Genomic DNA, 144,179 nt, shown 5'->3' on the forward strand with positions numbered 1-144,179 from the left:
GGGAAGGGAAACCATGGTCAAAATCTATTGTATGAAAAAAATACTTTCAAAATTACTTTTTCAATAAGGGAAGGGGCAAATTAGCTTTAAATTGTTTACATTTTGTTTTCTACTTAGAAAAGCTTACCTAAATCTAAGCCAGGAGTTTCTTATTGTTAATATTCTTTATAGAAAAGGGACTTATATTTATGGTCCACATCTAATTAGTGCTTTCACCTGTGTAACACTATTTCATTTATTTGTTCTATTACTAATTGTTCAATTTTCCAAAATTGTTGAAAATGTTCCCTAACCCATAGGGAATTTAATTGACCAAGTAGGCATGAATTTGTTTCTTTCTGCTCAATTCTGTTTCATAATTCTGTATCAAGTATTATTTTACCAGTTTCTTTTTTTACTGCAACACCATAAAATGTAATCAAGCAGACATGTTACATACCCCAATTTGGTTCCCTTTCTTTAAGATTCCTTTAGACATTGTTGTTCCTTAGAAACTGCAGTCCTTTCAGAAATATCAATTTGTACAGCAAAGACTGGACAGAAGAGAGTAGACTTGTATTAAATGAACAGATTGTTTCACTGAGAACCAACAATATTGATTTGTCCACATGAGGATCATGCTCTCAAAATTTCTGCCTTTCTTCTCTTCAGAAAACAGAACTGACTTATATTTGAGTCTTTCCGACGCTTTTCAAATCTGAGGAATTCTGCGATTAACTAAGAAAAATGATTCATTTAAAGATATATCATTGGCTTGATGTAATCTCACTTAGCTTTGAAAACTCAGAGAGTTAAAAAGGAGTCCTAAGTTTTAAAAAAAAATGAATAAATTTTCTAATTTTGTTTTGTCATACTTTCTAAAGATATGTCCTCAACTTTAGCTTTTGCACATATGAAAATAAATACTTGAATATGCTTAAGATAAAATACGGGATTCATAAAAATGTAGGATCTAAAAACATAAAATTTGTTTTAGATATTTTAGAGTTTTTAATGCATTCTTGAGCATCAGAAGCTAATGTTATAAGAGCTCTGCACTTGAAAAGTTCACATTATAGCAAGGAAGATGTATTAAGGCAAATCTGTGTTAAATGAAGCAAAATGTACTTCTAATGATGACAAAGTTGCTGGTACCAAACATGCTTGTAAAATAACCGAATAAAATGGTTGCATTTGTTGGAATTTTGTTACATAAATAGGAACCGACATCTGGGCTAGTGAATTGGACAAAGGCCATGGCATCCATATGCTAACAAACTTGTGGGTTACTACTGACTCTGTAATATTGACTCAAAGTTCACTTTTAAAAATTACCTTCAACGGCTGTGTTGAAAGCCTTGCCCCCTAAACAAGGTGCTCTCCTGTAATCTTAGTCATTCTGACTTATTGATGGTTTCATTAAATGTGATGATTGCCGAGGTGTTCTGTACTCTCCTGAGTTCTTATTGACAGATGTGTTATGTAATTATTTCGTTTCGCATCCTTTAGAAAAATTGGTTGCTAATCAGTATTGATCGGAGTAATGCTAGCCACATGGTACAACTCTTTTCCACCCTTGTCATCATGAAAAGTGGAAATCAATTACAATAGATAACAATTAAAGCATTTACAGCTACATCTAAGTAACTCCAGCTAACAGACAGGCCAGAGAAATATCAGAAAGTAATCTTACAAGAACTTGTGACCATGTGCGTAGCTCAATTATGTCACTTATCTTACCTCACTGGCTAACTTGCCAATATGTTGCATTTAGGGCTGTACAGTCATAATCGTTATACTGTCCTTACCTAAATGTTTTTTGTAGCATTTTGTTGGTTGATACATGGTAATGTTGGGCATTTCTGGTAACATAGCTCTGAAAACAATATGTTTAAGGCTTCTTTTCAGTAATCAGAGACCAACAGAAGGAACGTTTATGTTTCCCCATTAAGTGTTGTTATTTGTGAACAGAAGACAGACATTCAAGACTGGCAGAGCAGGGGGAAAAATAAAGAACATATTCAAAGAATTAGAAGCCACCTTCTCCTTTCCATTCCAGTTGAAGGAAAGGGCTGGCAGAAAGAAAGAAAAAAAAACATTCCTGGGAACCACATTCCGTAAGAATCCCATTTGTGGTATAATTAATCTCAACTGCCTATTGATGAGATTGACAACTCAAATTTCAGTTTCAGTTGAGATCTTGAATAACTGATGAGACAACCCTCAGAGTGATTCTGTGAAGTGTTATTGAGATCAGGTTAGCCTCTGACTTTGCCTCTGAGAGATTATCTAGATTATGCTAGGTGAGACGATCTGCACACTCTAGGCAGCACTATTGTAGAAAATGGTGTCCTCTGCTGAATAAAAAGGAGAGAGAAAGCTGGGAAGAAACATTTATTGCTTTCTGTTTCCTGACAGCAGATACAATGTGAGCAGACAGCCTCTTGCAACAGCTACATGCCTTCCCTTCTATGCTATGGTGTGGTCTCTCAGGCTGTAAACCAGAACCATTCATTCCTTGTATTACTTCTTGTCCTATATATTGTCACAGTAGCAGGTAAAGGAATTTTTACAAGCTATGTGGGCAATGTCAAAATATTGTAGAATGTTTTGATGAATAAAGGCACATCATTGTGCCTTTCAGTAGATGTGTTTCCTATGTATTGAATGGAATTGCTATCTTCTCAGCCATCCAAGTCCACGCCTTCTCTTTCTCTCTCTCATTAGAAAAGAGACAACTAAAAACAAACCAGAATATGACAAAACAAAAAAAAAGGGGCTGGGGGGGAAGCCAAAAAATGTCACAAGAAACACACACACACACACACACTTTTCAATGACCTTAGACATCATCAGGGAAATGTAAATCAAAAGTGCTTTGAAATTCCCCAGTAGGAATGCCCCAAGATCAAAAAAAAAAGAAAGAAAGAATGAAAGAAAGAAGGAAAGAAAGAAAAAAAACCAGAAAAACAAAAAACAACAAAACAAAACAATAATGACGGCTCATACTGTTAAGGATGTTAAGTAAGGGAAACCTTCATCAGTTGCTGGTGGGGCGCATACCTGTACAGCCACTATGGACATCAGTGTATCAGTTCCTCAGGAAGCTTGGGATCCATCTACCTCAAGATTCAGCTAGACCACTCTTGAGCATGTACCCAAATGTCACTTCTTCAACCATGTTCACTCTTTCTCTGTTCATAATAGCCAGCTATTGTATACAACTAGATGTCAGCAGATGAATGGATTAGGAAAATCCCATATGGATTAGTACTCAGCTGTTCAAAAAGGTCAGGAAACTCACAGGTAAATAGGTGGAACTAAAACGGGGGTGGGAGGTTGGTGCAAGGGGGATGGTTCAACGGTTAGGAGCACTGACTGCTCTTCCAGAGATCCTGAGTGCAATTCCCAGAAACCACATGGTGGCTCACAACCATCTATCTGTAATGGAATCCGATGCCCTCTTCTGGTGTGTCTGATTACAGCTACGGTGTATTCATATAAAGAAACCTTTAAAAAGTCATCCACCATAAAGTAACCCAAAACTCAAAATACAAACACATGGATATTAATCGTTTAGCCTTCTACAAGCAAGCTATGATCTTTGTGACCACAGAGGTTAAGGAGAGAGTAAGAAACTAGGGAGGAAGGGATGGATCTTTTCAAGAAGGTTGAATAGAACACATCGTTACGAGTGGCTTGTGTGTTGGGGGCAGTGCTGCCACAGAAGAGTAGATAAGAGGTGGATGAGAAGAGTAATGTGGGGAGGGATAGCTAAAAGTAAGCCATTCGAGGAAACCTACTACTGCAGAAGCTTCTTAATAGATACATGTAAATGAAAGAAATCCAAATGAATTCACCAAATAATGGTGAGGCAAAGCTCTGCTCTAACTATATTTCTCTCTACATCTCTAAATCTCCAAGTGCAAGAAATGAGTTACACCTGAGTGAGTTGTTGGCCAAAGGGGAACCTTTGTTCTATCGTCTTGCTTCCACTTTCTTTAATCCTTCTTTGTCTTTTGCCCCACAACACGTTTTAAGCACCTACTCTTAAGTTACAGAAAATAAACTCGAAAAATAATGGCCAAGATTTAAAATAAAAGGGTTGATAATCAATAGTGATGCAAATTTTAAGAAGCATGGTCAGTAAAAATCCCTTCTCTGTGAATTTCATCATTATCACTGATCTTCTTCTTGATGACATTTGCTCTATTGCTATTAACTTTAAAGAAACTGAGAAAAAGTCCTTCTGGGTCTAGTATAAAATTAAAAATAGATTTCAATTTCTTCATCTCTTATAATATGGAGATAAAAGGAGCCATAAAAACAATTACCATAGAGCAATTTTGTTATAAAACTGCATTTTAAATATAATTTTCAGAGTAGGCATTGAATACTACTGACCTTTTATATTGCTAATGAAATTTGAAGGAGACTGATAATGTAGGGAAATTCCCTGCACTCAGCTGTTTCCTTGGGGAATCTGTGGGCTCTCCTTCTAAATTATCTCCTATCACTTTCATGTTGGTCTCAAACCGGGACTTACACTGCTCACAGGTCTCTCTTCCTCTAATTTCACCTCACTTGATCACTTTTTTTAAATTAATGCCTTCATTAACTCTCCTTCGTAACTCCCTCCCTCTCTCTCATTCTTCTCAGCCACGTATATGCTTGTTGGATAATATGACTGAGGCCAGTCTCAGCACCTTGTAATTGCTACTTGATGTATTAAGCTCCCAGCTAAGTTCTAAACTCCTTGAAGTGAGTGGCTGAGCGTTACTTTTGCCAACTCCCTAATCCTTATTAGACCACCCAATACATGCAGACATAGTAATTATTTGGCAGAGAAATGGATGAATCAACTCGAGAGGAGAAGGTAGATTCAAATCCTAAAATTTCTGCTTTACAAAATGTTGTGCTTTATAAAATCTGCAAATATAAGCAAACTTATACAGTATCTAATTGAGTACATTTTATGATACTTTAGACTGCAATACATACGATATCATGTAAGAAAATTATGGTTATTATAAATTAAAACTAAGGATTCATTCTTCAATTTTGACACTCTTATTCAACATTACCAACTCATAGGAAGATATAATTGTGTGTATGTAAACACATGCACACATACAAGCGAGCACACAAATACACATGCACATCAACCTTTCAGACTTGGAAAATTGTTGTATCTGATCTTCTGGACTCTGTCTTCATTTGAAGATTAATCTTTTCATGCTTCCATTTCTAGAAGAATAACTAACAACTTGCATCAAAGTTTGAGAATTATTTGTCTATGCAGACTCCATTGTGCTTGAAAAAAGAATTTGGATTTAAAAATATAACTTCAATGGATATTGCAGGACTTGGAAAAGAATGAAATTGTTTGTTTTTTTCTGTAACATATGTACTCTTGCCATAAATCATGCCCAGTTCTACATCTTTGATGATGATCAAAATGTATTTAGTATTAACATATTTCAAAATATAAAAGCTAGGAACACAAAGTTTTATCAGATTTCTTTTTTTCAAAATAATTTTTAATCTTGTAACACATTCTTGCAATTGTTTTAGTTAACTGTTGCCATCAAATGAAAATATAGACAAATAAAGCAATACTACAAACAAATATACTACAAAAGGGAGGTCAGCAGAATTAATATCTTGTCAGTGAAGTTGCACACAGGTGACAAATTACCACAACAAAACACATGAGACACATTAATAAAGAGGGGAAATGTCAAATGTATTTAATCAACGTGCTCATCTTTTGGGAAATCAAAGAGCTCAAACAAAACATAAAACTTAAAAGCAGAAAAAGGCCAATCTCTGTGTCAAACATCTGAACGCTGTGCCCTGAACACGTGCTATTACGTCTTCTTCCAAAGAATCTAAGAAAATAATTTCTAAACTGAATCTCTCATTCACTGTCAGATATACAGGAAAATAGCTCTTTATATACCATACATTAGCTGTGTATGGTAGGCTATGGGTGATTGGAACCCCAGGAACTTGGGGATAGATATAAAGTGAACTTGGGGACAGCCAGCTGCACAAATTCTCTGATAGCATGTGCTTCATATAGAGACCTTTGTGTTACATAGAAAGACAGGAGACCAAGAGACAGAGAAGAATAAACATGAACACGAGCACACACGCGCCTGCACACACACACACACACACACAACACACTCACGCACGCACGCACACACACACAACACACTCACGCACGCACATACACACAGTGAGAGGGAGAGAGAGAGAGAGAGAGAGAGAGAGAGAGAGAGAGAGAGAGAGAGAGAACAAAAGTAAGTAATTATAATTTAAGTAATAAAACTAAGAATGTATTTTATAGGCTGACCAGATTTCCTGTTGAAAGTAATCTTGGTTCAAAGCTGTGTAATTATACATAATGCATATTTCATTACAATGGTAGCACTAATCTCAAACAGTACTAAGAAAGTCACAGAACAAATTGTGCCAATAACTAAAGTTATTACTGAAGCCTTAAGAGAATCAAGTGCACATGTGAGCACAGCAGACATCGGTGCACAAATGTGATCCCCCATTTTCATTTAGGCCCACAGCACTTTAAGCTAATGCAGAGTTGGCTGTTTTATGTTCTGTTCTGAGTTCCACCATTTGGATTTATTGTTCTTTTGGTGGCTCCCAGTTACATTAAGCCTGTTTCCTTTTGTAGTTAGTCATTTTTATAGAAGCCTCATAATACTTGAGGCATTTTGATTAGAAATATTTTCCTTTAAAACAATATTGCTTTTTTTCTTTTTTTACATGTGCATAAGAATGCTATGGCTTGAAGTCTCTGTACTTTTTATTGTTAAATCCGGATTAGATGACTATAAACCACTTAGTAACATAGGTCTGTGTTCATGAAAACTCCGGAAGCATTTCATTAGTAATTCTCAAATGTATAGATGGAATTCCTGTAAATACCATTTACCCAAACAGTTAAAAAAGAGTGTGTGTGTGTGTGTGTGTGTGTGTGTGTGTGTGTGTGTGTTATCTTAAGAGCTGGATTGGTAATTGGCTATGTCCATAGCCCAAGAAAAAACATTTTAAAAGATTAAATTCTGTTGCTGTCATTGTTGATTTACTATATGAACAAACATTGTTATGGCTGATATTTAAGTCCTATTTTCCTTTCTTTTTTACACTTAATTGAAATATAATCTCACTGTTTTTCTCCTCTTTCTCTTACCTCCCATTCTTTTTACATTAGCTGTCTTACATATACATACATACATACATACATACATACATACATACATACATACAAATGATCAGCACATAAATATACATTTCGAATTCACTCAGTCGCATTTGTGTTTATGATTGTAAAGCTGACCACTTGGTGTTACACAACCAATCAGGGGGCTCATCCCTGGAGAAGACTAATTCTCCTTTTCTCAAGGTGCCATTAATTACCTGTACCTCTTCACCTGATGGTAGAACCACATTAAATGTCCTCTGTCTACATTGGAATATCAACTGTTATTGTAATTGCTCAGGTCTTTTTTTTGGGCAGCCATACCATTAAGTTTCCATGGGTATATCAGCCCTGTTACTGAAAACACAGTGCCACAGATTTCCTGGTCCTCTGACTTTTACAGCACTTTCTTTGTTCTCTTTTGTGAAGTTTCTCCAATCTTGGGTAAAGTACTTGTGCTATAGATGTATCCTTTGGGACTACTCACTCCAGGAACATTGGTCAGTAGTTCTCTGCATTGTAACTATTTGTGACTTTTTTTTAAAGATATCACTTTTCAAATTTTATTTTTCTTACAAACGTCTCAGGAAGAATACAGACAGCACAATGCCATAGAGCCTTGCTCCATGATGTTCTACTAGGCATTGTCAGAACCATAAGTGTGGCAATGAACTATACAAATAGATCTTATGCTCTAATAGACTGGGAATTTTCCTGGACCCCAATGCAACTTGAGGAAATTGAAGATTTAAAGTTGCATACTCAACTTGATGTTTTAAAACACTTTTCTTTTTTTTTTATTAACTTGAGTATTTCTTATATACATTTCGAGTGTTATTCCCTTTCCCGGTTTCCGGGCAAACATCCCCCTACCCCCTCCCCTTACTTATGGGTGTTCCCCTCCCCATCCTCCCCCCATTGCCGCCCCCCCCAAACAATCTAGTTCACTGGGGGTTCAGTCTTAGCAGGACCCAGGGCTTCCCCTTCCTCTGGTGCTCTTACTAGGATATTCATTGCTACCTAGGAGGTCAGAGTCCAGGGTCAGTCCATGTATAGTCTTTAGGTAGTGGCTTAGTCCCTGGAAGCTCTGGTTGCTTGGCATTGTTGTACACATGGGGTCTTGAGCCCCTTCAAGCTCTTCCAGTTCTTTCTCTGATTCCTTCAACGGGGGTCCTATTCTCAATTCAGTGGTTTGCTGCTGGCATACGCTTCTGTGTTTGCTGTATTCTGGCTGTGTCTCTCGGGAGAGATCTACATCCGGCTCCTCTCGGCCTGCACTTCTTTGCTTCATCCATCTTGTCTAATTGGATGGCTGTATATGCATGGGCCACATGTGGGGCAGGCTCTGAATGGGTGTTCCTTCTGTGTCTGTTTTAATCTTTGCCTCTCTATTCCCTGCCAAGGGTATTCTTGTTCCCATTTTAAAGAAGGAGTGAAGCATTCACATTTTGTTCATCCGTCTTGAGTTCCATTTGTTCTAGGCATCTAGGGTAATTCAAGCATTTGGGCTAATAGCCACTTATCAATGAGTGCATACCATGTGTGTTTTTCTCTGATTGGGTTAGCTCACTCAGGATGATATTTTCCAGTTCCAAGCATTTGCCTACGAATTTCATAAACTCGTTGTTTTTGATAGCTGAGTAATATTCCATTGTGTAGATGTACCACATTTTCTGTATCCATTCCTCTGTTGAAGGGCATCTGGGTTCTTTCCAGCTTCTGGCTATTATAAATAAGGCTGCGATGAACATAGTGGAGCATGTGACTTTTTTATATGTTGGGGCATCTTTTGGGTATATGCCCAAGAGAGGTATAGCTGGATCCTCAGGCAGTTCAATGTCCAGTTTTCTGAGGAACCTCCAGACTGATTTCCAGAATGGTTGTACCAGTCTGCAATCCCACCAACAATGGAGGAGTGTTCCTCTTTCTCCACATCCTCGCCAGCATCTGCTGTCACCTGAGTTTTTGATCTTAGCCATTCTCACTGGTGTGAGGTGAAATCTCAGGGTTGTTTTGATTTGCATTTCCCTTTAGACTAAAGATGTTGAACATTTCTTTAGGTGTTTCTCAGCCATTCGGCATTCCTCAGCTGTGAATTCTTTGTTTAGCTCTGAACCCCATTTTTTGATAGGGTTATTTGTCTCCCTGCGGTCTAACTTCTTGAGTTCTTTGTATATTTTGGATATAGGGCCTCTATCTGTTGTAGGATTGGTAAAGATCTTTTCCCAATCTGTTGGTTGCCGTTTTGTCCTAACCACAGTGTCCTTTGCCTTACAAAAGCTTTGCAGTTTCATGAGATCCCATTTGTTGATTCTTGATCTTAGAGCATAAGCCATTGGTGTTTTGTTCAGGAAATTTTTTCCAGTGCCCATGTGTTCCAGATGCTTCCCTAGTTTTTCCTCTATTAGTTTGAGTGTATCTGGTTTGATGTGGAGGTCCTTGATCCACTTGGACTTAAGCTTTGTACAGGGTGATAAGCATGGATAGATCTGCATTCTTCTACATGTTGACCTCCAGTTGAACCAGCACCATTTGCTGAAAATGCTATCTTTTTTCCATTGGATGGTTTTGACTCCTTTGTCAAAAATCAAGTGCCCATAGGTGTGCGGGTTCATTTCTGGATCTTCAATTCTGTTCCATTGGTCTATCTGTCTGTTTCCGTACCAATACCATGCAGTTTTTATCACTATTGCTCTGTAATACTGCTTGAGTTCAGGGATAGTGATTCCCCCTGATGTCCTTTTATTGTTGAGGATAGTTTTAGCTATCCTGGGTTTTTTGTTTTTCCAGATGAATTTGCAAATTGTTCTGCCTAACTCTTTGAAGAATTGGATTGGTATTTTGATGGGGATTGCATTGAATCTGTAGATTGCTTTTGGTAAAATGGCCATTTTTACTATATTAATCCTGCCAATCCATGAGCATGGGAGATCTTTCCATCTTCTGAGGTCTTCTTCAATTTCTTTCCTCAGTGTCTTGAAGTTCTTATTGTACAGATCTTTTACTTGCTTGGTTAAAGTCACACCGAGGTACTTTATATTATTTGGGTCTATTATGAAGGGTGTCGTTTCCCTAATTTCTTTCTCGGCTTGTTTCTCTTTTGTATAGAGGAAGGCAACTGATTTATTTGAGTTAATTTTATACCCAGCCACTTTGCTGAAGTTGTTTATCAGCTTTAGTAGTTCTCTGGTGGAACTTTTGGAATCACTTAAATATACTATCATGTCATCTGCAAATAGTGATATTTTGACCTCTTCTTTTCCGATCTGTATCCCCTTGATCTCCTTTTGTTGTCTGATTGCTCTGGCTAGAACTTCAAGAACTATATTGAATAAGTAGGGAGAGAGTGGGCAGCCTTGTCTAGTCCCTGATTTTAGTGGGATTGCTTCAAGTTTCTCTCCATTTAGTTTAATGTTAGCAACTGGTTTGCTGTATATGGCTTTTACTATGTTTAGGTATGGGCCTTGAATTCCTATTCTTTCCAGGACTTTTATCATGAAGGGGTGTTGAATTTTGTCAAATGCTTTCTCAGCATCTAATGAAATGATCATGTGGTTCTGTTCTTTCAGTTTGTTTATATAATGGATCACGTTGATGGTTTTCCGTATATTAAACCATCCCTGCATGCCTGGGATGAAGCCTACTTGATCATGGTGAATGATTGTTTTGATGTGCTCTTGAATTCGGTTTGCCAGAATTTTATTGAGTATTTTTGCGTCGATATTCATAAGGGAAATTGGTCTGAAGTTCTCTTTCTTTGTTGTGTCTTTGTGTGGTTTAGGTATAAGAGTAATTCTGGCTTCGTAGAAGGAATTCGGTAGTGCTCCATCTGTTTCAATTTTGTGGAATAGTTTGGATAATATTGGTATGAGGTCTTCTATGAAGGTTTGATAGAATTCTGCACTAAACCCATCTGGACCTGGGCTCTTTTTGGTTGGGAGACCCTTAATGACTGCTTCCATTTCCTTAGGAGTTATGGGGTTGTTTACCTGGTTTATCTGTTCCTGATTTAACTTCGATACCTGGTATCTGTCTAGGAAATTGTCCATTTCCTGAAGATTTTCAAATTTTGTTGAATATAGGTTTTTATAGTAAGATCTGATGATTTTTTGAATTTCCTCTGAATCTGTAGTTATGTCTCCCTTTTCATTTCTGATTTTGTTAATTTGGACGCACTCTCTGTGTCCTCTCGTTAGTCTGGCTAAGGGTTTATCTATCTTGTTGATTTTCTCAAAGAACCAACTTTTGGTTCTGTTGATTCTTTCTATGGTCCTTTTTGTTTCTACTTGGTTGATTTCAGCTCTGAGTTTGATTATTTCCTGCCTTCTACTCCTCCTGGGTGTATTTGCTTCTTTTTGTTCTAGAGCTTTTAGGTGTGCTGTCAAGCTGCTGACATATGCTCTTTCCTGTTTCTTTCTGCAGGCACTCAGCGCTATGAGTTTTCCTCTTAGCACAGCTTTCATTGTGTCCCATAAGTTTGGGTATGTTGTATCTTCATTTTCATTAAATTCTAAAAAGTTTTTAATTTCTTTCTTTATTTCTTCCTTGACCAGGTTATCATTGAGTAGAGCATTGTTCAATTTCCACGTATATGTGGGCATTCTTCCCTTATTGTTATTGAAGACCAGTTTTAGGCCGTGGTGGTCCGATAGCACCCATGGGATTATTTCTATCTTTCTGTACCTGTTGAGGCCCGTTTTTTGACCAATTATATGGTCAATTTTGGAGAAAGTACCATGAGGAGCTGTGAAGAAGGTATATCCTTTTGCTTTAGGATAGAATGTTCTATAAATATCCGTTAAGTCCATTTGGCTCATGACTTCTCTTAGTCTGTTTACATCACTGTTTAATTTCTGTTTCCATTTCTGTCCACTGATGAGAGTGGGGTGTTGAAATCTCCCACTATTATTGTGTGGTGCAATGTGTGTTTTGAGCTTTAGTAAGGTTTCTTTTACGTATGTAGGTGCCCTTGTATTTGGGGCATAGATATTTAGGATTGAGAGTTCATCTTGGTGGATTTTTCCTTTGATGAATATGAAGTGTCCTTCCTTATCTTTTTTGATGACTTTTAGTTGGAAATTGATTTTATTTGATGTTAGAATGGCTACTCCAGCTTGCTTCTTCTGACCATTTGCTTGGAAAGTTGTTTTCCAGCCTTTCACTCTGAGGTAGTGTCTGTCTTTGTCTCTGAGGTGTGTTTCCTGTAGGCAGCAGAATGCAGGGTCCTCGTTGCGTATCCAGTTTGTTAATCTATGTCTTTTTATTGGGGAGTTGAGGCCATTGATATTGAGAGATATTAAGGACTAGTGATTATTGTTTCCTGTTATATTCATATTTGGATGTGATTTTATGTTTGTGTGCTTTCATTCTCTTTGTTTTGTTGCCAAGACGATTAGTTTCTTGCTTCTTCTAGGGTATAGCTTGCCTCCTTATGTTGGGCTTTACCATTTATTATCCTTTGTAGTGCTGGATTTGTAGAAAGATATTGTGTAAATTTGGTTTTGTCATGGAATATCTTGGTTTCTCCATCAATGTTAATTGAGAGTTTTGCTGGATACAGTAACCTGGCCTGGCATTTGTGTTCTCTTAGGGTCTGTATGACATCAGTCCAGGATCTTCTGGCCTTCATAGTTTCTGGCGAGAAGTCTGGTGTGATTCTGATAGGTCTCCCTTTATATGTTACTTGACCTTTTTCCCTTACTGCTTTTAATATTCTTTCTTTATTTTGTGCGTTTGGTGTTTTGACAATTATGTGACGGGAGGTGTTTCTTTTCTGGTCCAATCTATTTGGAGTTCTGTAGGCTTCTTGTATGTCTATGGGTATCTCTTTTTTTAGGTTAGGGAAGTTTTCTTCTATGATTTTGTTGAAGATATTTACTGGTCTTTTGATCTGGGAGTCTTCCCTCTCTTCTATACCTATTATCCTTAGGTTTGATCTCTCATTGAGTCCTGGATTTCCTGTATGTTTTGGACCAGTAGCTTTTTCCGCTTTACATTATCTTTGACAGTTGAGTCAATGATTTCTATGGAATCTTCTGCTCCTGAGATTCTCTCTTCCATCTCTTGTATTCTGTTGGTGAAGCTTGTTTCTACAGCTCCTTGTCTCTTCTCTTGGTTTTCTATATCCAGGTTTGTTTCCATGTGTTCTTTCTTGATTGCTTCTATTTCCATTTTTAATTCCTTCAACTGTTTGATTGTGTTTTCCTGGAATTCTTTCAGGGATTTTTGTGTCTCCTCTCTATGGGCTTCTACTTGTTTATTTATGTTTTCCTGGAATTCTTTCAGGGATTTTTGTGTCTCCTCTCTATGGGCTTCTACTTGTTTATTTATGTTTTCCTGGAATTCTTTCAGGGATTTTTGCGATTCTTTCAGGCATTTTTGCGATTCCTCTCTGTAGGCTTCTACTTGTTCTCTAAGGGAGTTCTTCACGTCTTTCTTGAAGTCCTCCAGCATCATGATCAAAAATGATTTTGAACTAGATCTTGCTTTTCTGGTGTGTTTGGATATTCCATGTTTGTTTTGATGGGAGAATTGAGCTCCGATGGTGCCATGTAGTCTTGGTTTCTGTTGCTTGGGTTCCTGCGCTTGCCTCTCGCCATCAGATTATCTCTAGTGTTACTTTGTTCTGCTATTTCTGACAGTGGCTACACTGTCCTATAAGCCTGTGTGTCAGGAGTGCTGTAGACCTGTTTTCCTCTCTTTCAGTCAGTTATGGGGACAGAGTGTTCTGCTTTCGGGCGTGTAGTTTTTCCTCTCTACAGGTCTTCAGCTGTTCCTGTGGGCCTGTGTCTTGAGTTCACCAGGCAGCTTTCTTGCAGCAGAAAATTTGGTCTTACCTGTGGTCCTGAGGCTCAAGTTCGCTCGTGGGGTGCTGCCCACGGGCTCTCTGCAGCGGCAGCAACCAGGAAGTCCTGTGCCGCCCCTTCCGGGAGCTTTAGTGCACCAGGGTTCCAGATGGTCTTTGGCTTTTTCCTCTGGCGTCCGAGATGTGTGTGCAGGGAGCAGTCTCTTCTGGTTTCCCAGGCTTGTCTGCCTCTCTGAAGGTTTAGCTCTCCCTCCCACGGGATTTGGGTGCAGAGAACTGTTTATCAGGTCTGTTTCTTTCAGGTTCTGGTGGTGTCTCAGGCAGGGGTCCTGCCGCTCCTGGGCCCTCCCCCACGGGAGCCCAGAGGCCTTATACAGTTTCCTCTTGGGCCAGGGATGTGGGCAGGGGTGAGCAGTGTTGGTGGTCTCTTCTGCTCTGCAGCCTCAGGAGTGCCCACCTGACCAGGCGGTTGCGTCTCTCTCTCACCGGGTCTGGGAGCAGAGAGCTGCTGCGGGCCGGGATCCGCGGGTGTGGGACTTCCGGTAAACACAGAACGTGCCCGGTCCTAGAGAAATTCTGCTTCCGTGTGTCCCAAGCTCACCAGGCAGCTTTCTTGCAGCAGAAAATTTGGTCTTACCTGTGGTCCCGAGGCTCAGGTTCGCTCGTGGGGTGCTGCCCAGGGGCTCTCTGCAGGGGCAGCAACCAGCAGAAGAATCTTGAAGTTCTTATTGTACAAATCTTTTACTTGCTTGGTTAAAGTCACACCGAGGTACTTTATATTATTTGGGTCTATTATGAAGGGTGTCATTTCCCTAATTTCTTTCTCGGCTTGTTTCTCTTTTGTGTAGAGGAAGGCTACTGATTTATTTGAGTTAATTTTATACCCAGCCACTTTGCTGAAGTTGTCTATCAGCTTTAGTAGTTCTCTGGTGGAACTTTTGGGATCACTTAAATATACTATCATATCATCTGCAAAAAGTGATATTTTGACTTCTTCTTTTCCGATCTGTATCCCCTTGACCTCCTTTTTAACACACTTTTCAAAGAACAATGTGAAAACAAAATCTATTTTCCTTGTATTTCTCCTGTTATCATCTTTTGAACCTAACCTGATGGATAGCTGCAATCGTAATTTATCTACTTTTCCATACTCTGCCCAGAAACTGCATGAGTATCATTTGCTGAAAGCATGAAATACAGAGGCCTAAAGTAACCTACCAAATGAATCTAACTCTATGAATATTGATTGACAAACAGTGACATTTGTGAATATTTGTTGTCTTGATCACTTGGAGCCACGTGACCTAATCCTTCACAAAACTCTGTTAAAGATTTCTGTAAAGCATCCCATTCCTTCCTCATGTAATGGTTTCCTTGATCTTCCATAAAGACTGCAAAGTTCTTTCTTAAGGCCATCCAGAAAGATATAAATGACAACAGACAGATCCATACAGACTACACAGATAAACACATACACAGAGACAGAAGGCAGATAGAGAAAGAGATACACAAGACAGCCTTCAGGCAATCACAGATTCAAACTCACACAACAGACAGACAGAGAATGGAAGACACAGGGAACATGAAGTAGAGAGTTCAAATTTAGACTCACACAGTCAAATACCTCTGAGGGAGAAGCTTTCATTTCTTTCCTTAGCTCAACTCAGATGCGTTATTAATCACCAATGTGTTTAGTCAATTAACGTGTGGAGCATCTATTAGCTGGTGACATCACTTTTTGCAGAAGCATAACATAGGAAAGAATAAAACTCACCACAATGGGCAACAAGTAGCCCTGCCATCTGAAAGGTGACCATGGGCTCAGAACTCTGTATTTTAAGGACACCCCTCTCCCTAGGTCTCACCTTCATGCTGACAAAACTCACTTTAACCTGTCAGAACAATCACAAAAGTTTTTGAACCTCGCAAGTCTCCTGAGAAACCTGGGCCTCATTATAATCATGAAAAGAGTTGATTTCCTAGCTAGAATCTCTAACGAGACTTGGGTAATTCTGGTCTTTCCTTTCCCCAGCCTAGGCAGATGCACATGGATGTACATAGAGAATTATAGAGATCAATCTGGAAACCATCTACGAATAAATGGCTAAACAATGTGGGATGTATTGTAGTTCTATTCCTACTTTTCTTTCTTTTTTCTGAAAAATTTAGACAGTTTTCCAAGGGAGTTTCTCTACTTTACCACTCCCCTACTAGTAGCAAATCATGCTGTTCCTTAACTTAATATTACTTTAATCCATACATTTCTTTTTTAATTTTATTAGTTATTTTATTTATTTACATTTCAAATGTTGTCCCTCTTCCTGGTTTCCCCGTCTGTAAACTCCCTATCACATGCTCCTCCCTCTGCTTCATTGAGAGTGCTCTCCCACCCACCCACTGACCCACTTCTGCCTCACTACTCTAGCATCCTCTACAATGGGGCATTAAGTTTCCATAGAACCAAGGGCCTCTCCTTCCCTTATGACAGATAAAACCATCCTCTGATACATATCCAGGTGGAGTCATGGGTCCCCCAATGTATATGCTCTGGTTGGTGGTTTAGTCCCTGAAAGCTCTGGTTGGTTGATATTGTTGTTCTTCCTATGGGGTTGCAAACTCCTTCAGCTCCTTCAGTCCTTCGCCTAACTTCTCCAGGGGGTCCCCATGCTCACTCCTATTGGTAACTGCAAGCATCCACATCTGTATTGGTCAGATTTAGGCAGAGCCTGTCAGGGGACATCTATACCAGGCTCCTGTCAGCAAGCGCTTCTTAGCATCAGCAATAGTGTCTAGGTTTGATGTACACATATGCAATGTATCGCCAGGTTGGGCAGTCTCTGGATAGCCTTTCCTTCAGTCTCTGCTCCACTCTTTGCCCCTGCATTTCCTTTACACAGGAGCAATTCTGGGTTAATATTTTGAGATGAGTAGGTAGCCCCATAACATTTTCTAATGCTCTCCTCCCCCTACAAAGAAGCTTTGATAAGGAGTAAGATCTCCACTCATTTGTCCATATAGACATAAGTATTTAAAATTCAGTTAAGAACTATACTCGATTAAGAAAGTGGTGAGGTGGTGGTAGTATATGCTACTCCTTTATTCATGGTCTTGCTAGCAGTGTAAATGACCTAGTTTACAGTACCAAGTGTGATTTCCCTCATGTTAATTGGACTTTGAGTCCAACCACTAAGAGCAAAGAACCCATTTCTAAAGAATAAGTAGGCTCTGTACAAGTTCTTATGCAGAACGTGCATGTTAATTTAGTCTTGAATCTTCTACTAAATATACAGTTTTAGAATTTATAATCCATTTCAGGAGCAACTCTGCCTCTAACATTCTACTTTAAAGTGTCAATCATTTATAGCAGCTCTGATGATGGCTTAAACTAATTTTAACTTTCAATCTATCCATTAAATCATAGAGCAGCATACAAGCTAACATAAGAAGTAAGTGTCATGTTCATAGCATTCACCCTTCTTAGCATGGCTATCTGAAAACTTGGGGGCAGTTCGAATACTTCTGATTTGGTTTCTGTATGGGTGGTGATCATTTTCAACAAATTTTATGCAATTGCTATTTTCTTATTTGCCTACAGAAGAAAACTACTTTAGAAAAAATATTGCCTAGTGAGCTCAAAAGGTGCTTTATACTATTAAATCACTTCATGTTACATTATATATACTCATTGTATATTAACTTAGAATATTTGCTAGTCTAAGGTAAGCAAATGAAACAAATAATCAATTCCCATTTGAATGTGTGATTATAAAAAGCCCCAACACTGATGCTAGTGCCAAACTCAATAGTTTCCCATTATGAAGATAAAAAGTTTCCAAGTTATAGAAAGGTAAAAGTATTTCCTGCAGATTATTAGCAAACATATTAGAGATGTATCACTAGTTAAATTGGAACTGTTGCTGTTGATATTGGTAATTCACTCTATCATACCTGGAGGAGAAAATGAATTTCAAATGGTTTTCTCTTAAATCAAGATGGCCCACATATTACTCACTGTTTAAGGGAACTTAAAAGACAGATAACATGCTTTGTTTCTTTTCAAGAAGCCTAAATGATCTCCTTATAGTGTTTCCCGGGTTACCATTTTATACATTGTATATCTAAATCTCTTTGATTTTGAAACGTTTTTCAAGTAAGCAATTAGATAAGGAGTTGTTTGTCGACCTGCTAATTTGAATTATGGACTATTGTTCTTCATGGATACAGATCTGAGAACCAAATCACATGTCCCGTTTTGAGTACTCATGTCTCGGATGTTTAGATCCATCAGTAAATTCACCAGTAATGAAAAACCTAGCTATGAAAACAAACTACCCTCCTTCTTCTGCCTCTCTGCCTCTTCTTCATCCAGAGTTACCGTTCGTCTAAGCAAGCTGAAAGACAGTTGGGTTTTCAATGTATTTACCACTTAAATTAAAAAAAAAGTGGTCTCCCCAGTATTGCTTAATTCCCACTAAAAACTGATAAATCCCTGCCCTCATGTTTTCTACCTTCCATTGTAGCGTTAACAATTCTCTTATTAAATATGCAATGTACATTTTCAGCTCTTGCCTTTGAGTGTAACTATTCATCACTTTTGGCCAATAGTCAGTTTTGAAAAAAAAAAAGAAACAAAGTAAAGTTTGTAGCATATTCCCCACTTAGCTTGCTTTGTTTCACTCAGGTTAGCACTCTGAGGAAAATCTGTCCTAAAACAGTTGCCAAACTAACAAGGCTATGAAATGTGGAAGCCCTAACCAAGTTGAAACTTGGTACCTAACCTACTAACTGAAGCCCACATCTGCCATACAGATCAAGATGAAACAAGTTATTACAGCTTAATCCACCAATTTTCACTGGAATTTTCATACTACATTTTCCTCACCATATCTAATAAGCATACAATTATCATTTTAATACAGATATGAACTTGTATAATTAAGTGCAATTTATATAAAATCGCATTCCTTTTTTTAGTGTTAAATACTAGAAAAAGTTTTATGTTTAATACTACATCTTTTTGGTACAATCCTCATGGTATTGTAGTATATCACTCCAAATATTGAAATTTTATATCTTATTCAAAAGACATAAATAGAAACACATAGCATATCAAGAGGATTCATGGAATAAAGAAACAAACTCTCAAGCCTGATAACTCGAATTTAGCCACTGGGACCTGCATGGTGGAAGGAGAGACCCAACTCTGAAAAGTAAATTCTAGTTTCCAATGCAGGCCATGTCACATGTCACACACACACACACACACACACACACACACGCATACACACACACAAACATGCACACACACATATGCACACATTCACACACATACACGCACATGCATTCACATGCATATGCACATACTCACACAAATATGCACACACATATGCACACATTTACACACACGCATACACACACAAACATGCACATACACATGCATACACACACAAACATGCACACACATGCACACACATATGCACACATTTACACACACGCATACACACACAAACATACACATGCATACACACACAAACATGCACACACACATGCATACACACACAAACATGCACACACACATGCATACACACACAGGGATGCACACACATGCACATAAAATATATAAATGAAGCAAATGTTTTAAGAAATAAAACAACTGAAATGACTATTAAAGTGCCACAGAAATTCTGATTACTTTCAGTAACATTAGTTACAATTATACAATGAATTCTTTAAAAAAAACTTAAAGGAGGTAGATGTCTAAGTTTTGCAAGTACTCTAAAAAAGGCTTTCTGGAAGAACTGGTAAGTAATTCCAACACATTTACCAAAGACTCACACCAAGAAATTTGTCTCTAGAATAATAGCCCACTATTCATAGAACACACATTGCAGTAGTTTCCAGAAGACTCCATCACTGATTCCTAAATTATCAAACTAGTGTTGTAAGTGGTGATAACCATTAGTAAGCAGTTAATTGCCTTCAATTTTATTATGTTGGCAATACGCACTATTTCAATGTTTTCTTACTATCTCACACAAATTATTAATTTTAAACTTTGAGCATAAAAGTATTAGTTACAAAAAATAAAATCAGCAAAATTATCACACTAGAGATAGCATCAATACCTAGTGATCCTTGGTCCTTACCTCATGAAATACAGAAGTTTTTCTTCCTCAAAATCCTGTGCAGTTAGCTAATTCTTTAAATAAAATTAAAATGGCCTATAAAACTAAAGAAATTATTTAAGCTTCCATAGCACAGATTTTCAAATATCCCTGTGCATCATCAATTTTTTTCACTATGTCTGTGGTAAACCCTTCTCCCTGAGACACTACAATTTGGAAAAAAATCATAGCTAAAGCAATGTCATAAGGATTAGAGACCACCGATTCTTCTCAGTGCTCTTACGTGCTATTCATTTCTTTACTACATTAGGTCACTCAGCCACATAAAAATACATTGTAATTCCAATGACATAATTGAGATATTTCTGAACATGTTTCTGAAATAGAATACTTTTTGGAAAACTGTCACCATGTTTGTTCACTTAAAAAAATAGTTTTTTTTTAAAATCAAAAATAGTTTGATTGCAAAACTGTATGACTTCATAGGCGCAAAACAAATGATCCTAAAATAATTTTGTGAATTAACATGACTTAGATTGAACGTGGCCAAAAAATGGGATTTTTATATGGGAGCAGTATCTTTGAGATGTATGATGAGATTCTAATATAAAACACTCAGATGTAAAATTTAGTGGAGAGGCCCAACCAGACATAATCTGGATAAATTGTGTAGGAATTTACTTGTAAAAATCCATCATTTAGACAAATCAATTGAACTTGCACTCAATATCATAGCAGGTTTTCTACCATTTTCATTTAAATTTGAGTGTGTTGAAAGCAATAGCACTGGTTCACCAAGGATTAAAATGTTTAAATATCAGTAATTTTTGCAATGTATATCTAGAAAATATTAATGTCTCAATGTGAAACACTTTTTCTTCTCCATTTCCATAAGGCCATTGTCTTTTCTTACATTAAATTTCTACTGTATTTTGTTCTCACTTCATGCCATTTATCATTGCCTTGCTTTGTTAATGTAGTCCTTATCTCACAGTTTTCAGTTCTTGAGAGTACGAATACTTATCAGGACATAAGATCTAATATTTTGCACATAATGTTTTTCAATAAAATTTTATTGAATGGATAAAATATTAATTGATTGATGGAACTGTGTCAGTAAAAAAGATGATATTATTTTTTTCTTGATCTCATAAGTGACTCTTTAAATATTCATATGCAGTTAGCGTGATATCCATGCATCTTGGGACATATCCCACATCCTTTGGTGCTTAGATTGCCAGATGCTCACAGTTTATTAAATCTGTAGTTTATGGAATTTGAAAAGACAAGTTGCTAATGAATTTGCATATGTCTCAAAATCATTGTTTCTGATATTTCTCCTACTGAATAATTCATAAAATAATAAAAACAAATAGCTTTGAAACAGAATTATCAAGAGGGAAGAAAAGTACATCTATGTTACAAGAAAACAAAGATGCGATTTGATAAAAATGAAATATTTATTAATTGTATGTATATATTATGTAAAATTAATGTTGCATATTATTGCCACAAATATCTATTAAGATCAGCATAAAGAAATACATAATAAAAGAATGAGTTGCTTGGGGAATTTTCACCATTAAAATGGAAGACAGGGATATAAACTGAAGAGCAAGAGGAAAGACATACAAAGGAAAAATGAGGAAAAAAATGAAAAAAGAATAGAAACAATCATGGGTGCGAGTGGGGAAGTTCAATGAAGAGGGGGCATGTGACCTTGATTTATATTCAATTCATTTTGCCAGGGAATTCATTTTGTTTGGAGAAGTGTAATGAGCGGTGTCCAAGACAAAGGAGTAAAGAAAATTCCTAAGAAGATGGAGAATGAATACAGATGATAAATGTGTTCGAATGAAATTGGATTGTTTATACCTATACAAAATGACATAGAGAGAACATTGGAATTAAAAGAATATAGAAGTTTACAAATGCTTGGTATTCGTCCCCAAAATAAGGGAAGGGTGTTAGAGGATTTTAGGTGGTAAGATGAAATTTGTTATACACTAACAACTCTACTTGATGCTACTAATAAAAGTATATATAAATATGTGCTTAAATGTAACATTTTCTCTTGATACAAATGAGTTATATCTGAAAAAACTTTCATCTAGAATAAAGTAAGTCAAGCAAATTGCAATATAAAACACGATTGTCCTTAGGAGAGCGCAGCCAAGCTGATGGGCAGATTTTAAGTTATAATGCTCAATGATTTCTAGTTAATGACAGAAAATGCATTATGTATCATTAAATCTCCACTTATCAGAAGTTATCCAAAACAATAAAAAGTCTATGAGAGTGTCTAACAGTGTATATTAACTGTACAAATTGGATGTTTTTTATGATGTTTACAAACAATATATTACACATATGTATTTTGATCATATTTATATCCACTTCTTTCTCTAAACCCTCTTCTCCTCCAAAGGTCCTCAAATCACTTCCTCAGTAGTATCCTTTCTACATTTGTGTTAGTATTTCTTTTTTGAAAAAATTATCTAGACTATTAAACAAGAGAAAAAATGGTCTTTCTGACTCTAACTTATTTCTTTGAGCATAATAATCTCCCTTCCCATTGACTTTCCTGAAGAATATATAACTATATCCTTTAGTGGAGAATGGTATGTCATGTGAAAAAGGCAGACTATAGCTTTTTACCTGTTCATGGGCACCTAGGCAAAATCCGCAACTAGTTCCACAACTAACAGGGGTATTCAGTTACCTCAATAAATAGTCACCATGGTTCCTATACCATAAAGGAAAATTGTTTCTGTCTACAAGGCAATTTTTGTTTAGCTGCCTGTTACATACTAGCCATATAGTTTAGCTTCATGTTGGATTCTGCCAATCATCTTTCACACTTGAGATGTGTAGATGCAGAATTTGAGGATAAGAGGCACTTAGCACTTGCTGGAAGTTCATCACAGTGGTAAGTGGCATGACTTCAAGACAAATCATACTAATAACAACTGACTTTTAAGTACATTAATATTGATTCTGCTGTGCATAGGGAATATAGAAAGTTTAGTATTGCAAAGCAGTAGGCTACAAACTGTATTTGAACATAATATAGCTGTTAAAAGAACATATCACATCCTACTTGAGAGTGAGTGAGTTCCTGAACTGTCAGCTGTCAAAACAAGGTCAAAGCATGGTCCTAGAAAGGTCACCAGAGGATGGCATTGTCTGGCATCAATGGGAGGAGAAGCCCTCCAGTGAAGGTGAATGCAAGGGTATTGAGGTGGGAGTGGGTAGGTAGGAGTGGGAGCATCTTCATAGAACAAGAGGTAGGGGGAGGGGGTACGGGGGATGGGAGAGGTGGAAAGGGGATAGCATTTGAAATGTAAACACATAAAACATCCAATAAAAAAAGAAAGGTCACCAAAGGTACAGAAGCAAGTGCAAATGCTGATGAGTGTCCACAACACTATTCAGCTCATGGACACAGTGACTAACTCTAGGTCTTCAATGGAGAGAGAAGTGCAAGACAAGATGGACAACAAAAGGCGGATGCATGCAGAATGTGAGATAGATTTGCTCCCCACACAAAGCAAGGTAGTCTGTTCTCATAGAAGTGGATCCACTATTGAAGGCCTTGGTGGTGCACCCCATGTGTAATCCTCATCTCTGTCTGCCCTTTATGCAATGTACCAATATGCTGCCTAAGGGGAATGAGATAATGTCATTATCCAACATTGATGAGACTGTAGCAAAGAAGGTAGATGAAGGTTCATGGATAGACAGATAGATGATAGATAGATAGATAGATAGATAGATAGATAGATAGATAGATAGATAGATGATAAACAGATACCTAAATTATAAATAGATGATAGATGATAAACAGATACATAAATTATAGATAGATAGATAGATAGATAGATAGATAGATAGATAGATAGATAGATAGGCACTTTCATAGCAAGAATAAAAATGTTAGTAAAATGAAAGCAATAATGATTTCTAGTCTACAATGTAGCATGGTACATTTGAAAATGTAAAGTTACAACAAATTTCAAAGGCTTTGTAGTTCTTCTAATTATTTTAACATGACAAGGAAGAAGACTATTTAAATATCTCTCTGTTTAGCTCTGTTCCCCATTTTTTAATAGGGCTATTTGGCTCTCTGGAGTCTAACTTCTTGAATTCTTTGTATATTTTGGATATAAGCCCTCTATCAGATGTAGGATTGGTAAAGACCTTTTCCCAGTCTGTTGGTTGTCGTTTTGTCCTAATGACAGTGTCCTTTGCCTTACAGAAGCTTTGTAGTTTTATGAGGTCCCATTTGTTGATTCTTGATCTTAGAGCATAAGCCATGGATGGATGGATAGGTAGATAGACAGACAAACAGATGGATAGCTATGTCTGGTTCGGATGTGAAATGTGTCCTTAGGTCTGTTTGACTAATCTCACTACCACTGACATTTCAGAAGTATTTACGTAGTAGTATATAATGTCTCTGTCTTTAGGAATATAAAATTACAGTAGGCACTGTGTTGATTTTTATTTATCTGTCTTCAAGAATTGAGTATTGTATGTGTCATGTTTTACATTCTCAATATTATTCTTGAGTCAAAAATAAAGGAAAAAAGTGGTCTGATATTGAAACAGGAATCATAAAAATATTTTGGGTAGCTGTTTGTAAAGTATAAAGCCATAAAATAATGTTGAAAATGTTTCTACTTGTGGTAAGTAATGTTTGAAGATGCCAAAGACTTGTTTTCAGTAATGCAAAGAGCTACATTGGTGACAAAGGAACCCATATGTTATGGGAGAAAGAATATAATTTACAAAAGCTCTAAACTCTTTGAAAAATGTAGAGGAAATGATCTAATATTAGCAGGACAAGAAAAACTACACATGAAGAAATGTGGAAAGGCCCTTACAACAAGGGCAGAGCTTTGCACCTGCTTCCTGGTGAGGGCTTTTCATCTGTGGAGATAGAATGCGCTTGTGTCATTTACATTTTGAGCTACATAACAGGATATCACCATGAGAATGTCAGCTGGATGATGGGCAAGGTAGTCCCTACAGAGGCAGAAAATGACTGCATGATGGGCTGTTCACAGCCAAAACAGAATACATAAAAACCATTGGCTGAAAGGAAGACCAAACATGACAGCTAAAGGCCAGTGGGTTTCCTGACAGTAGTAGAATAAAAACTCCTCTGGGTGAACTGAAAGCATCGTTAAAATTCCAGCACAGCTGTATGTATCTTTTTGCTTTGGGTATTTGTTTTTCTTCTTTAAAGAATAACATATCATAAAGATTTAAGTGTGATGATACACTGTCGCTTCCCCATTCCTGTCGTGGTCATGTCCTTCCGCTCCCACTCCCATTCATAAGGTTTACAGTTTTTCACTTCTCACATCAATAGCACAAAAAGGAATAAGAAATTCTACAAGGGAACCATGAAGGAGAGCCACTGGATATGATGCTTATTATATTTGAACATCACAGGCTAGAGGAACAGGAAATAATTATGTAATTAGCAACAGTGGATTTGGGTAAAAAAACATCATTTTCTTCCCCTAAATTGTGAGTCATGGGCTTTTCGAAAACACTGAGAATAGTTGAATGTTTACTAATAAAATGTGAACAGACTGATGTAACGCCAATCAATCCTCTGACCACAATCAGTGTTCTATAGAAAATATGACTATTTTCTTATTTTTTTGTATTGGGTTTTAAATTTTCAGTTATAGAACAAAAAGTAAATTATAAAAATGAACCACAAAATACTATGGTAAAATATGTAAAGGTAAAATATGATAGTAAAAATATCAAAACATTAAAATATATTTGCATGGCAAATGTCAGAACAGAAGTGAGATTATACAGAGTGTACTCACAGATTCAGAATATTTCAAAAGATTAAAATCCACTGAAAACTATGCTTCCAAGTTAAAACTTTTAATACATAGTTAACTTTGGTGACATTGTTATAACTAAGTAGACTTATGACTCATCAAGTGTAGGTTTTGTATTGGGTTATTAATAGTGAAAGAGAACACATGTGCTTGACAGGCAACAAATTGTGAATACATAGTACACTTTTAAGATAAAATCTGCTAAAATTCTTAAAATGTATTTTATATTATGTAATACAATATAATAGTAATATACTCACAACCTTTAAAAACAATTTGCAAAAGAAGAGACGTTTTTGTTAAAATACTTTATAGAAAATTTTCAAAAAAATCTAGTCCTTTCAAATATTCCTAGGATGAGTGTAAGAATGACTTATGGGTAATTATCTTTCCTAATTAGTTGGTAACTATTGCTAATATGCAGAGGAAAGCAAGCCTTAGTAAAATACACCTTTAATCCCAGCATTCAGGAGGCAGAAGCAGGTGAATCTTTGTGAGTTCAAGGCCAGCCTAGTTTACACATGTCTTCCAGGGAAGCCAGAGCTACACAGTGAGACCTCTCTCAAAAAAAAAGTACATATGTACATACCTACACATACATACATACATACATACATACATACATACATACATACATAAAACAGTAGAAAATATTACAAGATTCTTCTCTTGAAATAATGTAATGATTTGAGCAAGTGAATAAATGAAAACACAAAGTATTGAAGAAGTGTGTGATGTTTTATGCCAATCAAAATGTTGAGTTGTGTGGAAATTTTATGGTATTTGTAGCCTAAGATACCTTAATTGTTTATTTTTCAGATTAAGCAGGCTCTCCCACACCCATGTACATATCTCTTTATTAAAATTTTTTAGATGGGTACTATTTTACATAGTTTTCCTCTCTCCTTCTCACCCATCTCCTCCCCCTTATGTCTTCCCACTACCACTCAAATTCATGACCTCTGAGTTAATTATTATAGGTGTGTGTGTGTGTGTGTGTGTGTGTGTGTGTGTGTGTGTGTGTGTGTGTGCCTTGCTTCCATTCACTCTTGCTAATCAGAATAGATATATATGGCTGACCACTTAAGATAGGATAACCTATCAGGGACTTATCCCTGAAGAAGATTGATACTCCCTCTCTCTATAGACATTGATTGCCTGTAGCTCTTTATCTAGGAGTGAATCCTTTGCTGTTTCCTTATCCACTGGAAGGTCAACTGTGTCAACTGGTGTAGTCATTGCACAGAACATGTTTGGGCAAAACATTGGCAAGGTTTCAGGGGTGCATCTTTAATACCATACATAGACAAAATTATCTCAAAGTAGACATCCTGGTCCTCTGGTTAATGCAAACTTTCTCCCTTGAACCTTAGGTTTAGTGGGTATTGTAGACATGTCACTTGTATTGGGCACCCCCTGTCAGTTTTCTCTGTAGTTTTCCAATTTTGCTTATCAGTGAAAAGCAACTTCTTTGATGAGGGTTAGGGCTATCCTTATCTGAGTATAAAGATAAGAATTTTTAATGAAGTTAGCAATTTATTGTTCCTTTTAAACATTTTTTGAGAAAAGAAAACATGTATACAATGAAATATCATTACGTCCAAGCTCCAGCTGCACCTCCAACTCCTCTCAGACTTTTCTGACATGTCCACTTTCCAACTTCATGAATTCTTTTCTTACAAAATACTGAGTCCAATTTTTGCTGCTTTTTGTGGGGGAATCGTGGAGTTGGCCTGGCTTAGCTGCCTTAAGAGGCATGTGTCGTATACATCTTTCAGGTTAGAGTCTCTAGCTGCTGGGATACTCTATAACTTTCAGTTCGAAGAAATAGGCATCCCCTCAGGCAGTGAAGTATGCAGACAGCCTTATGTTTCTCTATGCTCCTTAAACATCAGTGAAACATACGAAAATTTGACATGACAATTGGTCTTAGATATTATTCTTGTATACTCTGTTATTTTGCAACCATCACAGTATTCTGGCAGTCACTGTATTGATCTTGGAAACCGCCATTTTATTCTGTGTGTATATTCTGCATACACAGGTATAAAAAGTCTGACTGCTGGCAATAAGTTTGTCTCCACCTCAGTCTTGATGAGATCCCTCCATTCAAGCATGGTTAAGACTCCTTTCTCATCAGCCATATCAGGTAACCTTGGCCCAGTAATAAAGCACTGATGTCTACATCTAATAAGTACCTGGGTGTAAGACCCCTCAATAGAACATGAGAAAAATAGCAGTGGTCATATCTTCAAAGAAGCAAAGCTCTTCTTCCCCCAAAAGATATCCATCATTGGTCAGGAGTCCCCTATCAATGGGCCTAGAGAACATATCTGATATATATATATATATACATATATATATATGTGTGTGTGTGTGTGTATATACATATACATATACATATATATATGTTCTTTTTTTCTTTCTGCTGTTTTGCATTTGGTGATTTTGAGGTTTCAATTTTGTTGTTTAAATTTTTTCCAAATGATATGTTTTGATCATTATATCTTACTTCCTCAAGTTTTCCCAGATTCTCCCAACATCCCCACTGATCCAATTTCAAATACTCACTCTTTCCCTCTCCTTCTTCTTTTCCCTCTCTCCTTCCTTCTCCCATCCTCCTCTTGCTCTCCCCCTCTATATCCCCCTCTCACTCAAAAAAGCCAAAGAAAAACCTATTAGACAAAAAAAAATACCAAAACCAAACAAACTGAAACACACACATACACACACACACACACACACACACACACAGAGAGAGAGAGAGAGAGAGAGAGAGAGAGAGAGAGAGAGAATTTAAAAACTTAAAACAACAAAAACCAAACAAACCAAAAACCAAAAGCATGGAGTTTTTTCTGTGCTGGTTAACTCCTCATTGACACCAGGTCTATTCTGAAGTGTGGTTGATAAATCCAGTGATACTTCATCGGGAAGAACTGACTGTCCCTTTCCTAGCAAGTGCTGATTGTAAAAAGCGTCATAGTTCGGGATGAGATTTTCATCTGCTTCCCTTTTCAAAGCTGGGATGCTGGCTTGAATCTGGACAGAACCTGTGTGTTCTGTAACAGTCTCTGTGAGTTCATATGTGTGTCGAGTCCTGTTTTGTCTGGAAGACAGTGTTTCCTTCAAGTCACCCTCACCTCTGACTCTCACAGTTTTTCTGCAGGTTTTTCAAATAAAGCCCTGAACCTTGAGGAGTGATATCCCATTTAGGAATGAGTGAGTGTTCCAAAGTATCTCACTCTCTGTACACTGCCCAGTTATGGTCTTCTATGTTACCCCCTGTCTCCTATGAGAAGTTGCTTCTCTAATGAGGCTTGAACAATGTTCTACTTTACAAGGACAGCAGCATATTATCAGGATATATTTTATTGCTATGTTGCTTTAACAAGATAATACTAGTAGGTTTTCCTCTGGGCCCATGCCCTACCTTGTCTCAGGGCATTAGCCAATTTAGCAGTGTCAGGCATGATAGTATAAGATGCCTAGATGTGGCATTACCTTCCCCTTTATATGGTAACTCATTTAATTTCCTTTCATATGTGTCTATATTTTATTTATGAATTTTCAAAAGTGGTAGATATTCATATGATTTTCAAAATGGTTTTTGTTTTAGTTGTCCCTTCTCATAGTCTCTCCATTACCCTGTTCTACCACCCCTCACCATTTATGCCTCCTACTCTAGCCACCCCTTTATGTACCCATAACATTATATTCTATTTCCTTGAAGCTTCTTGTCAACACTGATGATTCTCACAGATACAGCAGTTTTTCCATTACTAACCTTGTATGTGACTTCATTTCTCCACAATTATTCTTTAACTGATTTCTTCTGGAAATTCAGCACAAGAGATCACACTGGGTAATACCTCGAGCCTTCGAATGCAAGTACACATAATCTAGCCTGTCAGTCTCTAGCTGTGCTTAGGATGTCCTCACTGGCAACCCCTCTAAAACAGGCAAGTGCAAATCTCCAGGGTCCTATTACTTCAATTCATCAATTGGTCCTTCTGTGAAGATTAAAAATTAGAGTGCTAATCGTAAAACTTCTTGTCACTTTTTCTTCCTTCTCGGTGGTAAAATGGACACCAAGACATCAATTAAAATGTACCATTTAGCAGCCAACTTGCTTCTCAGCTAGTTCTCTGGAAGCCATCTCTCCAGTTAAAACGTCCCACGGGACTGCATCTTAGTTCTAATTTGTTAGCTTTTTTTTTCTTTGCCTCTACTTTTGTGAGAATTTATCACTATGTTTCTGTTTCTAAACACATACTCATGCAAATTCGTGACATGAAAAATGTTGGTTAATGATCTTCATAAGCACTTTTTTTATTTTCTTGGGTGTATTGCAACAAAGCTTCTAAAATCCTGAAGTATAATTTCTCAACATAAAGCAAATAATAAAAGTGAGCATTTTATTTTGGAAATGATCTGTTTATTATAGTCTCATATGGTTATAATTCTTAGGTGGGGGAGTGGGAAATATTATCCTTATTTTGGAGATAATGATAGTACTAAACACAGGCTTGAATGAAAACTATGAGTTCAGTGCTCTGACTGAAGAGTCTGCAGCTCATCTTTGCACACTCTTTGCAGACAACTGCAATCATTATGGAGGTAAGCCTCATACCCAAAGTGCTAACATTTAAAAGAATGTTTGTATCATTTTCTGTGTAGTGATTTTTTATTTTAGTTTTTTTAAAATGGCAATGTCTTAATTTCAAGGTAATTTCTAAACTTTCATCTAAGTTTTTACACATTTGGTAGGGCGCCATGATGTCTCGTTATAGGTGTGCATAGTATGCTGTGTAACAATATCTGCTAGGACATTAGATTTTCTTTATGATGGAAACACTAAGTAATCCGTTCCAGTTTTTCAAATGAGCAGTCTATTATCATTCTCTATTGCCATCTCACTGAAAAGGAAGAGGGTGAATTTTGACATGATACCCTTTACTAGAGAATGGTAACAGACTTTAAGAAGTGTCAGAAATGGCTAGTGATCTTACAATGAGGAAGTGAATGGCATTTTCTTAGCCTGCAACACAGTTCATTTATGATTGAACTGAGCTAAGACAAAGTGTTCAGACAAAAGATTCATTAAAAGAATCAAATAAACATCAAAAGTGATGTTTTGGTCAGAATGTGTGTTTGGTAAGGCAAGAGCCCAGGGTGGGCTCTCAGTTAACTGTGTTCTTGGCAGTGGGAAATCTAGAAAGATTCTAATGTCTTCCATAGTGCATGCATTAGAAGACACAATAGACTTACCAGTGATTCTCGGCTTACTCAATTTGTCCGTCATTGTTTCCATGGAACTTCATGAAGATGGGAAATAAGCCGGACAAATAAACTGTATCCCCATTTCCGATTTAAATATCACCTCTATTCCTGGTACCATTCTTTCTTTTCTCATAACCAGTTGAAACACAGAACCTTTAGGCTGTTCATTTCTTATTTGTTTCTATAGTTGTATGTTCCAAATTTTACCAGGAGTGTTTAAGTGGATCATGTAGGCCTCCCCTATATTCTCATCTGTCCATCTTGTACTTAAAAGATTTCCTGCCACCTTTGTGCTCATTAGGTAATTCTTCTGCCACAGAAGCTATTTCTTCCTTCTAGATCTAAATAGCTCACTATGCTCTAGGAACACCGATACTCTGCAATATCACTTTCTGGAGACCAAACTCATCAACCTGGAGATCTAAAATGTATAAATAAATAAATAAATAAATAAATAAATAAATAAATAAATAAATAAGGACTTCATCATTGGGAGCTACAGTAAAGTGGGGGTTGTTCTGGCTTCCACTCTGATTCCTGCACCACTATGAGACATGATGCATAGAGAAGCTTCTGGCCAACGTTATGTGCTACACTGAATGTCAGTATTCCCCTACCATTTCTTAAGATATTACCATCCAAAGGTTGCTTCACTTATGCCTTTAGAAGACATTTTTGTGCTCTAACATTCCCAGTGATCATAGATGGAGGACCATGTGTTAGTGCTATACCACTATTTCCCAACATGCTTTAGTTGCTATTACATTAGTAAGATGCCTGAGAAAGAATTAAGGAAAGAAGATTAATTTTGGCATAGCATTTGAGTGAATATAGTATTTCGTAACAAAAAAGACATGGTTGTTGTTGGTGGGTGGTTAGTGGTTAGTGGTTGGTTATTGATATAATTCACAGCTGTGATTGCAGGAATAGGAAGCTGACGGGTCACTCTTCGGTGGACTAAAACACACATCAAAAGTCTGCCATTAACAATATAAGATCATAATTCTCAAAGTCTACTTTCCAGTAACTCAATTCAACCAGTAACCCAGTTCCACCATCATGACTCAATTACTAAAGAACAGCAATTTCCCAGCATCACCAGCTGCAAACAAAAAGCTCAAATCCATGAGCACGTGGGTGACACTTCAGATATGCTCAAATCATAGCATTCTCATTGTTCCCAAGTAATTCCTTGGATTGTATGGCATTTTATACCAACAATTCATGAACCCCAGAAATTCTGATACACTTGACACACCGAGAATCTATTGTATAGCTGATTTTAATCAGGCATCTTCTAAATCCAAATTAAAATATCCTTGGACACTAAAAGAAAACTCAGGAGGTAGAGTTTTCTTAAGCTAGCACTTGATAAGCCACCCTTGTAACATCGATTTTTTTTATATTAGTTTGTTTACTTTATATCTGATTACAACTTCCTCTCTCCTCTCCTCCCAGTCCCTCTCTCTTATACTCCTATCCATCCCTCCTGCCTCTCTGCTCAGTCAAAGGGAGGCCTCCCATGGTTAACCATCTGCCTTGGTATGGTGAGTTGCAGGAGAACTATGCTGCACCTCAATACTACCGTGTCCCAATAGCTTTCCTGAACTCCACAAAAACAGGAGGACCTCCTCTTCTTATCAGGGCTTCCTCTTCTCTGCCTGATCTTCTCCCCAGGAATGTCATGGAATCCTTGGCAAAATTACAGGTTCAACTTCCTGGAATGCCTCTCCATGGAAATGAGGCATCTCCGGGATCTTAATCTCCAGAATGAAACTTCACTCTAAGAAGAATCCCTCCCCACCGTCCAGGGTTCATGTATATATAGCACTTGCTCACTTGATCTTCCTCAAATAAAGTGTATGAACGCAAGCTGTTCCGTTGACTATCCTCAAAGAGAGGTGTTCTCTAAAAGAACTGCAACACTGACCCAACTCCTACCACCTACCCCCACACCCCTACCCCCTGCTATCCTTCCCCAACAGCCCCGCCTTTCACTCTCTAGATTCTGCTGACCCACCTAGTCTGGACTTGAATTCAATCCTTTCCCACCCGTGTGCAAGGGACGACAAGGACTGTCTTCCACGGACTCTGCTCCATCCTTTCCCATTTGGTATGCAGCTTCACTTGACCATCAAATGGAAAGAAACACATAACGGAAGATCAAGATGCACAAGTGTCACATATATTCAGAAGGCGGAGGTTTATCCTATACATGCTCTCTGTTTGGCGGTTCAGTCTCTGGGGGGGGGGGCTATAAATCTAGATTATTTGATTCTATTGCTCATTCCTTAATAAGTTAGTTTTATATGTACAAACATTCTATATAAGCAAAAATTGGGCAACATATAAATAGATTACTCGGAGTGATTAACACCTTTATATTTGTTCTCCATGCTTAACTTTTTTTTTGTTACAGTCAGCAACTTCCATTTTAGCTGCCTGCCTAGTTTGTTACAAATATTCTCTTCTCCATAGAACCTCTCCAACTATTGAACTCCCTAGGGACCAAGCCTCCCATCCCCAAAATATCCTTATGCCTTTCTAATTCATCACAGTAATTGCAGTCTGGTGCAATTAGAGTGCTATCCATGGCACCTAGTTTCAGTGACTGAGAGAGAGGGTTTCTCTCTCCATCACATCAATGACTCATCTTTGTGACTGTCCCTTGGGTATTGCCCCTAACCTACACAGTAAAGTCATCACTAACCTCTGGTGGTGCTAGCAGATCTCCCAAGGTCATTCTCACAGTTTTCCTGAGTGTAAAGTCCTTTGTAAAGTCCTGTGGAATGAAAGCCTCTGTTGTATACTTTAGCCTAGCATTACATATCTAATCCAACATGTTCAAATGCCCTAACATTTTTATTAATTCCTCTAGCGTGTCTGTGAGAAACAGACATTTCAACTGTCCACAGCAGGAGGCACTGACTCTATGAGAACAATGAAAAGAATATATTTACCAATCTTTCCAAATGACATCAGACTCCATTAAGAAGCCCTGGACCCTAAAAAGAGTACCTTGAACTGCATAAATTCTTAGTTAATGATCATACAGTTTCCCTATGTTCAAAGTTCAACTGTAGAATTACTTTCTTTCCTCCCTTCAGTAAGGAAACACTCAAGTTACTTGGATATACAATATACTTTTCTCTTAGTCATACTGGAAGATGTTAAGTTTTATTCAGTCTACTGGAAGAGAAATGGGAGAAAACTTTGAGAAGTGCACCTTTTCCTTTGTGTAAAAATTACCTATAGTGTCTAGCACAGCAAGTTCCCAACTCAAACTACAAGGAGAAGAATCTGTTCAGTAGGTGCTGAAGCTTGTTCAACATCTGCCAGGGCATCAGAGATCCACTCTGCCATAGAACGACTAAAATAAGTAAGTGAGTGAGTGAGTAAAGGAAGCAAGGAAGGATGGAAGAAAGGAAGGAAAAAAGGAAAGAAGGCAGGAAGGAAGAAAGGAAAGAAGGAAGGAAGGAAGGAAAGAAGGAAGGGCGAAAACTTCAAACTACTATGAGGAGCTTATGGTTCTCACAACTTAGCCTTTTGCCTTTTATAACATCTCTTACTTCCTTAGCCCCCTGTGAGCATCTTACTTGATATTCTTTTATCCTTTCAACTTGCTACACAATAAATCAAGAAATACTCAACCCCATTTTCTTTGCTTCACTCTTTGCATCCATTTTGTTAGTTCAGGCTTTCTTAGAATCAGACCAACAAATCAGTCATAAAGGAGACATATGCATAAAATAATTACAACATTCTTGAGAAGAAGAAAATTTAAAGACACCACTTGCTTTATGAAGAGAGATTTGAAATATGAAGATGGAAAGGGGAAAAGAGATCTGAAAGAAGGCTCATGGATCTCAGGGTATCTATGCAAGTGTCTGCCAGGCCAACTCTGAGTAAAGAAAATATGAAATAGAGGAGTCCTGCATCCCACAGTGAAAATCATCAGGGGTATTTGAACGGGGCTTTGGACAAGGTGAGAGCCATGTGGCCTTCGTGTGAGCACAGAGGTGAGTCCTCAGAGGTGATTTTTGAGGATGCCAGCCAACATTGCATCCAAGAAATATCTGAGAATATTTTAATGCCAGAGGAGACTTGAAGAACTATTCTCATCATTGTCTAACATTTACTGATAATTTAACATTTACCTTAGTGTTTATTTCTACTGGGAAACCATTTCTTCCTGCTTCCTTTTCTCTTTCCTGTATCCTTACAACACACACAACTTTAATCCATCCCCTAAGGTCACAGTGTACACACTTGTCTGCTTGCTTTGATCTTTTATGTGAGCATCTAAAAGACGAGTATTTTTTTCCATTTTTAAAATTCAAGTTCTTACTGTATAGTTTTAAAGGCACTGTAAGTGCTGAATAAGTGTTTGCTAAATGAATACATGCATGCCCAAGGGATCAGCAGAAGTCTATTTAGGTTAGGTACTGAAACGTTAAAAACAAAGTATCAAGAACACTTTAAAATCTTTCTGTAAGACCGAATTAAGTTCAGCGTATTAAGAATGACTAAGAGGCAACTTACTGAAAGACTCATAATTTCATAGCAGGGTGTGCACTCTAATTACAAGGAAATGACCCTGATGATAGCATGAATGATAAAGGTCAACAGAGGAAATAGGTGACATCTGAAGGCTCAAAGAGGGGACAGTATCCTCTCAAAGGGACAGAATCTAGAAGTAATGATACACTGGGCTCTCAGCTTTTTGCTACAAATCTTATGTCTTAGACAGAGTAGTTGTCAAAAATTTTGTTCGTTGAAAAAGAAATGAACAAGGCAATGAAATAAATGTCATATACATTCAATTAGCTTGGTTGTGTTAAGACCTTCAGTGTGGAAACTACTAGGTTTAGAGGTGTTTGCGTTCACTGTTAAGTGGCAGCGTGTTCAAAACTATTTTCTTTCTGCTAATTAAAGCACTATTAATTTTAAAAAGAATTTCATATACTTACTGTTTTATTAATAAGCCTTTGTAAAAAGAAATCATGAAATGAGTTATGTATACTGAGGGCTATGAATCCCTGAAGTTATTACTTTCTCCACTTGAAAAAAAATGTCACTTTTATGAATGCATTAAAAAGTAGATACACTTACAGCATCCATTTGTATTCCCATCTAAGTGTTTCATTTGAAGTAAGGCAGTGGTTTAAAAGCTTATGATTTTGTTTTCCAGCTCTCCATAAACTTGTATTATAGCTCACGAATGCAGTAATATCTTTAAGGAACTCGTGGTTGTTTCCATTCGTTCTTCCAGGCATAATCAAGACCATAAAGCTGTGCACTGAGGAACTTGCTCCCATCTAAATTAGAGCTTTTGTCCCTTCCAAAGCATCGCAGCAAGTTCATGTGAAGGTGAAATTAAAAGTGTAAAAGAAACGCAGAATGAAGAAAAATTTTCCAGTTATCAGTATCTTCCAGACCAAAGTTCACAAATGGGTTTTGTAGTTATCTAATAATACAAAGTAATACACTTACATAGTGTTTGAGTTTTCAAGTAATAATTGAACATAAATAATAACCAGTTAAAAATAAAGTATAGTTTTCTGTTTCATCAATTTAGGCTTTATATCATTACTTGAACATTTAAAATGAAAATGAGTGTGTGTGCATACAGAGTATAGTATGTGCTATACATAATATAAAATATCCTGTTGTTCAAGGAAGAATGTTTTTATTCCATTTCCTTAAATATAAAAATCAGTTTGTTGTGAAAAGTATTATTCCCCTTATCTTATAGTAGAGGATCCAAGTTTTTATTCTCAGTTCATGATTTACTTTAAAAATCTTTCTATAAATATAAAATATTAGGGGATTTTTTTCTACCCCAGATACATTCCTTTCTCATTTTATACTTATTCCATCCACACATGATGTGTTTAATCTGGTTAACAATCTTCTACATTCAAAGAAACAATGTTTATTATAAATCCGTACACTCTACCCCTTTTCAATAGAATTTTATTTCAAAATATAATCGGACTAATAGCTTATGAGAAGCAACCAGTTCTTGTGATTGTCTTCAGTATATAACTCTTGAGTCCAAGTGGCTAAGGTCATCCATGAAGCTGGGTCTCTCACTCTTCTGGTAATCATCCCTGATTGCTTCCCAGCTGCTGTGATAAAACACTGGAAAATAGGTTAATTCATAAATAAGCAAGTAAATAAATAAATAAATAAATAAATAAATAAATAAATAAATAAATATTAGGAGCCTAGGGATGGCTTCACCTCTCTGCTCTTACATAAGCAATTAAGATATTGCCCCACTACCCTAGATGCCTAGAACACATGAAACTCAAGACGGATGAACAAAATGTGAATGCTTCACTCCTTCTTTAAAAGGGGAACAAGAATACCCTTGGCAGGGAAGAGAGAGACAAAGATTAAAACAGAGACAGAAGGAACACCCATTCAGAGCCTGCCCCACATGTGGCCCATACATATACAGCCACCCAATTAGACAAGATGGATGAAGCAAAGAAGTGCAGGCCGACAGGAGCCGGATGTAGATCTCTCCTGAGAGACACAGCCAGAATACAGCAAATACATAGGCGAATGCCAGCAGCAAACCACTGAACTGAGAACAGGACCCCCGTTGAAGGAATCAGAGAAAGAACTGGAAAGCTTGAAGGTTCTCGAGACCCCATATGAACAACAATGCCAAGCAACCAGAGCTTCCAGGGACTAAGCCACTACCTAAAGACTATACATGGACTGACCCTGGGCTCTGACCCCATAGGTAGCAATGAATATCCTAGTAAGAGCACCAGTGGAAGGGGAAGCCCTGGGTCCTGCTAAGACTGAACCCCCAGTGAACTAGACTGTTGGGGGGGGCGGCAATGGGGGGAGGATGGGGAGGGGAACACCCACAAGGAAGGGGAGGGGGAGGGGTTAGGGGGATGTTGGCCTGTAAACCGGGAAAGGGAATAACACTCGAAATGTAAATAAGAAATACTCAAGTTAATAAAAAAAATAAAAAAAAATAAAAAATAACTCACACTTCTCAAGATGGACCCCCCCCAAAAAAAAGATATTGCCCCACATTGAATGTCCACAATGCAGTATGATGAAGCCAAATCCTCAAATGAGGCTCTCTCTTCCCAGGTGACTGTAGTGTTCATCAAGGCGACAAGCATTGAACAAATTTGCTTCCCTTAAATTCCTTTCTGTAAGTGCTTTATCTCTATCTTGATCCCTTCCATAGCTACAGGATTAGAATTTCTTAGTAACTATTAAATTCTATAATTTATCGACACAAATATTACCCTACTTATGTAATAAGCACTTCTCTGAAAATCTGTTCAGACAGAATTATTTTGGAGATGTTTCTTCTTATTATTATTGAATCAGGACATAATAATTAATCAAAAATGCCTTATTGCTTTTCCAAACTTTTCATGACAGAAACGTTGAATTTAGCATAATAAATACTGCTTATTATTTTTAGCTTTTACTACTCTGCCTGTGAAATCCATAAGACTGGGGCAATAATGAAGATTTAAGACTTGTATATAAAGTGATAAGGAGACATAAAGCTAATATGGTACCATATAAAAACACTGTAGACAAATTGCTAAAATTAAAATGTCTTGGCTCTACAGATCTGAAAATTCAAGTACAAAGCCAGACAATAAAAGAACTCAAAACCAAATTGTTTTTCAAACAAAAACTTGCTTTCTACATAAAAAAAAGTTAATTTGTTTTTTCACCAGTTATCCATAGTACTTTTTCAAAAAGACTACTTGATGTAATATTTGATTGATCATGACAATAATTTAATTTAGAAGACATAACCAAGTAGAAAGCCACTAGAAAAAGAACCTATCAAAGACAATTACTTAGTTTTTAGATTTCTTATTTTTGTTTTTTGAATGATGAACTGATATAATTAAGATAAAAGGAAACAAGCTCGAGATGCATGGTTTACAACCTTTGATAAGGAGGATGTGTTCTTTTCTTTCTTTTTATTGGATATGTTCTTTATTTACATTTCAAATGGTGTCCCCTTTCCCAGTTTCCACTCCGGAAACACCTTATCCCATTCCCCCTCCCCCTGCTTCTATAAGGGTGCTCCCCATCCCCCCACTCCCTCCCACATCCCCACCCTGGCATTCCTCTACACTGGGGCATCATCAAGCCTTCCTTCACAGGACCAAGGACTTCTCTTCCCATTTATGTCCATTAAGGCCATCCTTTGCTACATATGTGGCTGGAGCCATGGGTCCCCCAATGTGAATCTTTGGTTGGCGGTTTAGCTCTGGATGGGGAGTCTGGTTGGTTGATATTGTTCTTCATATGGGGTTGCAAACCTTTCGGTCCTTCTGTCCTTTCTCTAACTCCGAGTGTATGTATGTGAGCTTGTGCTCTACTTGCACGTGAGAGCCTGCAGGGTAGGCTATGTATAGAAGAGGGTATAGATACCCTGGAACTGGAGTTGGAGATGTTTGTGTGTTGTCATATGGGTGCTGGGAACCAAACGGGACTTTCTGCCAGAACTTTGAGCACTCTTAATCACTGACTTATGTCTCCAGACATAAAGACACATTTGTCATCAGTGGTTAATTTAATTTTGAAAAGTTAACATATCACTTTTAGATATTGAAGGATACATGAGCTCTTTTCAAGGACTTTAATTTCTTGTTCAAAAAGCCCTCTAAGTTTCTTCTATTTTTATATTTACTTATTAAGCTATTTCCCCACCCATTTAACAGTGTTTGTCAGGTATTATACACTCTAATAAAGAAACCCATCAATTAATCAGTGACTAGTTCTCTTGAGATAATATTAAATAAGGCGTTAGGAGAAAAAATTAAAATTCTGAATGTACAGGACACACAAATAATGTGCATAAATATATAGGTATGCTATACTATGTACAGGTGTGCTATACTATGTACAGGTGTGCTATACTATGTATAGGTGTGCTATACTATGTACAGGTGTGCTATACTATGTACAGGTGTGCTATACTATGTACAGGTGTGCTATACTATGTACAGGTATGCTATACTATGTACAGGTATGCTGTACTCTGGAATGTTCCAAATTCCTTACCAATCAATGTATAAGCACATTGTTACCTAAACAATATTTTGTATATAATTATGAGGGACTATAAAAATTACTCATAAATATAAAATATTAGAAGTCCACACGTATGCTAACTATTCTATTTTAAAGAGCAAGCGCTCACGTGCCCGAGACTAACAATATAAAATACTGTCAATAGCCATCCCCAAGGTGCTTGCATTGTTCTCTCTTATCAAGTGTTTATCAGGCTCTGTCAAAAGAGTTCCCCACTACCCAGAATATTCTCAGTACCTCAAAGCACTATAAAGCAGGGTGCATTTGAAATACTTGTGCCCTGAAATACTTGAAATACTTCATAATGGCACTTGGGTTTGGTGTTTCATTTGTTTGTTTGATTGGTTGGTTGGTTGGTTCTTTTTGCTTTTGTTTTTAGTTTAATAGTTTTTATTTTATTTTATTATTTATTTATTTATTTTTACACTCCAGATTTTATTCCCTCCCAGTCAACCCCCGACTCTTCCACATCCCATACCTCCTCCCTGCACCCCCTGTCTCCACAAGGATGTCCCCACCCTACTCACCCCACCAGACTTCCAAACTCCCTGGGCCTCCAGTCTCTTGAGCGTTGGGTGCATCTTCTCTGACTGAACCCAGATCTGGCAGTCCTCTGCTGTATATGTGTTGTGGGCCTCCTATCATCTGGTCTATGATGCCTTTGCTCTGCTTTGATGCCAACTGATTTATAAACACCGGGGATTTGGAGCAGGATTCGGGAATAAATTTTCCTCACTTTCACTGATGTAGAATGCACTCCTATTTGTTGAACTCTTGGTTGGTCAGCATGTTCTGTCTGTACATTGAAGAGCCTCCTCTTGTGCTTACACTGTAGGTCAATCTCAAGCTTTCTGGCCATCCTTTCAGAATAATTTACTGCCATGTCTCTAATCTAGTTGAAAATATACCTTTGTTTTTCAACTTTGTTACTGTACTGTTCCCGTCTTCTCACACGCAGAGGAAACTTCTAAGCATGACTCTCCATGCACTGTGCTAATCACATTCATGAGGGCTCTGCTCTGTGCAAGGTGGCATGTTCTAGAATTTCCACTTGATTTATTTGTACTTGTCCTAGTTTTCTTAGATGTTTAATTGAGAGTTACTTAATATTTTCGCATTAAAATTACATCATTCAAATAAAGAGGCTACTTCTTTTGTCTATTGTATCTGTTTTCTTTTCTAGTCCTTTGTACTCCTGTAACATTTTGTACAACACTGTTCATTCTATTGGACAATTCACGGTGTTGCTGAGAGACAGTTTTCCTTCTAACAAGATTCACTATTTTCTTCTACAGGCCAAAAAGAAAGCAGTTTACTCCAGGCAGTTCATGGTGAAACTGTTACAACATTCTACTTGATGGGTGGTGAACTCTTATTACCTCCCCATGAGCACCAGAGGATTTCAACAGAAACTTTTTGTCAGTTTTTTTTCTAGTTCATTCTGATTGCTATCTTAAAGTTATCGATTATAAAAAAATAAACAAACCATCCCAAACAAAAGTCATGCAAACAAGAACCATATGAAAAACAAGACAAACAAAAAATACATTAAAGTAAAAATAGATCTTCAGTGCAAAACCTGGAATGTTATTCTTGGTTCTGTTTACCATGCTCACCCAACCCTATAATCTTGGCATGAACTTCTGTCTCTTGGAGCTCCTGGATCTCATTTCTTTCCTCTAGAGCACTATAATATCAGTGAGAGTCCCACTGGTCCTTCAGCCTGTTGGCTGCTGTCCAGCTTCTTGGCTTATTAGCAAAAACTAAGACTAAGGGATGCCTGTGAGACTTAGTATTTGAAGTTTTAAACTCACTTCACTTGGATGGTTTCTTTCTCTATGTGTCTTTCTTCCTGTGTATATCTCTGTCCCTCTGTCTCTGTTTTTCTTTCTTTCCCTCTATCTGTCTGTCTATAAACAAATACACATACATTGCTTATGTTTCTGGCTGTTTTGGAACATCTTAAAACATAAGCTTTTGCTATCATCATCATCATCATTATCATCATTATTATGCATAGTAGCATGCAAATCAATGAGATTAGCTATGATGTTTCTATACCACATGCTTAAATCATGCCCTGATCATACCCATCTACCTTTATCCCCTGCTGGTTATTTCCATGTATGAGATAGAGTGTGCAGTACATGTCTTTGTGTCACAGCTAGCTGTTAACTGAGATTCACTAACTGTTCTGTGTTAGCATTGTTCTGCTAATAATGGATTCCACAATCCCACTCAGAGAAGGAAGTGCCAACAATATTTAAGAGTATATTGACCATATTTTGTGTGCTAGCAGATGAAAGCCAACATTATGTTCAGCTGATGAAAATATTAGCTACCTTTTGCTTCCTTATTAAGAAGTAAATGACAGAATCCAATAGTCTGTGCATCTTCCATAAGTATATATTATGTTATACAGACTTTAATTTTACAAAATGAAAATGATTTAGCTTATCTTTCATTGAACTAAAGTGTATCAAAACTCCATTCAAAATCCTAGTTTATAACCTCTGTGTCCATTGAAAATGCTAGCACAAGGAATAATTTTCACACTCACAGTTCTTTAAAAAGTTAAAATGTTTGACTTGTGCCTGTTTCTCTGGCATTCGTACTGGGGAATGTTTCTGCAAGTGCTAATGTTTTCAAAGTACCAGTGATTTAAAAAGAAGAGAGACTTGTGACCAGTACGCAAATGAAAAATGGTAGCATGGAATTCAGTAAAATGGAGTGATGGAAACTTTATAGTAGACTCTGCCCCACTGGGAGTCTGAAGTGCACAGTGGTCAGCTGTGCTCCAGCTAAGACTATTTACACAATGATAGATTGGAGATTTCACATGCCCTCGGGCTTCAATTTAGGAGAAGCTATCTCAGAAATGAGTTTTAAATGCTGGCTGGGTTGTCACAGATTATGGCTATATGTAATGACTTCACCACTTGACATTTTAAGGCATCTGAGTTATCTGTATGAAAGTGTTTAACTCGTTTTGGTAGGCAGCCTGTTTTCTTGAAGTCTTGCTTTCTTATAAGTCCTCTCTACGAATATAGAGGTGGAGCCACAAGACCTTGTTTTGATTGTTTTTTAGTTTAAAACAAACAAACAACAACAAGAAAAAAAAACCCCTATCATTTAGTTGCTACAGGCAGCGAAAATGGAACACCTGCTTACATAGACGCTCAGTCGTTATCCCATCTAAACCCACTAGTGTCTCTAAGCTGCTTGATAGTCACAGGTTAAAATGATAGGCCTATGAAATACATGAAAGCAGAGGCTTTAATTAACATGCATTTAAGGAGGTAAGGAAACGTGCATACAATTCATTATCCTCATCACTCAGCTATGTCATCATCTAAACAAAACCAAAACGGTGGATATAGTCAGAGTAGGAAACATGAATTATATTCCAAGGATGTTACCACAACTCAAAGAGGCTGGAAGTGACATGACATTTCAGAAGAGAGTAGCGGAAATGGGAAACCTCCAAGACCTGCTAATGTAAATTACAGAAGTGCAGACTAAGGAGAAAGGAGTCCTTCTACTTTCTGTAGACTGTGCTGCCATAACTAAGACTGGAAGCTGGGAGGTTAGAAATCAAGGTGGTAATCAAGTTTGCTATGGAAGCACAAGGCTTCGAGGTGGGGTGAGGCTGGTGCTGTTCATACCGTTCTTCTCTCTGACTGTCTGTCCGCTCCACAACTCAGCCCTCCTTCAACGCAAATCACTCGATCGGCTGGTGCGAAAGCGTTGCGAAGGCTTTATAGCTCACATTATCGAGAAACAATGCCACTTTTAAAATCTGCCAGACACACGTGTGGGTTTTATACTGCCAGTGTTCTCAATTAGCATACCACAAACTACTTCAGCTCCTATAAATTCCTTATTTATAAATACCGTGGGTTGTAAATTTGCACTGCTGCATGATGCTTTTAATGGTCACTTGTATATGACAGACACTAAATAAAATGACTATCGATAAATAAGTAAATATCTAAAAAAGGAAACATTTTTTTGTGTTTCACAAAAAAAGCATGTATTATTTCTCTTTACAACTTGATTATTAATTATAGCATTTAACTCATCCATGTTAAAGGAAAATATTAAGACCACAAAGCAGAATCGTACCTATTAACTAAATCAAGGTGATAAATTTGACTATCCCATTCCTATCTGGCCTTGTTAAAATACTCTATCATACAAAAACATACGCATAACCAAGATAGTCTTTTGGAGGAAACTTGGTCAGGCATCTCTGAGGATATTTTAAGTAATGACCCTCTGAATGATAAACTGTATGGTCCTACCATAACTAATTTGCATTTAGGAAACAGATGATAATAGAGAATTGAAAATAAACTGTCCTTAAAAACATGCTACAAAAGCCTCTTCCCATAGCAGAGTCTCTTTGATTTGATTGTCTTCTCCAATGTTTAGGAAGTCTTAAAGTTCTCATTATCTTACTAAGAACTAGAAAGAGTGCTGTAGTGAGCGAGGGATGTAAAACACATGCTGTGCAAACAGAAATCCTTCTTGAGGACATTAGGACTTTATACTCCAGTAAGAAAAACAGCACTAAACTAGAGTCAGTGAGGGATCATGGTCCTTACACAAGATGGCCTTTAACAAAAGCTCTTCTTATCTTTAGTAGGAAGACAGAAACCTAAAGCAACTGTTGTTGTTTTTAAAAATGCAAGCAAGCTACAAACATTTAGAATGCATTTTGTATTTCATCAGATCTACTACATAAAAAAACTATGTAATTCTTAAGTAGTGGATAGCTAGTATACAAACTGGCCAACCCACTTAAACCCCATTAGTTTTTGATGATTTGTTTGTTAAATTCACTTCTCTAGGTTACACAGACATGAAATAGAAGATAGAGGCTGTTGCCTCATTAATTCATTGTATCATATTAATATCACATTCAGTGATTCTACCCAAATTCTCATGAGTATTGATGTGGATGGATTTGGCTTCAAGATTAACTTTTATACTAAAACACTCACCATATTCCCCTTGGACAGATTACATACAGCAATTTAATCATAATTTCTCTTGAATCTAACTTAATTAAATTGAATTTCTTACATAAAGATTATTCATTCATTGATGAACAGTTGGTGCCAGATAGAAAATTAGAAGAAATTGAAACATATATAAAAGTCACATGTACCACAGTAAAGTAAAATAGATAAGATATTCTAGCAAAAAGCTGTTCTTAAATTATTTATAGGTTTGTTTTTCTTTAAGCTCAAAAAGAAAGTCTAGCTTGTTTCTAGTCTGATATCCAATTAACTACTTGCCATACATAAAACTGTATTTGATAGAACTCGCTATCTTAACAAGTCTAACGTAATTTTTCCATTAGTTGAAGCTTTTTAAATTACAGGTAGCTTTCTTTTGGTGGTGTATTGGTCTATGTATTCACACAGTGAGATTCTGTGCGTAGTGCCTCTTGTAGATAAGAGACGATGTAGGTTCTTAGAAAAGACAAGTTACCTTTCACATAAGCTTATGGAGAGTTAGAGCATCACAATGCTAAGCTACCGTGATAAAATCCAGAAGTGGGAAAGATTTCAGGTCTGAAGGAATATTTTGTTAGGAGAGAGCAGGCCCTCCGGATAAAATTGTGAAGAGGGACATCTCCGGCTCCTTTCCATTACAAAGTTGCTTGCTGTTAGAGATTGCCAGAGTAGTAAGAGTTCCATACCAAGTGACCTAGCTTATGTGCTACAATACAGGAAGGTGCTGGTACGGACATCTTGGGATGTCCTTAGATGAGTAGGAGGATTAGGGCTGGGGGCTGAGTCTGCAAGTGTGGAGGAGAACAAACTCTGTAAGAGTTGCAAGATCACAGTGTCTGTTGTTAATCACAAGCTTGTTGGAGAAAGCTACAGTGGGATTTCCGTGTGGAGTGACTTCCAGGAGGCTCTGTCATATAATAGTTCAGAAAGGGTGGTTCAGATGGAGGTGCTTCTCCTGTGATCGTACTCTGAGAGGATTCACCCTCACCCTCACCCTCACCCATTCTTCCTCATGTCTGCATCGATGGCTATTTGTGGCTTAATTATCATGCTTCTCTGATATCACTCAAGAAGTTCTCTCTCTCTCTCACGCACACTCTTTCACTCCCTCCTCTCTCTTTCTATCTATTTCTTTCTATTTCATTGTTTTTCCTCAATATCTAATTATAAAACTGAGAGCACTCCACATCTTGATGCGGCATTAGGATATTAGAAACCTTAAGCCAGGTGTGGTGTCACATACTCTGTAAGCCAAGAACTCTACAAAACTCAGTAGCTGCTCATCTTCATATACATAGTGACTTCAAATCCAGTGTATGCTACAGATACATACATACATACAGTCATACATAAACATGCATACAATCTGTCACCAGAACAAAGCAAGACATCAGAATTACTTAATTGCTTGTCTATGTTTATTTGTGTGTATATGTGATATTAATATGAGCTATGAATTTGATGTACTGTTTAATCTCTTTCATTTGACGAAATATGTCATTCACATACAGGTTTACATACCATATTTCAGTACTTCATCTGACATTTGTGTCTTTTTGGTTGGTATCTTTACCTTAAATCTAATCTTTATGAAAGCAATGGTATATAAGTTATTTTACTTATTTCAGTATTAGCATCAGGCACAAACAGACTACGATATAACAATAGAATAAAAATGAGATGGTAAGCACTATGCATCATAAAGCCTACTGCAGAGCTCCAGCTTGGTCCGGGACACCTCCCTTTGTTGTGTGCTGCCTAGAAAGTAACAAGTTTTGTGTCGCACGGGTCATTCCGTTTCAGACATGGGCATTTATCATGTTTCTCTCAAATCATTCTGCATAGTTCTAAGGTCATTAAACATTTAATTTTCAGCTTTCAATTACCGCCCTTTGACATTTTACATTCCTCCTGATTGTCAAAGCATCAATCAGCAAGAACCCATTGTTGAAGTTGTGTTCATGATAATGACAGCTTGAACAAAGTAAAATGCTCTTGGTAGAGAGAAGCTTGAGTCAAAAGACAGTAAAAATTGTGACATTTTGAATAGTTTCTTAAACTTGTATTTCACTAAAGTAACCTACATTAGAACAACAGAATTGTGCTTATTTTTAAATAACTTCTAAGAAGGATACTGAGAACATAATTGGAGCAATTTATACAAAGTTTCAAGACAAATACTCGATATGCATTTGATCAAATAAATGGCCAGCCCATAATTTTTTAAATTCACTAGCTCCAAAACTACACATGCATAGTTTTACAATAATTTTACTTTTAAGATACAAATATTTAGAAAATTATCTCAGTTAGGGTTTTACTGCTGTGAAGGAACAGACACCATGACCAAGGCAAGTCTTATAATTGGCTTACAGGTTCAGAGGTTCACTCTATTTTCATCAAGGTGGGAGCATGGCAGTATCTTGGCAGGCATGGTGCAGGCAGACTGAGAGTTCTACATCTTCATCGAAGGCTGCTAGTGGAAATAGGGTCTTAAGCCCATGCCCACAGTAACACACCTACTCCAACAAGGCCATACCTCCTAATAGTGCCATGCCCTGGGTCAAACATATACAAACCATCAAAAATTAAGTTTTCCATTATTTTAAGTTTCACAGTGATAAAAATCTGTGGTCATTGCAGATCTAATCTTTGATAGAAGACACTTAGCATCTATGCTTAACAATTTATTAGAGTCTTTATTGGATAATTGAACTGATGACAGAGTGATTATTGTGTGTTCTGATGTAAAATGTAATTAAGGCCAAATTTAATTCAAACTTTGATTTACTTTGCCATATTTAAATTATTATCTACTGGAAAGATGATGCATATCATTTTCTAGAGTACACAATTCTCTCTCTCTCTCTCTCTCTCTCTCTCTCTCTCTCTCTCTCTCTCTCTCCTCTCCTCTCCTCTCCTCTCCTCTCCTCTCCTCTCCCCTTCATCCTTTTTCTCATTTCTCATTAGAATGGATTATTATGAACTAGGTTTCAGTAATTATTTTGATTTTCAAGTAAAAACACCTCAATTTTAGTTCTTTAATAACAGATGTCTATTTAGCTCACACTTTCTTAAGATTAGAACTTCTACTAGGATATTCATTGCTACCTATGAGGTCAGAGTCCAGGGTCAGTCCATGTATAGTCTTTAGGTAGTGGCTTAGTCCCTGGAAGCTCTGGTTGCTTGGCATTGTTGTACATATGGGGTCTCGAGCCCCTTCAAGCTCTTCCAGTTCTTTCTCTGATTCCTTCAACGGGGGTCCTATTCTCAATTCAGTGGTTTGCTGCTGGCATACGCCTCTGTGTTTGCTGTATTCTGGCTGTGTCTCTCGGGAGAGATCTACATCAGGCTCCTGTCGGCCTGCACTTCTTTGCTTCATCCATCTTGTCTAATTGGATGGCTGTATATGCATGGGCCACATGTGGGGCAGGCTCTGAATGGGTGTTCCTTCTGTCTCTGTTTTAATCTTTGCCTCTCTCTTCCCTGCCAAGGGTATTCTTGTTCCCCTTTTAAAGAAGGAGTGAAGCATTCACATTTTGATTATCCATCTTGAGTTTCATTTGTTCTAGGCATCTAGGATAATTCAAGCATTTGGGCTAATAGCCACTTATCAATGAGTGCATACCATGTGTGTTTTTCTGTGATTGGGTAGAGCACCAGTGGAAGGGGAAGCCCTGGGTCCTGCTAAGACTGAACCCCCAGTGAACTAGACTGTTGGGGGGAGGGCGGCAATGGGGGGAGGGTGGGGAGGGGAACACCCATAAGGAAGGGGAGGGGGGAGGGAGATGTTTGCCCGGAAACCGGGAAAGGGAATAACACTCAAAATGTATATAAGAAATACTCAAGTTAATAAAAAAAAGATTAGAACTTCTATTATAGCTAGCTGTGGGGTTCTTCTGATGTCTGACTTCAGCTATAGCCACGTTGCATTCCAGCCCTGAAAGCAGGCTATTGATGCTAAACTATAAAACCCCTTGACATGTCAGGTCATTCCTATTTTCGTGTTCTTCTTACCATAATGCAGTATTTTATTAAATTTAAAAAAATCTATTCAGATCTTATCTATGCTAAAAAAACTTTATGCCCACTATGAATGAGAATCATAAAAATAAAAGTGATATATACAAAGTAAAAAGCAGAAAAGAAAAGAGCAGTGGTGGGTGTTGATGGAAACAGATATTGGAATTTGAGGGCAACAGGTTCTGAACAATGACACACATGGCACGTCTCAACTCAGCAACTTTCTTCCTATACATTAAACACTATCAATTGATATGCTAACGAAATTATGAAAACATCCCCTTATAAGGAGGTATTTTTCATCTGATATGTTGTATAAATCATTTAATTTAGCAAAGTGATACAAGATTCTGTTGTAATTCTGAGCAAAAAAAAAAAGTGAGAGAAAAATCAAGGTGGTATTGCACTGCTTGACTTATAATTATATTACAAAGTCATATTGACAAAAGCACCCAGTCACTGTAAACCCAGGCTCAGCCTTTTCCTGACATTTTTTTAGCCTATGTGTCCATACAATTGCATTATGTGTGGAGTAATTGGTGAGAAGACAAGTCGGTGTATAAGCCAATGGATGGGACAGAAGACACAGATGTAAGCCAGGCGTCTAAAGTCAACTACTTCTTCACAGAGTCCTGAAAATGTGCACTGGAGAAAATAAATCGTGTTCAATAAATGGTCTTGGAAAATTTGAAACCCTCACACAGAAGAGGAAAAAAATATGATATAAAATAAATTCAAAATGTATCAAAAAACCTCCGTAGAGGACTGGAGATCCAAAACACCTGTGATCATTTCCACATTAATTCAACCATACATGAACATGGGAGGTTTTCAGCTCTTAGTGTCCTTTTTAATTTATTTTGTCAGAGACTTAATGCCTTCATTGTAGAAGTCTCTCACCTGAGGCTGCATTTTCCAAGGATATTAGGAATAATACCACTTCCCCGATTTCTGTCTCAGCATGTTTGTTACATTAAAAATAACTAATGAGTTTTGTGAGTTTAATTTTGTGCCCTGACACATTGTTGAAATTATTACTAAGTTCTAGAAGGTTTATTTTTGGTGGAGTCTTTGGGATCTCTAATGGCCTATCGTCTGCAAACAGAAATAAATGGTTTTACCTGCCTACCTTCAGGAGTGCAGCTCTCAACTCCCATCAGAAAAATTCCTTATGTTAGTGGATAGCGGTTTTCATAAAAATTATGCCTCTTCAAGGTGAAGAGAATAAATGATATGGAGGAGTGCTCAGCCCCAAAGGGGACTCTGTAGTACCTGCTCTACCCAGGCTGGAAGAAAATAGTTGAAGGGGGGCACAAAGAGAGTAAGCTCCTGAGGCTGTTTGAAGGCTATTGCAATCATTTTCTTTTGGACTTGACAGGGCTGTCACTGTCATGAACTCACAGTAGCTATGGTTGCTTATGTAAGGCTTTGACATGACCAAACCATTCAACGCTCCTAAATGTGGGGAGATCACAAGTCCCCCACTCTAACTAGTCAGTTGATACCTATAAGGGGGAGTCGGTTTACTGGGAATGGGCTGCTAGTATGCTGCTCCTATTCCATTGGGTGGCCCTACCTGTGTGTGCAAACAAACAGCACTAGGATTGGAAGTTGATAGACGGATTACTGCAGAGTATGGAGAATCTGGGGGTGCAGTGAAGTTAGAAATCGTCAAAATACAATATGTATTCATATGACATCCTTAGAGAACTGATAAAATAAAATAAAACCTACCAAAACACAGGCTATGTTTCAAGATCTCATAGACCATGGTTTTCAGAATAAAACTCTAGAAGCTCGTGAGAAATAGCAATAATTAATAAGTCATATCATACCAAAGTAAAAGCACAACTTGGGAAAAATAAGCAGATTGAAGAGAAAACGCAGAAAGAGGAGGACAAGGTTTGTTGGATATATGTGTAACTAGGTACATTTATGTAAATAGATGTATTTATCCATAACCAAAAATAAAAAATAAAAAGGCTAATCAAAGCCACACAGTATATCTCTCTCTAGTCAACAAATGCTGGAAAGGATGCCAAACAGAACAAAACCTTTTATTCTATCCATGAGAAGTCCATCTTTTGTGATAATCAATATAGGAGTCCTATACAATACCCCAAAGTTAACTGACCTATCACATACTCATTCATATTCGCTATGCTTTCTCTGAAGGAATGAAAGCCAACATTCTATAGATAGATGAAGACTTGTATTACTTCGGAACTCTTCCCCAAAGGAAGGTCCCTAAAGGATGACTAGATAAGGGAATGTATATACATAATAGGGAATTCTCTCACCACAGGAAAGAAAAGAATAACACTGTTTACAGGAAAATGAATGGAACTGCAGTAAGCCAGTCTCAAAACAAGTATTGTGTGTGGTGTCTCACGAGCAGAATGTAGACGAAATGCATGTGAGACACAAATGTAACAAGCAGAACGACATGGAGGGGAAGGGAAGAGAGGATCTAGAACAATGGAGGATATCAAGAGGGTCTGCGGGATCCAAGTACAATACACACAAGAATGGGAGTGTCAGTATGCACTCCATGGCAGCTAGTGTGCTAATCAGTACACCCTGACACCAAGACCCTAAGCTGTAGTTACAAAGGTGACAGTGCATCCTGCATCCTCTGGGTTCATACTGGATGGCAGTAGCCTGGTCTGGCCAATTGCAGAATGTACCTCCCCTGACAAAGAGTAAGATTTTATTATAGATTCTCATCTCCACGTTTGCATGTTTCACATATGGCTGCACTAGGAGAACAATGTTACAGTACAATTCCAATACATTAGAGATGCATATGGATGAAAACGAATAATTGTACTAAACACAAACCAGATAAGAATGGTCAAATGAAATGATCAAATGAAATACAGACTCTGGCATCACCTTAAACTGTAGCCACATTATTCTCTCTGCCTACTCACCTTGTGAGGGAAAACAGAAAGTGCTGTCTGACATCCTGAACTGGACACCCCAGCATTCAATTTTGTATAAAATGTCTTAAAACATTTCCCAGTTAAAATGAGTCAATCATGTTATAAACTTTGAGCTCTTTTCCTGCAAATACATCAGGTCTTGTACAAGGTTTTAGCTTACTAATCCTCACATTTGATGGATAAAATGTTTCTTAACATGTATATGATAAAGAACCAGGCCAGTTCTCCTTACAGAGAGCACAACTCAGACCTTAATTAGAAATATTTAAATAGGAAAATTAGCAACATGTGGGGTAGCAGTGACTGAATAAGGTGAGAACAGAGTTTATTGATGAGTGTGTAAATCACAGGGGAAAAATAAAAGATGACCATCTTCTCATTTCCTGCTAGGAGCCTGAGGTTTTAAAATCAATGTTCAAACATAAATGTGAAATTACTTTTTATGGCTATATTTCTGCCAGTTGATTTAAACAGTTATTTGCTCATTTCTATATATTTCGATCAGTACACTGTAAGTCTCAACGTACATCTCTAGACACCAGAAGTCCCCCTGCTTAAGGAAATAGCATAAAATTTAAAGTTCCCTTCTAAATAAATCCTGCACAATCCCAGTTAATGTAAATTCTGTGTGCTCTGCTTTTCTTCTGCAAGTGCTTCTCCAAGAGATATCACAGAATGGTCATCAGTTAGCTCTCCATTCCAAATCAGCAAACTAATGGTTAAAAGCAAACTCTGTGAACTTCAGCCACTCACTGAAGCCTGCCGAGTGTTACTTTCTTCAGTCACAAAATAAAAAATAATAATACTCTTGTAGATATTTCATTTGCTTGGTTAGGATAAATGGGTAATACGGGTCTGAAGAGCTCTTCGGAGCTGAAAATGTTGGATGCTCTTTCGCCCATGCCTGGTTTTGATAATGTTTAAGGAAAGACAGATTTGGTTGCATGACTTGGGGGGAGTTGAGTGTGCCTGGTGCATGTGACCTGAGAAAATTAGTGGATTGGGACATGCTACCCATCAACTGGCAGATCTGTGTGCCCCTGTGGTTAAAAGAATGGCAAAGAAAAAGGAATGTGATTTTCTTGGAAACTTCTTCAGTCTTAAACAATTTAACCGACCTCTGTTCCCCCATCTGTAAAACAATGCTGACAATAATATTAGATCATAGAGTGTATCCGAATTCAAATTACAGTGCATGAACAATTACTAACAAGTATTACCAAGAGCAGCATCACCACTGTCATCATCATCGCCCAGGAGGACATTTCACCAAGCTAATTTGTTTCAAGATCCAGATCATAAGGCACAGGAAGGAACTGGGAAGAAGGCTCCCTTTACTTATGTAATTTCCCTGAGAAATCGTGCAAGGATTTCCCTAACTAGCTGGGTATGCGGTCAGATGCTTATAACCTCAGTACCTGGGAAGTAGAGGCAAGAAGAATGGCATAAATGTGAAAGGCCAGTGGTATATCTAGTGAGCTCTAAAACAATGATGGCTGCATAGAATATCCCTGTCTCAAACACAAAACAAAACAAAACAACAACAAAAACATTTTTACTACTTGCGTTTTATAAGCACAGGCATGAATGAATGGAACCAGTATAAAAGGATAGCATGGTCATTCTTTGTTCACCACAAAAGAATAAGGTCTGAGGTATTTGAGTTGCTTATGATCCTTAGAATAGTATCACCTGTATTGCAACAACAGTGGCTGTCATTATTTACCATTGAGTCTATTGTCTGCTCACTGCCATGCCCCTAAAGCTAAAGAGGAGGTGAACTTCTCAAACAGCTTCAATCATTTGCAACAAGAGTTTCTTTGGCAGGTTGACAGTTGCAATCGCTTGGGCTTAAAATAATGATACAGTGTTGTAGTTCTGGCTGTTTAGTGAAAATAAAGACAACCACGAATCCTGTAGGATTTTCTGCTCCGTCAGATGCAGAGAAACAAGCCAAAACACAGTGGACACTGAGGACTCCTGTATATATCACGATGCCCGGAACTTACTATCTCAGCGTCTTGATGGATGTGTGGGATTTAAGTGGACAGAGTACTTCACATTCTAGAAGAAAGTGAAAACAGTACTAAACCACATAAAAGGTAAAGTGGGAAAGAATTCACAGAAACACCATGGTCCAATTTGCCTGCGTCTAATGCTTGGAAGAACACAAGTTGTGTGTGCAGATAGTTAAAGTGCAGTATGAACTGGGATGAAAGTGTCTTTTGAAAACCCATCCTTGTGTGAAATGAATCTATGGAGATGAGATTAAAAAAAACAAACACCATACTAATAATTAAACTATGAATATCACTATGTGTGGAGGATCACTAAGAATATTTTCAAAAAAACATACCCAATAATTCTGAAATCCTAGAATTAAAATGAGTAAATTTCTAGACACATGGAACCTACCAAACTTGAACTCTCATCATATTTAGTACAGTAAACAGGACTCGGTAACTGTCGAATTATTTTCTCAAGTCTTTTCTGAAACAACGTCTTGCTTGTCTAAGAATGGTTTTCAGGAAACTCACCAGGCATGAGAAAATAAAGGGCATTAGGGAGAAGGAACTGAGGATGTTACTGAGAAAAGGACACACCACGAAAGGAGAGATTAATATGAGGAAGCACGATGACAGTAAATGTTATGCAAGTATCAAAAGACCATAACAAAGCACAGCATTTTGTAAATTGATAAATACACATAATTAATAAATAAGGCACACATTGACACACATTGTTCTTTAATTGAGTTCTATTTTCTACATTAATTTTTTATTTCTTCATTTGAAATTAATTTTATACTTTTCCTTGGTTTGTAGACAGATCCAAAATCGATTAGAGAGCCTTATTAATTTTCTAATGTAAGCAATTACTAATATAAATTTTCCTCAATAACCGCCAGCTAAGCTACATCCTTATGATATTATAGTTTAACTTTCAAAAATAATTGAAAGAGGGTTTCTCTGGTTATCAGCCCTGGAATTTGCTTTGTAGACAAGGCTGGCCTTAAATTTACAGGGATCCTCCTGCCTTTGCCTCCCAACTGCTGGGATTAAGGGCGTGGAGCATCACGACTGGCAAAATATTTTATTTTATCTTTTATTCTGTTTTGTTTTGCTGTTCAGAAATTGAAGTTTAACTGCTAAATTGCTAAAGATTTCAGAAATAACTTTTCTTATTGACTTATAATTTTGTATTATTGTGTTCAGTTACTGTACTTTATATAAATTCCATCATTTTATATTCATTGAGATTCGCTATAAAGCAAATATATGGCTTATATGATTTGCTTTGAATAATGCTTTTATGTGTCCTTCAGGATGCTGGTTTGGGAAGCAGTGCGCTAGAAATGTCAGCTTGAACAAATGGGTCAGTACTGTTAAAGTGTTTTCGTGTTCATACGTTTTCCTGGTACTGATCTGATTAATAATGAAGAGGGAAGAAAGTTATACCCAACTATGACTGCAAGACATTTTCTTCTTTCTTCTTCTCGGTCCTCCTGTACTTTGCATCTGTAAGAATGGATTGGTCTTTTTGACAAATTGGCTGTCTTGTGTGACAAATTGATTGTGTATTGTCTCATTTTACCACTAAAGGTCTTCCTCATTCAAATCTACCCACAACTTCTAATACACAGATGATTCAACTACTTTCTACTGTATTTTCAAGATTTATGATTTTCCGTTAATGGTTTTTAAAAATCTCAGTTATTTGAATTTTAAGTAGCTTTTCATTAGATGACCCACAGTTGTTTTACTTATTTCCATAAATTAAAAGATTTATTTTTATTTATAATTATGTGTATATCTGTGTGAGTGGAAGGGGGTTTATATACCTAGCTGCAGGTGCCAGATGATGGCATAAGATTCCCTGTAGCTGTCAGTATCCTGTTAGACAGTTTGTCATAAATCTTTTTTTTTCTTTTTTTTTTTATTAACTTGAGTATTTCTTATATACATTTCGAGTGTTATTCCCTTTCCCGGTTTCCGGGCAAACATCCCCCTCCCCCCTCCCCTTCCTTATGGGTGTTCCCCTCCCAACCCTCCCCCCATTGCCGCCCTCCCCCCATAGACTAGTTCACTGGGGGTTCAGTCTTAGCAGGACCCAGGGCTTCCCCTTCCACTGGTGCTCTTACTAGGATATTCATTGCTACCTATGGGGTCAGAGTCCAGGGTCAGTCCATGTATAGTCTTTAGGTAGTGGCTTAGTCTCTGGAAGCTCTGGTTGCTTGGCATTGTTGTACTTTTGGGGTCTCGAGCCCCTTCAAGCTCTTCCAGTTCTTTCTCTGATTCCTTCAATAGGGGACCTATTCTCAGTTCAGTTGTTTGCTGCTGGCATTCGCCTCTGTATTTGCTGTATTCTGGCTGTGTCTCTCAGGAGCGATCTACATCCGGCTCCTGTCGGTCTGCACTTCTTTGCTTCATCCATCTTGTCTAATTGGGTGGCTGTATATGTATGGGCCACATGTGGGGCAGGCTCTGAATGGGTGCTTTTTAATGCAATATTTGCGTGTGAGTGTGTTTGTGTGTGAGTGTGTTTGTGTGTGTATGTTTGTGTGTTTGAGAGAGAGAGTGTGTCTGTGTGTGTGTGTGTGTGTGTATCTGTGTGTGTTGGGATCATAGAGCTCAAATATCCTTTTGTTACTTTTGTGATGCTTTTAAAGATGTTTGCAAAACTGTATTGGTTATATATTTTTCCATTACATATATTTTAGATATTGCTTCACTATCTATTATAAGCACAATTTCTATTGGTTTGTGATGCTTCATTCATTAACTGTACTTCTCTAAAAATTCAGCACAAGTGTGGGGATGGGAAATAAAGAGGCTCCTGTGTCATTGATTCATTGTGTTTCATTAGCATTTTACTTAGCACCTAATTCTACTCAAATGCCCAAAAGTATTGTTGTGAAAAAAATAGGCTACAATATTATGTTTGATATTAAATACTCACTAATTTCCCCTTTACCTTATACTTGTTGTGATGGCTATTATACGAAAATAAAAGATATACACCTTCAAGGAAGAGAGACTGTCTTGTCTCTGCAATTGATGAGAAAACAAAATAATGCATTTCTTGTAGAATGCTATACCAGTTCCTTAAAGGGGCAAGTGTTCATCTAATGTAAACGCCAACCACTGCTTACTTGGGTGAAATTAAGATATAAAAGAATATTTATATTTGCAAACTCATTGGGTTCACTATGACGAAACATTTTTAATGCCTACCAATGGTTGTAATGGTTTGATTATGGAATGCCTATCACTGGCTCTTTTGTCTCTGCATGGTCCCCACCCTCTGATGTTACTCAGTGAGGTGGGTGTAGGAAACTGTAAGAAGGGCATATCTGAAGGAAACACATCATATGGTTGTTTTCTGCCTTGACACTGTTCTATATTCCCTTCACTTCTCCTGAGGACCACAAAGTGATCAGTTTTTAGTTAGTTAGTTAGTTAGTTAGTTAGTTAGTTAGTTAGTTTGTTTGTTTATTTTTCTCCCTCCATCTTTATTAAATTGGTATTTCACTGTATTCCACATAGCTTTCCTCAGCCATGGACCAAGCTGACCATAGATTCAAGCCTCTAAAATCATGAGTCCATATAAAAAGGTTTTTCTTTAACACTATCTTAGATATTCATCATAGTTATGAATTCTTATTAATATAATGAATTGGAAAGCATAAAGTGTTACATAGTGTTCAGTATTGCTAATAATCCTAAAGGGCATTTAGATAGCTATGACAGTATGGATGAACTTGGAGAATATTGCCTGAAATGGCAATCATAGAGATATGGTTTTTACCCATTTACTTCCTGGTTCTATATTGCGGGTTCTCTGGTATTTAATTAAGATACACTTGGATGTGGATTTAATGGGTATTTCACTATGTGACCTTGGCATCCAAGAGTCTATGAGTCTGTAATTATCATGAATTTGAACACTCCTTATGTATTGGGTGCTGAACTGTTTGTTAAATATCTCTTCTTTATGTTCTTTTCCTAAGACTCTAATTCCGTGTATTGTTTTATTAACTGATGGTATCAAGTTTCTGCTAAACTGTATGTTAGTGTACCTATCTCTTCTGACCTATTTTCAAGACTTTCTATTAATTTTTCCCACATGCACTGATCTTTAATATTTAAACAATATTTATTCCCCTTCAGTTCAACCCAAACCAAGCTGGTTATTATTTTATTTTATATACCATCACATTTATCTCTATGCTTTTTTTATTTTTAGCTGATTGTGAAAGTACACACCTGCAATCCCAGCATTTGAACAATTGAGGCAAGGGAAGTTTACGTTTAAAGCTACTCTGGACTATAGTCCGAGCCTGTCTCAAAAATTTAAAGAATTTTCTATTTTTTTTCATAGCCCTATTATGTTCTGGCTTTCTTCTAACATCTTAAGTTTGCATGTGCATTTAGCGGTGTGTGTGTGTGTGTGTGTGTGTGTGTGTGTGTGTGTGTGTGTGTTTTCAAGACCATGTTAACATCAAAAGTAGGCCATTCTGTAGGAATTGCTTTTCCTCACTCCATGTTTAATTTTATTTATTACATATCATGAGTTATGTAAAGATCTGAGAGATATTTTCATGAATCCATGGGTTATATATTGATATACTTTGCTCTTTTAAATTTCTAACCAAAGTTCAACCCAAAGCTTGCTGCTGTTAATGTTCTTGATCCACTCTTTCTGCAATTTCTCCTGTAAGTCATTTAGTATGTTTGTCTTAGATGCATGATTCTTTCTTCCATATATTGTTTACTTTTGTAGTGCTGGGCATCAAACCCAGAACCTCTTGGATGTCATGCAAGTGCTCTATCAGTAGGCTGTCTCAAATTGTCTTATGTAGTTTTCAATTTTCAATAGTACAATTCATTAATCCCCTCTATTACTTAAAGTACTTAAAGTATATCTTAATAGGTGACTGTATCTAGAATGTCTCTACTTTAACCATTGCCCTCTATCCAATGTCTTACATGTATAACACAACCTCCAGATCTTTTCTAAATCCAGCACTCTAGTCTTCATTTTTATCAGAATTCTAGAACTTATTATTTGCTTTCCAAGAATGCCCTGAACAGACCTTTAATCTCCTGTCCATCATCTAGTGTATCTCTGGTGTTTGGGGGAATTTCTGAGAAGAAATCGCCCCTCTACATGGAATCAGCACACATGCGCTCACACACACACACACACACAAGCACACACACACACACACACACACACACACACACACACACACACTTTGATGCAGATTCCGAGGATACCCTCCAGAATAACCTTACAAGGACAATTCTCACTGTTAATTTCCCTTCCTCCTTTAACATTGCTTGTGCAACTTTTCACTGCATCAAATACCTGGACTCCATATTTTATTTCACTTTCTTGAGTTTCCTAGTGAAAAGCTGTTCCTGTCCATGATCCTCTGTGCATCACTGAAATCAGAGTTTATGAAGATGGTTCAATATTTAAAGAAAATTTCATGAGTGTAAATTGCCCCAATCTACCCTCACTCTATGTTCTATGCAGACCTTAAATATGAACCAGAATGTACTTAGAGTCCATCTTAACCTACTGATCACTCAAGATAGTCTCTCTCAGGGTCCCTCCTGAAGCTCCTTTATCCTAGCTCTCTGCTTGACGAAGTGAGATCTGATAACACATCTCTTCTATAATATGCTCCTTGATATTAAGGACTTAGTTTTGCTTGGATTTAAATTCCCCATACCTCATAGCTCAGGGCTCTACAAATAGCAAAAACTCAATAAATATTTGATGATCTCAGTTGAACAGCCTATACTTAGTGTTTTGCAACCCTTTGCACTTTCTGTCTGTGACCTCCTAATTCAGGAAAGTTAAGTTCCATAAAAGTCTTTTATTAGTTAGATTATTTTCCAGGCAAAAGCATCAAATTCTGAGCTCTCCAACTTTTGGGTTAGCCAAAGGGCAATATGAATGTAAATCCCACATCTAAATGAATTTTAGTCCTTGAGAAAGCTACTAAAATATAAATCTTAATCTTTCACATATTATTCATTTAATGAATGAATTTAGTTTAAATTAGCATCTAAATATACTGTTATTTGAAATGACCATGGGAACACACATAGCTGTTTTTTTAATCAATCAATAAAAGTAGACATTCTTCTATTTTGTGGGTTCTTTTTTATAAATATTATTATTGGAAAAAGGTAATAATTCAAGTGATAAAGTTTACCTTTGATATTCATATTATAGGCATGCAAGGCTGCTTAATGGTTACCATGACAAGTGGAATTATCTTAGAAGCAACAAGTACATCATGATGCACTGTTGTTAAACTGATTGAAAAATACAAAATAAAAACTATAAGATAGCAACAAATTAGCTTCTTGGATGTTTATGGTGTCTATATCATTGAATTATGTATCTGTGAAGGTTATATTTTATCGAATGTTCATATTAATATCATGAGATATGTCAGCTCTCTTACTTTGCTCAATTTGTAACCATTATAGAAATGTTGTAGTATATATATATATATATATATATATATATATATATATATATATACATTTTCAGGATAAATATGTCAGTAGATTTTATTTCAATTGAAAAATCTATGTGCTAAGAGTCTTTAGTTGTTTATTAAGGCATGGAATCAGAAATATCTACTTCATAGAGAAGAAACCAAATGGAATCAAAATGATATAATATAGTGCCTTGAAGTTTGAACTACAATGAATTAACATGACAGAAATTAACTCACATGAAAATATGTTACTAAGAAAGTGAATCATTATATCATAATAAATCAGAGTTCTCCCACACATGTTTCTGCATTATACACAATCAGGCCTGTGTGTGTGTGCGTGCATGTGTGTGTGTGTGTGTGTGTGTGTGTGTGCGTGCGTGCGTGCGTGTGTGGGTGTGTGATGAAAGAGAATACATGTGATATGAAGGCAGACGACACTATTTTGGAGAGAGAAAGAAAGAATCTGCAGGAGATGGACTGGGGAGATGAGAAGACAATGACCAATGGGCTGAATGGGGACATGCCTAAATGGAATGCCATAAGGAAACCCATTATTTCCTATTCTAATTTTTTAAAATATTATTAAAAGAAAGAAGTGTGAGTCAAATAACAAATGGAGACATTTTTCTTGGAACTACCTCCAGCTAAAAATCATTACGCATTAGGAAATAATATGAGTAAAATTATGGAAGAATATCAAGAAAAATTAGTATGTATTCAGTATTATGTTCCCAGCATACCCAAGCCACCATCCATGGCTAATGGGAATAGAAACTTTCAAGATATCTCTTTGTGCTGGATGGACAGTCTGTGATGGGAGAGAGCATAGAAACAAAATTTGGTTCCATGTAAAACCTTCATTTGCTTAAGGGAAGGGTGATTCTGAATAACAGGGTCAGGGAGGTAGGATGTCTAGAAATTAAAATAAAAGTTGGTACTGAATGGCATATGGAAGTCAAGTAAAATAAGATAGATGGAAAGGCACAAAGTATTATTCACCTCACTTGTGCTAGAAGCTGAAGTATCTACTGTGCCAGGACAGCTCTCAAGAATGGTACACTGAGATTGCAAAAGCATATTAAAAGAATTGATTCTTTCCTTTTTTCTCTTCTTTTATTGGATATTTTCTCTATTCACATTTCAAATTTTATCCCCTTTCCTGGTTTCCCCTCCTGGAAACCCCTATTCCATCCCCCGCTTTCTCAGTTTCTATGAGGTAGCTCCCCCACCGACCCACCCACTCCCTCCCACCTCCTGGCCCCAGCATTCCCCTACACTAGGGCATTTAGCCTTCACAGGACCAAGGGCCTCTTCTCCCTCAATGTCATGCCTGACAAGGCCATCCTCTGCTACATATGTTGCTAGAGCCATGCATGGGTCTCCCCACTTGTACTCTTTGGTTGTTTAGTGCCTGGGAGCTCTGGCGGGGTCTGATTGGTTGATTTTTGTTGTTCTTCCTACGAGGTTTCAAACCCTTCGACTCCTTCAGTCCTTTCTTTAACTCCTCCATTGGAAACCTTGTGCTTCATCCAATGGTTGGGTGCAAGCGTCCACCTTTATATTTGTCAGGCTCTGGCAGAGCATCTCAGGACACAGCTATACCAGGCTCCTGTCAGCAAGCACTTCTCAGCAAAAGTGACTGGGTTTGGTGGCTTCATATGGAATGGATTCCCAGGTGAAGCAGTCTCTGGATGGCCTTTCCTTCAGACTCTGCTACTCATTCTGTCTCTGTATTTCCTCCCGTATTTTGTTCCCCTTCTAAGAAGGATTGAAGCATCCACAATTTGGTTTTCCTTCTTCTTGAGCTTCATGTGGTCTGTAAATTGTATCCTGGGTATTAGGAGATTTTAGAAGATGAGAAATCAGTCATTCTTAAAAGGCATGGTATACTATGGTAGAAAAATCAAGAACAGGAAGTAGGAAGAACACCCAGAAGTTAACAACACTATGAAACTGGCTAGGAGCTTTGATTAAATGTGTGTGACACTGATCTTATACAGGATTAACATGATCTACTAGGTGCTCTCATAGAATACAGTGTTTAAAACTCAGTATCATTTTCTTACTGCTAAAGGTAACATGCACTTTGGCTAAACAATGTAAGAGAAATCAAAGTCAAACTGACCAGGAAACTTTCTCTCAGCTGACTATAATTCAAGAGCTGAAAAATGCCATTCAGGATTGCTGGGAAATAAAAGACAGCAGGGATCTTACCTGGGGCAAGATCCTGCATACCGCAATACACACATACCAGGAAAATATATGCCTACTAGTGCAATAGTAATATTAATGTTATGGAGTAACTAATCACTTTCTGATTGTATTTGATGCCTGTTCCACAGGAAGGATCCTGTGTCTGATATACTAAACTTTGTCATAGCTTATGGCTAGGAAAATGGGTCTTAGGGTAGAGTCTTCTTCTGTTTTACTAAACAAGTATGCCAACAAATTACTGTTTAAATATTTATTTTTATATCTGTAGATCTGATCTACATTCATACTCTGTCAAAGAAGATTCTTTTTTCCAGTGGGTTGCAGTAAATGGGATACATAACTGGTCAGAGTGTTGAAGTCTCATCCCTAAGCTAACCACCTGTACCAACCTTTCCTTGTCTTCCCAGTCCCTAAACACATTCCAAGGTTTAGAGAAGTCTTAAGAAATTACAAAGAATTTACTAGTCAAGGGATGGCAACCGTGCTATGAAATTCTCTTTATCTGTACATGACCTGGCTAATAGTCATGCATTTATAGCAGCTGTGATCACTGGCATGCTACCAGACCAAGCCAGTCAAATTTTAGCATCTGTATGGTACAGTACATGCAGGCCCCATATAGTATGAGAGGGGTGCTGCAGGATATTTGATCACACTGTGAACCCCAAAATTATGTTATTTATTGAAAAACAAAACTTGTTTCCACTTGCAGTGTGGCTCACCTTTAGTCCCTCTGGCTGGAATAAAGACACACTGTTAGGACACAACTTTGATCCCAAACAATGAAGGGAAAGTTAGTTTGTAGAAGGAAACAGCCGTGTTGAAGGTGATGTCTAATTGAGTAGCAGACAATGTGAGGAGTCAGCGGAAGACTGACAGAATAGGATATGCCCAAGAGAAATACGAGGAAAGGGAAGAGAGTGAGGAGAGCAGCCCGGTGAGAGAGGGGCAAAGAGGAGGAGACTGTTTTACTGGGACTGTTACAGAGAGACAAGTTGCAGGGAGAGAGCAAGTCAGGCAGATGAAGACAGAAAGAGCCAAGAGTGAGAAACAGCCAGAAGATTAGAACATGTTTCCGAAGCTGTTCTGAGGCCAATCAGAGCAATTCAGGAGAAACTGAGAGATTCAACACTGGATCAGTCAGTTTGGAGAGAAGTTTGAGCCAGAAGAGCTGACTTGAACCAGCCAGCCAGAGTTCAGAAAGCACAAGAAAGGTATCATCTTACTCAGTAGCAAGTTTCAGAGGCTGAAAACATTGTAGGTCTAGATAAGATTGTATAGAGGCTAGAAGCTTCCAGGACTAGGTTAGCAGACAGAAGCAGTAAGCTTCCAGATGCACAACTACAGGAGAGTAAGTGACAGTTTCTGAGAACAGAAATTATGAAAACGTAGCCACTAATAGAATTTCCGTGCTCCAAAGGGTGGCTGCACACCCACCCACTTATGGGCAAAATAACTGGACTTAGTGAGTTGTATATTTTTAAATTCTGATTGCTTAGCACAATATAATTATGACTTAAATCTTTGTAATCTATACAATATAATGTCATATCAATCTATTAAATAGGTATGTGTATCATGTGTTTACTATTAATTTTTATACATATCTGAATATATACATAAATACAAATTTTTCTATACAGAGAAAGTGATTTTTTCTTTTCAGATAATTCATTGTGCATGAATATTTTATAAGGAAATATAAGTAAAAAACAGTGATTTCTCCCAGTGTGTTTTATCTAATGCAATCAAATAAAATATGTATGAAATACATAAGATTCAATTAGCAATTGGGCAATCGCTCTGTCGATTGTATTTCCTTCAGTTTCTGCCTGGCAGAATATATTACTTCTTGACATTACAGGATGGTCTTCTCCTTCTATGGGCCTAGACACATTTCATAGCTTCAGATTTCTCCTGTACTCTCATGTCTATTGTTATAGCAATGATTACATCCCTTTTATGACAAAGGCTGTTTTATAGTGTCAATCAAATACTTACATGCCACTCTCTATTCTTAGCCTAGGATTTGTACCACACAATAAATCCAGTTGAGTCATGTGACCTCTCAAGGAGGTCATACTATTAGACTGAAATGAAGGCTCCATTTGCAAGCGACTTGGCCTGAGCACACAAGGGGCCACACGTTCTGCATAGAGAATATGTGCAATACATCATAGAATTGTTCAAGCTTAAACTATGGGGAACATTCTGCATGCTTCTATTTATTCTCTCAGATAATCAAAAGAAAATAGTCAAAGAAAAACCTCATACAAACACGATACACTTAGCAAGCAAAAGAAAACCAATTATTTCGACACGATTCTAAGATAATTATAGCAATTTATTTTAAACACCTTTCAAACAATCATTAGTTTGAACCTCCTAAATTGGAGTTATCATTTTAATACAGTTTTTATTTTTCTTTGAGTGGTCCAGTTAGCTTTTAAATTTTACCTTTGATCTCTCATTTTTTAATCTGTCTTACATTTCGAAGATAGCAAGGGATTTGTTAATGTACAAATATATAAATGCCATAAATTAATGATTTTTAACAGAAATTTAAAAATACTTTTACATTTTTGCCTTCAGTTCTGTGCTTACGTGTGGGTATTGTACCCATAAGTGCAGTGTTGGATGCCATGGAGCTGGCGTTAGGAGGAGTTGGGAGCCACCAGAGGCAAGTGCAGGAATATGAATTTTGGTCTTTGCAAGAGCCATCTACCCAGTCCTGATAATCAGAATTTTTTAATGTGAAAAATTGTAAATGCTCAATAATAATTATCTGATTCTTAATTTCCTAGTGAAAACACTATTAGAGAAACAACCATTCCTGTGTAAAATGGACGCTCCTGTCTCTTACGAGACCATTACGTACACTCACGCAGATCCAGCCCCGTGAACCACTTGCTTGCGTCTGTCACTTGATTTCATTTCACATTTTTGTCATGACCTTTGATATCTTGAAAATGTCATACAGGTCCCGTCCTATTTAGTATCAGTGCCTCATCAACATGCCATATCCCTTACAAACAAGGAACTCTGATAAACATACTAGGATTAGAGGCATCACTGAGGAACAATAAATTAAATGTAGGAACGCATGTGTACATAGAAGTCAAATCTCTAGAAGCTCATAAACATGAACTATTTTGTTATATACACTACCCTAACTAAAACGTCTGCCTTCTTCTTTTATACTCCTGAAAATGAAATGTTCTCATTAATAATCAGGAAAATAATATAATCCTAAATAGAAAACATCTTTAATTTAGTAGATCATCTTAGATGCCAAAGCAACTCAAGTTTTTAATTCTGTACTTCAGCATAGAATTGTTCGAGTCTTTTCCTCACTACGGATCGGTATCTGACGAGATGGGTAAAACCTCTGTCTTTGCTCAGGAATATGTTTAAAGCTCTACAGGACTTTGTCCTATCATTACATTCATTTGAGGCAGTAAAACGTAGTAAAGGAGAAAACTCTTCTGAGGTATGGAAATAAGAATTTGTGTCTGGCTTCCTCATCCTCCAGAAAGGTGAACATGGACAAGTAATTAAGTTCTCTCTTATGACTCTGTGTCTAGTGTCCCGAGTCCTTAATGTGGTTTTTAAGATTACATGAGAAATGCATGGAATACTCAGGTAAAGGTTGTCCCCATTACACCTGAATTCAGGACTTTTCTGCCTTTTCAATTTTCTGTATTTAGTAATATTCCTAACTTTGTAAAAAAAAATTAAGAATCCTCTCATCCAGTCAGTAGTGGATAATATTTCCCTCATAAAATTTGTTGTTTCAATATTTTAAGATATCATAACATTTTAAAATAAATCAATGCTTTCATACTCTGTATTTTATTTCATTGTTTAAAAGAAAATTAATTGGTTTAGATATCCTAAATTCTAACATTTAGTATTACATTTAAATGTCTTGTTCAAGATATTGCGTCAGACCTTTTTTTAAGTATGTATGGTGGCAAGATTGAACTTAGAACTTTGCATATGATAAGCAAAAATTCATTTACTAAATTACACTCTATTCTACAGACATCTTCATTTGAAGAGTTTCAAAATTACCACCTTTAAATGGGCATAGATGAATTATTACCAGATTTTGGCCAACCTTAATGTATATATATATATATATATATATATATATATATATATATGTATGTATGTATATGCTTGTGCACACACAAGCATATGGATTTGTATACTTAGTATAAATCATGTTAGTTATTTTTGTAAAACTAGTAGTTATGTATAGTTTTTTGATTAAGCATGGTTCCCACAGGTACATATATTTGAATGCTTGGTGGTTAGGGAGTGGCACTGCTTGACAGGGCAGAGGAGTGGCCTTGTTGTAGTATGTCAGCCTTGTTGGATGAAATATGTCACTGGAAGTAGGCTTTGGGATTTCAAATGATCAAGAGTCCCAGTATGTCTCTCTCTCTATATATATTCCTGCTGCCTGTGGATCTGTATGTAGACCTCTAAGCTCCTTATCCAGCCAAATGTCTGCCCACCTGCAGCCATGATTCCTGCCAGTGCTAAGGGACTAAAACCTCTGAAACTGAAATAAGTCCTAATTACGTAATTTTGTTTAAGAGTTTCTGAGATCATGGTGTCCCTTAGCAGCAATCGAAATCTAAGACAGAACTGGGTATCAGGGAATGAGTTTTTGTTGAAACAGGTCTGACCATATTTCTTTTGGCACAATGTGAACTTTGGGACTTTAATGAAGAAAGCAGTTGAATGCTCAAAGTAGGGATGAATTGGTCATCCTAGTAGGAGCGGGAGGGACAGTGGTGCAATGTACAGTCTAGTTCAAGAGGTTTCAGAGAAGAAGAAGCATAAGTGTCCTAGAGATGTTTCTTGTGATATTTCGGTGAAGAATGTAGCTGGGTTTTTCCTTGTCTGAAAGTTTGTCTGAAGTTAAATTGAAGTGTTTTGGATTAATGGCATTGACAGAGGATATTTCAAAACATACTAGTATTGACTATGGCACGCAGTTAATAGCGGTCAGTATTATGCAAATCTATAATGAAGTGGAGCAGACTGAGTAAAAAAGGAATACAAATGTACTATTTGGGGAAAAGGGGGATACCAGGAAACATAATGGAGCTAAGTCCTGTGCTCAAGCAGATAAATAGATTAAAGAAAATCCTTGTGCTAAATAAAATAAAGGAGTATTGACCTCATGACTTCCAATATGAAAAAAAAACTTTATAAAAAAGGATATAGAACTCTCAACTTCTCCACTAGCACCATTTCTGCCTGGAGGCTGCCATGATCTCTTCCATGATAGAAATGTACTAAAACTCTAAAATTCTAGGCAAGTACCAAATAAATGCCTTCTGTTATAATATCTGTCTTGGTCATGGTGCCTCTTCGCAGCAGTGAACACTGACTAAGACAATAGGACACCATCAGCTTGCTTAGAGATAAACTATATTGTTACTATACCCGGGGGTGGAGGTAGTTAAAGTTGGGGGAAGTTAGAAGTGCAGAGAGCAAGAGGAAAACAAGACATGAAAATAAAGGAGAGGAAGACAGGATGAAAAAGAGAAGGAGAAGCTAATAGAGAGGGAGGAAGGGAAAAGAAAGGCAGGAGAGAAGATTTGGGAGGATAGAAGAAGGAAGGGCAAAAAACCATGGCAATCAAACATCAATTCCTACTTAATAGGCCTTTCACATTAGACTACGAATCGTCAAAAGAAGGTTTGGCAGGACATTTACTGCTTGGTGACTCAGAGATTTTACATTCTCTGTTATTCTTAACATTACAATTCAAATCCAAAAACATGATATAAAAATATGTGAAGATTCTGTTCTCACTCAGAGAGACCTTGTCTTTTTGCATGTGTGATGAGTGTTTGCTTTCCCTCCTTCAAAGCAGGCAATGTTTACTGGAGTCTTCTCCGAAGGAAAGAGGTAGGCAGCCCTAGCATGCAGCCTTAAAAGTATCCTGAGCATGATGTCATGAGAGTGTGCAACACATGTACAAAAAATTGATAGAGAATAGTTGTTCATTGCTACAGCTCCTGTTTTTATTAATATAAACTATTTTAACATATTATGTGTTTCAGTTACAAGTATAAGTTAATGCAACCTATCTAAGGAAAATGAGGTGATTTATGTGGCATCAAAGCAATGTTTTTGTTAACATAACTCCAATCCTTGAAGTTAGAAATAGAGTGAGATCTAATCTTTTGGGTTCCTGTGGGCGCTGGTTGGTTGATTCTATATGTTTTCTTGAGGTGTCCTTCACCCTTTTGGTTCCTACAATCCTTTCCTTTCTCTGGATTCCCCAGATGTCAGGAACCCCAATAGGACAAGCTAATAACTAGCAGGTGATCTTTGTGAGATGGTCTGCTTCAGATTATGATATAAACTACAATAGATTCACTCTTATTAGACAAGGATGTAGATGAATTCATTTTAGGAAAGATTCCTGCTATTAATATGCTTTCCTAGTTATTATTTAACAATCACTAAATAAATAGCCCTTCCCTTTGGAGCAGATCTCTTCAGATCTATGAAGATATAGTGTCTTTTAGTGATGCTACATAGACAAATAGATGACTTCTTAAGTCTTAATGATGACCTTATAAGAATTCCTGAAATTATATCAGTAGTTATTAAGCTCTTTTATAGTGGGACTGATATTAAGTCTTTTTCTAATAGTCAAAACTGCAGTGAGAACTCTGCCAGTCTCTCATATGTCACCAGTCAATTGTTCTTAGATAGTAACCAGACTTTCTCCTACTCAGAGCACATTCCAAGAGGTTGTAAAAAAATTAGCCAAAGGTCATAAAAAGGGAACAATTTATTATAGGTGCTAGGACAGAACATAAAATGTTGACTGGGTTTATTTATACAAATCTTCACTAATAACTTAGTTATGGTTTTCAACTTACAATGAACCTGTGGGACTGTGATGGATGTTTAGCCAGATAATTACTCCTAATGGATATGCATGTAAACATTCTCTGTTGTAAACTTCTACTTCAATTTATGATTTGATTTTCTGTGTGAACTTCTGATAAACTTTTTAACATATGATCCTATATTCTGAAAGACACTTAAGTGCTGAGGACAAAAATAAGAGTCATAACTAAGCTAAGAAGAACTAAGCAGAGAAGAATTGAGCTGTGAGAGGGAACTGAGCTGAGGGAGAGTTTTAGAACACTTTTTAGACAGAACTGAACTCAAGGAGAATATAGAAGGAACCTGATATAGCTGTCTCCTGAGAGGCTCTGCAAGATTCTGACAAAACAGAGGCAGATTCTCGCAGCCAACCATTGTACTGAGAACAGGGTCCCCAGGGGAGGAGATAGAGAAAGAACTGAGGAGTTGAAGGGGTTTACAAGTCACAGGAAGAACAACAATATCAACCAACCAGAACCTCCAGAGCTCCCAGGGGCTAAACCACCAACCAAAGTGTATATATGGAGGGACCCTTGGCTCCAGCTACACATGTAACAGAGGCTGGCCTTGTAGGACATCAATGGGAGGAGATGCCCTTGGTCCTGGGAAGGCTCAGTGCCCCAGTGTAAGGAAATACCAGGGCAGGGAAGCAGGAAGGAGTGGGGGGAGAGCACTTTCATAGAAGCAGGGGGAGGGAAAGTGAGATGGGGGGTTTCCAGAGGGGGAACTGGGAAGGGGGGTAACATATGAAATGTAAATAAAGAAAATATCCAATAAAAAAGTATAGGCTCAACATTGGAAGGAAAGGCATTGAGAGTAAGAGCATTGTTGTGACTTCAGAGCAGGAGGAGAGAGCAAGATATGAAGGAGAATGGAGAGTGGTCTAACTTATAAACTATAGGTAACATAAAAAACTAGGAGAACAATGTGCAGAATGCAGAAGGAAAGAAAAAATAAAGAAGTCACAGAGAGAGCAGAAGGAGCAGGCAGGCTTCTCCTTACCATGGGACAGAACAGGTCTTTCTTAGTAACAAGGCAGGCTTAGTCTTATTAAAGGAACAAAGCTTTCTTCTTACAAACTTGGGTTTCATTCATTTAGCATTGAAAGGTAGAAGCTTTTTCTTTCTCTATGCATTAAAGGTTTTGCTCCATATGTATATGTACGTATGGATGTATGTGTGTAAGTATGTAGTTGTGTAAATTATGCAGGTGTGTGTAAGTATATAATTGTGAGAATGCATGCAAACTGAACCCAACTGGTTGAGTTGAAATGTATAAATGTGCATTCATGAATCATGAATCTGTATATGAACTTCTGTGAGTTTATGCATATTTGCTTCTGTGAAAATTTTTCCTTCTGTGAGTGTGATTCTCTTATCCTGGTTCAATAGAAGCTTATTGCTCCAAACTTTGCCCTAGCCTTCAGCAAGAGGCATCTGGACAAAAGGAAAAAAGTTCTAGCAATTAATCTTTTACTTAATCTCCTGCTGTTTATGATGGAGTGCTAAGTGACAGAGACTACAATTTCTGGCCTCAGAAGAACACAGAAGGCAGGTCAGCTACAGTAGCATAGTGTCCTAGACTTAGATAAGTAAACATTTTTTATTATACAGCAACCCTAAATATCTCATAAGACAAAGTCATACCCTCCTCCAATGCTCTTTCCCCTCTGCTGCCTCAAGAAGAACCAACAAGAAAGAAGACCCCCACTGGGGCTGGCCCCCGGCACACAGCTCTGACTAATGTTTCACTGTGGGTCTGTGCATTTGTTTCTATCACAGCTAATGACAATTGGACCAGATGCTAATATGTGAGTTTAGCAAAATATCATTAGGAATCATTTCATTGACTATTTTGGGGCTTTTTGGCATTCATGTATGGTTCTGTCAGGGGTCTTGGGCTATCCAGTCTCTGGCTCCTGGCCTTCCAGGCAGTGCATGTATGGACTCCCTCTCATGGCATGGGTATCAAGCTGAGCCAGTCATTGGTTGGTTACTGCCATTATTTCTGGGTCACCTTGACCCAGCATGCCATATAGGAAGGACAAATTGTAGGTCGAAAGTTTGTTTCACAGGGTTGACCTCCCAATCCCTCCACTGGAAGTCATGCTTGATTACAGGAGATGGCCAGATCTGGCTAAGTTTTCCCTACTGATAGGAGTTTTTCTTAACCATTTTGAGAAGTATAATGTGGAATCTCAGCATTGTTTTGATTTGTATTTCCCTCATGACTAAGGATGTTGAACATTTCTTTAAGTGCTTTTCAGCCATTAGAGGTTCCACTTTTGAGCATCCTCTTTTGCTTGTTACTCCATTTTAATTGGGTTATTTGGTTTTCTGATGTCTATCTTCGTGAGTTATTTACATATTCTGGGTGACACACCTCTGTCATATGTGGAGTTGGTAAAATAAATTTTCCTGTTCCATAGGCTGCTATTTTGTCAGTGTCCCTTGCCTTATAGAAGCTTTTCCACTTTATGAAGTCCCATTTATTAATTGTTCATCTTAGTACATGAGCTGTTGTTATTCTTTCTGTTTGGGAAGTTGTCTCCTGTGTCAATGTGTTCAAGTCTATACCTCACTTTCTATCAGGTTCTGTGTATCTACTTTTACATTGAGGTCTTTGATCCACTTGGGCTTCAGTTTTGTGCAGGGTGATAGATATGAATCTATTTGCATTCTTCTACAAGCTGATAGCCTATTAGACCAGCACATTTTGTTGAAGAGTCTTTCTTTTTACTATTGTATATTTATGGCTTCTTTATAAAAACCAGATGTCCATAGGCATATAGATTTACCTCTGGGTCTTCAATTTGATTCCATTCATGAATTGGCTTGTTTTCATGTCAATACAAAGCAGTTTTTATTACTATTGCTCTGTGGTACAGTTTCAAAGCAAGGATGGTGATATATCCATATGTTCTTTTATTATACATGATTGTCTTAGCTATCCTTGGTTGTTGGGTTTTTGTTGTTGTTGTTGTTGTTGTTATTGTTGTTGTTGTTGTTGTTGCTGCTGCTGCTGTTTTTCCATGACTTTGAGTATTGTACCTTAAAGATCTGTGAAGAATTGTGTTGAAATGTTAGGAATCTCTATGAATCACATAGAATCTATAGATTGTTTCTGGTAAGACAGTCATTTTTACTATGTTAACCTTACTAATCCATGAGCATAGGAGATGTGTCCATGTTCTGATATGTTCTCCAATTTCTTTCTTCAGAGACTTGAAGTTCTTGTAATATAGATCTTTCACTTGCTTGGTTAGTGTTACATCAAGATATTTTATATATTTTGTGTTTATTATGAAGGGTATTATTTCCATGATTTCTTTCTCAGCCTGTTTACTGTTTTTATATAGGAAGGCTACTGATTCTTGAATATATTTTGTACCCACCCACTTTGCTGAAGGTGGTTATCAGCTGGAGAAGTAGAATTTTGGGTGTCACTTCTGCATATTATCATATAACCTGTGAATAGGGATATGTTGACTTCTTCCTTTCCAATTTATATCCACTTGATCTCTTCTAGTTTTCTTACTGCTCTAGCCAAAACTTCAAGTACTATATTGAATAGATGTAAAAAGAGGAGACAGCCTTATCTTGTGCCTGATTTTAGTGGAATTGCTTTATATTTCTCACCATTTAACTTGATGTTTACTATTGACTTGCTGTATATTGATTTTATTGTGTTTAGGCATGTGCCTTGTATCCTTGATCTCTCCAAGACTTTTATCCATAAGAGCTTTTATTGTACATGATTAAAGGGGTGTTAGATTTTGTCAAAGGCTTTTTCAGCATCTAAGGAGATGACCAAATTTTTTTCTTTCAGTTTGTTTATATTATGAATTGCATTGATAGAGTTTCATATGATAAGCCATCTCCCATTAAGGAGGGATGAAACCTACATGGTAGATGAGCTCTTTTATGTGTTCCAGGATGCTGTTTGTGGATATTTTATAGAGTATTTTCCATCAATATTATGAGGGGGATTGGTCTGAAATTCTCTTTGTGAAGTCTTTGTGTTGTTATATATCAGGGTGGCCTTGTATAATGAACTTGGCATTGTTCATTCTATTTCTATTTTATGGAAAGATTTGCGGATAATTTGTATTAACTCTTCTTTGAAAGTCAGGTAGAATTCTGTACTAAAACCATCTGGGCCCTGGGTGTTATTATTATTGCTGTTGGGAGACATTTAATGACTACACAGGACTGACCTACGCCCTCTACACATACGTTACAATTGTGCAATTTGATCTTTTTGGTGACTCCTAGCAGTAGGAGCAGGAGCTGTCTCTGGCTGCTTTGCCTCCCTTTGGGACACTTTCCTCCTACTAGTTTGCCTTGTTTAGCCTTAATAGAAACAAAATGGCCTATTCTTATTCCAGTTTGATATGCATGGCTAGTGGATATTTATCCCGGCAGGAACTTTTCTAAAAAGAAATGGAGGAGTACAGGAGAAAAGAGAGAAAGGAGGGAGAGACTGGAAAATAGCAGGGAGGGGACATTGTGGTTAAGATGTAAAATAAATAAAAAGAAAATAGAAAAAAAAAGAATAAGTGAGAGAAGTGAATAAGTTGTCTTGAACTGTGTGTTGAATTTCTAGTAAACACGGGATGTCAATTATATTCAAGTGGAAACTCTAAAAGAGAAAAACCATGAACTTGCAAAATGGATGAAGAAATTAAACACAGGCAGCAAATTCACCTGAAAGCAAATGCAGACTGGAAAGAGGTTTTTATTTAAGATAAGCAAGGTCATTGTTCTCTTCTTTAATTACCATCGGAAGCTGTCAAATGCTGGTTCTTTGCTGCTTCATGGTACTTTGCTAGACTTCAGGTTAAGAGCTCTGTGCACATTGGTTACAAGTGTGAATTGCTAAAATTATTTTTGAAAGGAAAGGTCTTCAGTGCTCGTCACCATTGAATATACATTTATTTGTGAAAGGAAGAGCACTGAGAAAATGCTTTGCCATATCAGATAATAGTCACTGTGACGACTGGCTTATTTTTATGTCATTTTTACTACAGTATTTAGGTGACCTTTGTCAGATCGCTTTTAAAAGCTGATACTTGAAATCATTTTTATAGAAGTATGTGCTTCTCTGACATTACAGTAATTATCACTCTTTCTTGTTGTCTATATTGAATGATTTATCCTGTAAACAATTTTTCAATGGTTATTACAATACAGCTGTTAGTCCAGACACTGAAAACAGAACAGTTGAACATAAAGGCTAAATTCACACTCTTTAACAGCTGAAATTTAAGGAGGGAGAGGTAAACTAAATAAAAGCACAATCAGTGGTCCAGAAGTGTCGCAAAGAAGAATGCAGAATGCAAAGGGCATAAGAGCTGCATAGCTTGATAGATGGTGGTGAATGTAAAGGGTATGGCCCAGAAATATCCTCCTTATATCCAAGAACTTATCTGAGCAGTGTGAAGGCATAAGTCCAGTGGACAACTAGGGAGAGAGCTTCAGTCATAGACAATAGCAAGTGTGGAGGAAGGGATGTGCTCCAAACATCAGAAAAATGGAGCTCTACTGTAGCTCTTGACTTGGTCATTGGTGTCCAGTGGAACAAGAACCTGTGAACCACTATGAGTAGAAAAGCAGCAATGTCTTGGGTATTGGCTATTGTGCTAGTTATTTTTCTTCTCACACTGGCTAAACACTTTACAGATGCAATTTAAGGACAGAAAAGTTCATTTTGGGACAAAGTCCTAGGATGTAGTCCAGCAGGATGGGAACGGATGGTGGCAAGAGCAAGAGGAATCTTCTCACAATGCATCCTCCAACAGGCAACAAGGAGAGATGACTGCTACAATGCAGGCTAATTTTTTGCCTCTTATTGACTCTGTGACCCAGCCAATGGAATTATGCTGTCTGCATTTTTGGTGACACTTTCCACGTCCATTAACCCAGTCTAAAACTCCCTCATAGACATGCCCAGAGGTTAGTTTCCATGGAGATTCTAAATCCACTCAAATTGACAAGGAGGATTAGCTTCATAGCTAGCCAATTGGAAATGGATTGTAGTTTGTCCAAGGACAATTAAAACAATCCAATTATGAGGCTATTATTATAATATAGGCAAAATAAGACACAGGCTAGACCAAATTGGAAGCCAGGAGACGTATAAATAAGAAATTATATTTTAGCTACTTGTTTGCTGTAATCGTGGCCTTGTTTATTTAGACAAGCTCTAAAGTAAATATATGCATATATTTATATGGCTTATAAAGGAAATCATAGCTTGAAGATGGTAGACACTCAGTAGGCAGCAAGAGATTTTAGAGAGCAGCCTCAGAAAGAAAACCCCAGCCTTAAAACAGGACGTCAGCACTGCCTTAGACTAGAGACAACTTGTGGAAACCTTGAGATTAGCAGATACTGTGATGAACTACCAGGAATGGAGATAAGAAGTTACTCCCAGAGGCTCAACGGTAAGAATGATGCACACAATGAAGTAGAAAACTATGGATGGAACCTCATACCTATGAGCTTGACCCAGGAGGAAAATTGAGTTCCTTACCTCTGGGTATAGAGCAGAGATGGAAGGAAGTGGGGAGGGAACACACCAATTAAACATGCATTAAATAACAATTTGTTTATGAACATTAATTTATTCTTTGTAATTCTATGTAATTCTTTGTAAACTTCAAGACTCATATTTTGTCCCAGAACATTCTGCAGTCATCCCGTGACTAATCACTTCTCTTTGTATGACTTATCCCCATTCACTGGACTCTGTGTGTTTGGGCCATTCTTAAATCCTTAACCTGTATTACTTGTTTTTTCATACTTCAGGGACATTAATTATGTTCATGAAAACATTTTAATCCCTTTGCTAGCCAAATCTTATCTTACAGCCTTGGCTTTAATTTAATTTTTTTGCAAAATAAGAGTACACACACACACACACACACACACACACACACACACACAAGAATAGATAACTTTGCCATAGTGGTCTGACTTTTCCCATGCTTTTAGTATGTTCTCTGTTTTCCCTACTATACTTTAACCTGTAACAGTTAGAAGAAATAGGCATTTTCCCTTCTACATGGAATATTAATCCTCAATAATCTTTGGTAAATAAATGGGTAAAAATGACTTGGTAAAAGTGGAATTATAGCCATTCAACAATAATCTCCAAATTCAGTATGTCAGTGAGAGGCACTTAGGAAGATTCTCAGAAAGCAGTCTTCTACACTCTAGAACTATTATCTCAGTTCTAGGAGACTTACTGTGGGGGCAATGTCCTGTGGCTATTCAAGGTAACATTCTCACACTTTCTTCATAGAGTTCCTTCATCTCTCACTAAGATGTGTATCAAATTTCAGAAGGCAAATACTATAGTAATCTATGTGCCAAGATGAAGCAATGAATTTAGACTACATGTAACAGTCACGTGAGTACATTTCCTAGAAAAAAATTACCAGACTTGAGTAAGTAGCAAAATTGGTGTTTGCTCACATCTAATTGTTCTACAGTACAAAATATTTATTTACATCTATCGTATACAGTATAAAAATGTATACATAAGGATTGGGATTTAAAAAGTCAATATTTCTACATATTTCTTTTTTTAAGATAGAGCCTTAGTGTATGTCCCAAGGTCACCCAGAGCATTTTAAGTAACTCTTTACATGCGTCTACTACTGATTTATTTATGCCATGAAATAGAGAAGGTTCGCCAAATAATAGCTCACACATCAAATAGACACCATGAGCAGTCTTATTTTTAAAGAAAGGTTTATTGGACATAGCTATTCCAACTTATTAATGTATCTTTTAAAGATATTTTTACTACACAACAGAAGGTGTTAGTACCTAAGAAAAATACTCAATGACTAGAAAAGCACAAAGTATCTTGTAACCTGACCTTCACATCAGAATTTTACTCATTTGTAGGATGCAAACTAAAAACGTACAGTGAAATCTAATGCAGCCCAGAATCGCTGCCTTTATGCTGGCTAAGAAGCAATTTTTTTCACACCATCTCTGCCTTGATATCAAATTCCATCATTGTGGGCAGAACAAATAATCCCTCAAAAGAATTATCAAAAGAATTGAATTTTTCTCACCTATAACTCTAGCTCCAGAGAGCCCTGTGCCCTCTCCTGGTCTCCTTGTGGATTTGTACTTAAACTCACACATACCCACTCACTGACATACATACACACCCACACATGAACTTAAAAAAAAGGAATTATTTCCCGAATTCACTGTGGCAGCTTCTGTGACCCCTTAGGCTTGTGGACAATACTTTTAAGTCAAACAACTCTTACTCAATTTATCTATTTTGCTTCTTACACTTAACTGGAAACAGAATTTAAGATTAACTTCAAGGATTGTTCATCTAGTGAATCTCATACCCTGATATATCCTTACTACTCTACCACAGTCTAATTGAGCACTATAACAATAGGTAGGAGGCTAGGATTTAGATGCAATTAAAAAATATTCATCAACTTCTGGTTGTGTTTAAAAGAGTTGATTTTTAAAATATTCTTCGAGAAAGTTTACATTCTTTAGAAATTTTTAAGTCACTAATTTTTATCAAACTACACAAAAAATCCTAAATGTTTTGCTTGATTGGTAAATTACATAACCATGGCTTTGGTTCTGGTGAGACACATGTGATGGCTTTGTGAATATGGGATGACTCATCTGAGAATATACTCTCTATCCAGTAGTGCCAAAATCTCCCACATGGAACCAGCACAATTAACTAACAGCAGTTCCTCTTGGGGGACGCCACCTGTACCATTAGGCGCACTCCTTTAGCAATTACATTCTAGAATCACTCTCCTGGAACTAAGCATATATTGTGTCGAATGATCATTTTCCTTCTGGATTAAAAGGAAGTGGATGTCTTGCCTGAAGTGATTGCTCAGAATATGAGAACTGGGATATGATGCCTGTTACTCTAATGTGGACTCTCCTTCCCGCTCCTTCCATCATTAGCAATTCCAAACTCTGGAAAAAATCGCATTGTAGCACCGTACTGTACAGATTGCCAGAAAGTGTATAGTAAAGAAAACATGAAGTGGAATTTTATTTTCTGGAGTCATATTTGGAGAAGTATTGTTTTGTCCTTTCTCAACTTTATTGTGACTTTTTGCATATAACCTAGAGGTATTAATTTTACAAAATTCAGATTCATCACCCTGCAGAAGAGCAGGCAGAAAGTCTGTAAGAGTCAGAGTGTTTGGGGGAGACAAAGAAAACCAGGCCTTCTAAATCAGCATGAGCGTGTCTCATATAAATGCACAGACAGAAGCCGTGTGCACAGGCTTCTGCCCATCTGCATCAGAGCCGCTAAGGATGGAGTGTGGCTTCCAGTTAGTGTTTTTATGGAACTCCTGAGTGTGTGAATGAGTGGGTCTATGACTCCCGTGCCTACTCTTAGACGCTTTTCCTTGTTTGTTTGCTTTGTCCAAACTTCAAGGTAATTATTTTTTTTTACATTATCATATTTTATTGTGCTATATTTACAGAATTCTACTTCATCTTATTTATCTCCTCCCTGTACTCAAATCCTAAAGCTCAAAGTGAATTATTTATGCTACACACTAAAATATGCAGTTGTGGAAAGAACAGGTTTATAGTGACAATAAGTACATTTTAAACAAAACAAAGTGTAATAGGATTATATATAAAGGTATAATCTCATGTATATTGATTGAATGGTACACATGTATCAATAATAAATTAACTAGGTCAGTGTAAAAGAAAATGAGATGTTGTTTGTGAATTTTGTTTTGGAAAGGAAGACCTGTCAATCATGCATTTTTTTCCAGTCATACTTTTTTAAAATAATACTTGAAAACTTTGTGGTATGATTAAAGTCATTTCAACCAAAAGTTCAAAATGTTTCAAGATTTTTCAGAAGAGAACTCTATGGGCCACAGGTACTTCATTTATTCATTTGAGAATACCATATTAAACACCCTTACAGTGTCAACAATTACATTTGAGTTTTGCTTGCAAGGGAAGTGTGGAGTTGGTGGTAAGGTAAGCTTCCACAGGACAAGTAAGAAAGAAGACACTAGACACTTCAGAGAAATAGAAGTCATGCTCTTCTAATTGAAATGATTCCCAGTCCCCAGTATCTATGAGTGGCAGTCACTAAAGGATTTCATTAACAGGATAGCAATATCTGACTGAAAAGGAATCTGTTTGAGTACTAGTGATGATTATGTGGGACACCAATTCGTAGGCAAAGGAAAAACGACCAAAGCAGTCTTGTCACACTATAGATGTGAGTAAACTCTGCAAAGTGCAGATTTTGACACATAGTCTCAGTCATCCAAGCTTAGCCACCTCATTGCATTATAAAACAAATAAACAAACAGTATATGATTTGAGATTATGGTTTTAAATATTTGTCCTTTTCTTAAACCATCAAACTTCACCTGATATAGAAGCATTCCAGGCACTTTCTATCAAAAAATAACTGCAAAACCTGCAGATTGTCATTAATATAAGCAACTTAACATAAACTTCAGCTTCATAGGTAATTAAGTTTAAGAACATTAAGGGTTGCATTTGAACACACTTTGTGTGAAAGCTGAACTTCCTGTTCTGCTATGATATGTTTCTACTGAGTTCTGCTATAAATGTGGCATGTAAAATGTTTATTATGCATTGTTTTCAAGTAGAAAAAACTTGCAATGTACACTCTCCTTTAGTCTTCATAAAAGAACTCTCCTGAGATGAATGAAAGAGCTAGGGCTGGTGCGACACCTCAGTTGGTAAAATGCTTGCCTTGAAAGCAGGAGGGCCAGGGTTTGATCCCTGGTACCCATTTCAGGAATTCAGGATATAGTAGTATGTGTTTATGACTCTAGAGATGCGGAGGCTGAGAAGCAGATTCCTCAGACTAGTTGGTAACCTCCTTGAGGTCAACTTGAAGACAATGAAATCAGATAAAAAAGGTAGACATCCCGCCCCCCCAGGAACAATGGCTAGGGTTGTTCTCTTGCCTCTGCTTGCACATGCACAAACGTGCACGCATGCTCACACATACAGATGAAACTGGACATACACCAACACAGGAACACAGAACATGTTGAACTGAGGGACATTAGTTCATTATTTAATGCAAACATTACTTCACATAGTCATATTAGATCATGTCGTGTTGCCTCTGATTCAGTATGATATAGCAACTCCATGGCTAATAGATTTTGGTTCTTTCACTAGCTAATTTCCAAATGAATTATTATTTTTTCTTTTGAAACTTTGTCTTATTTTTATCTCCTGAATGACTTTATCAAAACACTTTCCTATATCTTTCTATTCATGTAGAACATTAATTCCTGTAAAACAAAGAAGAGAAACTTTTTGGAATGTGGCTATGACTACCTACAAGACTATCTTTGCTGTATCAGTTTTATTGTTTATACACAACCCGATGTTTCTTTCTAGTTCAACAGGTTTTAGAATATCCCCCTTATTCAAAATTTAAAATCATTAGACATGGGTTTGAAGGAGAAAATCATCTATTACAGATAGAATTTGTCTCAAGATGTTCGAGTTTAGTTTATTTTTTCTTTGTCATTGGTCTTCACATTGAGCTCCGTAAATTCTGGCCATGACATCTTTCTTTCCTGACCACACCAACTTTCCCTCTAATTCTAGAGATTTAGACAGTTTTGCTGCTTCTACCAAAACTGCCTTGCTTGTGCTCTGAAACACTCGGCCAGTGCTGTGACACCACTCCAGGCTATTGGAAGCTTCTAATTGACCAGATGTCACTACAGAGAAGAAAACCAGATATCACCTGTAACTCTGTCCTGCAGACACCTTTCATTGAGTGCTTATACCTAAGGAAATACAGAAATCTGGTTGTCAGAAAACACCAGCTAAACGGAGTCAAACAGGGACTGGTATGTCCTCACCTGGATTGGTAAAAACATGTGTGTGCTTTCTCTATACAGGAAAGGGGAAATGGCAAAGCCACACTGTAGTTCATTTTAAATGAGATACTCTTGTCACTAGACTCCATCGTGTTACCATGCCGCCATTACTGGAACACTAATTTGTTTGTCTGCCCTAACCTGTAATTCCTCTGCTGGAAAAAAAGAATGATATCCTCTCCCCTGAGATCGTGAGCCAACCACACTTTCTCTTGAGCAGAATCATGGTTTTCTATGGCAGAAATTGAACTCTCTCCACAAAGGTGTTTTGAAATGCAAACAATGGCAAAATACCGTAGAGGTCACTATGAAACAGAAACAAGGATGTGTTGCTCCTCTGGAAAGTTCTGCCTTAAATGCATTTTCATGACTCCATGACCTCCCAAAGAAGACTACCTGGGCCTCAGGTATTTCTTCCAGCCCTTGGGGCTTGTATTTTTAAAGTGAAATCTTTCAGTTTTTTTATCTTTGCCAAATTTTGTTATTTGATAAAGTTTCAGTGTTCTGACAGGTGATCAAATGTTTAAAGACTAACAAGATTGTGCTTGATGCCCAAAATTGTTCCAAAGGCCACAGAACAATTATAATTAAAAGCACACCATTCCAAAAATTAAGAAGATGGGGCATTTCTTAATACGGCACATGCTACAGTTGAGGGGTTTATTTGTAGGATTATTTTACTACTTCTCACCCTCATGGCTGCAATTGTTAAGCTGGTCTATTGCATTTCTGAAGTGCTGACTTAATTGGCCTGGAAGAGCAGGCACCCTTTTTCCTTTCACACCATAAAGATGCTTGATGGGTAAACCACTTAGAAGCTGCCCTTTCTGTGCTGCTATATTCAAAGGAACTTGTTGTGTTGTTCATGGGGATTCAAACAAAATGTGTTCTAAGAAGAGAGAGAATACAGAGTGCTGCTGGAACTTAGGCTTTTCTCTGGGCCTTTGAAAGCTTTTCCTTCAGTCACAGTGGGGATGGTTTTCCATCAAGGTTTCTGGCCATCTACAGACTAACAGTGCAGAGCAGGGACTCTCCTCGGGAAAAGCTGTAGAAAAGATGAGGTCTTTTTTGCACTTTGTTAGTAGCTCCCCATGAACTTCCTCTCTCTGGGACTGTCTCTCACTTCCTATGGCTCCACTCTGTTGTTATTTTTAAGAGAAAGTGCAGTCCTCAAGGAGAGGGGGGCTGGAGTAAGCTACCTAAGCCATCTGTTCCTCTGTGGCTTTCACTGTAATGTCCCCTAGGATCAGCTGATGACTGCATCAGAGGTTAACGCCTTCATAGGTCTGTTTCAAACAATTCCAGCTCTGAATGGGGGGACAATGATGGCACCATGAAGGACTTAGAGACAAGTCATGGACACTGTTTGAGATAATAATTGTAGTTTTCACTAGAGGAGGCCTGAATTATCACCACTCAATCTACGATAAAGAAATGGATTCCCTGGGATTTATGATATATTCAAGCTCCTGTGGCCGTGGTTTTGACACATGAAGGAAGATAAAAGCACATCTCTCTTTCAAGAATTAAAAAACTGTCTTCTATAAAACATGGATAGCCAAGAGCTTCATAAGATCGTTGTTTCTCAAGTTCTTAACAAAGTCTCAGCATGGAATAATTAGCTCATGAATATAAATATTCACATCTTAAGGGTTTTATATTTTGTCTGAATATTCAATTTAGTGTCAAGAAGAGAGTCCCCAGACAAAACCAGATACTCTTCCCAAGGAATGTGTGAAGTGTCCTCTGAATTAGCAAACAGTTTCTTTGTAACATTTCATTGATGGTCGTTAAAAACATTGTGTGTTGAAATATGCATCATGTGGTTTCATTGGATACATGCTCCACAAATGCCATATTGATTATTCTTGATATGATATCGCTATCTGACAGACAAAGACGTACTAGCCAGTAAAGATAAAATAACTGTTCTGTTCAAGTAAGAAGAGAGGGTGAGATTTCAACCCTCACAGGACTGGCTTCTAGCAAGATTCTACTTTGTCATCCCGACATAACACATTTTTGTATATTCATTTATTTTTAGGAAATTCAGGACTCCTGCTTAAATGTCGTTAGCTCACCATGTCCACAAAAATACATATTGTCACTTTTTTAGGGGGGTTGCTTATTTTTATGATAGTCTGAATACAAAAATGTGCTTTTAACTTATTTGTGAAACTCTTGGGAATATCATTAGGTTATCTCCTCTTCAAAAGCTGAAGAGAAATTGGATATTAAAAATCCACAAACATATGAAAAGAGAAGGAAGACACTGCATGCTGACACCTAACACATCGGCTTTCAAATGTGTTAGGGCAGATTAGCTTTAAAAGGGTTAGCCATTAGAGATTTTTTTCCCCTTCCAGTAATATGGTCAATTGAAACTAGTTAAAATATTTTATTAGAAGTTTCATTAGAATTCTTTTAAGACTGGATATAGGATCTAACTAATAAAGATAATTTTAAAATACTTTAGGGTCCTTTTAAAGGAAATGAGAACTGATTAGGGCAAGTGGAAGAAATTCCTTCTTGGGTGAGAATTAAATAAAAAACAGGATCTCTACTCTCTATAAAAAATTAACTAAATGTGATGCCATCGTGGAAATACAGGTTTGGAGCAGTAACTCTACATCTATCTCATGCTCATCTACATCATCTGTGTGCTCAGTATTCTCTGAGTGTAAAATGTCACACATGTTGTCTTGGGTACACAGCACATGAAAGCAACATGGCCTTTGTCCAGGTGATAAAGAAGGGACATGAGGATAAAATCCTACATCCCATAGACGGCTAATATTCAATATATACAAAGAACTCCAGAGAACCAAATAATTCTATTGAAAATGGGCTACAGAGCTAAACAAAGAATTCTCAATTGAGGAATATAAAATGGCCAAAAAGCACCTAAAGAAATATCCAACATCCTTAGTCATCAGGGAAATGCAAATCATAACAAGCCTGAGATTCCACCTCATACCAGTCAGATGGCTAAGATCAAAAACTCAGGTGACAGCAGACGCTGGCGAGGATGTGGAAAAGGAGGAACACTCCTCCATTGTTGGTGGGATTGCAGACTGGTACAACCATTCTGGAAATCAGTCTGGAGGTTCCTCAGAAAATTGGACATTGAACTGCCTGATGATCCAGCTATACCTCTCTTGGGCATATACCCAAAAGATGCCTCAACATATGACAAGGACACATGCTCCACCATGTTCATAGCAGCCTTACTTATAATAGCCAGAAGCCAGAAAGAACCCAGGTGTCCTTCACAGGAGGAATGAATACGGAAAATGTGGTACAATTCCATAATGGAGTACTAATCAGCTATTAAAAACAGTGACTTCATGAAATTCTTAGGCAAAGGATGGAACTAGAAAATATCATCCTGAGTGAGGTAACCCAGTTTCAAAAGAACACATGGTATGTTCTCACTGATAAGTGGATATTAGCCTAAAAGCTCAGAATACCCAAGATACAATCCACAGACCACATGAAGCTCAAGAAGAAGGAAGACAAAAATGTGGATGCTTTAGTCCTTCTTAGAAGGAGAAACAAAATACTCACTGGATTAGAGGGTGGAAGGGACTTGGGAGAGAGGGGAAGAGAAAGAAAAAGGGGGTTAGGATCAGGTATGGGAGGAGACAGGGATGATATACAGAGAATCAGGAATTTGAACAGAAGTGTGTAGCAATAGGGGCATAGGAACTAGGGGTAGCCACCAGCAAGTCTCAGATGCCAGGAGGGCAAGAGGCTCCCAGGACCCAACAATGAGGGCATTAGCTGAAATGCTTAACAAAGGGGAGGGAGAATCTATAGAGACCATATCCAGAGGTTAGACAAGACTTCTGGTTGGGGGAATGGGGCCACTCACTCATCTCCAAATTTTTAATCCAGAACTGCTCCTGTCTAAAGGAAATGCAGAGACAATGTGTGGAGCAGAGACTGAGGGAAAGCCATCCAGATACTGTCCCACCTGGGGATCCATCCCATTTATAGACACACCAAGCCCAGACACTATTGCTGATGCCAAGTGTTTACTAACAGGAGCCTGTTATAGCTATCTCCTGTTAGTCTGCCAGAGACGGACAAATAGAGGTGAATGCTCCCATCCAACCATTGGACTGATCACAGGAACTCCAATGGAGGAGTTAGAGAAAGAACTGAAGGAACTGAAGGTGTTTGCAACCCCATTAGCACAACAATACCAACCAGGGCTCCCTGGGTACTAAACCACCATCCAAAGAGTATGCATGGGAGGACCTATGGAGCCAGCTGCATATGTAGCAGAGGATAGCCTTCTTGAGCATCAATGGGAGAAGAAGCCCTTGGTCCTATGAAGGCTCGATGCCCCAGTGTAGGGGAATGCCAAGGCAGGGAGTTGGGAGTGGATGGTGGAACCCCCTCATAGAAGCAGGAGGAGGGGGAATGGGATGGGGGTTTCAGGAGGGGAAACCGGGAAAGGGGATAATACTTGAAATGTAAATAAATAAACGTCCAATTAAAAATTGAGGAATTAAAATTGTTTAAGGCTAGACTAAAAAATATAGACATATGTCTCCAATTCAAATTCAATAATAATGTAGATTTTTGCACACAGAGACCTCAGTGAATTTAGAGACAGACTTATCTCAGTTTTACAAACTTCCTTTAAAAAGGTAAAATGGCCATGTATATGTCCTGCTTCTAAATGAGATCAGTTAAATCCATAGAAATTACCCAACATGACCGCAAACCCTATAAGCTAGAAGACATGAGTTTTCTGCAGTATAAGACATTTTTTTGAATTCACTATTCCTGCTCTCTCCAAAATAAATTAAATATTTAAAATAAACTAACTTCAATTTTCTGTTCTCATTTGTGTGTGTGTGTGTGTGTCTGTCTGTCTGTCTGTCTGTCTGCCTGCCTGCCTGCCTGCCTGCCTGCCTGTCTGTCTGTCTGTCTATAGAGGTCAAATCAGGCTGTGATTGGGCTCTCCTGACAAACAGCTGCTTTTGTCCAGTAAGGATCACTTTTTGACTTAAACATGCCTATCAAATGCTACTTCGATATAATAAGGACTAAACTTGTATCTCACTAGCCAAAATTTAGAACTTCAAGATGCTGTCTTTAAGAACATTTATCCAAGTATCCTTCTCCACTCCCAGCTCTTTGCAGAGAACTGAAGAGCAAAGGCAGAGACCAGGGGACACGACAGTGTTCCTGAGGGTAGGAGCTTGGTTCAAGAATTTTAAAGGGTTTTAACATACATCTCAGATTTAACAATAATATATCAGAAAAATGAGATATTAAAATGTCCTTATATTATCAGGTAGCTGATGTCAAGGCTAGAAAGGGTTTAAATAGTAAATTCAATTAGATTTATCATTATCATTATTATTATTGTTATTGTTGTTATAATATTTTTCTTTTAATTTTTTACACTCCAGATTTTATTCCTCTCCCAGTCCAACTTCTCACTGTTCCACATTCCATACCTCTACCCCACCACCCCGTCTCCATGAGGATATCCCCACCCAACCCAACCACACCAGACCTCTAAACTTCCTGGGGCCTCCAGTCTCTTGAGGATTAGGTACATTTTCTCTGACTGAACTCAGACCCTGTAGTGCTCTGCTGTATATGTGTTGGGGGGCCTCATACCAGCTGGTGTATGCTGCCCATTTAGTAGTACAGTGTCTGAGTGATTTCAAGGGTGCAGGTTAATTGAGACTGCTGGTCCTCCTACACGGTTGCCTCACCTCCTCCTCAGCTTCCTACAGCTTTTCCCTAATTCAACCGGAGGGGCCAAAAGCTTCTGTTCATTGGTTGGGGGAACATATCTGCCTCTGACTCTTTCAGCTGCTTGTTGGGTCTTACAGAGAGCAGTCATAATAGGTCTGTTTTTGTGAGTGCTCCATAGTCTCAGTAATGGTGTCAGGCCTTATGGCCTCTCCTTAAGCTGGATCCCATTCGGGGCCTGTTTATGGACCTCCTTTTTCTCAGACTCTTCTCCATTTCCATTCCTGCAGTTATTTCAGACAGGAAGAATTCTGGGTCAGAACTTGGGCTGTGGGATGGCAACCCCATCCACTTGATGCCCTGTCTTTCAGCTGGAAGTAGACTCTACAAGTTCCCTCTCCCCACCGTAGGGCATTTCATCTAGGGTCCCTCCCTTTGAGTTGTGAGAGTCTCTCACCTCGAAGTTCTCTAGTACATTCTAGAGGATCCTCCAAAACTCCTACTGCCTGAGGTTGCCTGTTTCTTTCTGCTGGCCCCCAGGGCTTCAGTCCTTTTCCCCCACCCAATACCAGATCATGTTGCCCCTTTCCCTCACCCCCTCCATCCCCATTTCCACTTCCTCCCAGGTCACTCCCCCTCCCCCCCTTGTGGTTGCTTTCTTCTCCCCCCCCCCAAGTGGAACTGAGGCATCCTCACTTGAGCCCTTCAGCTTGTTGACCTTTTTGAGTTCTAGGAACTGTATATTGGGTATTCTGTAGATTGTTTTTGTCCAATATCCACCTATCACTGTGCATGTACTTTTGGTTCTGAGTTACCTCACTCAGGATGACATTTTCTAGTTCCATCCATTTGCCTGCAAAACTTAGGATGACCTCGTTCTTAATAGCTGTGTAGTACTGTATTACATAAATGAACCACATTTTCTGTATCCATTCTTCTCTAGTGGAACATCTGGGTTGTTTCCAGCTTCTGGCTATCACAAATAAGGCAGCTATGAACATAGTGGAACACGTGTCCCTGTGGTATGGTGGGGCATCTTTTGAGTGTATTTCAAAAGTGGTATTGCTGAGTCTCTAGGTAGATCTATTTCCAGTTTTCTGAGGAACCTCCAAATTGATTTCCAGAGTGGTTGTACCAATTCCCAGTCTCACCAGCAATGGAGGAGTGTTCTTTTTCCACATCCTTGCCAATATGTGTTGTTGCCTGAGGTTTTGATCTTAACCATTCTGATTGGTGTAAGGTGGAATCTCAGGGTCGTTTTGGTTTGCATTTCTCTGATCACTATAGACTTTGAACATTTCTTTAAGTGCTTCTCAGCTGTTCAAGATTCCTCTGTTGGGAATTCTTGGGTTAGTTCTATAACCCGTTTTTTGATTGGCTTGTTTGTTTGGTTTGGTTCGGTTTGGTTTGGTATTTTTACGAGTTAGCTTCTTGAGTTCTTTATGTATTTTGGGTATTAGCCTTCTACTGGATATGGTGTTAGTGAATATTCTTTGCCAATCTGAAGGTTGCCAAGTTGTCTTGTTGTATGAGATAAAACACATGCAGAGAGAGAGAGAGAGACAAAGACAGAGACAGAGACAGAGACAGAGACAGAAACAGAGAGAAAACTTGTGGCTGGATGCCATTATTTTTGCCTTTCCACATTTTGGAGTTTAGCCTTTAAGTTTCGATGCAAAGCATTTATGTGCTACTCTGGTTTTTCAATGCACGGGGAGCCTTCTTGTTTATTCCAGTCAAAAATTTGCCCTAATTAAAAAACAGAATGACTGTGACATTAAATAGTTATGTTGAAAACAAGTTTTAAAATTTCACTTTCAAAAATGTATCCTACGGGACCAGGCACTTCCAGTTTCTAGCTGGGGCCCAAACTTCACTGATTCTGGCCCACAGCTCCCTGCTACCAAACTCCATGGGAGAAAGAGCTCACCAGCCAGACAGGTGGACACTCCTGAGACTGCAGGGCAGGAGAGATCACCAGTACTGCCCACCCCTGCCCAGATCCCAAGAGGAAACTGTATAGGGACTCTGGAAACAGGAAGATAGGGGCACTCAACTCTGTGATCCAGACACTGCCCAGATCTGAAGGGACCCGGTCAAACAGCTCCCCGCATCCAAATCCCATGAGAGGGAGAGCTAGACCTTCAGAGGGGCAGAAACGTCTGAGAAATCAGGGGAGACTACTCTCTGCCCACATTTCTGACTCTGGAGGAAAACACCTCGCACCATCTGGGCCCCCTGTGCACAGGGTCCTGAGTGAAGGTGGGGGGCAGGCCATTCTGGTTGCTGTCCTCACGAAGAGCTGAAACCCAACTGAGAAGCGACTCCAGGCCAGAGACCAGAGATCAGACCAACTTTTCTGCTGCAAGTGACCTGCCTGGTGGACACAGGACAGAGGCCCACAGGAACAGCTGAAGACCAGTAGACAGGAAGGACTACACACCCGAAAGCAAAACACCTTGTCCCCATAACTGGCTGAAAGAAAACAGGAAATCAGGTCTACAGCACTCCTGACACACAGGCCTATAAGACAGTCTAGCCACTGTCAGAAATAGCAGAACAAGGTAACACCAGAGACAACCTGATGGTGAGAGGCAAGCACAGGAACCCAAGCAATAGAAACCAAGACTACATGGCATCATCGGAGCCCAATTCTCCCACCAAAGCAAACACTGAATATCCAAACACACCAGAAAAAGCAAGATCTAGATTTAAGATCACATTTGAACATGATGATGAAGGACTTCAAGAAAGACATAAAGAACTCCCTTAAAGAAATGCAGGAAAACACAAATAAACAAGCAGAAGCCTATAGAGAGGAACTGCAAAAATCTCTGAAAGAATTATAGGAAAACACAATCAAATGGGTGAAGGAATTAAAAATAGAAATAAAAGCAATAAAGAAAGCACAAAGGGAAACAACTCTGGATGTAGAAAACCAAAGGAAGAGACAAGGAGACTTAGATACATAGATCACCAACAGAATGCAAGAGATAGAAGAAAGAATCCCAGTAGCAGAAGATTCCATAGAAATCATCAAAACAACTGTCAAAGATAATGTAAAACGGAAAAAGCTACTGGCCCAAAACATACAGGAAATTCAGGACACAATGAGAAGATCAAAGGTAAGGATAATAGGTATAGAAGAGAGTTAAGACTCCCAACTCAAAGGGCCAGTAAATATCTTCAACAAAATCATAGAAAAAAAACTTCCCTAACCAAAAGAAAGAGATGCCCATAAACATAAAGAAGCCTAAAAAACTCCAAATAGATTGGACAAAAAAAAAAAAAAAAACCAAAAAACCTCCTCCTGTCACATAATAGTCAAAACACCAAATGAACAAAACAAAGAAAGAATATTAAAAGCAGTAAGGGATAAAGGTCAAGTAACATACACAGGCAGACCTATCAGATTTCTCCAGACTTCTCACCAGAGACAATGAAAGCCAGAAGATCCTGGACAGATGTCATACAGACACTAAGAGAACACAAATGCCAGCCCAGGTTACTGTATCCAGCAAAACTCTCAATTAACATAGATGGAGAAACCAAGATATTCCATGACAAAACCAAATTTACACAATATCTTTCTACAAATCCAGCCCTACAAAGGATAATAAATGGTAAAGCCCAACACAAGCAGGCAAGCTATACCCTAGACAAAGGAAGAAAACTAATCATTTCCAAAAAAACAAAGAGAAGACAAGCACAAACATAATCTCACATCCCAACACGAATATAACAGGAAGCAACAATCACTATTCCTTAATATCTCTCAACATCAATGGACTCGATTCCCCAATAAAAACACAGATTAACAACCTGGATACGCAATGAGGACCCAACATTTTGCTGCCTACAGGAAACACACCTCAGAGACAAAGACAGACACTACCTCAGAGTAAAGGGCTGGAAAACAACTTTCCAAGCAAATGGTCTGAAGAAGCAAGCTGGAGTAGCAATTCTAATATCAAATAAAATCAATTTTCAACCAAAAGCCATTAAAAAAGATGAGGAAAGACACTTCATATTCATCAAAGGAAAAATCCACCAAAATGACTCTCAATCCTAAATATCTATGATCCAAATACAAGGGCACCTACATACATAAAAGAAACCTTACTAAAGCTCAAAGCACACATTGCACCTCACATAATAATAATAATAGATTTCAACACCCCACTCTCATCAATGGACAGATCATAGAAACAGAAATTAAACAGAGACATAAAAAGTCTAAGAGAAGTCATGAACAAAACGGATTTAACAGATAGTTTTAGAACATTCTATCCTAAAACAAAAGGATATACCTTCTTCTCACCACCTCATGGTACTTTCTACAAAATTGACCATATAATCAGTCATAAAACAGGCCTCAACAGCCACAGAAAGATACAAATAATACCATGTGTCCTATCAGACCACCACGGGATAAAGCTGGTCTTCAATAACAATAAGGAAAGAATGCCCACAGATACATGGAAGTTGAATAATGCTCTACTCAATGATAACACGGTCAAGGAAGAAATAAAGAAAAAATTAAAGACTTCTTAGCATTTAATGAAAATGAAGGTACAACATACCCAAACTTATGGGACACAATGAAAGCTGTGCTAAGAGGAAAACTCATAGCTCTGAGTGCCTTAAGAAAGAAACAGGAGACAGCATACATCAGCAGCTTGACAGCACACCTAAAAGCTCTAGAACAAAAAGAAGCAAATACACCCAGGAGGAGTAGAAGGCAGGAAATAATCAAACTCAGAGCTGAAATCAACCAAGTAGAAACAGAAAGGACCATAGAAAGAATCAACAGAACCAAAAGTTGATTCTTTGAGAAGATCAACAAGATAGATAAACCCTTAGCCAGACTAATGAGAGGACACAGAGAGTGTGTCCAAATTAACAAAATCAGAAATGAAAAGGGAGACATAACAACAGAGCCAGAGGAAATTCAAAAAAATCATCAGATCCTACTACAAAAGCCTATTTTCAACAAAACTTGAAAATCTGAAGGAAATGGACAATTTCCTAGACAGATACCAGGTACCAACGTTAAACCAGGAACAAATAAACCATTTAAACAAACCCATCACTTCTAAAGAATTAGAAACAGTCATTAAAAGGCTCCCAACAAAAAAGAGGCCAGGTTGAGATGGGTTCAGTGCAGAATTCTATCAGACCATCATGGAAAACCTCATACCAATACTATCCAAACTATTCCACGAAATTGAAACTGATGGAGCTCTACTGAATTCTTTCTATGAAGCATTAATTACTCTTATACCTAAACCACACAAAGACCCAACAAAGAAAGAGAACTTCGGACCAATTTCCCTTATGAATTTCAATGCAAAGATAATACAATTCTTGCAAACCGAATCCAAGAACACATCAAAACAATCATCCATCATGATCAAGTAGGCTTCATTCTAGGGATGCAGGGATGGTTTAATATACGGAAAACATCAATACAATCCACTGTATAAAGAAAGTGAAAGATAAAAACCATGTGATCATTCATTAGATGCTGAGAAAGCATTTGACAAAATTCAACACCCCTTCGTGATAAAAGTCCTGGAAAGAACAGGAATTCAAGGCCCATACCTAAACATAGTAAAAGCCATATACAGCAAACCAGTAGCTAATATTAAACTAAATGGAGAGAAACTTGAAGCAATCCCACTAAAATCAGGGACTAGACAAGGCTGCCCACTCTCTCCCTACTTATTCAATATAGTCCTTGAAGTCCTAGCCACAGCAATCAGACAACAAAAGGAGATCAAAGGGATACAGATTGGAAAGGAAAAAGTCAAAATATCACTATTTGCAGACGATATGGTTGTATACTTAAGTGATCCCAAAAGTTCCACCAGAGAACTACTAAAGATGATAAACACCTTCAGCAAAGTGGCTGGGTGTAAAATTAACTCAAATGAATCAGTAGCCTTCCTCTACACAAAAGAGAAACAAGTCGAGAAAGAAATTAGGGAAATGATACCCTTCATAATAGTCCCAAATAATATAAATACCACGGTGTGACTTTAAACAAGCAAGGGAAAGGTCTATATGATAAGAACTTCAAGTCTCTGAAGAAAGAAATTGAAGAAGATTTCAGAAGATGGAAAGATCTCCCATGATTATGGTTTGGCAGGATTAATATAGTAAAAATAGCCATTTTACCAAAAGCGATCTACAGATTCAATGCAATCCCCATCAAAATACCAACCCAATTCTTCAAAGAGTTAGACAGAACAATTTGCAAATTCATCTGGAATAACAAAAATCCCAGGATAGCTAAAACTGTTCTCAACAATAAAAAGACTTCCGGGGGAATCACTATCCTTGAGCTCAAGCAGTATTACAGAGCAATAGTGATAAAAAATACTGTATGGTATTGGTACAGAGATGGACAGATAGACCAATGGAATAGAATTGAAGACCCAGAAATGAACCCACACACCTATGGTCACTTGATTTTTGACAAAGGAGCCAAAACCATTCAATGGAAAAACGATTGCATTTTCAGCAAATGGTGCTGGTTCAACTGGAGGTCAACATGTAGAAGAATGCAGATTGATCCATGCTTATCACCCTGTACAAAGCTTAAGTCCAAGTGGATCAAGGACCTCCACATCAAACCAGATACACTCAAACTAATAGAAGAAAAATTGGGGAAGAATCGCGAACACATGGGCCCTGGAGAAAATTTCCTGAACAAAACACCAATGGCCTATGCTCTAAGATCAAGAATTGACAAATAGGATTTCATAAAACTGCAAAGCTTCTGTAAGGCAAAGGACATTGTGGTTAGGACAAAACGGCAACCAAGACATTGGGAAAAGATCTTTTCCAATCCTACAACAGATAGAGGCCTTATATCCAAAATATAATAAGAACTCACGAAGTTAGACTACAGGGAAACAAATAATCCTATTAAAAATGGGGTTCAGAGCTAAACAAAGAATTCACAGCTGAGGAATGCCAAATGGCTGAGAAACACCTAAAGAAATGTTCAACATCTTTAGTCATAAGGGAAATGCAAATCAGAACAATCCTGAGATTCCACCTCACACCAGTGAGAATGGCTAAGATCAAAAACTCAGGTGACAGCAGATGCTGGCAAGAATGTGGAGAAAGAGGAACACTCCTCCATTGTTGGTGGGATTGCAGACTGGTACAACCATTCTGGAAATCCGTCTGGAGGTTCCTCAAAAAATTGAACATTGAAATACCTGAGGACCCAGCTATACCTCTCTTGGGCATATAACCAATAGATGCCCCAACATATAACAAAGACACATGCTCCACTATGTTCATAACAGCCATAATTATTTATAATGGTCAGAAGATGGAAAGAACCCAGATGCCCTTCAACAGAGGAATGGATACAGAAAATGAGGTACATCCACACAATGGAATACTACTCAGCTATCAAAAGCAATGACTTAATGAAATTTATAGGCAAATGGATGGAACTGGAAAATATCATCCTGAGTGAGGTAACCCAATCACAGAAAAACACACATGGTATGCACTCATTGATAAGTGGCTATTAGCCCAAATGCTTGAATTACCCTAGATGCGCAGAACACATGAAACTCAAGATGGATGACCAAAATGTGAATGCTTCACTCCTTCTTTAAAAGGGAAACAAGAATACCCTTGGGAGGGGCTAGGGAGTAAAAGTTTAGAACATAGGCTGAAAGAACACCCATTCAGAGCCTGCTCCACAAGTTGTCCATACATATTCAGCCACCAAACTAGATAAGATGGATGAAGCAAAGTAGTGCAGGCTGACAGGAACTAGATGTAGATCTCTCCTGAGAGACAAAGCCAGAAAATGGCAAATACATAGGCGAATGCCAGCAGCAAACCACTGCACTGAGAGCCGGACCCCCGTTGAAGGAATCAGAGAAAGGACTGGAAGAGCTTGAAGGGGCTTGAGACCCCATATGAACAACAATGCCAAGCAACCAGAGCTTCCAGGGACTAAGCCACTACCTAAAGACTATACATGGACTGACCCTGGGCTCCAACCGCATAGGTAGCAATGAATAGCCTACAAAGAGCTCCAGGGGAAGGGGAAGCCTTTGGTCCTGCCAAGACTGAACCCCAAGTGAACGTGATTGTTATGGGAAGGGCAGTATTGAGGGGAGTATGGTATAGAAGGAGAGTAGGAGGGGTTGGGGGATGTTGGCCCAGAAACCGGGAAAGGGAATAACAATTGAAATTTAAATAAGAAATACCCAAGTTAATAAAGATGGAGGAAAAAATGTATCCCACTTCGACACAGACAATATTAAGCAGGCATGGTGAGTCAGAGAGAGAGAGAGAGAGAGAGAGAGAGAGAGAGAGAGAGAGAGAGAGAGAGAGAGAGATTATTGCACACAGACCTGAAGGTCTCAGTTCAACTCTTGGATCTCACAAAATAGTAAGAGAGAACTGACTCAAAAAAGGTGATCTCCCCGAGCTCCCTGGCATGTATGCAGCAGCACACATGCATAAGTGTGCCTTCATGGTCATCACACCCACGCCCTGCACACAAATAAATGCAATAAATGAATACAAAATCACATGAAAAGTTACTCCAGTGGTTTATCTCTGAATACAGGGCTGGCATAACGTGTAAACTATACGTTGAGTCTTCTATCCAGAATAAATATAGTGAGCTAAATCTCTGTACATAATTTTGATGGTGTCTGTATGTAACTTATCTCACAGCCATGGTACAAATCATTAGTGATTACTAAGAAGTGCTCTGTCTGGCTATTAAGACACACTAGCTAATTTAAGGTTGCTAAAGACTTTACTTCAATCAATCAATATATTTAATAGTCATACTCCCCAAAGTATAAATGTACTATATTAATTTGCTAGGGCTCCCAAAACAAAATATTACAGAATGGAGTAGCTTCAACAGTAGTGACTTTTTGTTGTTGTTTTGTTTCCTATTGTTTTTGTTTTGTTGGTTTTTTTTCCGATGCAGACAATGAAGGAAGTGTCTCTCCATCCCTCTTTCTTTGCCTTACAGAAGATGGCTGCTCTTATTCTGCCTCCTCACATCTCCTTTGTGGCCATGCCCTTGCTGTCTCTGTATTTAAGTTGTTTTTTCTTATAATGATGCTAGAATCTTCTTCTAAGGAAACCATTCAGCCTAGAGACTCTAATAGCCTCATTATAACGGAGTCACTGATCTAAATACTGTATTTCCATTATAAACACATACAAAGTTTTGGGACTTAGGAATTTAGGGGAAAGGAACATAATTTAGCCAAACTCCATCACAGGTGCACAGCGAGTGAGCAGGGATGCACACCACAGATCAAGAGGCTGGAGAACCCAAGGGCAAGCCAACATAGGAGTTGCATGGGTCCTGTTGGTTTTACAACACCCAGTAAGGTTAAGAATAATCATTTTTATGGTGTGCACAAAAATTAGTGAATGTTTCCCTTCCTCACAAACATGGAGGTTTTGTAGGTGGGTGAGAAGGCTCAGTAAATAAGAGTGCTTGTCTACTGCTATGTTACAGGACCAAGGTTCAGATCCCAGCTCCCACACCAGGCAGCTCGAGCTGCTGATAATCCAATGAATCTGACACTCTTTTCTGACCTCTATGGACACACACATACACACAAATAAATAAGTGAATTAGTAAATAAATAAATAATCAAACAAACAAGAAAACGATAATTGTTATATTAATTTTTAATATTTAATCCATTTTGGAAAGAGCAAGAATGGTAGATTTTAAAATCTGCCTTATAACACTGCAGAAAACTCATGTATTCTAGCTGAAAGATAACCTTGAATTTTTTAATATTTATCTAACGTACTCTGTACATTTAAGAAAATTTCAGTACTGCACTCTGCCTAGGGAACTATTTGTACAGCACTGACAATAAAATTTGGGTTGACCATACCGAACATGCAGATATGTGTTTTGTTTTTTCACATCTTTCCAGTAATATTAGATTCTTTTCTTTCTACAGGATGTGTTTTCATCATTTTAAAACATATTTAGATTTTTTCCCCCGGAGGCTTCATATGAGAATAAGATTCACAAAGATACTTAAGCACATGTAATACCATTTAGTGGGTGCTCAGTAGTTAGGAAAGGCAATGGTTGGGAGGTTTCAAGTTCCAGAACTGAGACCCGGCTGTAAATGTTTACGACTGAGCAACCAGGGGACAGCTTCGATAAGTAAATAGTATTTTGACTTAAAGCAAAAGGATGTTGTAGAAACAACAACATTTAGAGGCAGAATGAAGAGTGTTCTTTAGGAATCCATGCTTGAACACAAGTGGAGAGGCAGAGAATTCAGAGATGACCCCAACGGCAAAAGTTATCCACCTAAAGCAGAATGGCCCACCATGGATAGGCTTGGTCCAGTAGATACCAAGTTTCTAAGAATTTTCATGACTTCCTGTAGCTTCGTTGCTCTAGCTACTAAGTGTAACTTTGACACGTCTTTCCGAAGTGTGCATAAATGAGCAATGAGCCATACAGGGGTTCATGTTGGTAAATCGGTGTGTGTTATAGAACACAAAGATGCCAAGCATCAGGATCTCTATACCTAATACTTATGTTTGTCTGTTTTTCCTTCATTCTGTCTTTGGATGGCAAGTGGTTGTAAGATGTTATGAGACTGAAATTACAGCTCGATCGTTGCCAAGTGCTGCAGTGTGTGAGGCAGAAAGACAGGAGAGACATAATCAGAACGAGCCAAGTAGACACGAAAGAGTTAACTTCCCTGCCATTCCCTCTCATTCTGTTGTAAGCACCATCATCTCAGTAAGTTACACTCACTATATGGTATGGTTGCAAAAAAAAAAGGTTATAATCCCACTGCAGTTGGTTAAATGCCTTCTTACCTTGTAGCCTTGGACAAATTATTTAAGCTTAAACTCCATGGCCTTATTTTGTTTTTATAGTAATAGGGACAGCCTAGTTACCATTATGAAACCTACGACATAAAAAGTATATATAGAGAGAGCAAAACACGTGGCACACAGTACTATTCCAGAGAAAGCAGCCGTTATGACTTCTTCAGAGCACATTGTGCACAGTGTATCACTCCACATGCAGCTTTCCTAGGTCTGAATACCAAAGGTGATGATCGCAATAGGAGGGACAGAGGAGGAGAATAATTTTTTTCATTCCTACTTACCCTTGCCAAACCAGCGGATTGACATTTCTTCCTCATGATTCTGTGGGTTGACTTCACTCACAGTAAAGCGTCTTATGCCTTTCATAATATTTCAGTCTAAAGTGGGCAAGGGTTATAGGAAGATTCTTTAGCATTGAACAGTCAGGACGCCACACCTACACTGCAGGCTGCTAAAGATTTTTGTTTCCGGTATGTCAGGCATGCATGCATGTAAAATGAAGTGCCAGCAAATGCAAATGACCATTCCTAGTTGCTTCGGAGTGTAATACAGCTTCGAAGAAAGGCATGCATCTCTGCCACAAACATCTAAAAAGACCACAGAAACAGGAAGGCTTCCCCATTCACATGCATGTAGAAGGTTCATACACCACCCTCCACCCCCAGCCTCTCTCACTGTCTCTATCAACCACCTCCTCTCTCTCCCCACAATCTTATCTCTCTAAATCAGTGGTTCTCAACCTTCCTAATGCTGTGGCCCTTTAATACAGTGCTCTTGCAGTGACCCCAACCATAAAATTATTTTCATTGCTACTTCATAACTGCAATTTTGCTAATGTTATGAATTGTGATGTACATATCTGTTTTACAATGGTCTTAGGCTGCCCCTGTGAAAGGGTTACTTGGTCCTCCAATAGGGTTGCGACCCACAGGTTGAGAACCACTGCAAATGACTCAACAGGCAGGAAATAAAACATGATAACCTGTTGAAGAACTGAGTCAAGACGGCCATTGTCTTATCTGCCTTGATGCTGTAGTCCCCGAAAAGAACAATCCCTAAACATATAAACCATTTGAGAAATCAACTTCGTTTGGATGGAAAGTGAAAAATGGCATTGTAATTGAATATGGCCATGACAATTAGCCAGGTTTAACATTAACCGGATTTGTTCTCTGGAAGAGGAACCTGAATCGCAAGAATATTATAGGACAGCCAAGGTCAGCTTATTATTAAATGAATAAGAATGTCATTGAACTCTGGTCTTCAAATCCAAATTCAGTCCAAAACTCAAGACACAATGCACATTAGCTTTTTCTGAAAACAAATCCTTGCCTTGCTTCATATAATTCACAATGAACAATAAAGGCGATGACTCAATATTGATCACTTAGCCTTCTACACCTGTTTATCTACAACTTTCTGTGCCTGTGTCCCTGACACTCCTTATGTCCCCCTGCTTCATTGACTATAGAATGGAAAGATGAGTACTTTCCCCTGGCTGTGAGGCTTTACTTAAGTTTCTATCCCTGTGATAAAACACCATGGAAAGCAACTCGGAAAGCTTTGTTTCATCTTATAGTTCCATAACACAGTCTATCACTAGTAGAGGTTAGGACCGGGATTCAAGGCAAGAACCAGGAGTCAGAAATGGAGTAGAAGACATAGAGGAGGATAGCCTACATGGTTCCTTTTCCTTCTGAATTTCTCGGCCTGCTTTCTTATGCTGTCCAAGAATACATTCCCCAAAGAGGTGCTCCCGCTTCAACTATCAATCAATAAACCTGCACCCTTGTACACAAACCAAACGTATGGAGACATTTTCTCAATTAAGATTCCTTCTACCGCCCTTGGTCCTGCTAAGACTGAACCCCCAGTGAACGTGATTGTTGGGGGGAGGGCGACAATGGGGGGAGGATGGGGAGGGGAACAGCAATAAAGAAGGGGAGGGGGAGGGATTAGGGGGATGTTTGCCCGGAAACCGGGAAAGGGAATAACACTCGAAATGTCAATAAGAAATACTCAAGTTAATAAAGATAAAAAAAAGATTCCTTCTACCAAGATGACCCTAGTTTATGTCAAGTTGATTTAATAACTATACAACAAAGTACTAAACAAATAGCGTGGGTTAAACTTGTGAAATATGCTTGTCTATGTTTGATGTGTAATGAGTATCTAATGCTTTCCTGGTATTGATGTTATGGGTGGTACCATTCAAATTTCTCAGAATGAAAATGTGCAACACTGTCTCTCCTTTTGTCTATCCTTTATTTCTTCTGCATGGACACTACATCTTGATTGTACAAACCAGGGAATATTTTCCTTACTTATCTTGTTTAGCTCCTTGCTGCATTTGAAATAGTTTCCTTGCCATTCATGACATTGTATCTCTCTCTGTCTGCCTGCCTCTGAGAGTCACATGCAGTTGTGTAAGCTTCAAACTACTCAAAGATACACATCTAGTGAAGACCACTCATCAAGATGAAAATCAGTGGCATAATATGAAGGGTTTCCAGAAGATAGTGGTAACATCGTCTAGTCTGATTCAAATTTGTAGATTTCTTGGACAGATGTGGAAGAACTCTTGAGGAGAAACAAGCTCCACTTTATGGAAAGACACCATGTGACCACATAAGTGGCCAACCTTTCACAGTTGAACCTCATCATTTTTTACCAAATAATCTTCCCTTGTCCCATAAATGTCTATTAAGTTGGTTTTCTCAATTTACATCAGTGGTTCCCAGCCTATGGGTTGCAAATCCTTTGAGGGTTAACCTTTTCACAGGGGTTGCGTAAGACAATTGGAAAACACAGATATTTACATAGACATTCATAACTGTAGCAAAATTAGTTATGAAGTAACAATAAAAAATGATTTTATGGGTGCAGTCATCATAACGTGAGGAGCTGAACCAGAGGGTTACAGCACTAGGGAGGTCACTAACCACTGCTCTGCATTTCTACTTGAGTGATTTGATAGACCTTCCCTGCTGTAGATGTCACCTTCTATCTGATGAGTCCACTCTTTCCCTCTAGCACCAACTCCTCAGAGTTATAACTGTCTAGCTACATCCTGAACATCTTCATCAAGATCTTAGGGAAAATTCAAATTCAGCGACTGCACAATTCACTTCACCATCTTTACCTCTGAAACACAGGTGGGGGTTTTAAAGCCAGCTAACCCGTGCACTCATCGTGAAGTTCACGTTTGTCATAAAGATGTGTGCATCAGGATGCCAAAGGAATACATGTGTGTGGGGTCCTCTGTGCTTCCCAGCTATGGAATCATGGGAGTGGTGTCACAAAACTGAGAACACCGTGGGCTCTCAATCCTTAGTGTGCCATCTTCATCAACTTAATATTTTTGAGGTTGTGATGATAGCTCAAGGTTCGCTCTACTTCTTGGAGTCAGTGAGTAGTTCAGAGAAATTATTCTTCACGGTTTTCCCATTTGTGGACCATCAGAGTCGGAACATCTGGAGGTTAGACTAGAAATGTCACAGCCCTATACCTGTTAGAGCAGTTGCTGTGGTGATGATGCCCGGTTCTTTCGGTTTGCTCTCTCCTCTTTGCCATCCTGCTATGTGTTTTTCTATCTCTCAACAGCAGAGTTTGATACAGCTCTTTTATAAGAACCGTAAGATTTATAAGCTGCCATTGTATCCCTTATTACATCTCTTTGGCACAGCTAGCAGGCACGTCAATGTAAAAGACAAATCTGACTTGGCAGCTGTGTGCAATTTACCTACACACGTCCCTCCTCTCTGCTGGAGTGAACTCAGGTGCTTCTCATGGCTCCGCTTTATTGGCTCCTGCAGGAAGCTCACTCTAACGCATCTTCTAAATCTCTCCCTCTGCGGGCTCTGGATGCCTTCATTTCCTTATTGGCAATTCGCTGGGGCTAACCCTTGTTCCATGTCATCTTCTGCCTCCTCACTAAAATCTGTGTGAGACTCCATCCCGCAGCTCGGTCCTCTCAGCCTTCATTATTCTAGAACATTCCTTTAGCTATGCTAGCCATGTAGCACATTTGGGATGAGTGAAAAATTAGAGCAGAACTATGTGGTTGAACAGGTTACACTGAGCTAGTTTATGAAAGGCTGCTGTTAATAAACTGAAAAAAATTTTTTTTAACCTGCAACCTTCCTGGAAAAGATAAAGATCTAAAGAGGAATGCCAGGAACTCAAAGGCAGGAAGGAGAAATGGCTTTGCTGAAGCCAGGGGACGCAGTAAGAGCAGAAGCAAAATAAGGACATTCTTCTCTTGTCTCTTATATTTTGGTAATTTCCCTTTGTTTCTGTTCTCCTTTTTTATGCCTGTATAAAAATCCTTTATGTTTATTTCAATTTTTATTTCTCTAAGGACAGAACTCAATAATTCTGGGAGTATATATGAGCTGTCTCCATATTTTACATCCAGACATCCACATTTTTTAACAGCCCATGTTTACTTTTCTTTTGCAGCCATAAATACACACTCATGGGGAGAGATATAAAACCACAATGCAAGTTGTGGTGGAGTTTGGGGGGATGTTGTGGCAGGGAGTGGAGATCTGTAGGATCTGTAAAGTATTTAAACATTTCCATTGGTCCAATGCTCCTGGTTCTTTTGCAAATTAGATGTTTGATATTTTCCATGGAAAATATGGAAGGGATTGGAGGTAGGAAAGGAAAGGGAGACATGATGTAATTACACTAAAATTTCAGAAAGAAAAAGAGAGATTTTATTTATACATATGATTGAAGTGAGAGTGTCTAAAAGTCCCTGTGGAACTGCTTCCCACAGACTGAAGCCTCCTTGTGTGGTCCCCTCTATCTCTTCTGAAAGTACCCGCTCTTTCTTCTTGCCAGGAAACATGACAGTTTCCTGAGATGTCACCTTCTTTGGATATTCTGTTTGTATCTGGAGGTCATGTTTCCTTTCGGCCATAGGTCAGCTATTCTCTGCTTTACAATTCTGCACAGTTGAGGCTCATTCCACTCGTATGTACCTGTTCTCACCAGCCAACCACCAACTCATCATATCCTGTCAGGCTTGCTCTCTCTCTCTACATATAAATATGTTTTTACATATATATCTATATGTATACATTTATAATGTGTATAAATTATGTATAATTAAATATATATAATATAAGATATATTTTAATATGTAAAATATATTTGTAAATTACATAATATAAACATATAAAATATTTTAAAATATATACATATATACACATAATATATTTTATATATAAATGTTACATATTATATATTGATATATTACATAAATTTATTTTATAATATGTTATATTATATAACACACAAACCCATAGAACTAAACTTTCTTCATTGTCTTCAATTCCTAATTTCAACAAGTTTTACGCCTTAAAAAAACAGAAGAAAACAAGTTGACTTTAGAGAGCAAACCTTCAAACAATTCATGCTACATCAATTTCTCCTTCCTCTCCTTCAGTGACAACCTCCTGTTCCTTTTTCTTCAGCATGTATAGCTACTCATCTCTTACCCTTTGAGAGTTTTTACCAGGTTGAATGTTCCTTCTCGCTTCCTTGTAGGTAATTGTGTCTATCTCATCAAACTTCTCAAATTGGCATTTACCATATTTAAATCTCTCCATTTAAAATGAAACCAAATAGAGCATCAAACTTCTGCAATATCTTACCCTTCCACAATGCCAAGGTGTTCTCTATGTTCCCCCTCTCTCATGCCCACTCCTACAAACACCATGGTTATTTCACTAACATTTCGTTCCACCAAAGCAATGTTGCTCAATAGTGAACACGATGTTACTCACCTTGGAGTTTATGCTTAAGATTATGTTTAATTTATCCTCTCATGAACAGCATTATTATAGCAATTCTTCGCTTCTGATTTCTCAGCTTACCCATTGTTCTCTCTCTGCCGTAGTCTTCGGATTTGGCATTTTTCAAGGCTTGTTTTATGCCCACTCTTCATCAGACTCTATATGCTCTCTCCTCAGCAAGTTCAACCACATTCATTCTGTTAGTAAAAACTAGAAGTCAGACACTGTAAGGTATGTGTTCTATATGAACCTCTCCTCCATGCGCTGGGGCTCTATCTTCAACTCTCCTTTGGGCACCTTGTACCCAACTCATGTTCTATTTCCCCTTGCAAACTAACCTTCCTATGCTATTTTTGACATCATTTAGTGGGATCACATTCTACTTTATTCCATACATAGAGAATAATGAAATCCTTCTTTATCAGAACCACTGTGCCATGTCTCTGATTCTATCATCTTGTTTGTTCATGTTCCAACCTTGGTAAGTTTCATATTAACTCATTTTGTCTACCTTCATCAGCCACTCTATCCAAGGTTGTCACCACTCTCCTAGAGTACACGCACCCCTCTATATCTTTGGGTTTTACATCTGAGGATTCAACCAACAGTGCACTTAAATATATTTAGAAAAATAAAAAAAAATATATAAAAAAGTAATGTAAATAAAAATAGTACAAAATTATTCATACAACACTTACATTATAGTAGGATTATAAGCTATTTTTATCTCATTTAAAATGTACAGGAGGATGAACATTGTATTCAAATATTAAATCATTTCATATGAAATATATGGGCATCTACAAATTTCCATTTCTTCTGGAAAGTTCTGGAACCAATTCCAAAATAGTACCAAGGAGCAACTAGCTTCTATGCCACAGTATATATCCTAACTAATCTTCCATGTGTAATTTGAAATTTTTCAATTGAGCCCATTGGTAGCTTCCTATCTGTAGGGAATTGTTTCTCATGGGAGATTTGACAATCCCTAAGCATAATTCACTTGCTATATCTGAATACATGGTGACAGCGGTTTCTGACATTAAGTGAGCAAAAACTGGGAGTGCTGCCTAGCATCGTCAGAATGGAGAATAGGTCCCTGAAATAAAGAAACTAAGCAACCCCAGATGCCAATGGTAACAAGGTTAACAAAACCCTTCAGTACCTTTCTATTTGACTAAGCCTGGAGTAGTCAAAAAGTCCTTCCCTGACCCTTGGTCATTTGTAACTCATCCAGCTCTATGTTTTCTCTCAGAATCTTTGTAACCATATTTCCATGTGCTGTGACTTCTCCCGTATTAGAATATTTACATGTGCACTAGAAAAACCACATTTATTCTTAAAAGATTATCTGTGTATTATTTTCGCTGGAGAACCTTTGCATAATTTATTCACTAGGGCAAATTCTCCTGAGTCCGTGTTTATAAATCTGTAGAATTTTTATGTGATTTACTATGATTTGGCTCTCTCGCAAGGATGGAAACCACAAATGTGGGTAGACGTATTCCTTTCGGTTGGATACCATTGACAGCAGGCTTGATTCAAAGCTCCTCTTTGTCAAGTGTTTCACTTACTTATTTTCCCAAACATTCATTTATGCACTTATTGAGATGTGGAGATTTGCTCAAAGCAACTCATGTGTAGAGCTCAGTGCATAAAAGAGATGAAAAGGGACTACGCCAGCGCACCTCTTTGACAACCTCATCTCGGATACATTTTACAGCTCTCCATGGTCCTGAAGAACGTATATCAGAATGACATGGTACTGTGACTGAGGCTCAGACACAGGCTTAGTACATTCGCATGTGAAATGTCACTGACATCCCTTAACCTCAGTATACAATAGACTCTAGATACTGTGACTTCCACATTGAGAATATCAATATTATACGAGTCATTTTCATCACTGCCTGAAACGTTTATTTCAACAGTGTCAACAAGTCACACTTTTTGTATCTATATATGAAAATAATATTATTCTTTCAAGACATTAACCCTGGTCCATAGACTGTGTTCATCTTTCAATTCTTTTCCAAATTTAATTGGTTTCTGAAAAAACAATTTGGATATTTTCATTTTCTCTTTGACAGAAAGCTGGCATCTGCTTCAGCCTAATGCATCAATATAGGCTAGGAACATTTGGATATTTAATAATTCACAGAAGCACTAATATTAAAAGCTGTGCTTTGAAAATTTTAAACCTCTACCCTGCTTTCTCTTGTAAATTATTTAGTCCAGTTAAAGTTCTCAGTAATGAAACCTAAATATCATATATTTTGAGAGTCTTTAATAAAATAAATATTATATGGATACATAGATTGAAGAAAAACATACTAACGAGTTATTTTTCCAGTTAGTTTGTCTTTCCTAACAATGGGATTAAAATTGAATGTTAGTTTTCATGAAACGGTGAGTTTATTTTGGCTGAAGCTTCCAGATGGTTAGAGCCCATGATGGAGCTAGGATGGCAGCAGGCGGCTGGAGCAAGAATTTGGTTTGGCCACATGTCATTGCCATATCAGGAAACAGAAAAAAGTACAATCTGGAAAATATGTAAAAATCTTTAGACATCTCATTAACTTGACTCTTCCAGAACAACCTTTTAAAAGCAAGGTTACTGCAAAGTTCGAATAGAAATACAGCCCCAAGTTCAAACAAAAATGTTATTAAGCAGCTATTAAAATATTTTCAATACGTTTACTGATTTAAAATTATGGAATTTAGCTTCTTAAACTGTGCTCATTTCCTACATTCTATAATATTAATTCTAGTTATTTAGCATGATTGGATGGGTGTGTTTCTTTATATTACTCAATTTATAATACATGGAATGCTAGATTTTATGCTTAAATATTTTTCGCCTTTTTCTTGGGAACCCTTTATCACTACACACTTGATTACTATCTGAAGGAAGCAATTTCATAATCTCTCTGAACTGACAAACTGTGCTCACTATATTGTGGTTGAATGTGTCTGTAATTCGGGAGCTCTGTAATTGCTAAGATTATCATTATAGGGTGAGCATGACATTAAAAAAACTCATTTCCTTCTGTCTTTAGCATATAATTTTGATATATGGCTATTTTCTGCAAGTCCCTCATTGACATTTCTCAGTCCCAGGAAGTTGCATCTATTAACATGTATTACTCTGTATTGTGACCGTTATTTTCACTTTATGAGGAGGAGAGAACACACACATAAAAGTAAAGCTAATTCAGAAATGGAACCAGAGGCAGAGAAGTAAACTAACCGTCAGATGTGTGTTTGCAGTTCTTGGCAAAGTTATCAAAATTTTCCCCAAAGCATATTGGAAAACATCACTCATGCTGGAGACCCCCTCCTTCCATCAATCCTGCTTTCTAAGTCCCCGAAAACCACATCTGTTCCCCACTGATAGCTTTTAAAACGTTTGCCTTTAATGTCTCCTAACAGGAAGTGGAAATTGGGCGAAGTCTGTGCTCACCAACATTTAGGAGTCACCCTGGGAGCCAAGCTGATGATTCTGTGAGAGACTCAGTCCTGAAAAGTGAACAAATACCTTTGGACAAGATGTTACCCAAGAGTGGCCGTAGCCCCACCATGGAAGGTTAGCGCCAACATCTTAATGTGTTTTCTGATATTGGACTCTGCAAACTATAAGTGCTTCATTTAAAAATTAACAAGAAAATTGATGGCAACATAGAGACTAAAATATTTAATTCAGAGATAACAGTGCAACATGATAATGCTTCCATATCCATTAAAATATTTTTTCAGGTCAACATACATTTTCAATATTAGACTGAAACCATGAATTTCACAATTATCTGCTTTTCCTTTTGTGAAAATATAAAAATCATATTTCTCTTTCTCAGTGTGAGTTATAAAATGATAAAATATATGCAACTGTCAGTGGCAAAAATGAAACAGTAAATAACAATGACCTGAGTATCTTTTTCATGCAATTAGATTAAATGTGTCTAATAAATGTGGAATAAAAAGAGACATGACACTGTCACATTCTAAGATGAAGACACATAAATGTGATAAATGATTTACAAATGCTATTAAATATTAGTGGCTCGTATGTTAGCAATTGAGCTGCTAATATATTTTTGACAATGATAGTAATTTATTTAAAAGTACAGTTGTTTATTATCTGTTATGATCAGACATGTTCTGAATATTTTCAGTCTTAGCCAAGTATTCCATAGTGTGGGTTTTGTAATAGTTTTTGACAAAATTATTTGTGCTTTCAGACTATTTACTGGAATATCTATATATGTCTCAAACTGTCTCATTTCTAGCCAACAAGAACATTGTTAACTAAGTCTATGAAATCTTCCACCTTATAGTTTTGGGAAAGAATATTGACTAGTTTATGGAATGCTTCGGATTGTAAGCCTTTCTGTTTAAAATGTTTTCTGTGAATCAGTCTACAAACATCAGCTAGGTTGTCATTAGAAATGCAGAATTCTTAGGTTCACAATGGTTCTACACAACCTTGAGTGGTTCTCATTAAACCTTAAGAAGCTATATTTTATGACAGTACAAACTGATCCTTACTATATAAATTTACATGTGGCTCAGCCCATTCTGATTCCATTTAGCTTAACTATGTAATTTAGGGTGGGCAGTGGGTGTAAGAAGAGGGAAGTTTGCTAATGATATATGAGTCTTTAAATGCATATGAATTGGTGTCTCCATCTCTGGCCCCTCTAAGTTTACTTAGGCATAACTAAGTGATGTCCTAAACCAAGTATCAACCTTTAAGGTCCCCCACCCACTTGTCTATTTATCCTGTGATTAAACTTAGTTTGCACAAGGTTGAATGCAAGTGGAAGATAAGCAAAAAGATAGTCGAGGTTCAAAAGGAGGGTTTGAAGAGTGTCTTCCCCAGGGCCTGATATTGTGAGCCTGTGGAGATCTTAGCATGGAGATGCAAAACTGAGGCCTACTAGCTGATGGGAGTTGTGAGACCGTAATTCCACTCACACCTCCTGCTCACCATTGTGTCCTTCTTTTCCCAGGCAAAGGTTTTCAGTAACACTTTGGTTTTATAGACTTAGAGATTGTATCTTCCGGGATATTTATTATTTGGTTTCAAGCAAGACAAATTTGTGTTTAGACTATATTTTTATAGTTCCGACCTTTTATACACCATTCCAATTCCTACCAGAACCACCTTCCTACCATACCCAGTTTGTGTCCACCCCCCCTTTTTTTTTAATCCATGTAATCCAATTTATGTCCAAATATCCTTGGATGTGTGCCTTTCCATTAGAGTGTCATTGACTTCCTAGGAACAACTCTTTTTTTATTTTTTAATTTTTATTTGTTTTTTTTCTTTTCTTACATTTCAATCCTTGTCCCCTTTTCTGGTCTCCCCTCCACAATTCCCCCATCCCATCCCTCTTCTCCTTTCCCTCTATGAGAGTCTTAATTATTTTATTTATTTGCATGCCAACTGTTGCTCCTTCCCCCTACCCCTCACAGAGTTCTTCTCCTCTCCCTTTCACTTCTGAGAGGTTGTCCCCTGGTATTCCCCACTCCATGGGGCATCAAGACTCTACATGATTAGAGGAATCTTGTCCCACTGAGGCCAGAAAAGCTAGTCCTCTGCCAAGGACTAGCAAGTCTGTGCCAAGGACCTCAAACCAGCCAGTGCATGTTCTTTGGTTGGTGGCTTAGTCTCTAGGAGGTCCCAAGGATCCAGTTAGTTGACCCTCTTGGTCTTCCTATGGGCTTGCCATCACCTTCAGTTCCTTCAATCCTTCCCCTAATTCTTCCATAGAGGTCCCTGACCAATGCTTGGCTGTATATGCAGCTGTCTTAGTCAACTGCTGGTAGAACCTCTTAGAGGACAGCCAAGCTAGGCTGCTGTCTGCAAGCACAACATAACATCACAGCGTCAGGCTCTGGTGCCCACCCATGGGATAGATCCTTGGTCGGGGAGGTCACTAGTCAGCCATTTATCCAGTCCCAAAATGACATGCAGGATATGTACTTACTGAAAAGTAGATATTAGCTAAAAAGTACAGAATACCCATGAAACATCCAATAGACCATAAGAAGTTAAACAAGGAGGAAGGTCCAAGTGAGGATGCTTCAATCCCACTTAGAAGGGGAAACAAAATAAGCATAGGAGGCAGAGGGAGGGAGATACAGGGGGACAAGATCAGGTGTGGGGGAGACAGGAGAGAATCCTAGAGGGCTAGGAGAATGAAAGGAAGTATGGACGTGCCGGGGTCAGGGGTTTCTAGAAAGTCTCAGAGACCTGGGGTGAGGGAGGCTCCCAGGACTCAATATGGGTGACCTTAGCTGAAATGTTCAACAGTGGGGTTACGGAACCTGAGGAGACTGTCACCAGTAGTTAGACAGGGCCCTCAGTGGAGGGATGGGGACTCCAACTCACCTTCATAATTTTTGACCCAAAATTGTTCCTGTCTTAAAGACATGCAGGAACAAAAATGGAAGAGAAACATTTTTGAAAAAAAAAATCAAAAAACAAAACAAACAACAAAAAACAACCACCAACAACAAAACAAAACAGAAAGCAAACAAAACTCATCCTCCATCTCCTAGAAGCCATCAATTGGCAATAGCTGTTCAACTAAGACCGACCTGTCAGGCTCAATTCCCCTCTCCAGGATAGGATTGGAGTTTATATCTTTTTGTTGTTGTTGTTAAATTTTTAAATAATTTGACATATCAAGAACTAAACATGAAACTCAAAGAAGAAAAGAAATGTAATAGGATAAACATTGATAATTTTATTTTGGTTTTCTTTTTTCTGTGCTACAAAAATAACCTCAGACTTATAAGTTACTATTTTTAAAAGAAGAAATTTCTTTCACTATGAGATATTTTGAATACTTCCTTGGTGCCCATATATTTGACTCTGAATGTGGTTATACATTATTTCCCTCATGTTGATTAGCATTGACTAAGCTTAACAAAACCTAGACTACCAGAGTATATTGCCAGTGCTTCCCTGTTGCAAAAAGTTGTTTTTATCCAAGGATATAAACATATTCGCCAGGATAGTATGAAAACTGACAGGTTTCAGAGTTTGACAGTGTGAGTTAATCCAATGCACTTGTTCTCAACCTGTAGGTCTCAACTGCTTTGGGAACAGAATGACCTATTCACAATGGTAATATATCAGATATCCTGTATATCAGGTATTTACATCGTGATTCACAACAGTAGCATAATTATAGTTTTGAAATAGTAATGAAATCATTTCATAGTCCAGGGTCACCACATTATGAGAAACTGTGTTAAAAGGCCATGGCATTAGGATTGTTGAGAACCACTTCTCGAATGTGGTCAAATAATATTTAAGCATTTAAGTAATTAACCATAAAAATACCAAGTTGAATCAGTACTTACCCATTCTTTCATAAACTTTTGTAATTATAGTTACAAAATCATATATAAATATACTTACGATACACTAGTGATATTGGATATATCTTATAGTTTTAAATTTTAGTAAATAATATGATTTATAACTCCATCCCAGAATGATCAGTACACTTTGGCTTAATTCCAAACACCTGTCCACCCAAATACAAGCCTTGGAAAACACTGAAAGGAACTTGTTCATTGCCCCCAATTTCTATGCTTCATAATCTACTCCCAGATTCCCATGTGTATTGAATTTCCTTCGGCATCTATTTGTTTTTTTCCACATTCTTCACTTATGAACTAATGTCAAGCAAAGCTTGTATGTTAGTACATTCCATTCATGCTTTCTATAAAACAGATTTAATCAGCTAGTATTTGTAATGACTTTCAGAAGACTTAATAAATTTAAATACAACTTGAAAAATTTGAAATTTGATGGATTTTGGCAATGATATAGATATGGGAGAAAAGCAACTAGAAGACATTATTTTCACTTTATAAAATAAACATCTTTTTTCACTTCTGAGATTATAAGAATTTGTCCCTTTCCTTGTCTCCCTTCAAACCTTCCCATATATGCCTCCTTTCTATCTTTCAAATTCATGACCTCTTGCTACTCATGGTTGTTACATGCATATATTGAGCAGTTTGTATATATGTATATTTACTCCTAAATATATTTAATATTATTCTTAGTATGTTTTCAAGTCAGACCATTTGGTATTGGGTAAGCTATTGGTGTACTCTTCTCTGGAGGGTATTATTTCTCCCGCCCCTGACCCACAGTATTCCTCAGTTGCCTATAGCTCATCGTGTAGGGCTGAGTCCTTTGGAGTTCTTACCCCCATACTCTTTGTCACGTCTGTTGGTGTCATCCTGGTCTAGCTCACATTTGGGCAGTCATGTCGGTGAGGCTTTATGGCTTTAGCTTCTGATATTACCAGGAGACACAATTTCACAGCGAACTCCCCAGGCCTCTGGTTTTTACAGTCTTTCCATCCCCCCTTCTGCAATGTTTCCTGGATCCTAGGTGCAGAAAGAGTCTTTAGATGTATCCATTAGAACCGTGTTCTACAAGTCTACAGTTGGATTAGCTGTGGCTTTCTATAGAAGTCTCTGTCTGCTGGAAACAGGAGAAAAATAAACACCTTTAATAGAAAAATCCAAAAAAAATCTTAAAAAATTGTTTCAAATTTCAACGTTATCAAATGGCCCGGCACACATTTATTACTTGCTTTCTGTTTCTAACTAATGAGCACAGCCTACAAAGATATAGCAGCATAGTGAGCACCACAGGATGGATACAGTGCTGAGATATTTTAATTGTTGCGGGATAATTTTAAAGGTTTACGTCATGAATTTTAGTCTTTCTCATCTGGTCCATCTGCCATGTTCCTCTGTCTCCCACTGACACCCTTCTTCTGAAGAAGTCTACCTCATCCTAGCCTGTGCTCTTTTTGTATATAGCCCATTAAGTTTAATTAGAATTTCTTGCCTGAGTGTAGATAGAAAGTTAATTGCTGGAATATGGGAAATCTATCTGTGGCTGTGGTATTGAAAAAATATTACTCTTTTGTCAATAGTTATGGTTAACTAATAGTACCCAGAGATCCGTGAAATTTCACGGATCCCTCTGACTTCTATTGAGTTGCTCCTGTTGCTTGACAAAACAATCCTCTCCCAGGTATGTCACCAATAACAGCAAAGAGTAGCTTCATGAAATAGCTTGATTTCTTGGTTTACTTACAGAAAAACATAATGATCTGCCAGTTTACATCACTAAAAACCCAAAACAGCATAAACAGAGATACACGAGACTGCATGTCCGTAGGGACTGTCACCATGCAGCCTCCTTCCTCCCAGCAATTGTCTACTACATATTTAAACATAAGGTGGGGTCACATTAGTCTTGAATGTTCAGTGTGCTTCCTGAAGCTTCTTCATTCTCTTTCTGAGCCTTACAAAGCTTCCCTTCTCAATGTAGGCAGCAATGTTTCAATTTGGAATAAATAGTTTCACAGTAGATACTACAAGTGGAAGACTTCACTCCTGACCACTTGAGATGGCCCATGGCCACAGGATGTAAATGACAGTGTTTTGGAAAACTACTTTCAAGAATGTATATAAAATTGTACATAAAGCATAATGTATTTTGTGCCTACGTTTTGATTCTGTAACTAAGATGTCTCCTTATGTACATACAAATGTTCTAAAATCTAGGGGATATTCCCTAATCCAGAATACTTTGCTTGCTTTTACTTTTGTTCTTTAAATAATAGTTTCAGTTTTAATCTTCTAAATCATCAGTGTGAAATGCTGACATATAATATACATATTCAGATTCACTAACTCAAGGTATTTGCTAGAAGCTTTGGGAATTACCTGATGGATTTCTCTTTATTCTACTTGATTACAGCTAAATTCATCTTCATTCTTTTGCTTTTTGGATATTTTTATTTACATTTCAAATGTTATTCCCTTTCCAGGTTTCCCGTCCATAAATCCCCTATCACATTTCCCCTCCCTCTTCTTCTACAAGGGTTTTCCCCCTCCCCAACCACCTTCCTTCCCATCCTGACATTCCGCTACACTGAGGGGGTACCAGCCTTGGCAGGACAAGGGCTTCCCCTCTGATTGGTGCCCAACAAGGTCACCCTCTGCTACATATGCAGCTGGAGCCATGGGTCTGTCCACGTGTAGTATTTGGGTAGTGGTTTAGTCGTGGGAACTCTGGTTGGTTGGTATTGTTCTTACGGAGTTGCAAGCCCCTTCAACTCCTTTAAACCTTTCTCTAACTCCTCCAATGGGAACCCCCTCTCAGTTCAATGTTTTGCTGCTAGCATTTGCCTCTGTATTTGTCATGCTCTGGCTGAGCCTCTCAGGAGACAGCTATATCAGGCTACAATCATCCAGTCAGCATACATTTTTTGACTTCATCAAGGTTTGGTGAATGTGTGTGTGTGTGTGTGTGTGTGTGTGTATATATATATATATATATATATATATATGTGTGTGTGTGTGTGTGTGTGTGTGTGTGTGTGTATACATGTAGGTATGTATATATATATACATATATATATATATATATTCCAAACAACTTTGTCTCCATATCTCCTCCTATGAATATTTTTTTCTCCCTCTTAAGAAGGACTGAACCATCTGTGCTTTGGTCATTCTTCTTCTTAAGCTTAATGTGGTATACCATGTGTATTTTTCTATGATTGGGTTACCTCACACATGATGACATTTTCTAGTTCCATCCATTTGCCTATGAATTTCATGAAGTCTTTTTTTTTGACAGCTGATTAGCACTGCATTTTGCAGATATACCGCACTTTCTGTATCCATTCCTCTGTTGCAGGGCATCTGGGTTCTTTCCAGATTATGGCTATCATAAATAGAACTGCTATGAATACAGTGGAGCATGTTTCCTTTTTATATGTTGGAGCATCATTTGAGTTTATGCCCAGGAGTGGTAAAGCTAAATCCTCAGGTAGTACTATATCCAATTTTCTAAGGAACCTCCAGAGTGGTTGTACCAGCTTTTAATCCCACCAACAATGGAGGAGTGTTCCTCTTTCTCGACATCCTCACCAGTATCTGTTGTCACCTGAGTTTTGGATCTTAGCCATTCTGACTGGTGTGAGGTGGAATCTCAGGATTGTTTTGATTTGCATTTCCCTGATGACTAAGGATTTGAACATTTATTAGATGCTTCAAGCCCATTCAATATTCCTCAGTTGAAATTTTTTTATTTAGCTCTGTACCCCATTTTTAATAGGGTTATTTGACTCTTTGGAGTCTAAGTTCTTGAGTTCTTTGGATATATTGGATATTAACCCGCTATCAGGTAAAGATCTTTTTCAATCTGTTGGTTGCTGTTTTGTCTTAATGACAGTGTCTTTTGTCTTACAGAAGCTTTGCAATTTTATAAGGTCCCATTTGTCGATTCTTGATCTTAGAGCATAAGCTACTGGTGTTCTGTTCAGGAAATTTTCCCCTGCGCTTATGTGTTTGAGGCACTTCCCTACTTTCTCTTCTATTAGTTTGAGTGTATCTGGTTTGATGTGGAGGTCTTTGATCATTTGGACTTAATCTTTGTACAGGGTGATAAGAGTGGATCGATCTGGGATTGGGGATTTAGCTCAGTGGTAGAGCGCTTGCCTAGCAAGCGCAAGGCCCTGGGTTCAGTCCCCAGCTCCAAAAAAAAAAAAGAAAAAAAAAAGATTGGATCATTCTGCATTTTTCTACATGCTGACCTCCAGTTGAACCAGCACCATTTGATGAAAATGCTATATTATTTTTCACTGTATGGTTTTAGCTCCTTTGTCTTAGGTGTGTGGGTTCATTTCTGGTTCGTCAGTTCTAGTCCACTGATCTATCTGTCAATACCATACAGTTTTTATCACTATTGCTCTGTAATACAGCTTGAGGTCAGGGATGGTAATTACCCCAGAAGTCCTTTTATTGTTGAGGATAGTTGTCCATATCCTGGGTTTTTTGTTATTTCAGATGAATTTGCAAATTGCTCCTTCTAACTCTATGAAGAACTTAGTTGGAATTGGGTGAGGATTGCATTGAATCTGTAGACCACTTTTTGCAAAATAACCATTTTTACTATATTAATCCTGCCGATCCATGCACATGAGAGATCATTCAATCTTCTGAGGTCTTCTTCAATTTCTTTCTTCAGAGATTTGAAGTTCTTGTCACAGATCTTTCACTTACTTGGTTAAAGTCACACTGAGGTATTATATATTATTTGGGACTATTGTGAATGGTGTCATTTCCCCAATTTCTTTCTCAGCATGTTTATCCTTTGAGTAAAGGAAGGCTACTGATTTGTTTGAGTTAATTTTATACCCAGCCACTTTGCTGAAGTTGTTTATCAGGCTTAATAATTCTCTGGTGGAACTTTTGGGGTCACTGAAGTATACTATCATCCACAAATAGTGATATTTTGACATCTTCATCTTCCTTTCCAATTTGTATCCCTCTGCCCCTCCTCCTTTGGTTGTCTGATTGCTCTGGCTAGGACTTCAAGTATTATATTATTGAATAAGTAGGGAGAGAGTAGGCAGCCTTGTCTAGTCCCTGATTTTAGTGGGATTGCTTCAAGCTTCTATCCATTTAGTATAATGTTAGTTACTGGTTTGCTGTATAATGCTTTTACTATGTTTAGGTATGGCCCTTGAATTCCTGATCTTTCCAGAACTATTATCATGAAGGGATGTTGAATTTTGTCAAATGCTTTCTCAGCATCTAATGAAATGATCATTTCTTTGTGTTTGTTTATATAGTGGATTACATTGATGGATTTCCATACATTGAACCATTCCTGTATCCCTGAGATGAGGCCTACTTGATTATGATGGATGAGCGTTTTGATGTGTTCTTGTATTCAGTTTGATCTGATAGGATGCATGAGATTATTTCAGTCTTCTAGTGTCTGTTGAGGCCTGTTTTGTGACTTATTATATGGTCAGTTTTGGAGAAGATACCATGAGGTGCTGAGCAGAAGGTATATTCTTTTGTTTTATGAAATGTTCCATAAGTACTTGTTAAGTCCATTTGGTTCATAACTTCTCTTAGTCTCTCCATGTCTCTGTTTAGTTTCTGTTTCCATGATCTGTCCATTGCTGAGAGTGGGGTATTGAAGTCTCCCAATGTTATTGTGTGAAGTTCAATTTGTGCTTTGAGCTTTAGTAAGGTTTCTTTTACAAATGTGAGTGCCTTTTCATTTGGAGCATAGATGTTCAGAATTGAGAGTTATCCTGGTGGACTTTTCCTTTGATGAGTATGAAGTGTCCTTTCTTATCTTTTTGATAACTCTTGGTTGAAAGTCAATTTTATTTGATATTGGGATGGCTACTCCAGCTTGTTTCTTGGGACTGTTTGCTTGGAAAATTGTTTTCCAGCCTTCTACTCTGAGGCAGTGTCTGTCTTTGTCTCTGAGGTGTGTTTCCTTTATGTAGCAAAATACTGGGTCCTCTTTACATATCCAGTATGTTAGTCTATGTCTTTTATTGGGGAATTGAGTCCACTGATATTAAGAAATATTAAGGAATAATGACTGTCGTTTGCTATTATTTTTGCTGTTAGAGGTAGAATTGTTTGTGGGTCTCTCTTCTTTGGGGTTTGTTGCAAGAAGATTACTTTCTTGCTTTTTCTAGAGTGTAGTTTCCCTCCTTGTGTAGGAGTTTTCCATCTAATATCCTTTGTAAGGATGGATTTGCAGAAAGATATTGTGTAAATTCGGTTTTGTCATGGAATATCTTGATTTCTTCATCTATGTCAATTGAGTGTTTTGCTGGATATAGTAACCTGGGATGGCATTTGTGTTCTCTTTGGATCTGTATGACATCTACCCAGGACCTTCTGGCTTTCATAGTTTCTAGTGAGAAGTCTGGTATAATTCTGATAGGTCTACCTTTATAGGTTACTTGACCTTTTTCCCTTACTACTTCTAATATTCTTTCTTCATTTTGTGTGTTTGGTGTTTTTGACTATTATGTGATGGGAGGCATGTCTTTTCTCCAATCTATTTGGAGTTCTATAGGCTTATTGTATGATTATGCACATCTCTTGGTTTAGGTTAGGGAAGTTTTTTTTTTCTATAATTTTGTTGAAGACATTTACCGGCCCTTTAATTTGGGAGTCTTTACTCTCTTCTATACCTATTATCCTTAGGTTTGACCTTCTCGTTTTGTCCTGGATTTCCTGGATATTTTTGGGTTAGGAGCCTTTTGCATTTTACATTTTCTTTGTCAGTTGTGTCAGTATTTTCTGTGGTATCTTCTGCCCCTGAGATTCTCTCTTCTATCTTTTGTATTCTGTTGGTGATGTTTGCATCTATAACTCCTGATCTTTTTCCAAGGTTTTCTGTGTCCAGGGTTGTCTCCCTTTCTGATTTCTTTATTGTTTCTGTTTCCATTTTTAAATCTTGGATGGTTTTGTTCAGTTCCTTCACCTCTTTGGTTGTGTCTTTCCTGTAATTCTTTAAGGAATTTTTGTGTTTCCTCATTAAGGACTTCTACTTGTTTACCTGTGTTGTCCTGTATTTCTTTAAAGGAATTAGTTATGTCCTTCTTAAAGTCCTCTATCATATCATATCTCATCATGAGATATGACTTTAAATCCAAATCTTGCTTTTCAGGTGTGTTTGGATATCTAGTGTTTGCTTTGGTGGGAAAACTGGGCTCTGATGATGCCAAGTAGTCTTGGTTTCTGTTGCTTAGGTTCCTGTGCTTGCCTCTCACCATCAGGATATCCCTTGCTGTCTCTGACTGTGGTTTGACCCTCCTGTAAGCCGGTGTGTCAACACTCCTGTAGACCTGTTTTCTTACAGCTGGATCTGGGTACAGAGAGCTGTAGGACCAGTACAGCTCAGGGTGCAGGCAGAAATCGGAAGGGTCCTTTCTCAAACTGCTTCTGGGTTTGTGTATCCTGAGGCCTTCAGGTGGGTCCCTCTGGTCATAAGAGTTGGTCTTTCCTCTGCCCTCAGATGTATCTGTGATCCTAGTGACTGACTTTCAGCTCTGGGTGCAGGCAGAAACTGAAAGTATCCTGCCCCTGACTGCTCCTAGTTTCCTGTACCCAAAGGACACTAGTCTGGTTCCTCTTGGGTCAGGAATATGAGCAGAAGTAGAGTTCTCCCCTGAGCTCTCAAGAATGTCTGCACTTCTGAGAGTCCAGCTCTCTCACCCACAGAATTTGGATGCAGAGAACTGTGGAACCAGTTTAGTTCCAGGCACAAGCAGAAACTCAAAGTGTTCTGCCCAAGACTGCACCTGGGTTTGTGTGACGTGAGGCCTACAGGTGGGTTGCTCAGAGCAGAAGTGTTGGTCTTACCTCTTCTCTTAGGTGCATCAGTGCTCTCATCTTTAATCTTATAATTGCCATTCATCTCCGAACTATTTTTCCAATGAAATATTTTGTTCTTGTCAGTTTTCTTTTACTTTTTAAATTGTGGGATTTTTCTAATTATTAATATTTCTAAAATATTTAAGCAAAGAGGACTCTATTTTGTATATTGTTTTTTTATTTAAGTCCTATTTTAGAACAATAATACTCACTAGGAATTTACTGAATAATAAGAGTAGTGTACTGTTTCTGTGTTAGTGGTAACCGCTAGCCCACTGTCTACAATGCCTTTGAGAAGTAGATTACAGCCAGGTCACTTTATGAATCCTGTGGATCTTTATAGTGATGGTGTGTGGTCAGCATTGACAAAGGGTAACTTATTTCCAAGGAACTCACTGTCCATCTTCCCTTTTGAAGTTAAGTCCTGGTTCTGCCTCCCAGCCTCATGCTTCCAGAAATGAGACTCAAACTCAAATTACATTTACAAATACTTTAGCCATAAAGCTAGGCTCCACTCTGAGTAGATCACAACTAAAGATATCCATTTATTTTAATCTATATTGTGCCACATGGCTGGTTACCTGAGCTCAGGTACTATGTGTCAATGCAACTCGATAAAGCACATTTTAAACAATCTTTGGGAGATATCAGATCCCCCTTCTGATTATGAGCATTTTCTTCAAAGTACTGTTAGGCTTTTTATAATGGCTTGATCTGTAGGACTGTAAGCTATAACCAGAATAGGCTTCCTGCCATAAAACCATAGAATTGTTGTATTTTAATAGACTTATATGTCTAAACATCATCAGCTTTGATCTGTAAAGCCACTTCCAACACAGCCATTAGCTGTAATAAATGTGCGATCTCATCTCACAACTCAAGGTAGAAATCCACGGAAACTCCAAACATGTATCAACTGCATGATGTGTCAACACTATTCTCCAAACACTATAAAATGAATCCTTTGTTTGTCTTTGCTTTACGTTAGCATCAATAAGCAGAATCTGGATCCTTAATTCAATATATTGCATCTCTGTGGGCTGACCTTCTAATTTCTCAAGCCCCTATGGAACCTTCCCATCTGAAATTATGCTGGGGTCTTTTGTTTTGCTTTGTTTTGTTTTGTTTTTTGATGCTATTGTAAGTTCCAGATTGGACTCCTTTGAGAAGTTCCTATTCTGACTAAAAGATTATTTCAACCTCTGTGTTATGGTCTCTAATCTCTTATCTAATTTCTCAGTGTCTTCTTCCACCATGTCTGTCTTATTCTGATCTCTCCCAAAGAGGAAATACAAAACTGTAATCATTGTAAAAATAACCATTTTTATGCTGATAAACGAAGCGAGATCATAAAGAATCCAGATGCAGTATGTCATTGTGTTTTCCTGCAACCTAAACACACACACACACACATACACACACACACACACACACACACACACACACACTGTTTTTCTTTTTAATTTCAAAATTTCTCCCTAAGGATTTTATTTTCTTATATTTTACTTCAATATTTCTCTCTATGATATTTCTTATATTTAGTCTCCCTTGTCTTTTATTATTCTTTAAATTCAATACTTTATTAGACTCTTGGGACCTTTCAGTTTGTACTTTGTGCTGTGTTAGCCACAACCCAGCTGTTCAGCTAGCTCAGAGCTCCTTGTTTGACCTTTTACCAGTCCTGGCTAGACTTCTCCAACTTGTCCTGCTTCTGTGCAACTTTATGCCTTCATCCTCAGACATCAGTAATCTCTGGCCCATGTATTCTGCCATGCTTGTCTCTCGCCAACAGAGGGCTGTAGATTCAGTAGACCCAAACTAAGCTGCCGTTTTTCTCCATAGGCCTCAGTATAAGCAATTCTTTCCACCAAGAAGAGTGCTGGCTTTCCAAAACAGCATGCATCTCTTGGGAGAAACACAGCCTCTGTTTCTATCACCCACTGAGCAAGTTGGTCTTCATAAGCAATAACTTGAAAGCTATGTTTTTGGGGAATGTTTTGGGTTATATCTCTACCTGGTAACTTATCGCAGATAGTTCAGTTTTATGCCTCATGTAAGGTGAGCCAAAATGAAATACAACCAATTAAAGCATGTCCTTAGCTAGCTTAAAGCTAAAGGAGACTCAGACTATGGTTATTTTATTTAGCTTTGACTGGTGAGTAGCCCCTAAGCATTAAAATGCTAGCTGTTCATCTCATTTCCTTTACATGAAAATGTACGTTTGAAAAAGTATATGTAAGCAAGTAGAAAGAGAACCCATCAGTAAAATGGATAAATAGCAGCAATCAATATATTAAAATATTGCTTCCAGTCTCAACGACAGTCTCCTCTCTTTAGTCTTTTCCATTTATAAAACTAAAAAAAGATCATTTTCTCTGAGTTCCATTTGCAATAGACCAAAATGCAATGTTTTTTGTCATAGAAAGTAATATCTACTGTCAGCCTTTTCTCTATGACACCAATTCTACAGCATTTTTGTTTTGATCCCGTGACTCTCTACAGATCTGAAAGGAAATTATTTTCTAGATACTGAAGGTTAACAAAGTTAAATGAAAATGAGTAACAGAATACTTGAAAATTAATAACATCACTTCTTTATTAAAAAAATAATGGTGGGCTGCCCCAAGCCATTGCCAGTATGGCTGCTGTGTCATACTGCATCAGTAGGAGGCAGAGAGAAGAAACGGTATGTCTACTATACTCAGTGTTCTGAACTGTGAACATCTGAATGGTGAGTAGGCTAATCTTCCCTGAAAAAAAGCTAGCCCGAGGCAACGACCAGCAAGCCAGAGACTAGAAGAAACATACCTGGGACCATTGGCCATGGGTAGGAAAGACCCTAAGACAGACAACAATTGCAAAGGGCCACTCAGTTGACCTGGGACAGGAGCAAGCCTGAGATGACCACCAGACTGGCACTATGGGGTCCAGAAAGGGAGCTAGGCTGAGAAAATCCCCAGTCCAGTTACATGCAGGTCTTGGGGGCAGATTGTGCCAAGATGAGCCCTGCCCAGTGCCATAATGCATAAGAGGGTCATAGCACTCCCTGACACCATTCCTGAGATGACCCAGACACTTAGAAACCTTGACCACCACTAAGAGAATCAAGTAAATGGTGTAGAAATGGAAGAGAAAGAGAAACAGAAGGATGTGACCACAATGAAGAAAGACAGAATTGAAAACTCAAGAATAGTGAAAAATAGCCTGTGAGTAGCCAGTGATGTCACCTGAGACCATGACATGTTCATGGCCCTGCAACAACAGTGGTGTGTTACCACCCCAAAACAGCCATATGCTGTTCTGGGCTGCCACCAGGGACATGCTGATGTCTGAGGGCTGTGCAGAACAAGTTCCACCCCTCATAGGGGCATCATGGGAGACCTGGTTCCTGAAGCCTGAGAGCAGGAGAATTGACCCAGTCCCTAGACAGCTACAGTACAGAGGAGAAGGCCAGCACATTTCAGGAATTGCATGTGATCCAGCCCCAAGGGTATGACCAGGGGAGAGCTAGCCTTACCACTTGTCTCCAGTGAGATGGTGCATTGAAGGGAGAGACTTGCCATTTGCTCCCCACCCTCTCAGGCAGGCGGGAGACCTGGCTCTAGGGTCATGAGAGGAGGACAACTGATCTCGCCCCTCACCAGTTGCAGCACTTGTGGGGATGTGGGCCAGCCTGCCATGAGGGTGTGATCATGGCAGTGCTGGCCCAGCAACTTGTCTGCAGTGCAGAGGCATGGGGAGGTAGTGAAGCCCTTCGCAGTCCTTGACCCTTGCCACTTATGGCAGGCAGAAGAACTGGCTCTACACCTTACCTGGGCAGCATGGTAGAGCTTGCCAAGGATGTGAGGGTTGCAGATGAGTTTGTCCAAGGGCATGAGCACAAGAGAGTTGGCCCAGTCTCTTGTCTGTTTTGAGGTGGCACGCAATAGGGAGAGATGCTGTCCCCCAGGTCACAAAATTGCACTGGCTAGCTCCCTTACCAGTGCAGCATTCAAGAGAGAGGCCCCTGTACCTGAACTGAGCAGTAAGGCAGAGCTGGCCCTGTTTGTGGGGATTGCTGGTGAGCCCAACCTTAGGGCATGAAAGCTGGGCCAGTTCAGATATTTCTCAGGCTCAGTTTCAGAGCTGTGGATTGGACCACCCTAATATCCACCCCACTGATGACTAGCTGGAGTGCATTAAGGGGCTGACCCTACAGATCCACAACTACAGGATCTCCATAACACAGGCCAAAGTGAGGATATCTGAGAGGAGTCCCAGTAAGGTTCCAATACTGATAGAGTAGTAGAAGCCAGGGTCCTAATACCAAACCAAAGAGCCATTGCAATGAACATTTGCAATGAAAAGACTGAGAGCAAAATGGTACACTGTGGGACATACTGTCACACAACTCTGACAGTGAGGTTTTTGTTTTTTCCCCTGTTGGGAGGGGCTGTTAAAAGGTGGAGGGCAAATACACCCAGGAGGAGTAGAAGGCAGGAAATAATCAAACTCAGAGCTGAAATCAACCAAGTAGAAACAAAAAGGACCATAGAAAGAATCAATAGAACCAAAAGTTGGTTCTTTGAGAAAATCAACAAGATAGATAAACCCTTAGCCAGACTAACGAGAGGACACAGAGAGTGCGTCCAAATTAACAAAATCAGAAATGAAAAGGGAGACATAACTACAGATTCAGAGGAAATTCAAAAAATCATCAGATCTTACTATAAAAACCTATATTCAACAAAACTTGAAAATCTTCAGGAAATGGACAATTTCCTAGACAGATACCAGGTATCGAAGTTAAATCAGGAACAGATAAACCAGTTAAACAACCCCATAACTCCTAAGGAAATAGAAGCAGTCATTAAAGGTCTCCCAACCAAAAAGAGCCCAGATCCACACGGGTTTAGTGCAGAATTCTATCAAACCTTCATAGAAGACCTCATACCAATATTATCCAAACTATTCCACAAAATTGAAACAGATGGAGCACTACCGAATTCCTTCTACGAAGCCACAATTACTCTTATACCTAAACCACACAAAGACACAACAAAGAAAGAGAACTTCAGACCAATTTCCCTTATGAATATCGACACAAAAATACTCAATAAAATTCTGGCAAACCGAATTCAAGAGCACATCAAAACAATCATCCACCATGATCAAGTAGGCTTCATCCCAGGCATGCAGGGATGGTTTAATATACGGAAAACCATCAACGTGATCCATTATATAAACAAACTGAAAGAACAGAACCACATGATCATTTCATTAGATGCTGAGAAAGCATTTGACAAAATTCAACACCCCTTCATGATAAAAGTCCTGGAAAGAATAGGAATTCAAGGCCCATACCTAAACATAGTAAAAGCCATATACAGCAAACCAGTTGCTAACATTAAACTAAATGGAGAGAAACTTGAAGCAATCCCACTAAAATCCGGGACTAGACAAGGCTGCCCACTCTCTCCCTACTTATTCAATATAGTTCTTGAAGTTCTAGCCAGAGCAATCAGACAACAAAAGGAGATCAAGGGGATAAAGATCGGAAAAGAAGAGGTCAAAATATCACTATTTGCAGATGACATGATAGTATATTTAAGTGATCCCAAAAGTTCCACCAGAGAACTACTAAAGCTGATAAACAACTTCAGCAAAGTGGCTGGGTATAAAATTAACTCAAATAAATCAGTTGCCTTCCTCTATACAAAAGAGAAACAAGCCGAGAAAGAAATTAGGGAAACGACACCCTTCATAATAGACCCAAATAATATAAAGTACCTCGGTATGACTTTAACCAAGCAAGTAAAAGATCTGTACAATAAGAACTTCAAGACACTGAGGAAAGAAATTGAAGAAGTCCTCAGAAGATGGAAAGATCTCCCATGCTCATGGATTGGCAGGATTAATATAGTAAAAATGGCCATTTTACCATAAGCAATCTACAGATTCAATGCAATCCCCATCAAAATACCAATCCAATTCTTCAAAGAGTTAGACAGAACAATTTGCAAATTCATCTGGAATAACAAAAAACCCAGGATAGCTAAAGCTATCCTCAACAATAAAAGGACATCAGGGGGAATCACTATCCCTGAACTCAAGCAGTATTACAGAGCAATAGTGATAAAAACTGCATGGTATTGGTACAGAGACAGACAGATAGACCAATGGAATAGAATTGAAGACCCAGAAATGAACGCACACACCTATGGTCACTTGATTTTTGACAAAGGAGCCAAAACCATCCAATGGAAAAGAGATAGCATTTTCAGCAAATGGTGCTGGTTCAACTGGAGGGCAACATGTAGAAGAATGCAGATCGATCCATCCTTATCACCCTGTACAAAGCTTAAGTCCAAGTGGATCAAGGACCTCCACATCAAACCAGACACACTCAAACTAATAGAAGAAAAACTAGGGAAGCATCTGGAACACATGGGCACTGGAAAAAATTTCCTGAACAAAACACCAATGGCTTACGCTCTAAGATCAAGAATCGACAAATGGGATCTCATAAAACTGCAAAGCTTCTGTAAGGCAAAGGACACTGTGGTTAGGACAAAACGACAACCAACAGATTGGGAAAAGATCTTTACCAATCCTACAACAGATAGAGGCCTTATATCCAAAATATACAAAGAACTCAAGAAGTTAGACCGCAGGGAAACTAATAACCCTATTAAAAAATGGGGTTCAGAGCTAAACAAAGAATTCACAGCTGAGGAATGCCGAATGGCTGAGAAACACCTAAAGAAATGTTCAACATTTTTAGTCATAAGGGAAATGCAAATCAAAACAACCCTGAGATTTCACCTCACACCAGTGACAATGGCTAAGATCAAAAACTCAGGTGACAGCAGATGCTGGCAAGGATGTGGAGAAAGAGGAACACTCCTCCATTGTTGGTGGGATTGCAGACTGGTACAACCATTCTGGAAATCAGTCTGGAGGTTCCTCAGAAAATTGGACATGGAACTGCCTGAGGATCCAGCTATACCTCTCTTGGGCATATACCCAAAAGATGCCTCAACATACAAAAGAGACACGTGTTCCACTATGTTCATCGCAGCCTTATTTATAATAGCCAGAAGCTGGAAAGAACCCAGATGCCCTTCAACAGAGGATGGATACAGAAAATGTGGTACATCTACACAATGGAATATTACTCAGCTATCAAAAACAACGAGTTTATGAAATTCGTAGGCAAATGGTTGGAACTGGAAAATATCATCCTGAGTGAGCTAACCCAATCACAGAAAGACATACATGGTATGCACTCATTGATAAGTGGCTATTAGCCCAAATGCTTGAATTACCCTAGATCCCTAGAACAAACGAAACTCAAGACGGATGATCAAAATGTGAATGCTTCACTCCTTCTTTAAATGAGGAAAAAGAATACCCTTGGCAGGGAAGGGAGAGGCAAAGATTAAAACAGAGACTGAAGGAACACCCATTCAGAGCCTGCCCCACATATGACCCATACATATACAGCCACCCAATTAGAGAAGATGGACGAAGCAAAGAAGTGCAGGCCTACAGGAACCGGATGTAGATCGCTCCTGAGAGACACAGCCAGAATACAGCAAATACAGAGGCGAATGCCAGCAGCAAACCACTGAACTGAGAATAGGCCCCCGTTGAAGGAATCAGAGAAAGAACTGGAAGAGCTTGAAGGGGCTCGAGACCCCAAAAGTACAACAATGTCAAGCAACCAGAGCTTCCAGGGACTAAGCCACTACCTAAAGACTATACATGGACTGACCCTGGACTCTGACCCCATAGGTAGCAATGAATATCCTAGTAAGAGCACCAGTGGAAGGGGAAGCCCTGGGTCCTGCTAAGACTGAACCCCCAGTGAACTAGACTATGGGGGGAGGGCGGCAATGAGGGGAGGGTTGGGAGGGGAACACCCATAAGGAAAGGGAGGGGGGAGGGGGATGTTTGCCCGGAAACCGGGAAAGGGAATAACTCTTGAAATGTATATAAGAAATACTCAAGTTAATAAAAAAAAAAAAAAGGTGGAGGGCAGGTACAAGAGGAGGGATAGATGAGTGAGATTGGAACGCACGGTGTGAAATTCTCAAAGAACAAATAAAAAGATTTAAAAAAACTAAGAGTGGGAATGGGGTTGTCTCTGACTTTTTTGTCTGTTCTTGGGACCCTCATCCTCCTGCTGGGTTGCCTTATCCAGTCTTGATATGAGGGTTTGTTCCTAGTCTTCTTGTAACTAGTTTTGCCCTGTTTGGTTAATATTCTTAGAAGGTCTTATCTTTTCTGAAGAGAAAAGGAGGAGTGGATCTGGAGGAAAGAGGATGTAGGGAGAGGAACTTTGAGGAATGGAGGAAGGAGAAACTGCGGTATGGGTGATAACCAAAATTGAATGAACAAATGAATGAATGAATGAATGAATGAATGAATGAATGAATGAATGCTTCTGCTGGAAACATGTATAAACAACTCAGACACTGAGTCATAAGGCAGCTCCAGGGAAGATCACTGGCAGCATGTATTGAGCTCTGACTGATTCCCTCCCCTTAAAGCTAGTTAGAGCACAGATTTAGGGACATCATCTCTGCATACAGTTGACCCAAGACCCACATACTGACCTCAGGATATCTTCCTCATCCATTATCTTTAAGTGCAGATCCCAGGCAATTTTCTGCTTTCTTTTAAAATCCACATCAGAGATATTTTAATTAAAAAATATAGACAGTGTATCATAAAGAATAAAGATTGTTTTTCTTGTTAGTAATCACTTTCGATTGTTTTGCTGGCAAATCGTATTTATTTCTGTCCTTTCTTTTTTCCCTTGTTGGTGGTCCTGAAGATGGAACCCAGGGCCCCAGGCATGCAAGGCAAGCGCTCTAACAACTGTACCCAGCCATCTTCATGCTTTCTTGAAGTCAATTCACCTGTAGTTTTCACTAACTTCCCTGCATTCTTTCTAGTCACTATCACACATACTTGGTGAGTGAATACAAATTTCAGAATGAAGTCATGAACCCAGTCAGAAGAGACAGCTAAGAATTGACTATTCCAAGGAATAGGTAATGCAAGGACTATTCATAAAGTACTCACATGGGAACCACAAGTCAGTGCTTCGGAATGCTGGAAAGAGTCCACTAGTTAATAATCAAGACCCAGGAACCCAGGCTAAGCATGTGCAAGGTCATACTTAATTTTAAAATATGATGCCATCCCAGCAGGATAACACCAAATATAAATATCTTTTGAAACTATTCATGCTTGAAGTTGGAAAGAGCTAAGTACATTTTCAATATTCTGATAGAAGAATGTAAAAAAACATGCACATGCAGTCTGTAGAATGATTTGAGCATGTTACCATTCATCTACCCACTTACCATTCATTAATAAAAAATTAGCTATAAGTATTGGATACTATGTTTCAATATTAGAAACTAAAAATTAATAAAAATAAACTCTCCCTTATGTAACTAATATTTTAACAGGACTGCACAGACAATGGATAATATCATTAAGAATTAAAGAAATTATATATTGAAATAATACAAATAAAAGGAAAGGAAACTAGTGGAGTTTTGTCATTAAAATTAGGATGTTAAGATCAACAATAGTGGAGAATGGTATTTCAGTAAGGGCTTAAATAAAATATTTTGGTTTTGTACATTTAAAAATATGAATATGCAAATTCATATGTTGTAAAAGATAGATTGGAAGAAAAGTCTGAATGAACAATTCTCTAGAACTGGATTGAGTTTATTGTTGGGTTTCTATGTAGTCACTTGAGCTTATAGCAAACATACAAGTGTAAGGTCCTTGTATCAACTGTTTCTAACAGAAAGTGTGTGAAACTCTTCCTTCCTTGGTTTTCTACTCTGCATCATGTTTTATGGGATATTGTGCAATCCAACCATAGTCATCGATATAGAACAGCAGAGAACAAGGGCTCAGGCAGAATCATAGAGCTTGCTCAAGATTTAGAAGCCACACATGGGGACCACACCACAGTTTGTTATTCTAGGCATGCGTACATGAGAATTTCATTGCATAATAGCTTTGAAATTAGAATGTCAGTACAAAGGTGAAACCCTAGATGTCTGCATCTTAAAGTAAATCCATGACACCATGAGTTTACTCAGGCTGGTTCAGGTGACCATCACTGTTCCAAAATAATGCAACAGGAGAGATCTACCAGTGTGGTTGATCTAACAGAGAAGTTCAAGGAGAAATATAATGATACAAACCTAGCAAGACCGAGTTTAAGAGAAGTAAAAGATGGAAAGAAAATCTAGTAATGAAAGTAAGAAACAGATAAGAACACTTGCTACTCTGATGTTGAAAGATTCAAAGTAAAACATGGAAGAGGGGAAGGATGAAAAACAAGCAAAAATGGACAAAAGGAAGAAGAAATGGAAAAATAACTGAAAGAGTCTTCTCTGCAAAGCCTTAGAGAGGTAACTATAATCATGCCAATGCAGAACTGTGAGTAAATGTGGTGATACACAGGTCTTAGGAGATGGAAGAAAGAGGATCAGAAGTCAAGGTCATCCTCTGTTACACAGCAAGTTTGAGGATAGAAAAGAAAAGGGAAAAATAAATGAAACGAAAAGTAATATTATTAGACAAACACAGGCAAAATCCATAAACGTAGCGAGCAATTATAGAGTATGGACTATGAGCTTCCCTCTTGGCTCTGTACTGAGGTGGTAAGTATGTGAAGACAAATACTGTATCCACGATCACGTTATCACTTACAAATATAGGTAGCAAGCAATGTATACCACAAGAGAGAGAGCGAGCAATGGGAGCATCATGCTATTCCTAGATTCAGACACCTTTAGAGGAATATTGACTGGAGAAGGGTATGCATGTCCTTGAAATGTGCATGAGAACAAATGAAGGAAGAAGAAGAAGAGGAGGAAGAGGAGGAGGAGGAGGGGGAGGAGGAAGAGGAGGAGAAGGAAAAAGAGGACAAAGAGGAAGAAGAGGAAAAGGAAGAGGAGAAAGAAGAGGAGGAGGAGGAGGAGAAGGAGGAGGAGGAGAAAAAGGAGAGAAGAAGAAGAAGAAGGAGGAGGAGGAGGAGGAGGAGGAGGAGGAGGAGGAGGAGGAAGAAGAAGAAGAAGAAGAAGAAGAAGAAGAAGAAGAAGAAGAAGAAGAAGAAGAAGAAGAAGAAGAAGAAGAAGAAGAAGAAATTAGTGAGTAGAGGGAGGAATTAAAAGAATAAACCAAATCTACATAGATCCTGTAATGTACTGGAGTATCATCAATCATGAAGAACTGGGTAAAATAGGAACCCTTCCATATTTCTGAAGCGTAATGGCACATATCAATAAATATTCATGTAGCTTAATGAGCTATAGCCAGGGTAGGCACTGGATTCTAAGCTAGAGATGAAATAATTAAGACTGTGGTTAATTAAACTGCTACACTGCTAAATGAACTGAGTAAAATGAGAAGACTATCTTGGTGTTTTCTAAGTTGATCATAATGTATGTTCATATACATAAGTAATTTTTAAGAATTAGAGAGGAATATTTTGACCATTTCTCATCATGGTTAAAAATATTACTACTGTAGAAACAACCTTCACATCTTAAGCATTTTAAATAGGCAGATTATTAAAAAAAGTTATATGTGCTTGCTAATTAGCCATGTTGAGTTATAAATTCAACTTTAAACCTTTGAAGTTTTTAAGTTATTTTCCACAGTTAAGTCAAATGGTTTATTTAAAAATACCTAATTTTTGATCAATTTATGAGCATTTAGCATTCGATGTATACAACTTGAAGCTAGATGCCATTACAGATATTTCTGTTCTGAATAAATGTCATGTCACTGGTTAGATTAGTTTCGCATACTTTTAAAATAGGTGGTAAAAATAATAACACAACAATAAAGATAAAAACCCAAAACTTAGAGCTGGAGCCTTCTAGTTTGTGAAGTTATGTTTACAGAGTCATGTGCTTTTACACCTATAAATACGGACATAGAGCTAAAATAATTCCCTATGAATAAATCTTGCACGTCATACTTATGACTCTTCATTTAGACTCTCCAAGCTGCTGAAACAGTGTATGTGCACTCAATTAGAAGGGTACATGAAGTCCCAGGCAGAGATACTTAGCACTTTTGTAAACAATAACTCATCTCCATATTGACTGCGGCAGAATGCCATATCCCCGGACTTAAAATTGGCCTTAAAATAATTAAGGTCTGGTCAAATGGAATAGGAACATTATTGCTAGTAGTTTATTTGATGTAACATTCAGTTCTTATAGACTAGATAGTTTTTATTTACTACTGAATACATATTTATTTCTCAGAGGCATAAAAGAACAACCAATTTTCATAAATATCAAGGAGTAACTTGGCGTATCACCATCAAAGCCATTTTGTGTCATTGTTTCTCAATGCTAAGAAGCACTATTTAAATATTCTCACTGCCCAGCCTCTTAATAATAGTATATTGCTCCTTCAGAACATATCACACTTTGTAGTCCATGGCTTTAAATTTTTTCAACTTGGATAATAATTTAAAATTTTTAACATTCCTTGCAATTCCATATGGAAAAATTTAGATTAAAAACTTAATAAAAACAGATGTCAGAGAAATATACCTTTAATGAATAAATTTGATAATTCTGGTGAACATAGATATTATGTTTTAAATAGATGATATATCAATTGATTTTTTGCTAAGAATTTGATAATTCTTATCTTCACGTATAGCAGTAAACTATTTTATTTTCAATATTTAGTGATAATGCTATTCCATGGAGTGTTCTATTACTCATATCCAAATAGATATTCTAACAGGAAAATAATGAAAACTGTGAGCAATTGCATTTTCTTTATTTGCAGAAATAGAAAGAAAAGTTGGAACTTTCGTTGCCTTCTCTCTCTCTCTCTCTCTCTCTCTCTCTCTCTCTCTCTCTCTCTCTCTCATACACACACACACACACACACACACACACACACACACACACTCCTAAATGGAGAAAATGATTTAAAATTTGGGATCGCAAATTCCCTATCCAGTTGGTCATACTCCAGATATGTTTTCACAAACAGTTGGTGCGAGATTAAACAGTGCAGCTCCTGATTTCCCTTCTACTATACTCTATGCATGTTTTCCATCCTCTTGGTTTAGTCTGTATGCTTCTTATGTATAAAGAATAACCGAGAATGAAGGTTTTCCTGAGTTCTATGACTGTGTGGTCTGAAGGGAATCTTGAGGACGTCAAACTTATGGGTTTACGTGAGAACCAAAATTTCCAATGACAACATGAAATGCAGAAGGCATGGGATCAGCCTGTGTTCTTAGGTAGCTATACTGGTTCTTTGGGGGGGGGAAACAAAATGATTAACTTTTTCCATAGTTAAAATATTAATGTTTCTAAATTAACAAATAAAATATTTAAGTAAAACCATTTTAAAACTATTAGAGGGGAACAAGAAACTTTGAATAATTTAAAGGAAATCCAGAATAGATAAAACAAATCAACATGGTAGCTGAAGTGTCTATAATATAAAAATGGAGAGTTGAAATTTCTTTAATTGATCATATTTCTTAGAAAGATTTGTGCCAACTATTTACCAGTATGATTGTCACTCTGTCCTGTAAAAAGACAGCCTGCAAAAGACACTCTAAAATTGGAATGTAGTGCAAAGGTAGAAAAACTTAGCAAGCAAATATCAACCAGCAGCAAAATGTTTTCTAATCAGACTTAGGACCTGTTCTACAAGGGGGACCATTAGCCTAGTACTGCAAACCTAGCCAACTATTCAGAGAGTGTAAAGTCATGGGTCTTAGAGGAGAACATAGTAGAACATAATACTTTAGTGTTTGAAAGCAGCACAATCCCTAACTACATACTTCATATGTGTCCTTATTTCCACAGATTAGTGTAGTTCTTACTCCTCATCAAGGGTACTTCCTTTTGCAACATGTAAGGAGCATTGGAAAAGATAACAACCAATCAAAATGCAGAGTTGTGGAGCCTAATAACAATGGATACATCTACAACACAACTCCTGTACTTAAGACTCAGGGATCAGTGTAAGAAGGAGCAGAAAAAAAATGTAAGATCGAGGAGTTTGTTGTGAAATTGTGGCCCCCAGAAATGTCAGAAGCTGCACCCATAAAGTCACACCTACGTGGTTGCCTAAATATGACTAAAACAAGACATCAATAGATATGTTAATATGAATGGGGGGTAGGAGATCCAAGGACCTAAATCTAGAAAAAGAATTTCAGGTAATCAAGAAATGCTAAGAGCAGACAAAATAGTCTTTCCCAAAGGCTGTGTGTGTGTGTGTGTGTGTGTGTGTGTGTGTGTGTGTGTGTGTGTGTGTGTGTGTAAAACATTATACAGACTGAGAAGTTTTTAATCTATGTATTTGAAACTTGCATGCGTAATTAAAGAATTAAAATATACTGGCTATGAATTTGGAAGAGAGCAAAGGGAGGTTGTATGCATTAGAGGATTTGAAGGGAGGAAAGACAAGAAGGAGATATTGTAATTATATCATAATCTCAAAAAATAAAAGGTAGGGGCTGGGCATTTAGCTCAGTGGTAGAGCGCTTACCTAGGAAGCACAAGGCCCTGGGTTCGGTCCCCAGCTCTGAAAAAAAGAACCAATAAATAAATAAATAAATAAATAAATAAATAAATAAATAAATAAATAAATAAATAAATAAAAAGGTAAAGAAACTTGTTTAAAACATAAAAAAGTAAATCACCATGTAGTCTCAGAAAACAAACAGATAAAACCAAACAAAAATTTACAACATAACAACTTTAAAAGTAATCAAGAAACTAGTGTTGTAAACTTGCCTTCAATCACAAAAAAACAAAACCATTAAAATTTTTGGAAAAATACAAAAATTGTAAAACAAAATAATTGAAAGATTTTAGATATATGTTTAATAAATATTTATCCAAGCAGTGGAAGCAGGTATACATAACCCTGAAGAAACATACTACTATTATATAAACTGACTACAAGAACAGCTGTGTAAACTGTTACGAGCTGTTATTAAGGACTATATGGAAACTCTCACATATTTTGATTACATTATTTCATACAGAGCACATATTAAATAATATAGAAGATCCTTGTTATAAAATATATTTGTGAATGTTTGAAAATATTTCTTTCCTGGAAATAACATGAGCCAAAATTTTTGAAATTATCTAGCCATTAAGTGCCAAAAATATTGATTAATGTTTATATGACTAATTCTTTGGAAGGTAGAGAATATCTACAGAGTAAGATTTAAATATATAATTAATGAAAGTGAGAAACTAGCAAGCCCAGAAGTATAGAAGCTGTCTATTTCTCTGTTTATCCTAATGGCTAGAGTTTTGATTTCAGAGTTGAATGCATGAAATTTATTTAGGATGCAAGGCTCTGAGCTTCTGTAGAATGAGGAGCAGCAGCATCAGTAACAAGTTACATAGCTGAGAAGTCCAGTAAGCATAAGTGAACCAGAGATAGACTAAACATATGGTTATGTCAAACATTTGGCTGAAATAATCAGAAATAATTGTATCTCTGTGTAATTCTTAAAGTAAGACCTAGTGGCTTCCGACCAAACGCCACTCAGGATTGAGGTCTTGGAGAGATATCACACCACCTGTCCATTCCTGAATCTGTAATAAATTCATTAAACAGATGAAAACAGCCAACTAGGGAGTCTATCTCTAGGAATAATATTAAGGTGTCGTAATATCCCTGAGATTACTAATTAGAACTAAAGTGAACAACATAACTTCTCTTTGAGTACACACAAAACTCATTTCATATGGTTTTAAAGTTCACATGCCTTCAATATAAAAACTCAAACCTCAATACTGTAATAAATAATGAAATAAAACCTGCTGAAAATGTTGTGCTTCATAGAGCATTTATAAGAAATTATAAATTATAAATTCTAATAATAGAAGAATAAATTACCATAAATACAGTTAAGCTTCTGCTAACAACATATTTACTATTAAATAATCAAAAAAATAGAAAGAATAAGTTTGCCAATACTTATAAACATCAACATATCAACGTGGTTCTATCAAGAAAAGAATCAAATATAAAATTAGGTAATGATTAAGAAGCAAATCAAAATTAGAAACAGATAAAGATTGTACAAAAATGGGAACATCACTATTAATAATTAAAGCAATAAACATTACCATAATGCTCAGACACAGACTTTATCATTTGAAGAGCAATGATAAGGGAAAGTTTAACAATGTATGGTTGTTGAATCTATACAGGAATGTCTTTGTTCTAGGGCAAAAATAAGATAATCTTGGGAGATATTAGTTTAATTAATATTTAAAATGCCATTCAATTGCACACACAACTTTTACCTATTTAGCTAAAAGAATTTGCACCTGAGTGTGGTCACTGAGGATGGGCTTTGTACACTAGTGATTTCTATGAAGAAAGATTAGTACAGCATGTATGTCTATCATATCAGGGAGTGTAGATAAATTGGTTTATCTATTATCACAAAATATTCCATATAACCAAAAAGAACAATGTTCAGCTGGCATAAAAGAGGAAAAGTTGGGATTCACTGTTAGTGTGTTCTGTTACTGTTGTATAGAAAGAATTGATTTGATTCTGTACTATAGGTGATTATATATGTACGTTTATCTGTTCATAGTTCTCTTGGAGTTTCAACACACCATCAAGCCAAACTATAAAACACATGCGTTTTCATTAATTCTTGGAGGTTTCAATTTCTTATAAGGTTTCTTGTGTTGAATTCAAAAAATTTTTAATTTGTTTACTTTTCTCTTGTTAATTTTTTAAAATTAAAATTAGATTCCTTTCTAATACAATGTCTTGACTCTAGTTTTCCCTCTCTCTGCCCCTTCCAGTTCCTCCCCAACTCCTTTTTTCTCCAGATCTGCTCCCATTCTGTTTCTCCTTAGAGAATGAAATACAGTAAGATGAAGCAAAAGCTGTCATATTCAAGTCGGACATGGCAATCCAACGGGAGGAAAAGAGTCCTAAGATCAGGCTAAAGTCAAAGACCCACCATTTCTCAGTTCTCACAGTCAGGAATCCCATAGTGTACTTGTTTAATTTTTAATTTTACTGCATTTTCTCCCCTTTAAATTTACATTTATTATTTATTTATTTATTTATTTATTTATTTATTTATTTACATTCCAAATGCCTCTCTCTTCCCTACTCCTCCCTCAGAGAGACCCTAACCCATACCCCAACCCTTCACTTCTGGGCATTCATCCCCACACAACCTGGCACATCAATTATCTGCCAGACACTTGGTGTGAGGTGAAATCTCAGGGTCATTCTCCTGATGATTAAGGATGCTGAGGATTTCTTTAAGTGCTTCCCAACCATTGGAGATTCCTCTGTTGAGAATTCTCTGTTTAGTTCTGTACCCCATTTTCAAATTGGGTTATTTTGTGTGTCAGAATCTAACTCCTTGAGTTCTTTACATATTTTGGATATTAGACCTCTGTCAGATGTGAGGTTAGTGAAGTTTTTATCTGTAGGCCTCTGTTTTGTCCTCTTGGCATTGTCCTTTGCCTTACAGAAGCTTGTCAATTTCATAAGGTCTTATTAATCAATTGTCGATCTTAGAAACTACTGAGCCACTGGCATTCTGCTCAGGAAATTCTGCTCTCCTGAATCACTTCCTTCAAAGTTATTTTCTACTTTCTCTCCTATAAGACATAGTGTATCAGGTTTTACATTGAGGTCTTTGATCCCCTTGTGTCTGACTTCTGTGCAGGGTGATACATATGGATCTGTTTGCATTCCTCTGCATGTAGACGTCCAATTAGTTTTCTTTAAGGTCCACAGCCATGGCATCTTCTCATTCATGCTTTGGTCTGCCAAGACTGTAGACTTAAAATGTCTTCTATACTCATCTCGATGTGAATTTGAAAAGCAAACAGTATTTGCACAGCACCATTACTTTAATTTACTTTGAAAGAAAACAATGAAGTTTGGCAGGGTGATTGAGAATCATTTTAAACAATATTTTAATAGTTAACATATATTACACACGTGTGCGCATGCGTGCGCACATGAGTGTGTGTGCATTGCGTGTGTGTGTGTGTGTGTGTGTGTGTGTGTGTGTGTGCATGTAATCCCATGCAATGGTGGAAGAAGAAAAACTGTGCAGTTTCAGCTTATCCATAGTCATACAGTTTAGCTTAGCTTGGTATCTGCTTGAAAATGTGGTAAAGATCGTCTAGAAGAACTTATCAAAAGTGGACAAAAACAGCTGATAGCTATTTCTCTTCCCTGAAAATGAAGTGCATAAATATGAGGTTATTCACTAAAATGAAATGCTTCAACATGTTGATCTGCTTACGCTGTGTCATAAGCAGTGTTTGCCTCCAGAGTCAACAGTTGTTTTGAGTATAACAAAAGAATAATTGATAATTGTGTAGCTTCCTTGTCTTGCAGTCTTTATGAAATTCAGATGAAACACCTAAGTGAAATGTGACTTGGAGCACTCTTGTCAGAAGCTGTGTTGTTTACTCCCGATTTTCTTTTATTTCCCATTTATAACTTCCACAATATGAAGCATTTCCCAAATGCTTTGTCATTTGTATCATATTCTTTTGAGTTGGGTGTTATTATTCCAGCTTATAAGTGAAAATAATTGAAACTTGGAATGCTCAATACCTGGACAAACAGAGGTAACTCCAAATACAAAATGCCCTATCACAAATGTAGCCATTTAAATATTATTGTACTTAACTCTTGACAGGAAATTTCAAACTAAGGGGCAAGAAGCACATAGTTACTTGAAAAATCAAAAGTTTTATTGAACTCAACTATAGTAGTATTTGGAAGAACTGGAGGTTGCTATAACGGAATGAGAGATCTGCAAATAACAGGCACAGGAAGAAGCCACCTGTTCTAAGGTTAATGTGGATACCCTGCTGCTGTGATAAAATGAACCCACAAAAGCCACTTAAGAGAGATGGGGGTTTACATTGATTTACAATTAAAAGTTATAGTTCATCCTGCTAGGTAGTGACAGCCACAGGAGCTTGAGGGAGTTGTTCACAATGCACCCACAAACAAGAAGCAGAAAGTGATGGCCGCTTGCTTTCTAAAGTTGTACTCATATTTTCTATTATATACAGTCCAGGATCACATGTTCAGGGAATGGCGTCTTCTCATATCTATCAACATAATTAAGTTTCCCTACCACCACCCCCATGGAAGATACTAATCTCTATCAGACTAACAATTAACATGCATAATTACATAAAATTGTGACAATCACATGCAACATATCATACACAGGAAACAGAATCTAAAATAGGACTCTCGTGTCCAGTGCCGATGTACCAGGCATCATTGCAAAGGGCTCACTCAGTGAGACACACTGTGTGAGGAAGGGCTTATCTGGGAGTCTGCACTGCAACTCATCCTCCAGGGTCCTGAGGAGGTACCATGGAGAGCTGCCAGATGCCAGTACCACCACTCTGCAGGGACCCTCAGGAGAAATGTTACAGAAACCAAGAGCCATTTCTCTCTAGTTTCCCTCCAGGGCCCTCTCCTATCTCCCCAAAGCTTGTCACTTTTGCTTTCTCTCAAAGGAGGAATGTTCTGACATCACAGGCTAAGCGACAGTGAGTGGAATGGGAGCAGATAGTGGTGGAGTGACAACTGGTGCATTTGTACGTTAATGGCTTTGTGCCGTCTGGTTGCCAAGCTAGAGTCTAAGAAATACAATTAAATCTTGGATGAACTCATTTAAAAATAATTTTATGTAATTAGTTCTGAAAGACAATGCAAAGCTAAATGCTTTCTCCATGAGGTCAAAGAATTATGCTGGTATTCTGATAATTAAAAGAATTGAATTTGGTGTAAGTCTATTTGGATCAAGTTTTTTGACTCTTACACCTGGAGTAAATATATTGGTCAATATACTCAACATTCTTGTGTCTCTGCTAATTCATTAAACGAGCATAAGAAGAAAAGCCAAACCATGTATTACCACGTCTGTTTCTCATGCAGGTTAGATTATATGATGGTTTCAATTAGCCTAGAATATGATGGGCACATGCATGACACTCACTTCTAGATTCCTGTTTATTGTCATGGGTTATTGAGATATTTTCCTCATTAAAATACCTTAAATATCTAGAATAGTGAATTTAAAAGGTATAAGAAGTTTATAAATAAAAACCAAAAAAAAAAAAAGAAATAAAAACCAGCTACTCATAAATTAACAGAGGTCAGACAGCCCTCAGAGTGTCTGCAGCTTGTGCAATACAGAGCAAGGGTGACAGATGAGGACCTGGAGAGGAGATGATTAATAAATCATTCTGTAAACAAGCTAGGCCCTTTTTTCACATGTCGAAAATACAATAGAGAAATAAGACATAAAAAATAAGAGTCCACAGTAAGTTCATCTACAGAGTACTCGCACTGTCGTATCGAGTGACGAATAACCACATATTTCCTACTTGGAAAAAAGTGTTTATTCTGCTTGTCATGTGTCCACGTTTTTTTAAAACCCAATAGAAACATTCTTTTTAAAAAATGGGGTGTTGGTAACAAAATGTTCTACCAATTCCAAAACCCACAGTTCATTTGTATAAAATAGAAGAGTGTTTACATGTAGTCTATGAATACCATTCTATACACTTTTTCTTTAAAATCTATTTATTTTGTGTGTTTTTGAGGGTTTGTCTGTACATGGGCATGTGCAGCCTACAGATCTCTAAAGAGGCCATTAAAGATTCTGAAACTAGAGTTTCTCTCAAAATATTTCTGATCTGCAGTTGTCTGACATGTAGATCCAGTCCTAGGATAAAGGGCAACTGCCTATCACTGTCTATTGAAAAAATAGAGACCATTTTACACATTAGCATCATCACTGATAAATCTTCCAAAGAAGAACAAAAATTCCTTCCTTCCCAGATTTTTGTTCTGTGTTTATGTGTATATTACTGAATCTACAGTAATCTACATTGTTAACTGGTGTGAAAGCTGAAGCTGAAAAAATAATTTTTAGTGTCTACACCAAAAACATGAAGACCCAAGGCCAATCCCCCTAAATCCATGGAAAGTTGGATTAAAAAACCATAAAGGCCGGATTTATGAACCCAGAGTAGGAAAAGGAGAAACAGGGAGCTCCCTAGTGGTCACTAATTAGACATCCTAATCTATAACTTTTATGTCTGTCCCATTGAGTGACAGTCTCAAATTTTATGGGAAATTATATACAAGGTTGATGATTGACCTCTACATGCTAATGCATGCATACATATACATACAGTTACACATACATACTACAACACACACACACACACATAATTGGTCTATGCTATAGAACCATTTTTATATCATTGTTTTTACTACATTGATACTTCTAGCCACTTTTAATTGAGATGTAAGTTAAATAGAATGATACACAAAACACCTTAACCATAAGCACCTATGTTAGCCATTTTCACTACTGCAACAGTACATGAGAAAAGCAAGTGAAAGAGGGAAAACGTATTTTACCTGACAGTTCTATGGGTTATAGCAAATTTGCATTTGGCTCTATTATTTCTTAGTGAATATAGAGTAAGGTAGACCATGAGGATATGTACTTGAGCAAAGATGCCCCCACCATAGGATAGAGAAGGTGGACAAGACAAGATAGGAAAGACTAGGGACAAAAGTGATCCTATTAACTCATCCCTCCAATGACCTACTTCAGCCTCGCTGAGTTCCCTAAAAGTCCATTCAGCTTTGAATTCATCATGTAGCTATGATTAGAACCTCTATGAGCCACTTGTTACTAAGCAAGGCTTTAGCATACTCCCAATTCCATGGGCATTGTCTCATTTCAGTCACATTCTTTGTCCAGAATGTTCTCTAGTGCCAACTTCCATTCAATCAAACTCAAGCCAGAAGTAATTACAATTTCATTTTAATCACCTGTATCAGTTTTTTCTTATTCTAGAATTCCATATAGTTCAGTTGTCAATTTCTCCTTTCATTCTACATGCTTTTAAAATTTATCTAATGTGACATATGTTTGGGTCAGCCCTCTTCCTTTTGGATGTAATACTTTTCATGAATACCCATAATTGTTATTTCACTCCCTTGATTGTTGGTGAACAGGCAGATTTTTGTTTGTTTATCATTGATAGGCAAGCTGTATTAAACTATCTTACAGAGATCTGGGGGACCTGGATTTTCACGTCTTGAATTGGAAACATGCTGATAAGGTCCTGATTAATAGGAAACTATGGAATTCTTTTCCACCATCGCCTTTGCCATTTGCACTCTTATCAGCGAATGTGAGAGAAATTCATTCCTCCTACATCTTTCACATCATGTTTAGTAACTGCTGCTGGTATTTAACCATCCCCATATGAAGAAGTCTTATTTTAATGTAGACTTAATTAGCATTCATTGTCCTGGTGAGTTATGTTGTAAATAATTTCCAAAGGTTATGAAGTAGGTTTACTTTGCTTTTTTATTCTTGTTTCTAGAATGTTTGATTGTTTTACATTTTTGTGGTTTTTTTTTTGTGAAGTATTTCTTTTCTTTTCTTTCCTTTTTTAGAGAGACACTAAATCTTGGTATCTAGATGAACTTCAAATTTTTCACCTCAAATCTTTCTTCAGCTCAAAACCTTTCTCATTTCCTTGGGGCTTAATTATGTATTTGCTTGTTATTTCTTTCTTCCTTGGAAACTGTTACTTTTCTTTGATCAGATCTCTGTCCTTCATGCCCACTATTGTCTAAGTGATATTTCTCATTGTTGACTTTAATCCTGCAATATAGAATTTAATATTTTCCCACATTTCATTGAGTGGAATTAATTTTTACATCTATTCTCTACTATCTCAAATATCTTTCAACTCTGTCACTGGACTTTACATTTTCCCAGTGTGTTTTACTTCTATCCTTTTATTTTTCATGTTTTCAGTTCATCCTATTCTTTTCATAGAAACATCTATTCTAGTTTCTAAGAAGCAGATCTGCTGGATCTTCCTGTAAGTCAGGTTTATAAAAACTATCAGGTATTTGACAATGTCTTAATTTTTAGACTGTTTGCCTCTCTCAAGAAAACTAAAATTATATTGATACATTCTTATGTTTTCATGCACATATTATTTTCATGCAGGCTAAAATGCATTATATAATTTTTAAATTGCATCTAACATTACTTCTTGAAGTATTATTTATGATGATACTTTCAATGTACCTTCTCTATATTTTTCAAAGTGCATTATTATCCTCTGTAGTGAGAACTTTGCTTTCTTAAAAAAAAAACCAAAACAGTTACATTATATGAATATGTTTTTGTTTTAATCCCAAGGGTGAGATTTGGGGCTGCTTTAGTTTGTCCACAGTCATTAACTATGGTTCTCTCATGCTCTAGGCAGGGTATGATTGGTTTTGCCATCTACAGATATTTAATTCTGGGTACTGTGGAGAGGGCACAAGTTCAAGAGCCCAGAGGAGGGCCTGTAGCAGCTGTGGCTCAACACTGTTGCTGCCTCTGCAGTTGCATTTGCTGCTGTGTTTGCTGTTGCTGGACTGCTAGACTGTTGACTTGCTCATTTGCTGGACTGCAGGATATTCTAACCACAAAGATTGGACTAGCCCGAAGAAACTGGACTACCCTAATCAGCAGGAAGTGTCCTATAGAAAGGTTCATTCCTTCTTTCCCCCTCTAACCATTTTTCTCTCCTACCTAGGGTTGGGCAGTTGGAAGAAATTAGGGTAGATTAAGAGTCAAAAGGTAGGTAGGAGTATAAGAACCCAATGATAAACAAATATGCCGATAGTCATCTGTAGCCAATTGATTGCGCAGTCTCATACATCTTGCTGTTGTTAGTAAACTTTGACACCCATTTTTGTCATGATAGGCACATATCTATAGACTGCCTACGTTCTCCATCCATTCTACTCCCAACTTCTATGAGATCAATTTTCCAGTTATTTCAAGATAATGTAATTTAAAGAACTATACTATTGACTTCCCTCATCAAGCAGACAAATTGGTATCTGAATTTTTTAATTTATTAGCTAAAATTGGTCATTGTGGCATTTATCTCCGACAAGATATATCAGTTTGTCTTATTCTGTCACTAAATACACCCTACAACTTCAATATACCTATTTTCTTCGCTTTTCTTTCAGTTACACCCAATCCATTAATATTTGAGGCCCTAAAATTTTGGTAATAGATCTTGAAATATCTGTTCCATATCATACAGCCTTGCTTTATGTCAAAAGACTTGGTAAGCAGTCTTCCCTTTGAAAAGTATGTAACAAGAACTATTATAGAGTTCTATTGCGCACACTCTGAAGTGATTTCTTGAAAAACTAGCAACCAAGCACTAAATTTCTGTTCAGAGGGAAGTAGATGTTAACAAGAGAGTTGTGATATGGATTTATTATAACTTGTAATGGTCCAGAAATTATACTGTACAGGTTTGTGGAAAAAACACTTAGTTTAGGCCTAGCAACACAGAGTGGTCTGAAGCTTTTTCTTCACTTTGGGAAAACTGTCCTCCTCGGACTGTGAGGGGGCTC

The 144,179-nt window shown here is 37.8% G+C and overlaps 1 long non-coding RNA gene and 1 other non-coding gene across 5 annotated transcripts; one reads left to right on the plus strand and one right to left on the minus strand.

Moving 5' to 3' along the window:
- Window positions 1-37,249: 37,249 nt before the first annotated feature.
- On the minus strand, window positions 37,250-114,263 carry LOC102553976 (uncharacterized). Of its 4 annotated transcripts, none has more exons than XR_010065207.1 (4): window positions 112,625-114,263; window positions 104,472-104,587; window positions 98,868-98,963; window positions 37,250-37,431 (listed from the first exon to the last, which is right to left on the minus strand). It is a non-coding gene; the product is annotated as an uncharacterized LOC102553976 (long non-coding RNA). The 4 variants fall into 4 exon arrangements; XR_010065208.1 differs by lacking the exon at window positions 37,250-37,431 and adding an exon at window positions 62,003-62,738; XR_005502181.2 differs by lacking the exon at window positions 98,868-98,963 and having other exon boundaries at window positions 112,625-114,248.
- A 7,998-nt stretch (window positions 114,264-122,261) lies between these two features.
- Window positions 122,262-122,393, plus strand: LOC120102067 (small nucleolar RNA SNORA17). Its single transcript, XR_005503098.1, has one exon. It is a non-coding gene; the product is annotated as a small nucleolar RNA SNORA17 (small nucleolar RNA).
- The last annotated feature ends 21,786 nt before the right edge of the window (window positions 122,394-144,179 follow it).

This window comes from Rattus norvegicus, chromosome 3 (assembly GCF_036323735.1).
Source record: "Rattus norvegicus strain BN/NHsdMcwi chromosome 3, GRCr8, whole genome shotgun sequence".
Taxonomy (NCBI): domain Eukaryota; kingdom Metazoa; phylum Chordata; class Mammalia; order Rodentia; family Muridae; genus Rattus; species Rattus norvegicus.